The sequence below is a fragment of the Delphinus delphis genome, chromosome 8 (assembly GCF_949987515.2).
Source record: "Delphinus delphis chromosome 8, mDelDel1.2, whole genome shotgun sequence".
NCBI lineage: Eukaryota > Metazoa > Chordata > Mammalia > Artiodactyla > Delphinidae > Delphinus > Delphinus delphis.
Window position 1 is genome coordinate 100,639,434 of NC_082690.1, and position 140,914 is coordinate 100,780,347.

The 140,914-nt window shown below is 56.4% G+C and overlaps 1 protein-coding gene across 6 annotated transcripts; it reads right to left on the reverse strand.

The window, feature by feature from the left end:
• Window positions 1-2,691: 2,691 nt before the first annotated feature.
• On the reverse strand, window positions 2,692-61,428 carry SYT7 (synaptotagmin 7). Of its 6 annotated transcripts, XM_060017455.1 has the most exons (13): window positions 61,222-61,428; window positions 37,652-37,755; window positions 33,448-33,527; window positions 29,303-29,434; window positions 28,205-28,429; window positions 24,283-24,651; window positions 19,985-20,107; window positions 14,997-15,132; window positions 10,501-10,771; window positions 6,878-7,047; window positions 6,368-6,482; window positions 5,673-5,872; window positions 2,692-3,501 (listed from the first exon to the last, which is right to left on the reverse strand). In XM_060017455.1, exons 1-13 carry the CDS (start codon window positions 61,250-61,252, stop codon window positions 3,397-3,399), a joined length of 2,061 nt encoding a protein of 686 aa, XP_059873438.1. In that variant the 5' UTR covers window positions 61,253-61,428; the 3' UTR covers window positions 2,692-3,396. The 6 variants fall into 6 exon arrangements, with proteins under 6 accessions (XP_059873438.1, XP_059873439.1, XP_059873440.1 ...); XM_060017456.1 differs by lacking the exon at window positions 29,303-29,434; XM_060017457.1 differs by lacking the exon at window positions 28,205-28,429.
• Between the last annotated feature and the right edge of the window lie 79,486 nt (window positions 61,429-140,914).

Consider the following 140,914-nt stretch of genomic DNA (forward strand, 5'->3'; position numbering starts at 1 on the left):
GGAGATGCAGCCCCAGGCTCCCCATCCCCTCACCCCACTGCTTCTTCCCCTGGAAGGAGAGGGAGAGCTAGGACCCACGGAGGAAACAGCCAAGGCCCTACTTTTTCACGATCCTTTATTAATCAGAACAGGCCTTGCCACAAAAAGCAGGGCCCATTCCCACAAAAATATGATTTTGCAAAGAGGAAATCTTGCTGGCTTAGAGGGTGCGTGTGGTGGAAAAATTTTGTATGATTCTTTTTTTCCTTTTTTTTCCTTCAGTTTTCCTTCATTTCTCTTCGCTGCACATTTTTTTGTGATAGTGGGTTTTTGTTGTTGTTGTTGTTTTTATAAAACGCTTGCACTCAAGGACTCAAACACAGTACAAACAGCGACCACCAATCCCCACCCTTGGGACCCCAGAGGGGCTGGGGACTCTGGGGCTTCCCCTGGCTTTTTTTGTGGCTGTTTTCCTTGTCCCTTCCCTGGCGTCTGGCGCCGGTGGGCAGGTGCGGGGCCCTGGAGTAGGTGGAATTTGTACAGCAGTTATGTGGGGAGATGGTCACAAGAAGGGATACCTGAATAAGATAACGACTAAGTCTAGGGCGCCCACAAAGATGGCAGATGACCGCTCAGGAAGGGACCGGGGACACAGTGGAGAAGGGATAGATGGGCCCAGGCAGGCCTCAGCTATCCCTGGAGGCTCTGTGGGGGGAGGGGAAGGCGGGCCTTGCCTTCAGGCTACGGTAATAATACTTTACTCACGGGTAGCACCTTCAGAATCCTGCCTCCACCCCCAGGTCAGGTGACAGCGGCCTTACAACCTCCCCTATGAGGTAGGTGAAGTATTATTACCATCATTTTACAGATGGGGAAACTGAGGCCCCGGAAGTGTGGGTGATTTGTCCAAGGTCCTAGGATGGTGACAGGGCACGAGGGCCCTCCCCCCACCCTCAAGTTCCCCCTTTCCTTATTCTTCTATAGCCTTAGACCGCCCCCGCCCTCACCCCATACCACCCGCTGCTTCCCTTGCTAGCCCACCCTGCCCTTGGCCCACCACTTGCCACCCCTCCCCCGCGTCCCAGAGCTCAGGGTGCCCGTCGCGGTTGGAGAACCCCAGGCCCGGTTCATCGACGTGCCTGGGTGGGGTCAGATTTGGAACAGGCATGGCCTGGAGACGCTCTCTGTGTGTGATTGGCTAAGAGCTTCGGGACCGGGCTCGGAAAACGGGGATGCAGTTGCCCCGCCCACTCAATGCAAGTTGGTTCAGTCCCCGAGCGCTCTGTAGCAGACACCGGGGCCTGGGACTAGGCTCGCTCTCCCACCGGCCTCCGGCGCGGAGGGGCACAGGATTCCAGCGAGGGATGGAGGACGGCAGATCCCCTCCGCTTCTCAAAGCTTCCAACAACACCCTTTCTTCGCTTCCACTGTCTCCGGGGTCGCTGCCCTCCCGTCCCCGCTGGGGGCTGGTTCCCCAGCCTGTCCGATAAGGACCGTGCCGTTGGGGCAGACCCCCATTTTAAGCAAAGCTACAATATGGAAAAATTGGGACTTACAAGGAATGTGGGTGACTATTTGCTTTACGTTAGCACTCTTCACTCTACGAAATGATTCACCTACTTCGTATGATATTCCTCTAGATCCGTGAGGTTAGGGAGTAGGGGCGGGGTGGGGGGAGTGAGATTCTAGGTAAGAAACTTTTGATACGGGCAGAGCTGTGAGCGTCTACCGCACAGAGCAGAACGCTCATCTCAAAGGGAAGTCTACTTAAGGAAGATGGTTCCCGACTGCCTATGCTTTTGCCGTGCTAAGTGGGGGACCCTTTCCAGAGTCTCCTTCCTGGGGTGTCAGACCCATCTGGGGTTGAACTGTGCTCCCAGACCTCGTCCACAGACTGTAGTGTCAGGGCGCCACCTCGCGGTGTGTGCCAGGAATGTCAGGCCCAGGCTCGCGGACCCCTGGATTTGAGGCTGTCACCGGCTGTCTTGCATCAATACCGGGACCGGCGTGGGGGTGAGTGGGCTTAAGCAGGGATCATCCCGAAATCTGCTGCGTCCAAGGGGATGCCAGTTCTCGTCTCTGCAGGAGCTGAGGCAGAGGAACCACAGCTTCTTTGTGTGGGGGCAACCCCAGAACTCACAGAAGCCTGGAATGTTCCCTGCTTCCTCTGCCGGAACTGAGAGGGGCAGAAGGAGCTGCTCTGAGGGACCAGGATCGGTGGGGAAGGTGAAAGGAAAGCCCTGGGGAAGGTCAGGTGATGGCAGATCAGAGACCACGACGGAATGAAAGGGAAGGTCTATGGGCACAGGGGATGGAGGGGTGGAGGCGCGTGGCTGGGGAGGTCAGCGCAGAGATGAGGAAAGGGAAGGAAGCTGGAAGGCGTGGCAAACGTTGCCAGTGCGGCTGGGATACAACATCTGGGAAGGCTGAGGGTGCCTTTGGATGAGGGTGTCAGGGAAGAGAGCTAGTGGGGGCTTGGGACCCCTGAGACAGAAGGGAGCAGGGGAGTCCTGGTGGAATGTGATACACACAGGGGGTGCCTAATGTTCAAGAGACCAAATTGCTGGGGAAGGAGCTAGTGGAGTTTTGGGGAGGCGGGGTCGGGGAGGAGGAGGCAGCCCAGCTCTCAGCCCAGCTCCTGTCTGCCCCCTCTTCCCCACCCGCCCCCCTCCATCCCTGCCTCTCCTCCCCCCACCCCCCCAGCTTTGCGCATTGACTTCTCAGCGTCCAGCCCTACCTCACTTCACGAAAGCCTCTCTGCATCGTCTTCAGCACTGCGGGCCCCAGGGGAACAGGGAGCGAGTTCCCCCACCCGCACACACGCACGCACGCACGCACACGTACACACACACGGTGGACACAAGACAAGTACACAGGGCTGCGGCTCCAGGACCCCGGAGTGGGCTATATACGATCCTCGGTAATCAGGGCCCAGCCGGCACCTGAAACTGCCCTGGAACACGCCTCTCTTGGTCGGGCCGGGGCCAAACGCCTCGACCTCCCCTCTCCTGGGCCCACGTTGCGGCCTGGGGAGGGGGTGGCCTTTCTCCACTCCAGGCACTGCCTTAAAGAAAACGGGGGACCGTGCCCACCTGGCGGGCCTCTGGAGGGATCTGCTCATCTGCCCGTCTGGCTCTCGTGCTCCGCCCCCCACTTCTTTAGTATCGGCAAGTCAGGAAGGAAAGGGGCAAAGCAGGAAAATGGCCCCCAGAGCCCCTCCACCAGAGCTGGACCGGTGGGGAATGGGGCTGGTTCTCCCGAGAAATGGGGCTGGATTCCTGGGACCCCTCCCTGGCCCAGCCCTCAGGATCCTTCCCTCACCCATGGCAGGGGGGCCAGGCCAGGCATTGTGCATAAAGTGGTGAGGGCATGATGGGGACCCAGGCCCTTGGCCCCCTGGGCCTCCCGTGGCCCCATTCAGGCCTTCAGCTGGTGCCACTGAGCCACAGGCTGCCGGGGACGCGCAATCATGTCCTTCCAGTGTTTCACCTCCCCGGGCCCACTCTTCCAGGACAGGTAGATCTGGGGAGAAAGGGAAGAGGACGACATTAGTGGCACTCTCTGGGGCGTCACCCCTGTGTCATTGTGGAAACGGAGTGTCAATGGTGGTGACACTCCGTTTCCACAATGGCCTGTGATCATGGGGACCAAGGGGCTTCTGCCTGCAGTGACAACCTACCCCACAGAGGCCCCCCTCTTTTCCTTGTTGTGCCTCCCCTCGGGAGCCTGGGCATGCCTGGCCCTTCCGAATTGGACTCCCAGACTCTTCTGTGGTTTGGGATTGATGGGGATGGAGGCAGTTCTCTCCCACATCCTTCCCTCCCCCACCTGTTGGGCACGGCCTATCTCTCCTTACTGACAATCACTCCCACCTCCTGGGCACTTACTACACACCAGACACTGAGCTAGGGACTTTATATACATAGATCATCAAATCCTTACCTGTGAGGCAGGTATGTTATTATCCCCATTTTACAGATGGAGAAACTAAGGTACAGAGAGACTGACCCATAGTCACAGGATTTATGAGTGGTGCAGAGGGATTTGAATCTAGGTCTTTTGGGCTCTATCCTATCGGCCCAAGCCCACCTGCCTCTGTGTTAGGGGCCTCACAGCCTCGGAGGGCTGTGTGCGTGATCCCCGGGCTGACACCAGCCTTGTGACTGACGATTAGCTAACAGCATAGGGCTCTCTAAGCCACCCAGACCAAAGTGAGAACAAACCCACCTCCACCTTGGTTCAGACAACAGAAGGTAGCACTGTTTCAAAGGGAGCTATAAGTGGTGTCCAGAGAATACCCAACTCCAAAAGGCTAAGCTTCAGAAGAGCTTAGAAATAGGATGGTTACTTGGCCTGAGCTCGTCAAGGAAGGGCTCAGCGGGTCCTGCTAAGAACACATAGTCCCGCTGGGGTGGAGGTGATGCTGTCCTGGAGTCCTGTCCCACTTGTGACCACAGGTCGGCAAGTCATACTCCCTGGGCCTTGCTAGATGGCAGGCAGGGCCAGCTCTCCTCTTCGGGGCCAGCTGCTTCTTTTCCACCCCCAGCAGCTAGGTTCTCCATTCCTATCTGTCTGAGAGGTGTCTCCACCTCGGCCCCCTTCCCTGTGGGCGCCCAGGTCGCCCCTTCCCACTTCCCTCATACAGGGCTGTGCCCTGGGTGATCCACGGTCTCCCCTCACTTGCTCCTGGCATCTACCCCTCCCCTCCTCCTGCCCTGATCACTGGCTTCCTGCACTGCTCCTGGTCAAACTTCCAAGCCTAAATGGACACACATGCCCTTACTAAGAACTCTTCAAAAACAACTTGCATTATGATAGTAGCTAACATATACATCCCGAGTTCTGTGCTAAGCCTCTCGCCTGTGTTATCTGATCCTCCCAGCACACTGTGAGGTTAGGATCGTCTTGCTCTCATTTCAAGAGGAGGAAATGAGACTCATAAAGGTTATGGCTGTTAAGAGGTGGACCTGGCACCTGGATCCAGGTAGGATGACTATCAGGAGCGTACTCTCCACACTAAGCCATAAACAGACACAGGAACAGACATGCATGCGTTCATGTCACAGAATCGCATCCCGCAGAAACTCAAGGCCAGGCATGGATTTGGGGTTAAAATAGGAGGAGAGGTCACTTTCCACAAGGAGAATGTCCACGTATCTCAGGCAATTCTTACGCCACCCTGTGAGGTGCTGTAGGGTTGGTATTAGCAGCTCCATTTACAAATGAGAACGCTGGAGCCCACAGAGGCAAGTGACTGGCCCAAGGTCGCTTGGGCAACTGACCTTGGGGAACCAAGATGAGGTGGGAACCAAAGCCAGGTCTTTGGAGCCTGACTACAGCTCTCACTACTTGCCTCACGCAGCTCACCCTCTACAGACGGGACACTGGGTGACGTTGCTCCGATGTCCTTACCCTGTCAGAGGGTCCTGTCCAGAAAACCCTCTTCTGGGGATCCAGGGCACTTTTTCCTACCACCTCCTTCTTTCCCTGCTCTTCCAGCGGTCTGTCCTGAAGCGGTGGACCCACAGTAGGACACTTAGGGAGCATCTCGTCCAATCCTCTCATTTTGAGATGAAACGGAGGCCCTGACAGGGGCAGGGACTGACGCTCTCTCTCCTGCTGTCCAGCCCTGTGCTCGTCCACTACCCCGGCTGCTTCTCTGGAGAACAGACCCTTGCTGGGGGCCCCCCTACCTTGCCGATGACGTCGTTGCGGCTGAGCTTGTCCTTGTCCATGACGGTGATGACGATGGTTGTCTCCCTCAGCTTCTCCGTAGGGATGTCGAAGGCAAAGGACTCGTTGAAGATGGGGTTCAGGTTCCTCTTCATCGTCACCGTCTTCTTCTTCTCCACCCGCTTGTCCTTGTACATCAGCCACACCTTCACGTAAGGGTCTGGGGGACAGGTGGGGGAAGGGTCAGAGGAGCAGCGGGGGGAAGCTGGGGCTGCGTGATTTCCCCAGAGGGTGAGGAACGCCCTAAGGAAGGAGGAGGGGGGATCGGGGGGGTCAGCAGATGGAGGGGCCGCAAGGGGCCTCGGCCATCACCTAGCGCCCTTCCGTGAACACGAAGGAGAAGACTGAGAGGCCAGGTCTCACCCGAGGTCACGGACAAGTGGTGTCGGAGCTGGGACTAGAACCCAGGCCTCCCCACCGTCATGTTCGCTTTCCTCCTGATTCTGGGAAGGACAGTATCCAAGATGGCGCTGACCCTGAGGGTGCTCCGGAGACAGCGCCAGGGCTCTAGGGCAACGGAGCTGGGACTGGAGGTGGGGCACGGGGGACAAGGGTGAGGGCCACAGCCAGGACCCTGATGTCCACATGCAGTGAGACTCCCGTGCGCCAGAAGCTCCCCGGCCCGTCTGCCCTCTGCTGCGAGAACCGCCAGCACCTGACGTGCCCCCGATGTCCATGGCTTTGAGGTTCCGGGCTTTGATGATGTTCACGATGATGGAGTTGGCAGAGGGGTTGTAGCAGAGAGACAGGAGCAGCTCCCCTCGGCTCCCCTGGGAGGGACAAGTGGAGGGGTGAGGCTGGGCCACTCCTCTCAGCTCCCCTGGGAGGGAGAACAAGAGGGCTGTGGGGACAAGGGGAGCCCGCCCCCCCCGCCCCCCTCCCCGCCCCAGGACCCCTCCACTTGGACCTGGGTGCTTACCCGCCCCCTCTGTCTGTCACGGATGCACACCTGGTCTCCCCTCATCTGGCAGGTCTGGGCCCTGCTCCCCAGGTTCTTTATCACAGCCCAGCCTCCCCTGAGATTGTGGGTGGGAACTGCTCTGTCAGGCCCGCCCACCTGCCCTGCCCCACCCATAACCTTCCCAATTCCCTGAGCTTGTGAGGGGACTAGGACCGGGCCAGGATCTGCCAGCCTCCCAGCCAGGACCCGCAGGTGGGGCCTTACACTCCCATCGCTGCATGGCTTCAGATCCTTCCAGAAGGTCTGCATCTGGGTCAGGTCCACCTTGTTGAGGGGGATGGACACCTCCCCGATGGGGTCATTGCGGCTGAAGCGGTCGTAGTCCAGGACCTGGAGGTAGAGGATCCTCTGCACCACCTTCTCGTAGGGGAAACCTGGGAGACAGACAGCACAGGGGAAGAGCAGGACAGAGTGGCCACACGGGGCCGGGGCAGGGCAACGCTCCTGGGCAGGAAGGCCCCGGGAGGAAGGGGAGGGCTGGCCCTGTGTCTTCCTGCTGCCACCCCACCTGGGTGCAGCCGGCAACACCCACGTTCAGACCCTCCTGAAATGTTAGCAAGGACTGTCGTGGTCTCATCTGTCTCCCTTGACAGTTCTGCGAGGTGGACGGTATCTTGTCCATTTTACGGAGGAGGAGACGGAGGCTCCGATGGCTTAACTTACCTGCCCAGAGTCCCACAGCTAATCAAGAGCAGACTGGGACAATTCATTCACTGGTTCATCACGGGTCCATCTCGGCGACTGGGCAGTGGCCACCTTGCTCTCTGGGTAGCCCTGCCACTGCCGATCATCCTGGGACAAGCCTAGGCAAGTGGCCCCGCCTGAGATGGCCACAGCTGGCAGAAGGCGAGCCCCAGGAGGACTCAGGGCAGAGGGAAATGGCAAAGGCAAAGAAAAAGCAGTAGACGCCTGTCCTAGGACTCTGCGCTTCCCCTTCCTCCTCCTGCCGATGCACCAGCCAGTCCTCCTGTCCTTCCTCATCAGACGGGCAGCCGCCCCCGTCTCCACGGCCACCTCCCCATCCAAGCCGCCGGCACCTCTTGCCTAGATAGTTGCAAGAGTTTCCAAACAGCCCTCCCCGCTTGTGTACTTTCTCTTACAGCCCCTTTGCAACACGGCAGCCAGAGTGATCTTTTAAAAATAGAAATCACATTATGATGCTCTCCTGCCGAAAGCCTTTCAGAGGCTCCCAGTGCACTTAGAATAAAAGCCGTGCGCCTTGCCCTGGCTTCAGGGCCTTCCACAACTTGGCCCGCTGTCCTCTCCTTGCTCATCTTGTGACCGCTCTTCACTCAATGACGGAGCTCCAGCCACCCTGGCTTTTCCTGCCCCAGCCCCACCGTGCCCCGTCCTGGCCTATCCTCTTCCATCAGGTCTCAGCTTTCTTTCCTGACGTGCCAGATGGGGTCAGATCCCCTGTTTTAGACACTAGCGCTTTCCTTTCGCAGCACTTATCTCAGGCTGTACTAGAGGTTTATGTCTCCATGAGTCTGACTCTCCCACTGGGCCAGCATTTCCAGGAAGGCATCTCTGTCCTCAGCCACCGGATCCCAGCATCTAACACTGTTTCTGGCACACAGTAGGCACTCGATTAAATATTTGTTAAGTGAATCAATAATTGAGCAAATGAATAAATGCCCACGAAAGGGCATGGAGTGTGCTGGGCTGGAGCAGGAGATGAGGCCAGAGCGGAGAGCCAGGGGAAGGAGCTTGGATGGGATGGTAGGTACAAGGGAGCCAGGGCAGGTCTGAAGCTGGAGTCACAGCCTTGGGAGGCTTAGTCAGAGGAGGGGCCGGCCTGGGGGGGGGCAGTGGGTGCAGGCCAGCCTGGAGGCCTGAGGTACTGAGATCCTGAACCAGGGTGTGCGCAGGAAGAAGAGAGGATACGTACTACCTTAGCTCAACTGGTGGAGAAGATGAAGGGAGAGGAAGGGTTCTGGAGGATTCTCGCACCTTTTGCCAAAGACGCTAGAAGCACAGAGTTACCTCTCACCAGGGCAGGTGCACTGGAAGAGGAAATCCTATGTTCCTTCAGCCCCCAGACTCTGAATTCCTTCAGGGCCTCTTCCTTATATTGAGGGGGGCTATGGGCCGTGTCTTGCTCACCTTGGAGTACCCCAGGGACCTGTCCAGGTGACTTTTTTCTCTTTTTTTTTGCCACGCTGCATGGCTTGTGGGATCTTAGTTCCCTGACCAGGGATTGAACCCGGGTCCTTGGCAGTAAAAGCACGGAGTCGTAACCACTGGACTGCCAGGGAATTCCCCAGGTGACCGTTGGCATCCATTCAGGTAAAATGCATGAGGACAAGTGTTCTGGAAAGGTTGAAGGCTTCAAGAGGTCCCTGCGCCTGAGTCAGCTCTCTTCAACACCAGAGGAGGCAGTCTCCTATCTGGCAAACTCCTATTCATCCATCAGAGCCCATCATGAATGGCCTCTCTTCTGGGAAATGGTTTTCAGCGCCACCAAGGGGAGTTTATATTGGGTTCTCGCAGCATCTGTCACGCAATGTATGGCTTAATTATCTACACATCTGTGTCCTCCAAGGAATGCCTTGAGGGTCACAATGGTGCCTCATTCTTTTCTGTACCCCAAGTACCCAGGACAGTGCCCAGCCCATACTAGATGCTGGGTAAATGTCTGCAGAAGGGATCAGTGGATTGGGGCTCTGCCCATAAATTTCACCCCACCAGCTGGCTACATACACCTGCAGACAGACAGCCAAGCCTCTCACTGGTTGTGCCATCTCTAAACCTGTTCCCATGCAGAACTGAGGAGGGAAGAAACGAGCAAGCACTCACTAGCTCACCCTCAATGATTTATTTAGTGGGTGAGCTGGCTGTCACTGTGCCAGCTGAAGGGGTGAGATATCAAGTGGCTGGTACACCAGATGGGGAAGATTCCTGATTCCCTGGGGCACACACTGTAGGTTCTGAAGAGCCAGGGCACCAGGCAGTCGGCAGTTGGTGTTGTAGGGATTTATTCTCACTGGTTGAACACAGCTGTCAAGAAAGGGTAATGGTTTCTCTAAGTGGGGTCCAGGCACCCAAAGGGCCTGGGACAGAAATCACTCCCTGATCACGCACCCAGTTTCCTGGTTACCTTGACTCCTCAGAGACAAGAGATAAAGGTGGGCCTGCAGGAGAGAGGAAGGATATTTGCCTCTAGGACCCGGGGGCATGGCTCAGAGCTCTTGTTCCTGTGCATCTGGGGGGGCCTGTCCCGAATAGGGGGAGGGGTCAGAGAAGGGCAGCCGATGGAGTGTGTTTAACAAACTGGTATAAAGTGTTTTCTGGGTGTTGTAAGTGCTTTTACAATGCACTGAGTTGTTTAACCCTCACTAGTATCTTTATTTTACAGATGGGGAAACCATGGCCCAGAGAGGTTCAGGAACTTGCCTCTGGTCACACAGCTAGTAAGTGGCAGAGCTGAGATTCAAACTCAGGCAGCCTGGGCCATGGTAAGAGCCTGGGCTCTTACCCACTACACTACGGTCACTGCAGGTGCCCCACCTCTGGACCCTGCGGCTGCCTTCCTTCCTCCCTGCACGCCTGAGGATGGGTCCTGTGTCCAGGCAGGGGCCCAGCTTTCCTCCTCGGCCTCTGGCTGTGATGCTGGTTCCACTCAGCCCTGTAACCTCATCCCAGCTGGACACGGTACGCAGCAGGTTAACCGGGCCGAGTTACTCGCCCGTGTGTGTCGGGACGCGCGTGTGCGCGCACCGGTACGTGTGCGTTTGTGCATGTGGTCACGTGGAGGGGGGAGGGTTGGGCGGGGGGTGGAGGAGGGGAAGAGGGGGACTCTGGGGGCAGGGGCAGTGCAGCCTCACCTTCAAAGAGGAAGGTCTCGTTCCAGTGGGGATTCAGGTTCTTCCGCTTCACCTTGGTCTCCAGCTTGTGCTTCTTGTCTGGCAGCAGGTAGATCTTGACGAAGGGGTCGCTGGTGCCGCTGAAGTCCTTGGCCGGCAGCTCCTGGGCCTTCATGATCTTCACGGTGAGCGTGGACTCCTGGAAGTTGTAGCCGACGCTGAACTGGATCCGGCCCAGGTTCTCTCGGCTGCAGCCCTCGTGGACCTCGTCCTCCTCAGAGCCTGGGGAGAGCTGGGGGCGGGGGAGAGGCAGGCAGCGCTGGGGAGGATTCTGCTTCCCTGAAGCCCCCTCTGCAGCCCAGCAGGGTTGGGAGGCCTCGCTGTGCCCAAGGCCGGTCCAGCCGCCTCCTCCCCCTGGTCACCACGCGGGGCTGGTGGTGGTACAGCCCACATTCAGATCTGGGTGAGGATGCTGAGGTGGAGGGCAGGTGCCCTGACCAGGGTCACACAGGGAGGGAGGGGCAGAGCCGGGACAGCCCCTGAACCCCAGAGCAGCGTGCACCCCACTTCCCAGCCTCTCAGAGCCCCGGGTCTGCTTCGCCTCCCCTGGTGCACCCTGGGACCCGCCCCCCACCCAGCCCCCTCCTCCATCTTTCCACTCTTCCAACAGCCCTGCAGGGTCCCCTGCGAAATACACCGACACAAAAACCTGGGCTACAAAACAGATGAGGGAGATTGTTCTCATCTCGAAAGAGTTTACCACGGTATTTCTTTAGAAAGCGACTCTGGGGTTCTGAGGATGATGTGATTTACAAAATGAGAGAGGCGAGTTTTCAGAAGCAACGTCTGTTTGTGTAAGGCAGGGACACTAAAAGTACAGATTCCCAGGCTCCATCCCTGGGGAGCCTCATTTGATGGGGCTGGGGTGGCCCTGGGCGGCAGAATTGTGTAATAGGAGCCTCAGATGACAGTACTGCAAACCAAGGCTGAGGACCACTGGAACGGAGGCTACACCTGCATTCAGCCCTCATCCCCCAGGGGTGGCACTGGAGCCGACCCAGCAACCGACAGACATGTGGGGGGTGGCATGGTGTCCCATTCCCAGGAGGATGTTGAAAAACTAGGAAGTAATTGGGGGGAGGGTCTCCCAGCCAAGTGTTTCCAGTTGTGGTTGCTCGTTGGGGACACCTGGTTAGGTTTTAGAATCTTGCCCATCCCCCAGCCACCTGGTGGTTAATAGATACCTAATAAGGACCTACCGTATAGCACAGGGAACTCTACTCAGTACTCTGTAATGACCTATATGGGAAAAGAAGCTAAAAAAGAGTGGAGATATGTATACGTACAACTGATTCACTTTGCTGTACACCTGAAACTAACACAACACTGTAACTCAGCTATACTCCAGTAAAAAAACAAAAAACGCTCCTGAGGTGATTGGGTAAGAGCCAGGGTAGGACTCAGGGTACCACATTTATGACAAAACTGCTGGTACCGGTTTGCTTTCTCTCCTTCCCCTGCAGGAGACTTCTCTGTGCCCTCCCCCTTCATCGTGGAGAGGTGACCCCAGGCTCTGAAATACTAATTAATACAGATGATAAGAATGCGTATAGTGCCCACGAACCGCTGCGGAAGACTCTTACATCACCTCTTCTTACTGAATCCTGACAACAGCCGGGAGAGGCAGCTATCACAGCTCTCTAGCTGAGGAGACTGGCTCAGAGAGGTTAAGTCACACGTCCAAGATTGCACAGCAGTATGGACTCTCTCTGACTTGAAAGTCCACTCTTTCCACCAAAACAGGCCCACATCCCAAGACATTCTGAGACTTCCTCCTGCAAGCCAGTGAGGACTCAACTGCCCTAGGCGAGGAGTACCCAAATCACACTAACGATAGTAACTACCCTGCTCCTTGTACTGTATGCTTTGCCCTCCTCTACTCCCTACAGCATCCTGATGAGGCAGGCACTACCATGCTCCAACTTGGTTGGGGGCACAGAGAGATTACTGCCTCAAGTCGCCTGTGACTAAGAGATGAGCCCGGAGTTCGAACCCAAGTCAGCGCCCAGCCACCATGAGTGCCCTTCCAGCTGCCCTCACTCTCACACTCAGATCTGAGGCTTCACTAGCCACACCCCGGGTCCTGCCTGGAGGTGGAAGGGGGGCCGAGCTGCCTCCCTTGCTGTTCTCACAGTGGAAGCGGGTCCCTCAAGCCCTGCCCCTTGGCGGGATCCAGGCAGCCCTGCAAGCTCCACCCAGGCCCGCTGAGAATCTGGCTTCCCGACCCAGATCCGGTTTTCCCCTGGCGCTCCTTCCTTCTCCTCCTACCAGTCACACTCCCTTTTAACCTCAGTTTTTGCATCTGTAGAATGGGACCATGAGACACACCTATGTTACGGGGTTCCAGGGAAGGTTAAGGGGGGGTTTACATCACTTTCGTGGTCCTGCTCTGTGGCCCGGCGCCTGCCACTGCTGGCCATGGACTGAGAGCCTGGGCATGCAGTCCCTGCCACGACCACTTGCCCCTCCACATTCCTTCTAAAGTTGGGGTGGAGACCCTGGTGACTGGAGCCCAGGTGGCCCCAGCCTCACCTGAGGCTGGTCACTTGGATCTTGGTTCCCAAACAAGGTAGTCTTGGATGAGAGGCCCAAGCTGGGCCAGTGGACTTCACCTCAGAAGTGGGCAGTGGCTCTGTGCCCACCCCCAGCCTTCCCAAACCACAGCCCTGAGTCTTAATTAACCAGCTGGGGCGGGGCCTCGATCTGTTTCCATGGCAACCAGGCTAGCCCCCCCCCCCCCAAGGGCTGGAGGAGGTGCTGCCTGAGCCCCAGCTCTGGCAGAAGTAAGCAGGGCAGGAGTAACTCAGATGGGGATGCGGCCCAGACTCCTCTCTGACCCTGTCCCCTTGGTCCCTTTGTCTGTAAGGCTGCGGGTGCCCGACTCCTGTTTCTCCACGCCTGGGGCAGAGAGTTCAGCCGATGGTTTACTTCTGCCCTGTTCATCTTCATCATCACTATTAATGCCAGTGACCCAGCTTTGGCCTAGGGCTAGGCAATTAGACCCTGCCTGCCCACCTCTGAGCATGTGCTGAGCACGTGAGAGGGCGCTGGGGCCTGCACTTCCTCCTTCTGCCTGTGGCTCTCCCCCCCCCCCCCCCCGCCCCCAACCGGGGGCAGCAAGGGGTAGGCAAGCTGGCTGGGAAAGGGCCGTCCCTTCTGGGAACCTGGCTACCGGGAAGCTGTAGCCAATTAAGAGGCTGCACAGAGAGGCAGGATGGACTGTGGCGATGGCCCGTCCAGAGGAGAGGGTGGCTGGGCTGATCTACATGGATGGGGGAAGACAGAGAGGAGGCGGTGCAGGACCAGGCACTCAGGGCCCAGGGGGCAGGGAGAGGGGAGAGGTGGGGAGGCCCAAGGGAGACCAGATCTGGAACGTGGAAAATCTGATGCTCTAATCTGCATCGAGAGAAACGCAGATCTGGGGGCCCGTAGCAGGCTTGCTGACTGGGAATCTGCATTTTAACAGCTCCCCCAGTGATTCGTGTGCCTATCACAATTTGAGAGGCGCTGGGCTAGAAAAGAAGAGTGTGGATGGATGGTTAGAACCGGCCGAGCCCTGAATGGCAGGAGGGTGGGGCCTGGGGGCTCCGGGGGCCCCGGGGAGGCTGGGGGCTGCGGTGTCAGAGCAGTGGGCAACGGGCCTCTGAACTGAATGACGTCAGGTCTGGCGAGGGCCTGAGAGCCCACCGAGCCCCCTTCCCTCCCTCTTTGGGAGGAATGGGGGAGACAGGGAGGAGGGAAGGGGGAAGAGGAAGCGGGGCCCAAGTCCCAGTAGGAACCTAGCAGGCACCGGGTTCCCACCCTCACGTCCTCGCCCAGCCTTCCTGGAAACTCTGGGCTGCCAGGCCTGTGACTGACTCCCGCCCGAAATCTCCAGCTGCCAGATCACAGTGTGCTCTATCGCCCTGGGGCCTTGGTCCCTCCAGGAGCTCTTTGAAAAGTACAGATGAGGCAAATGGCTGTGACTCACTGCTGCCACCAGGGGGCGCCATGTGAAGCCACAACCTCTCCCGTGGTGAAAACACCCCAGATCCATAAGACAGGGATCCCGGGAGGCTGGGGTGTGGACAGGAGAACCCCAGCACAGCTGTTCCCTCATAGGAACTAGGACCAGAGGGGTTCTGCTCTCCTGTTCTCTTTGGGCCTCAGCTGGCTCCCCAGCCATGGGGATATGAGACCCGCTCCACTGGGAGCGCCACCCGAGACCGCTACTCAGTGGGATGCCACCCCAAGAGAGGGGACACCTTCCGCCTCCAAGCCCTCGCTCCACTAGCCTCTCCTTCTAGGATCACATAGCAGGTTTCTTGGGCCCCTGCTCAATCCAGAGACTGGAGGAGGGTGGGAATTCTTAGTCTCTCATGACAGATGACCATGCTGGTTCCCCTGCGTGACTCCCACGCTGTCACCGATCTCCACGCCTGCCCCTCCCCCGGCCCCGGGCCTCCTGCCCGTCTCACCATGAGCATCTCACTGGTGAGGGAGTTGACGAGATCCGAGACGGAGGAGTGAGGCTCGGTCCGGCGGTCAGACTCATCGTGGGGCGTCTGGCCCGGCACTGGGGCTGTGTTCACTGCCTTCCCTCCGGTAGGCAACCTGGGGGTGGGAGGAATCCGAATGAGCATGGACCTAGAGGCGGGCTGGGCTGGGCGCCACGGGTCTGGGTGGCAGCAGAGCCTCCTGAGACCCAAGTCGCTGCCACCTCCTGCGGGCCAGCAGGAGCTACGCTTTTGTCCATGGGGGCAGGGCCGTCCCCCTCGCCTCTGCCCCAGCGCGATCCGGCTTTGACTTCCCCGGCAGGTGCCTTTTCGGCCAGTGTTCCCACTCCTGCTGTTTCCCAGAAAATCCCCTACCCTTCAGCCCCTGCTTGCATGGTGGTCTCTGAGCATCCTCCCTCCCCAGAGGCTCCATCCATCCCTGCTTGCCCCAGCCTGGGAGGTTCCCAAGACGGCGTGTCCTCTCTCCGTGTCATTACCCTAGGCAAACACGCCCAGAGCACCTGTCTCCTGGAGGCCCCACCTGTTTGCTCAGGCTCAGCGGGAACACAGGTGCCCTTTAGACACGAGACTGACCAGGTGAGCTCAGGACCACTGTCCGTACAGCTCTGTCCAATAGAACTTTCTATGTCCACCCATGGTTATTGAGCATTTGAAATGTGGCCAGTATGACTGAGAACTGAATTTTCACGGTTGTTTGACTTAAACTAATTTAGATTTAAATAGTCACCTATTGGACAGGGCAAATCTACACCCCCTTGCCCAAACCCGACCCTTCTCCCACTCCGAGGGCTACATGTTTGATAAGGCTCTCGCCCAGGGTCAGAGAAAGACAGGGTCCCACCGAAAAACCCCAGATCTGACGGCTCCACTCCAGGCCTTGTGTGCACCCCGGCTCCACACTGCCCCCGGCAAGCTGGGCTCTCTGGCCCAGAGGCTGGGTGGTGAGCCCAGTCTCCGTCTAGCTGGGGTTCAGGAAGGGGGCATTAAAAGCCTGCCCAGGGACCAGGCTGGAACACCCCATGAGGAGGAGAGATGGGGGCAGGCAGCGAGGAAGACGGGGTGATGGGAGCACAGGGCTCGAGATGGGCTACAATAGAACAGCTTCGAGAGTACCAGAGCCACAGACTCAGACACACACACAGGCTGGACACAAGCCGTGGCCCTCGGAATGGACCAGCCGCCAGCACACGGTTGACTACGACAGGCAGACAGACATGCACAGGATATGCCAGGCCCTGGAGGAGAGACACCAGGACCCAACAGCAGGGTGTGCACACGCTCACACACACACACACACACACACACACACACACACACACACACACACACACACGAGTGCACACAAGCCTGACAGACACCCAGGGCAACACGGAGAGAATGGCAGGGGCAACCAGGCAGGTCAACCAGAGCAGCAAGATGACAGACATACAGCGATGTGCACACTTAGATCCTGAGAGGACACACATTCAGGGAGGCCCCGGCATGCCAAGGTGCGCATGTGAATTGGGAAACGCTGAAACAAAAAAGCAGGGAGCGGTTTCGGGGACAGACGCTCTGAGAATCAGAGGCACGGCGCACCTGCTGTGAGGGCCTGGCCTTGCCCGGACGACACGGAAACGCCCCACCCCACCCGGGAGGCGCGGGGCGCCCTCCCAGAGGTGCGGCCAGAGCAGAGCACACGCACATATACACACACGGACACGTGCTCACACAGACAGGCACGGGGAGGAGGAGACTGAAATAGCTGGAGAGGTAAAGTCAGGTTAAAAATAGAGTGGGAGAGGAGGAGAGAGCCGAGATTGACTGCTGAAGGTATGAGAAAGTCGGAGTTATTTTGGCCACACCACAGCGTCAGCACAGCTGCAAAGCAGCCTGGGAAGAGATGGTCAGCGCCACTGAAGCTATCGGAGGTCACAGGACAGAAAGGGACAGAGAGACAGGAGCACAGAGGCAGAGGGAGAGGCGGAGGGCCCGTCACTGGCCCAGGGACATCCCTGCGAGGAGCAGATGGGAGGAAGGAGACCGGGAGGGAGGGGGAGAGAGAGAGGCCGAGAAAGGTTAGTCGGAGGCGAGTGAAGAGGCTGCGGGGCGACGAGGGGACAAGGAGGAGAGTAGAGGCAGAGAGGAGGCGGGGGACACACACCGGGACAGAAGAAACATGGTGGCTTCGGAGCGAGGGCAGCGTGGGGGTGGCCAGGTCCCGCCCGGCCCCGCCCCCGACTCCGGTGGGGGTGGGGCCACGGGGGAAACCATTCGGATCCCAAGGAGCAAGGGTGAGCGGGTGGCTGAGAGCATGAGGTGCGCATGGGTGCAGGACAGCATGGGCGAGGTGGAGCGGGCACAGCAGGGCGTGGGAGCCAGGGGCGGCCTTGGCCTCCTTCCCTCCCTCCTGGGCCCAGCAGCATTCCGAAGTTATTGGGGCCCCGGCGCTGAGGCCCAGGGGCTTGGGGGATCCTGGATGCGGGGCTTCAGGGCCACCAAGGACCCTGGGAGTGGGGGGCAGCGACTTGCTAGATGCACCCCACCTTGCTTGGGACCTGGAGTGGCCACTCCTCCTCCCAGGGCCCTCCTGTCTCCCAGGAGCCTGCTGCTAACAGACCTCGGGGGCAGAATGTCCTCCCCAACACAACAGCCAAGGGCCACCCACCCGTTACCCCGGTGACATCCGGCCAAGGGGTCAGCTGGGTGGAGAAGGGGGCACTGGGGCCGAAGGGCAGACCCTGGGTCTGGAGGCAGAAGCTGAGGAGGAAGGGACAGCTGGCCCAGGCCCACCATTCCAAGATTCATGCAGCCAGGAACCCAGAGGGGTGGAGCCCTAAAGCGCCTTGTGGGTGGTGCTAACGCCAAGCTTGGGGATGGGAGAGTGCCGGGCAGGAAGCACCCTTGCAGTGGCCGATCACCTGGGAAACCCCCCAAGAGCCTCGAGAAATGAGCTTCCAGGATGGGGAGGGCGTGACCGGGTGGGAATGGCCTGTGTCCACTGGGAAAGTCGGGCTGGGTTGGGGCGTGGGCCCAGGGCCTCCAGCTCCACACCCACCTTTCCCAGGGAGGCAGGGGACGACTGATGTAATGATCAGAAGGGGTGAGTGTGCTACATGGAGTGAGACCTAAGTGGCGAGGAGGTAAAAACAGGCTGTGGGTGAAAATGGAGCCAGTTCATGGGTTAACACATGGGTGACATGAAATCTCGTTTCCAGCCTGCATCTGCTCCCTCACGCTTCACACCCTTCTCGACAAGGGGGTCCTTAGCAGGTTTTCAGAGGGCTGCAGCCCTGCTCCTGCAGCCTCTGGCCCATGGCCCCTGGCCCTCTGGCCCGCCTGCAGCCCAGCTCTGAGCCCTGAGCTCAGGAAGCCAGGACCCCGGTGGCTCCAGGGGGTTGGAGGTGACAGACTCCGTTCCTCCCGCACCCCAGGACTTGGGCTCAGGGTGTGACACCATCTGTACCACCGAGTGAAAGAGCTGGTCCCACTCTCCCCTCCCACTCTCTGGGGACTTCTGGCTTTGTCCACCATAGACATGCAACTGGGAACTCGGGATGGGAAGAAAATAAGAGAGTTGGTTTCCAGAAGCCACCAGACGGACAGGCAAGTCAGCTAACTTGGCCTGTCCTCCCCTAACACACAGGCCCCTGGCAGCAGCCCGGGACAGTCCCTTCCTGCACCTTCAGGACTCTTAATAAGCAGGCGTCAGGGTCTCCGCCTGGCTGACAGGCTCTGACAAGCGCCCCAGTCCGGGGGTCTGCTCCCTCATTAGAGGCTTAGCATGTCCGAGCTCGAAGGGGTCACCCTGTCCAATCCTTCATTGCACAGGTGAGGAAACAGAGGCCCAGAGAAGGGCTGTGACTTGCCCAAAGTTGCAGAACGAGGCTCTGGTAGCAGAGCAACGAGGAGGCAACCTGGCTGCCAGGCCACACTCTCCTGTGGGCCTTTTCTGATGAAAAGCACACCTGGCCAAGGTGATGAGGCCTCCTCCCACGATCACAGGTGTGTGGCTGGCCCAGCCCAAGGCCAGGTGGGAGAAAGCGGCCAGACCAGGTGCAGGATCATCCCACCTTAGTGATGCTGCCTGAACCCTGGGACCTCTGATCTTTCCCCGTCCCCTTCTCCGTGAGAGCGCTTCTAACGGGGGCCTCCGAAGATGCCTCCCTGCATTCCTGGTGGCCGGGGCCACGATGGTTGGATGCCCAGGCCTCGGCTCAGCCTGTGCTGTGGTCACACAGGCTACCCCTGAGGGCCAGCAGCAGGGTTCCCGGTGACAGAGGGCCTGACCAGCACCTGCCGGCTGCTCTCACCCCCCCACCCCCTATCCCATTTCCTCCTCCTGGTACCTTGGGCTCAGGGGCTGCCTTTCTGGTCACCAGGCCTCTCCCAGGCCCCAGACCCTTCCCACCAGGGGCTCCTCTTCCATCAGCCGAGAGCAGCCGTATCACATCTCTGCAGGTGTGTGTGTGTGTGTGTGTGTGTGTGTGTGTGTGTGTGTCCGTGTGTCCATCACCCCAGCGGGACCTCCAGGCAAGAGGGAGGTTGAGGTGGCGGGGATGAGGGAGAACAGGCTGGCGCCCCTTCCCTAACATCCCCGCCGCCCACCAACCACCGGAGAAACTGGGATTTCTGGGTCGGGGTGGGGCAGAGATGAAAGATGAGGGTGCAGCAGAGGGGAGCCAAGCGGGAAGATGGGGCAGAAAGGCTGGCTTGCTCCGGGCGAGGGCAGGCATGCCCGGGGAGCAGGCTTGATCCAGAATGGCCCCAGGACAGCCACACGGGCCTCAGACCCGAGGGACACCACCAGGGTGGCCTGTGTGAGGGCACCGGCTGGGGAGGGGGCTGTCCTGCTCCAGCATCCGCTGAAGGCGCCGCCGCCTCGTCCAGCAACCGGCGGTCGAGGCTGGTGGCCTCTCCACGCCTCCTTCTCTGCTGCCGCCGCCGCAGGCCCTCGCCTGTGCTCGTACCTCTTGTCCCCCTGAGCGTTCTGGTTCTGCTGGGTTCCTGGGTTTTGCAGGTCAGGGATATTGGCAAAGTCATCCTGTTCCGAAAGCCCTAAGACCAAGGATAGCACCACCATCCGGCCTTCCCTGCCAGGGGTGGGCAGCCCACCAGCCAGGGTGAAAGGAGGAGGCCCCAGGGGCGGAGGCGGGGAGGGGAAGGAGAGAGAGACAGAGACAGAGACAGAGACAAAGAGAGAGAAGAAACAAGTGTAAGAAACTGGCCCTGCAGAAGAGAAACCAAACTTCAGCACTGTCAACAGTTGTAGAGCAGAGCAGGAGGCAGCAGGGGTGAGGGGAGGTGTCCACGGCCTGAGACCCAGCTAGCCGCGGGGAAGGGGCTGGGCAGAGGCCTGCGAGGTGGCCCGCGACCGGGACGTCCCCAGGAAACACACGGGGAAGGCTGCGGGGAGTGGGGCCCAGGCCCTGGGACATGGTCCCTTTCCAAGGTTGGTTCACCTCTGGCTGAACAAAGGCCAGGGGCTACTCGCTCAGACCATCTGGGCCGCTGGGAGAAGAGGGAGGGCTGCGCTGCCATCTTGCTTGGGGGCCGCGCGGGTGGGTTTGGGCTCCCAGGCGGGAGGTTCTCAGAAGGTTTGGAAATCCAATGGGCACTGCACCCAGTTAAGCCCCTCATAAAGACATCTCTGGGTCCTTTGGTCAGCCAGTGTGCTTGATGCCAGGAGGGGGGTCTCAGGAGCTCCCTCCCCCAGGTCCCTGGACACATGGCCCGTTGGAGGAGAATGCGAGTCTCTTCCGGCGTATGGCGTGCTGGCCGTCGCGGGTCTTCTCCTGCGTCCCCCTTCCTGGAGATCCGGGGAGTAACCACCGAGGCTTTTGGGGCCAGTTCAGGGGCCTCTCCTTAGAGAAGTCATCAAAAGGCAAAGGTGGGGGCTTCCCTGGTGGCGCAGTGGTTGAGAGTCCGCCTGCCGATGCAGGGGACACGGGTTCGTGCCCAGGTCCGGGAAGATCCCACATGCCGTGGAGCGGCTGGGCCCGTGAGCCATGGCCGCTGAGCCTGCGCGTCCGGAGCCTGTGCTCCGCAACGGGAGAGGCTGCAACAGTGAGAGGCCCGCGTACCGCCAAAAAAAAAAAAAAAAAAAAAAAGGCAAAGGAGGAGAGAGAGAAAGTGCAGAAGGCTGGCAAGGTCTGGAGACGTCCCGGGAGGACTCGAGGTAGCCTGTGTCTGCGGTGAGGACAGTCTGGAGGAGGCTGGAGGGATCCTGCTCTGAGGGAGGCTCAGTCCAGGTGGACGTGGAGTCGCCATGTGGGCAGCAGTGTGCGGCCGGAGGTCAAGGTGAGACGTCTCTAGTGTGAGGCTCTGTCGGAGAACCGCTGGGCAACTGCAGGGCTGCCTGCACTTTCCGGGGGTGAAAAGTGACCCTCTGCCTCTCAAAACCATCTGAGTTGGTGGGTGTTTTCTGGGTGCTTTGCTGAGCTCCTCCAGTGTTGAGCTCTCATCTGAACAAGGGGAGAGGGGATTCTTGGATGGGGCAGACATGAAAGCATGTCTCAGGAAGGGCCAAGGGAGAGATGGTAAGCCTGATGGAAGGTTCTGGAAGGTGGGAGATCCTGGGTTAGGAAGTCTACGACTTCAACCACCATCCAAGAGGGCGAGGTTCAGAGAGGAACCGCTGGCTACGGCTGTTTTCCAGAGAAGTTGTCAAAAAGGGAACTCTACCTTGAGAAGTGACAAGCGAGGGGAGGGGCGGAGGTCCGGGGGTCTTGGAAAATGGGAGATGGCCGTGGGGGCCGAGGAGGGGCCGAAGCTAGGTGGACGCTGCCCCGTCTTTGCATCTTTCTCCTGGGCACGGTTGCTCCAGGCTGACACTTGCAGCCGCATCTAACTTTCGGGAAACAACTCCCCCCTTCCCTCAGGACGAATCCTCATTTTCTTTGTTCCCTGCCCACCGGTACTGTTTCAGATTTGGTAAAATTCCATCTGGCTCCTCGGGAGCTGGTTGTGCTGGGGGAAGGCAAACCCGACGGAAGCAGCAGGTTTTCCCCTGGTTAATTCATTTTCCGGATATTCCTTGTGCTCTTCTTAAAGACAAAACGGCTCCTCTGCGTAAGTCCCCGATCTGTCGTTCTCCGTGGCATCACGGGGCGCAGGGGCGAGAATGAAGGGCGAGAGTTGGAGATTTGGGGGAGAAGCTAGTGGGGTTGGGAGGCGCCACATCCACGAAGCAGGAGGAATGCCTTCTCCCTGCAAAGGGGGGTGGGATCCCGGGGGCGCCCGGTTAGCCTTCTCGCCCCGACTCTACCTGGGCCACCAGCATTTGGGGCAAGAGAAGGGCGTCAGAAGCACGCCAGCGAAGCTGTAAGGCAGGGGTCGGGGGCCGGCAAACTACAGCTGGTGGCCTGTTTTTATACAGCCCACAGGCTAAGAATGGTTTGTACATTTTTAAAGGATTGTTTAAAAAAAAAATGTGATCGAGACCACACGTGTCCCTCAGAGCCTAAATGGTTTATAATCTGGTCCTTTACAGAAAAAGTCTGCTGACCCCTGCTGTGAGGGACGACAAGTGGAAGAGGCGGGGGGATGAGGAGGGCTCTGGGGGTGGCCGGCAGGTGAGGGGCACGAAAGCTGCGGTGGGCAGAAGCAGCGCAGACAAAGGTGCTGAGTGATGCTCATCAAATCTTCGCCAGCTAGAGAGGCGGGGAAGAGCGGGCACCCTGGGGGCTTTCTGCCGCGGGTTTTCTTCCCAGAGCCCAGGCGTAGCCCGTGTCCCCCTGTGATGGCCGCTAGAATGCAAGGCAGGGGGTGGCTGTGCAGAGAGCAGCCTGCGGTCAGGAGGGGCAGAGGGCTGCCGGCTTCTGGCTGGTTCTCGGCGCTGTTCAATTCCCACCACTTTCCTAATCCACTGGTGCCACGGCGTCCGTCCCAGGACACACCGCCTCCTGGAGGCCAGGAGGCTCTGCTGGGCATCTTGTCTCACGCAGGCATCCAGCTGGATTCCCAAGGGTCCTTGGGTGGGGGGAAGCCCCAAAAGATGCGCCGCCCGGTCTTGCCAAGTAGCGTCACAGGCAGCGTGTCCTGCCTGGCCAGGGCCACAGGCCACTTGCATGGGTATGGGAAGCTGGCGTGGTGGGGTGTCTTCCATGGGGGTGCTCCTTCCAGGGGCAGCACTCCCGACCGCCCTTTCGGGCTGGGGTCTCAGCCAGAGAGGCAGGATGCTCTGAGGACTTGTTCGCCTTCAGAATCCCCACATCGTGCCAATGAGCTGGGCCTTCACCTTGGCCTTCCCCTTCCTCCTCCCTTTCTCCTCTCCCAGGCTTAGTGCGCTGGTCTCCTGCTCCATGAAAAGTGCTCCCAGGAAAGACCTGGGTGATGAGAATAATCCCCAGAGCCTGGAAGGAAGGTCACGTTAGGCCAGAGGAAGGAGGTGACGTCAGGGACTGAAGCCCAGGCCTGCCCTGGGCTCTGAGAGTGAGTATAGATGCTCAGAGGGACACGAGGGAGAGGGCACCCCGGGCAGGGCTCTACCAGTGAGGGCGGGGCCAGGGGGGCACACGGTGGGGGGCTGGGGGGACACACACAGCAGAGGGGAACGGCTAAGGCCGGACACCGATGGTGTCTTGTTACTTCTCTGACCTGTACGCGCGAAAGAGGGCTCTGATTCAGAAACATTTTCTAAAGCTTCGGGGGAACATCGGAGGTTTGTCCTCAGGGAATGGGTCGTGGCGGGAGCCAGGGAGAGAGCTGGAGGGCAGGTGGCTACAGAAGGTCAGAGAGGCAGAGGACAGGGGAAGTGGGAGGGAGGGAGGAAGTGGCAGCAGGAAGGTGAGCAGAGTTGGGTTACAGGCAGAAGGAAACTGGAGGGGAGGAGGCGAGGCCTGACCCATGGAGTGAGGGAGGCCAGGTTTGGGAGGGGAGGAGAGAGGTCACAGGAGAGCAGGGAGGGGAGGGAGGCCAGGAGAGCCTGGGACTGGCTGGGAAGGGGAGAGACAGATGCGGGGACCCCAGCAACATCCCCTAGTGTCTCCACTGACTTTCAGGGAGGAACTTCTCCAAGCCCTGGGGGCACCGAGCGGGGCTGGAGTCCTCAGAGGGGTGGCTCAGATACGAGTCCTTCCACGGGGGGCTTTAGGCACGAGCCGCAAGCCACAGGAGGCTGGGGAGGGGGCAGCGGAGTCTGCTGGGCCCCCTGCCTCGTAGATGGAGGGCTAAGATCATTCTGGGCCAGCCACTCCCAAGGAGACAGGGAGGAAAGAGGCTGGGTCGGGGAGGGGGGCGGGCCGGGCCACTCAAGGGGGGGACTTACAGGAAGGATTTCATGTCCAAGCCTCGGTTTCGAATCTGCCCCACCACGTGGTCCCAGCTGCCTGGGTTGGAGCGGCTGCGGCCGCCGGCAGGCCGGTACTTGGAGCCGGCCGAGGAGCCCTGCCGAGCCTGGCCCCGGCCGTAGGCCCGAGAGTTGGGGCCCGGCACGGAGGCCGCGTGGGCCTGCAGCTGGCCCAGGCTCTGGCTGGTGGTGGGCTGGCTGGTCTGCCGGCCCCGCTGGTGCTGGCTCAGCGGCTGCTGCAGGCTCTGCTGCCGCATCAGAGTGCAGGGTCGCTGGCATTTCGGCTCTCCCGTGGAGCTGGGGATAGACTCAAGGGTAGTGGTCGTGGACAGGGTGGAGTCCTCGAAACTTGGGGCGGGTGGAGGAGAGGAGAGAAAGGAGAAGCAGGTGAAGGGATCACAGTGGAGGAGAAAGAAGCCTAGGGCCAGGACGAGGAGGCCCCAGTAAGGGGCGCGCTCTGCCGGCCCTCGCCGGGCCTCCATCGGAGTTGTCGCCACTGCCGTCGTCGCTGCCACCCCCTCAGCCAGGCGGCCGCTGAGCCCCGCGCCCACCCTGAGGCCCCCAGGCCGGCCCCGCCCAGCAGCCCCCCCGCCCTGGCCCTGGCTCAGTTAGTGCCCGATACTTCCTGTCTGATGGTCTGGGTGGGGCCGCGGGAGCTGCAGAGGCTGCGTGGTGAAGGCAGGTCCCAGGGCCCTGTGGCTGCCTGTCATGTTGGCCTGGGACGGGGTGGAGGGAGCTGGGCCACCCCCTCCCGTCGTCTCACTGGGGGACCCCGGGAAAGTCTGCCTCTGCATTCTAAGTACTACTGGCGTTTGCAGACGCGAGGAAATCCAGGCCAGCGCAGCGCTGGCCTAGTAATGCGTGGTGAGTCAGCGGAAGCCAGGGATTCTCGTGCTTTGTCCTCGGACGCTGGGGCGCGTCCTCGGGCTCCCGGACCTCTGCCCTGTGGCTGGCGCTGACTCCGGTTCAGGCTCTGGCGCAGATCTTTGCCCTCCTTCTGGGGTTCCTTGTATCTGAGGCTTAGGGTCAATTCCCGGGATCTTGGGAATGACGCCCAGTCAGAGGACGGGACGCAGGAAACCACTTGGCTGGCCACTTTACCACAGTTCTGACGAAGAACAGGGTAATTATCCTGTCCTCTGTGCACCTGTAAGATGGTACCTGCCTCATGGGCCACCAGCATCTCTGAAACACTCTGGGAACAGGGCAAGGACAGACAGGAGACAGGACACGGCTCATCAGAGGTGGTCTGGGGTCAGAGAGACCCAGGGTTCAAAGCCCATCTCTGCCGCTTCTTAACCGTGGGACTTTGGAAAAGGGAGTCCACCTCTCAGTTTCCTCTTCTGTAAAACGGGGTAAAAATTCCTGAGTTGCCTCCGTCATGCAGTTGCCATGGGGACCAATGAGGTCAGGCCCAGGGAAGCATGCTCCCTTGACAGTGGAAGCTGCAAATGTCTTAGGAGGTGGAAACAGAAGGAGTCAGAGACTCCTGGCCTCCCCAGGCAACCTGTCTGCTTTGTCTCCTGGCCAGAGATTTCAGCGCATGCAGGGCCACAGCCTCAGAGGGCCCAACCTCCACTTCTTCTGTTCCTTCCCTCCATCTTCCATTCCAGTTGTCTAGGGCAGGGGTTGGCAAGCTATGGCCTGTGGGCCAAATCTGGCCCACCACTTGTTTTTGTAAATAAAGTTTTACTGGAATACAGCCATTGTCATTAATTTACATCCTGCCTGTGGCTGCTTTGGGGCTACAAGGCTGGGGTTGAGTAGTCATAAAAGAGGGTATGCGACTCGCAAAGCCTCTTCCCTATCAGGCTTCTTATAGAGATAGCTTGCCGCCTCCTGGTCTAGAGCCACAGGGTAGCCGTGGTACCCCCGAGCTGCCCGAGGGAGGCCCCAGGGCCCTTGGAGCCACTTTCACCACTGCAACCAGACCTCAGCCTGGCTCACCCCCTGAGCCTATCCTGGGAATCAAAAGGACAACAGTTAGGCTGCCCCTGTGCGCTGAGAGAGAGAAAGAGACAAGAAGAGTGAGAGCAAAAGAGGGAGAGAAAGTCAGAGAATAGTAAAGAGAAAAAGAAAGAAAGAAAGACAGAAAGAAAGACAGAAAGAAAGAAAGAAAGAAAGACAGAAAGAAAGAAAGGAGGAAAGAAAGAAAAGAAAGAAAGAAAGAAAGAAAGAAGGAAAGAAAAGAAAAGCAGGAAAGAAGGAAGGAAGGAAGAAAGAGAGAAAAGCAAAACAGGGCTTTAGCTGGGGTCTTGGAAGGAGCGGCAGCCTTGCCTGGCTCAGGCCTGGAATCAGGGCGACCACCAGAGGCAGGTGCAGGCCTGGCTGGCCAGGGAGGCCCACAGCTCCCGGGGGGCAGGCCGAGGAAGCGGGTGGACGGCACCCGGGCAGCCGCCTCCTCCTCCGTGTTTGACCTCATTTTGGTTTTCTGTCACAGCCCAAATTAGTCCAACTTACAACCTCTCAGTCACGGGAAAGTAAAATCAGTTCCTCCAGGCCTGGAGCCAGTGGATGGCTCAGAGGCCTCAACCAGCCTGGAGTCTGTGGCCAAAGCAACCTAGCGTGGGTGGGGCGCTGGGCCTGGCTCTCTGAGGGGGTGTCCTGGCATGGGTGGGGCACTGGGCCTGGCTCTCTGAGGGGGTGTCCTGGCGTGGGTGGGGCACTGGGCCTGGCTCTCTGAGGGGGTGTGGGGCTTCCCTCTGGGGTTCTCCGGAGGCTCAGTGTCGGGGAGAAATCCGCTCGTGCTCCCTCAGGCCAACGAGCAAATGGGGTCTCAGCGTGGTGGCCCTCGGTGGTCCCAATGGCGGGAACCACAGGCTTTCTAAGGAGAACCAGCCCAGCCGCTAAGAAGGGGTCAGGGCTGTTGGCCTTCTAAGTGAGAGACTGCTCCATTAGCTGGGAACGAGGCAGTTCTAAAAGCTGAAAATGGAACCTATATCCCAATGGGTGAGAACGGTCGTAGTTCAAAGGATTTAGAGCCCGGAAGGCTCAGCTATGGGGAAATGGAAGGTTCTAAGAGCCAAGATGAGAATAAGGCTGCCCCATGGTGGGAGGGGAGAACATACTGTCTGCTGAGAACAGGAGCTAGCCCTATGTCTGCTGCTCCCAGGGAGGGACTGACTGGCCGGCTCAGACAGTTATTAAAAAGGAAACAGCTCTTCTGTCTGATGTCCAGACCACCTTCGTCAGAAAAGAGAAGTTAGCTAGGGCTCAACAACCCAACCTCCAAGAACACACAATCCCAACAGCTGAGAGTGGGACCGCGCACTGACCAAGACTGGGACAGCCGATGGGGATGGCCGAGATGAGGATGAGCCAGTGGGGGCGTCCCAGCTGCTCAGGGCTGGCCTGTGGAACGGATGGTGTCACAGTGCAAGCAAGACTGGGACAAGCCAATGGAGTCGCCTGAGAGTCAGAATGAAATGGCTTAACCCCGGGTCTAGAGCCACCTGCTGGCTGCAAGAGGGAAAGCCCGGTGGCAGATGAGTGGCAGAAAACAGGCTGAGAGTGGGCCAGCTCCCCAGGGATGGATGGTCCAATGGCTAACAGCTGCAGCCTGATGCCCATGGAGGCTGAGATGGAGCGGCCAATCAAAGAGGATGGGATGACCCAAGGACTGAAATGAAGCTGCCCCGGGGGCAGAAAATGGAATGACCTGGTCACCGGCAAAGAAAGAAACTGATGGGGCAGCAGCCGGAGGCTGAGATGCACAGTGCATGGCTGAGTTAGTCGTGCCCGATGGCAAGGATGATGGGGGTCTCGTGAAGGGATGGGATGAGCCAGGGGCCGAGGACGGCACCTCTGGGGGCAGCAGCGGGCATGCCAGGGGTCCTGCTGTCCACACTGGCGGGGGCAGGCCTGAGCTCACGGCTCCGGCGGCCGTGGGGCCATCACTCACTTGGACAAGTTGAGCTTCCCGGCGGCCAGGTGGCTCTGCACCGTCCGCCAGCGGCCTCTCCCCGCCTTGCCGCTGCTGCCCGGCTCGCTGGGGGCAGCGCCGCCGCTTCTCAAGGCGTCCTCTCCGGGTGGCGGCACCGGCGCCGGCTTCTCCCCCAGCCGGCCTCCCCGCTCCACTGCCAGCCCCGCAGCGGCGGCCACTTTGGCGCCAGCCAGGAGGGTGCCACTGGAGGCACCAGGAGGCAGCCGGTCCAGAGGGGCACCGGGGGTGGCGGTGGGGGGACAGAGGGCAGGCCACACGTGGGGGTGGGGATGGGGTGGTAAGAGGGGGAAAAACAACGACAGATAAAAGGAAGAAAGAGACAGTGAGAGAGGAGGAGGAGAGAGACAGACGGACAAGAGACGACAGAGAGAGAGAGGGAGAGAGAGAGAGAGAGAGACATCAGCACTGCAGATGGGTCACCAGCGGAGCCTGCAGAGAGGAGAGAGGGGGCCAGGCGGGCTGGGGTCGGAGAACAACGCACCACGACAGTGGAGGGGGGCCCCTCCCCACCGCCTGGGGCTGGGGCGGCGGGGGTGGGGGGAGGACAGCCACCTCCAAGTCTATCCCACAGGACAACGAAGGGTTAACGACGGAGGAAGAGCGGGCTGTCCAGGCCAGGAGGCCCCAAGGCAGGGAGAGAGAGAAAGCCGTGTTAGTCAGAGTTCATCAGCACCACCACCATCACCGCCACCACCGCCACGACCACCGACCACCGACCACCGCCAGAGCAGCCAGGGCAGCGGCACACAGCAGGGAGGAGGAAGCAGCCACACCGAGAGGGAGGGACCAAAAACGGGCAACCCCATCCTGACTGCACAGAGGGGGCCGGGGCCGCGGGGACCAGCTGGGGGCTAGCCCTGGGGGAGGGGACGGGGAGGGGCAGGCAGGCCGGGGGGTCAGGAGGGGTTGCTCGTCTCCATGGTCAGCCTGCCCATGGGGTGCGCGGGTGGGGAGGGGGCAGGAGAAGTGAGGGGCCGGGGGGGACGGGGGGGAGGAGGGCGTGCGCGGATACTCGGATACTCGGTACATATGATCAAACCAGGTAAAGTCACTCACTTGAGGGACAGTCGTGGGTCGCCATAAGGGGCGTAGGGTGAAATGTTTAGAATAAACTCCTTGGGAGGGTAGGAGCTCCATTTCTGCTGCACTGTGCTCTCATTGTTATTCCAAAAGTCTCTGTCTAGATCACTGGAGGGGCAGAGAGAGAGGGGAGAAAACAGGGAGATACAAGAAGAAACAAGAACTGCAAGTCCTGTGCGGCGGGCAGAGGGGGAGGGTGGGGCGGGCCGGGGGCGGGCCGGGGTCGGCTCCTGTGAGGGGAAGAGAGGCGGGTGGCACACGCACGGGCGCACGCGCACACACACACCCGCACACGCTCCAGGGCGGGAGAAGCCGCGTGCAAGGAGGCGAGCCGCAGGCGGGCAGACTGGAGCCTCGCACCCGGGAAGCTGGTGGGAGAGAGAAAGATGGTGAGAGAGGAGGGGAGGGGGAGGGGAAGGGGAGGGAAGAGGTGGGGGGGCCGGGGACACGGCCTGGGCTGGGATGGCGATGGCGTGGGGAGTGGGCGGAGGACAGGGTGCTGGCTTCTGGCTGGAGATTGCTGAAAGGTAGATCAAACCCTGCTGCCCACGTGCTGGGCCTCAGTCTCCCTGCCTGTCGAACCCTAAGGCTGGCTGTAACCGCTGAGCCATCCGCTCTCCCATGCCGGGGTTGAGGCCCCAGTTCTGGAAGACCGGGAGTTCTCCCCTCTTCCAGCTACCTAACGGAGCCACTCTTGGGACAGGCCCAGCTCCCTGCCAGTCTCTCCTCCTCCCACTGGCCTGAGGTCCCCCTGGCCTCCTCTGTTCTCTCCCAGCCTCGGGAAAGCCTGGGATGCAGGCTTCACAGGAGACCGGCCAGATCTCAGCTGAACGGAAGGCATTCTCTGCTCATTGCAAAAGTGGTGGCTGGGTCACCCCAGCAAAGGGAAGCGTCTCCAGGCCTCTGACATGGTGGTTGTCTGCAGGTCACGGGGGGGCCCTTCACGTGGAGGCCTGGGCCTGTGCGGAGGAAGCCTGCCCTTCTGTGGGGGGACAGATGGGCAGACTCAGCCTCCAGCCCTTGGCATGTACCTGGCCTGCCCCTGTCCTTTTCCAAACTGGAGCTCCTGGGTCTGGAAGGAACGTGTACCCCAGTCTCCCCACCCCCTCCTGTGCTGTGACATGTCCTACCGAAGAAGCAGATATGCTAGAAGCATAGAGAAGGCAGGGACCTCCCCTGGAGGAGGGCAACAGAAGCCTCAGCAGAAGGCATGGCCTGGAAACCCCAGGAGGACCAGGGGCTTCACCAGCTCGTCAGGCTCCTGGGACCCCAAAGAGCAGAACTGGGAGCACAGGGAAAGGAGGGCAACTCCCAGGCCAAAGGAACATTCCGGAAAGGAGCCACGCCTGAGCCCTCAGGAATGTGTCTACAGGAAGGGGCTCGGGGAGGAGAGTCAGGGGTGGGCCTGGCGTGTGCTGAGGCCACGCCACTGCTCAAGGCCGAGGTGAGAGCCCTGCTGCGGGGAGGGCACTGTCGGGAGGCACACCCCCTGAGGATGGAGGAGACGTGTTCTTGGGGGACCTGCTTCTCCCCCACACCACCCCCAGAGTTTGACCTCAACCTTGGTTCTCAACCTTAGCCTCGGGAACAAAGGACAGAAAGAAGGAGAAAAGCTGAGCTGTCCCCACAGGCCAGGAGGAGACAGTGGCCCTGGGCTGAGGGTGGGCAGGGCCCCCTTGGGCCTCCCTGGTGTGGTCAGTCTCTGCCAGTCCAGAGAACACCTTGGAAACATCTCACAGGAGACTCTGTGCACAGGGTCCAAGGCCAAAGTCCTGAGCCAGCTGACAGGGGCAGTGGGTGCCGGAGGTGGGAGAGGCAGAACAGTCCACTGGGATGGAACCCGACCGGCGGCGGGGGGGAGTCTCCCTGGGGAGGCTCCCTCCACAGAAGAGCCTATTCCCTATTCCCACCAGAGACATCCTTTGGGCCCCTCCCCTAGTGTAACAGAGAGATGGAGCAGTTGGAAGGCCTCTCTCCCCCTGCCCCCTCCAGATCTCCAAAATCGAGGGCCATCCAACCCTAGGTCCTGGAGAGAGATCCACCCAGGGTCATCACTGCCAGGCTGATCTCCCACCCTGTGCTCCAAGGAGCTCCAGGGCCCCTTGGGTTGTACGCTGTGGTACCAGAAAAGAGGATCTTTAATTAAAGAAGTTTATGAAACACTGATTCCTGTACTGCAGGACTTCTCAGAGCCTTTAATGTGCCAATGAATATCACTGTTTCCCAAACTTAGTTGGCCATGGAACCCTTGATTCATGGGATCACTATTAATCTTTTATGGGGCACAAGCGCTCTGAGGAACACAGTTTGAGAAACAGTATTAAAGAATGCAGCTTCCCAGAATCCTTGATAACATGATCCTTTTGGAGGAGGTCCTAAGCCCAGGGGGAGATTGTGCAGCAGGTAAACCCTGCTTCCTGCCACTCGACTGGCTTTGGGCCCAGGGAAGAGGCAAAGGCCTAGGAACCTGGGGGCATGTAGACAAGAAAGGTGGCTTCCTCCCCCTGGGGCAGAGGGTCTGAAAGCTCAGCCGGGTGGGAGGGGGCAGGGACTGCAGGGCCACAGAGAGGCAGGGGACGACCCACTGTTGCGCTCACTTTGCCTTAGAGAGCCCGCAGAGCCTGCTCCCCGCCCCACTGCCCCCTCTCTGCTTCTCTTGTGGGCCCTTTTTAGGTCTATCTAGTACACACACAGCCTTACCCAGGAAGCTGATGGTCAGCTGGCAGAGACAAGTTCTCTGGCCCAGACCGTGGCTGCAAACTCGGTTAGAGGCCTGGCCTGGAGGTGGCAGGTGCCGGGCTGGCCCCGTGCTCCCGCCATGTGGTCCCTCCCCTCTTCAGAAAGCCTGGGGCCTGGGCTCTGCCAGCTCTCAGCTTTGAAGACTGGAGAGCATGCAACCAAACCCAGCTTCAAAGGCTCCCCGCGGCCTCCTCCCAAGCCCAGCCTCGGCCTGGCCCACCCCTTCACTTACCCGCCCCCCAACAGACACACACCCACAGCTTCTGCGAAGGCCCCAAACAGGGTCAGAGCAAGAGATGCAAAAAGAGGAGGGGGGCCGACGAGGGGCAGGGAGGGAGCCCTCAGGAGAAGGGGAGAGGAAGGAGGGAAGTAGGAAGACAGGAAGATAGACCAGGGGAAGGGCAGGAGGGAAGGCATGGGCAGGCGCGGCTGGGGCCTTGAGTTGAAGGAGGCAGGGTGGGGCAGGAAGGGCTGGGGGAGGCCCCGCTTCCAGGCGGAGCCCTTGGCTGGCAGGCTAAGATGGAGGGGCGTCCCGCAGCCTCCCCGTGAAGGCCTAGGCCAAGAAGCAGAGAGGAAAGGGCCAGGCACTGGCCAAAGGGTACAGAGCCCTCTAGGGAGAGCCCCACCCCTACTGCCCTGTTCCCAGAGCCCCCAACCAGGTGAGAACCTTCTCCCAGCGTCTCCCAGTGACCCTCAGCAGGGGTCTGCAGAGGGTCTGCAGTGCACGGCAGACCTGCCGACTTGAAGACTGATCTCAGAGCCAAATGCGGAAACTGGGGTGAGCCAGAGGCAGCAAGATGTGCAGTGGGGACCGGGCGTGACGGGGGAGGGGAGAGTCTCTCCCCATCGCTCTGCTTTCCCTGAGCAGACCAACACTGGGTCCTGCTGGGGTCCCCAGGGTTTTTGTCCGTCCTTCTTCCAGGTTACCCTCAGAACATTGGTGGGGTCTGAGGAAAGAGTCTGAGCCGCCACCACCCACCCCCAGAGAGGGGCTCCCCAGCCCCAGGGCTGGGGGAGGAGCTTGGAGGTGCAGGGGAGTTAGGCAGGGCTTGGGGACAGCGTGAGTGTGACGTGAGGGTTGGAAGGAGGAAGCAGCGCCCGGGGTCGAGGGAAGAGGCGGACAGTGCTGGGAGGGAGACCAGCCAGAACACGGGGCTGGGGGCCCTGGAACACTGAGGGTCTGGGAAGCACAGGCAGGAAAGGCGGAGCCCCGGGCCACCCTGAGGTGCTGGGAGTGGGTGTATGGGACTGGGCTGGGGAGAGAGCAAGGCACCAGGTTGTGAGGGGGGAAACTGAATGTGTGTGTGGCCAGATCTGGGGGGGTGGTCCTCCCACTTGGGCTGCCTGCGTGCCCCACCCCAAACTCGAAGCCTGGCACCTACTTGATGGCCTTCTTCTCACTGCGCCCACGCCCTGAGTCTGGCGTGCCCACCGTCTCCAAGGAGTTCTTGTAGCGTTTGCCCTGTGGAGACAGCACCAGGGTCACTCCTGGGAGACAGGGCTGGATTCTCCCTGCCTCCCCAGAACGGGGCCCTGGGGGGAGGGGAGTACACTGGAGCCCAGCCTCGGCAACAAGGTCTGGGGCCAACGTGTGAGGGTGTCCCCACCTTGGGTGCCAGCCCTACCAATCCCTGATCCCCGGTGGGCAACTCCTGGGCCCCATCGGGCTCTAGGACTTGGCCCGCCCCCTTGACCTGCACCCCATCCCTGACCCCTAGGGATGAGGTCCCTCCCATCTGCCTGTCTCCTGGGGCTCTGGCTCGGCTCCCAGAAGCATATCTCCCTCTGCCGTGGACAGACGGCTCTCAGGCGCCTGGCCACGTCCCACTGGCCACGTCACTGCCCCCAGATGGTGGGGTGGCATCCTGCAGGGCAAGGTTGGCAGTGGCCAGTGACGTGAGTGGCAGGGGCAGGGAGAGGGCCCGTGCCCAGTCCTGCCGGGGCCATGTCCGTCACTGTCTGGGGGCTCCCTGGGGGTCCCTCCTGCCCCGGGCCCGTGAGGCAGGGCAGGGCCTGAGCACCCTCCTTCACAGGAAGGCAGCCTTGGGAAGCGAGGCTGCCCACTGACGCTGGGGCCGGGGGCAGCCTGGCTCTTCCTCAGCCAGCACGGGTGGAGGGAGGGGCAGGGCAGGATGACGGGGTGGGCGTGCCAGGTCCCCTGGCTAGAGGAAGGGCTGCAGCGGTGACAGGGCCTGCTGCCAGGAAGGTGAGCACCGTTCACCTCTTTGGTTTGGGTTTCTAAATTTAGCTCACACAGAGCCCGGCACCATTAACATTCCTGGCTGCCACCAAATGTCCTCACGCACACCCAGGGGCCACGGGCCTGGGCGGGGGAGGGGGGCTGTGCAGGGGCCGGAGCTGTCTCCCACTGGGCACCAGCCTGCCCCTGCCCAGCCGAGTGGGGTCGGGGACACACGCACACGCACACGCACACGCAGGCACACATTCCTCCAACATCCCATCATGTGAGCCAAGACCACAGCCACATCAGTCAATTACTGCATCCTCCCTGAAGCAGAATAAAAGCCACACGGCCGCGTTCCCCGACGCTCCCGCCAGCTGCAGCCCCTTCCGGGGACTGGAGCCGCCTGCTTCGGGAGAACAACAGCGGAGCTCCCAGGAAGGGGTGGAGGTGGGGGGAGGGCCCTCATGCCACCTCCAGTACCCCTGTGCCTCAGGGGTGCCAGGGTCCTGTCCCAGCAGTGCCCCACATTCTTCATGTCACCCTGCTCACGTCCCGTGCCCTCTCCAGCCCCCCTTTCCCCTCCTGTCTGAAATGGTGTGATGTCACTGGATCAGCCCTGGGTCCCTCACCCTTCAAGCTTCTCATCACAGGTATTATTATTATTATTATTATTATTATTATTATTATTATTACTCTGCTTACCTACTTCAGCTCCCACCCCAGGGAACGTTGTCCCCAGTGGCAGGGACTGTATGGGCTCTGGTACTTGGTGTGGAACCTGGTACCTGGCAGTTCCCCAAATCCATTAACAGGAAGCCCCACCCACCCAGGGGTCCAAGCCTCAGGCCGTTGCCTCTGAGCCAGAACTTTAAGAGTTAAAAAACAGAGCTGCTGGATCCCCTGGGTCCACAAAAGCTGCCCTCTCTCAGCTCAACTCCGGTCCCTCCCATCATTACCCAGAAGTTCAAATCCCAAACAATTCCTAGTTCCAACTGGACAGATCAGGAGCCTGGAGCCCTGCCCTGGTGGCCAAGGGCCCTTCTTGGGCAGGACCCTCAGGCAGGAGCCCCGCCCCCCGTTCTCCAGCAGTTGCAGCAGCGTGGGGCAGGCAGCACCCTGCCAAGAGCCCCCCCGTCCCACCCCTCACCCCTTCTCCTCTTTCTTCCTAGTCTTCAGGGAACTTGCTCTGGTCCGCACCCTCTTCGAAGGCTGGTCCGTTGCCCCTTCCCCAAGGCCCGGCACCTGGTTCACCCAAGGCATTCTGGGAGCTTCTGCCTGTCCCTCTTCCTTCCACAGCTCAGAGAGGCTTCCCCTCCAGCTGCAAGGACCCTTTTGCAGAGGAGCTGGGGCACATGGGGGACAGAAACCAGGGCAGGACTTGCCTTGGGGGTCAGGGGAAGTTAATGGGGCAACGATAGGAACCCCAGGTGGGGTACAGGAGACATAAAACAGCTCCAAAGGAGCCCAATCCCCCAAGCCTGCTTATCAGGGAGGGGGTTGGCCAGGCTGATCCGGAAAAAGCCAGTTGGAGATTAAGGAAGTTATTAATGTTTGGAAATGGGATCTGGGCTGTCAGGTATCACGTCACTGCTGCTGAGGGGACAGGCAGGCAAGGAGAGCCCAGCAACTGTGCAGGGGGAGCATTGTAAAGCCCCTTCCATGGAGCACGGAGACAGCCTGGACAAAAGGCTCCCTGGCTTCTGAGACCAGGGGTTGGAAGGGGGTGGCAGGATTGGGGGGTCCTAGGCGAAGGAACGTTCTATCAGCAGCTCAGAGGGACAAGTCAAGAGGGACACACTGCGGTCCGGACCCCTGAGACCCCTGAGGAAGCTCTGGCTGGAGGCTGGGAGGAGGGGCTGGGCCAGGGAAGGTTCCACAGCTCTCAGCTTCCCAAGGCACTTACTGCACTGACAGGCCCCCACCTGCTACAAAAGCTGTCATCTCTGAACTCCTGTCTCCAGGTGAGTGGGGGTAGGGCTCTCAACGAACACAGAGAAACACACACACACACACACACACACACACACACACACACACTGTACCAATGCCCTCAAAGTCGACACCCTTAGCACAAAAGACCCCCGCTCAAGGTCACCAGCAGCGCCTGTTCATACAACCCTCCCCTGCCTTCAAATACAGACAGACAGACAGACAGCCGGACGGGCCCTGCAGCGAGGCGCACAGGGCTGCAGTGCGTGCGAGCCACTCCCCAGCCTCGGAGGACGTTCGCACACCCGAGCACGTGGCCAAGCCCCTCCTCCACCTCCCCTGAAATTCTGAGACAGACAGAGAGACAGGAAATCCAGGAACAATGCAGGGCAGCCAGTCTGGCACCTGCCTGCAAGGAGTGGGCCCGAGTCACACACACACTCGCACACACTCACACGTGGGGCAGGGCTGGCCTTCTCCCTGGCTCCTCTCCAGGGAAAGGAGCTTCCTGAAGCTGAACATCCCGGGATGAAGAATGACTCCCATCTCCCGGGTTCGCCTTTCCTGAAGGAAGCACGTTGGGTTATGGGCCTCTTGGGCCCTCCCCAGGAGCACCTGCCCCTTCTCTTCTTTAGGACTAAGGCATGGAGCCCCCACCTATACAGCACCCGTGGCCACAGCCCTTCCCCCCACCGTGCCCCCCGCCCCTCTGTGGCGGGCAGGGAGAGAATGGGGCTCCCAGATGCGGCACCCTGCCCTCACTCCCACCGTTCTCAATCTGGGGCATGGAAGGTGCCTGCCAGGGACCCTTCTTCACCTAAGCCTGGAAAGGCCCCACACCTGGGACACCTCTGGGCCCACCTTCGGGGGTCCCCCCTGCAGTCCCCAAAGTCCCCATCGCACTTCTAAGCTGGGGCAGCAGGACGGGGGATGAGTAGGGTTCTCGAGGCTCAGCCCCACTCTGGGAGCGGCCGGGGCGCAGGGAGGGCGGCTCAGCCCGGCTCCTCCTCCTCCCGGCGCCCTCCGGTGATGAATGTCCCTCCTGATGGTCTCGTTACTTACTGATGGCCTAATCCTGCTCGTTAATTTCCCAGCCCTCGTTAAAAATGAAAAGAAGCCGTTTGTGCTTGTACAAACCCCCAGAACCAGGATGGATGTGCGGGCGCCCAGGGGGGCGGGGGGGCGGGCCGGGTCAGGCGGAGCCTCCTCATTGGACAGGAGGCCCAGTTCGGCCACGCCCAGCCCTGTGCTGGGGGCCGTGGGCGGAGGGCACGGGACGCTCAGAGCTGTGTGGGAGGGGGCCTCGATTCTCAGTCTGCGCGTGCGTGCATGTGGTGTGAGTTTCCACGGAAGTGTGCCTATGTGGGCAAGTGGGTCATCTGCACGCGCCCTTGAGAGCGTTCACGAGCCTGTAATTGAGTGGGGGTGGGGGCAGGGCCAGGCCCCGTCCCCGGGGCCCTTGGGAGCCTCACCAGTTTGCGCTGACACCAGTGGCAGAGGCCGCAGAGGACGACAGTGACGCTAAGGCTGACGGTGATGATGGCAGAGACCAGCAGGACATCGCGGGTGGGCGCCCCTGGAGAGGACACACACAGGTCAGACCCTCACCGGCCAGGGCCAGCTACCCTCCCTCAGCCCAGAGCCCCCCGGAACAACCACCCTAGCCACACTGGGAGCTCTGTGCCCCAAGTTCTCCTCCCAGCTCTGCCTTGCTGGCTGACCTCGGGAAGTCTCTTCCTCTCTCCGCATCTCACTTTCCTCATCTGTAAAATGGGAGTCTCCGGGCAGGTCTCTCCCAGTCCCTCATGGCACGAGCCCTGCGTGGGGTCCGCACCACCCCCCAAACTTCGCACCCTCGAAGGGAGAGGCCAAGTGTGCCCTTGGCCTGGCCAGGCCTCACCCACCGGGCTTTCAAATGCCTCTAAAAGAGCCACCGCTTCTGTGTGGCATGATTCCATCCCTGCCCGCCCCCTCCCCCACATACCCGGAGCCACAGCTCCAGCCGAATTTGCCCAAAGCGTTAGTTCCCGTAGTCCCTCTGACGACATCTGCCCCACAGGCACTGACAGACCCTCTTAAGTGTTGCCCAAGACTCAACAGCTGCATGTATAGTCAAAGAGGAAATCTCTGGAACGCTCTGACCCGTCCTCATCCCCTTTGGCTCAGCTTTTTTTGGGCTGCAAGTCTACCCAGCTGGCCTCTGCGCACCCTGTCCTCCCATGCCCTAGCCCCTGAGCTCGCCTCCAGTCCTCCCACCCCATTGGCTCAGCCCCCCCTTTGCTGGCTGGCAATGTCCTAAATGTTCCCCAGGGGCTGCCCCACAGCTTCCATTCTAACAGCTCAGGGGTCCTGTGCTTTCAGAGTGGAAACCTTGATGGACTTGCCCTGGGAGCAAAACCCCGGGTTCCTGTGTAAATCCCACCACTTGCTAGCTGTGTGGCTTTAGTCACCTAACAGCTCAGTTTTCTCCCCCCCCCCACCCCCCGGTAAATGTGGATTAAACCTCCTCCCTCCCTCCTCACAGGTGGCTGTAAACACGAGCCCAGAGCAAAGGTAAGGAAGGCAAAACTTGACCAGAAATCCTCATGTGGGGGAGTGAGCCGACAGAGACCGGCACAGATCACTAGTGCTCTGTAAATACGTGTACGGCGGGGACGCGTCCTAAAGTCAAGGGGATGCTGTTTATTTACAGAGGAGCCTGCTTAGGCTTTCGGTTTCAGCGATGGTGGTAATTAAGAGTTGACAAGATCTGTCTGGTCCCGGTTCCTTCGGTTTTAGCTTCTGGCGTCCGGTGTCTCATGCTTTGCTGCGGGGCCTCATGAAGGAGGGCCAGGCGGTCATCCCCTGTTCTCAGGGCCCTCGGGCCGCCTCCCACCACCACTCCAGTGCCCTGGGCAGCCAGTCTGCTGCCCGCTCTCCCCAGAATCCTGATTGGGCCCCACCCCTCCCTCCCCAACCTCCGGAGCCGCCGAGCTGTGGGAAAAAGCCACCCTTGCTGGGCACCTCCTGTCCACCTGCCAGGCCAACTAAGCTTCCTCCCATCCCAGGTCCACAGCCTCGGTCCCCAGGAAGCCACTGCACCAGTTCACTGTCAACCTCAGGGCCCACAGCACCAGGGAGCTCTGATCCGGACAGTCCACAGACACCGAGGAACTGGTCCTGCCTTTCCCTCCCTCGGGTGGAGGAGCGCAGCTCTGCAAGGCTGAAGGGGCCACATTTGTCACAGTTCTCAGGCCAAATGGGAGGCCTCCATCTTTAACCTCCAGGCTTCTGGGGGTGGGGGGGTGCATAATACCACAGGGCACACCACCAGGGCCCCCAGACCCAGGCCTGTGGTAAAGAGGTGTGCGAACACATCTTCCAAGAATGAGGCCGGCGCTTTTTCTAACTCTCTTCATGGAAGCTGCCCCTGCCCCACGGGGAGGGTCTGGGGGGCAGGGCGCTATCGATCCCTGGTCCGGGAAGATCCCACATGCCACGGAGCACCTAAACCCGTGTGCCACAACTACTGAGCCTGTGCTCTAGAGCCCGAGAGCCACAACTACTGAAGCCCGCATGCCTAGAGCCTGTGCTCCACAACAAGAGAAGCCACCGCAGTGAGAAGCCCGCGCACCGCAACGAAGAGTAGCCCCCCATCCCCGACCCCCCACTCGCCGCAGCTAGAGGAAGCCCCCACGCAGCAGCAGAGACTCAACGCAGCCAAAAATAAATAAATAAAATATACATAAATTTATAAAAAAAAAACAAACCCTACATTAAAAGAAACAAAGTGAAGATAATAATGGCAGTCACCCCGTGGTAGTACTCAGTAGATACGGATTATTATTAAGGTTGTTGGGTTAGTTCCCACTCAGATGTACAGAGAGCTCTGGAAACACAGATGAAGAAGTGGTTGCTGGACTAGGGAGCTATCTGGGAAGGCTTTCCTGAGGAGGCGGTATTTGGTGTGGTCTGGGAGAGGGATGTGAGGTGAGGGTAGGACAATCTGGGCAGAGGGAACGGCGAGAGCAAAGGCATGAGAGGGGAAGAAGGGTCAGGCGTGCTGCTTGAGGAGCTGGACTAGGTTATGGGGAGTGAAGTGGCGAACCAGGCTGGGAATGAGAGTAGGGCCCGATGGCGGGGGGCTTTGTCTTCCAGGCCGAGGGGCTTCCTGTGTTAGTAGGCCGTAGGAGCCATGGAAGGTTTTTGAGCAGGGGAGGGGCAGGGTCAGAGGGCGAGTCAGCGAGCTCACGAGCTGGGAGCTGTGGCAGGAGGTCAGAGTCCAGGTGATTCCTCTGCCCCCGTGCCCTTTCTGCATGCACCCTTCCCCCACATATCTCTGGCCATGGGGCAATTCTCCAAGGGATTACCTCCCTGGAGCCTCTTCCTCTCTTTGCCAAACAAGGTCCTTATCAAAAACTGCTCTTCAAGCCCTGCTCTAGGCTGGAGAGCCCCTGAGGACAGAGGCTGTCAATCCCAAAAGCCAGTGGTCCCCAGAGACCCAGGGAATGCCCATCTTAAGCAATTAGTATTCTGTGGGCATGGAGAATTAGCACTGGGCTAATTGGAGTCTAGGAGAATGAGGCTGAGGCCTTATTCTGGCCACTAACCAGCTGTGTGGCCATGAGCAAGGCGCTCGGCCTCTTGGAATCGGTGCCTTCACGTGTGGAGAGCTGATCCTTCCTCACTCTGATGAGAAGCAGGGGTTCTAGGTGTTCCACATGCAGCAACAAATTCGTCTTCACAACAATAACCGAGGTGAGCATTAAGACTGTCCCCATCTTACAGATGGGGAAACTGAGGTACGGAGGGGCCAAGTACTTTGCCCAAGGTCATTCAGCTAGTAGGCGGTGGAGCCAGGGTTCGAACCCAGGCAGTCTGACTCACAGTCTACATTCTTTTTTTTTTTTTTTTTTTAACATCTTTATTGGGGTAAGTCTACATTCTTTGTCTTGACATCACACCCACTACAGAGGCGAGTGGCCAGGTGTGTTCTTTGGAACACCTAGGGTTCCCAGGAATTTCTCAGGGGCCACAGAGATGGATGCTGAGTAGATGGGGCTGTGTCCCCTCAAGCCCTGTTCAACGAAAGCAGCATGGTTTCCCTGTTTCACATCTTGGGCTTCCACAGAAAGTTCCATTTGAGGAGAGGGATGTGTTACTAAGGAAAGTTGAACCCTCCTGGATCAGTGACCCTAGGAACCCCTGCAGCATGAACGGATGCTGTCATCTTCCAGGCAGCTGACCCCTCCCACAAAGAGTCCCAAAGATTCCCTGCCCCCCACCCCAAGCAACCCTTGGACAGCACTTGAATCCACGGTAAAACAAATCCTTGCCAGTGCAAATTGCATCGATGCTGTGAACAAAAGTGACACGATGTCCTCGGCCTGCACGAGACATTGCCATCAAGGGGGGCAAGCCTGTTCTTGCCTGCCAGCCAGGGCGAAACCATTCCCAGAACACGGAGTCACTATGTCTCGGGCTGCAAGGGACCTTGGAAGTCAGGCCTCATCAATGAACGAACGCCCTGGGCAGCCCTGTCAGGGGCAGGAAGCTGCTTCTGCAGGATGCAGACCCTCCACAAATGGGCGTTGGTAGCTAGGGCTGCTGTGTCTTGAGCTGAGCTCAATCTGTCTCCCTGGAACTTCCCCCCAAGGTCCTAAGCTTGTCCTCTGGAGCTGCCGGGAACAAACCAGCTCCCACTGCCACATGACAGGCCTCCAAATCCCTGCTGACAGCTCTCATGTCCCCTTCCAGTCTTCTCCAGGCAAAGCTGCCCCAGCCCTTCTAACCCTTCCTCCGATGACATACATGGTTTCAAGTCCCCTTAGCGTCAGCATATTAACATTTGGGGAAAGAAAATATTGCAGCCCTAGTCAGCCTTTTGACAGAGCTGAGTTCCACGACCTATCCGTGGGCAGAGGAGACATCTGGGTCCCAGGGATGAGACACAGACAAGGGCAGACAGATGACATCGGGAGACTTGGGAGGCTGGGTGAGCCAGGAACAAGGAGAGCTAGGCCTCTGGGGTCCAGTCCCAAGAGTGCCAGGATGTGAGATGTAAACTCAGGCATGTCCCTGACCCTCTGCCCAGGCCTTTGGTGGCCGTGTCAACCAATTAGAGCCCAGGATTAATGACAATCCAGTAGAGTCCTGTAGGCTTTGCCAGGTGCTGCTGGCATAGCCCATGGTTCTGACCATGCCACCCCACCGGGAGCTCTCAGGGTAAATAAAACCTGTGTGCTTGAGGAGGTGGACCCATTTTGAAGGTGGACAAGATGCCCACACACAGCCTTCCCTTCTAGAACATCAACTCCATGAGGGCAGGGCTCAATCTCGTGTTCACCGCTGTCTTCCCAGCACCAAGGACAGAGCCAGGCATATAGTAGGTGTCCAATAAATGCTTGTTGAATGAATGAGGAGGAATCCCAAGCCTCTAGGAATGATAGTAATAGAGGCTACCATTTATTAAGTGCCTACTGTGTACCAGACTATGAAGGTAGGGGCTGTACCTGCTTTGTTCATTCTGATAACCTCTGTGACAGGCAAACCCACAGGAGGTGCTCAGTAAATATTTGTTGAATGTCCAGTGCTTGCATACGTTACCTCACTTGTCACCCAAACAAGATGGGATAGAAGAGATGGGACGGGCTGCAGTGACAGAGTTTGAGAGACTCTCTCTTTTAAACACACACACACACACACACACACACACACACCAGGATCCCTTCTGGTCTTCCCCCATGCCCATCTTTGACTGACAAGTCCTGATTTTTCTAGACCCAGATGAAAAGCACCTCCTCCAGGAAGCCTTCCATAATCTCCCCAGTGGGAATTAATTTCACAGAGCTCCCATCACACTGTGCCTGCACCCTTCTTTTAAGGTACAGTGACTAAGTGCCAGGGCTCTGGAGCCAGACTGTCAGGCAATTCGGATTCTTACTCTTCCAAGCTGTGTGACCTCATCTCTGTGTGCCTTGGTTTCCCCATCTGTAAACAGGGATAGTACAGGCCCCGTAGCACTACTGTGAGGTTTAAAGGAATTAGCACAAAGAATGCACTTAGCACAGTGCCTGACACGGAATAAGTAGGCAGTAAATGCTAGCTATTATCATAGCATTACCACGTCGAACCCTGCATTAGAGACATCTGAGGCAGGGAGTTGGCCCTCAGTGTGTTGTATGAAATACTGAATACACATTCAGTTTTCCCCACAGGACAGTGGAAGCCAGGGGTCACGTCTTATTCGATCTCGTGCACCCCTGATCCCCGCCCCAGGACCTGGCCCAGGGCTTAACCAAGAGCAAGTATCAGTGAACACCTATGGCAAGGAATGGGGAGGGTTGAGGCATGGGGCTGGGGGGTGAGGGTGGACAACAGCTGGAAGCCAGGCTGGGCTTCAGGTGTGAACTGCAGAAATGACCCCGTCCCTTGCCAGGGCTCTGCTCCCACTCCCAACTCCTTCTCATCTCCTCAGCAAGCCATGACTTATAGATGAACAGAATCAAACAGGGCCGCTGGCTGCTGAGATGCCCTGAGGAGCTGCCAGAGAGGGAATGGACTTCTGAGGGCAAGCTCACCAGCTGCCCAGGGTGGAACAGGAGGGGAGGGGGAGCAGGTGCGCACCTACAGGCCAGAGCCGTGGACACCCATGGCCCACATACACGAGCCACGGAGACTCACCCTCGGCACAGACGCCTGTGCCCGCCTCCTGCGTATAAACACACGCGCGTGCGCGCACACACACACACACAAGCCATGCTGACTCACCCCTCGAATGGACACCCATGCTCACACTCACACACAAACACGCACACACACCCACGGTCACGGTCATGGTCACGGTCACGAACAGATGCCTAGACCACTCTGCTGTCCACGAGGTTTAAATGTTCATGCACTTCCTCTGGCCTGGAATTCTCCCCCCATGCATATCTGTCCTCTGGAGCAGAGCAGTGGGACAGGCAGTAGACTTGCAAATGACTTGGGTTCAAGTCCCACCTCTGCTCCCAGCCAGTGACCCAGGGCGAGTCCCATTCTGGGCCTCAGTGTTTTACCTTCAAATGATGATAAGAACCCCTGACCTGCCCTGCTGGGGTGTTGTCAGGATCAAATAATAGCTACCATTCATTGAGCACGTGCCTTTTGTGGTAGACACCGTGCCAGGAAGTCTATAGGCACCATCTCATGTGCTCTCTGCAACCTTTAAAATTATTATTCCCATTTCGCAGAGGAAAAAACAGGTGTGGGGAATTAAGGCAACTTGAACTTGTCCTTGACCCTGCTATGGCTGTCCCCCTCTGAGGTGAAGCACGTGACAGCACTCTGTAACATGCTACACTGCGTGACCCAGCCACACCCCACTTCCCTCCTTCCTTCAAGAAGGCCAACCTCTTTCACACTTGAGACTTCACATAAGCTCTTCCCTCTGCCTGGAATGCCCTCCCTTCTATTCTCTTCTTTCTATTCTCAAGATCCCTAGACAAAGATGGTCTTCATTCCCTCACACATTCCTTTCTGTTGCCCCCGTAACTATGACAATTCATCACTGTGGGTTAATAATTAGCATTTTGCATGTCTTTCCCCCACTGGGAACACTTGGAGGGCTGAGACCCCCCAGATCACTCATCTCTGTAGCCCAAGGTCTGGTACACTGGAGAGGCTGGATAAATATGTGCTAAACAAATGCATGAAATTATTCAAGGTCCACGTGAGCCTTCCTCCTCCAGGAAGCCCTCCCTGATGACAAGCGTTCACAGCAGTCTCCAAACTTGAATGAACTGCCTTCTGTCCAGCCTCCTTTTCTTGGGAGTAGGCCTGTCCTCCAAGCAGGGCTAAGAGGTTCTCCTCATTGCTCGGTGTCTCCGACAGCCCATAGTCCAGGACACGATATAGAGGAGCCATCGGACATGCTGGAGATCTGAGCACATAGGCTCTTTTCCCCAGAATTCACTTGCTCTGGCACTCTCAGATGGTGACACACACACTCCCCACATCTAGCCAGTCCAAAGTTGTCCCATCACCCCCACACCCTCCTAACGTCCTGGAGTCATCCTCAGATCCCAGGCCCTTGCTTTCCTCACCAAGTGCCTTTAGCCATAGTAACTAATGTATGCTCAGAACTGAATCATGTTCACAGTCCTTAGCACCCTCTGAAGGTAAATCCTCTTATCCTCATTTTACAAAGAAGGAAACTGAGGCTCAGAAGGGGTCAGCACTTGCCCACACAGCAGAAGAGACAAAGCCTGGATTGAGCCTGGAGTCTGGAAGACCTCAACTCTGTGCCCCACGGGCACTAAGCCTTAAAACAAGTTGCTCCCGAGTATAGACGGAAGGGAAGAAAGAAATGGAGTGAACACAAAACAAAGAGCAGCCGGGGAAAGGGCTTCCACTTCCCCACGAACTCCCCCAAGCACTTCAACGACCCCTCTTACCCACACACCTTTGCCACGGCTCCTTCCCACCTCCACTGCCCCAGCCCTTGGCCTCAGTAAAGCAGCCTCATTAGACAGATGCTCAGATGTTCTCAAAGTCTCAGAACGGGTTGGGGGTTGGGTGCCTGGGGCCGGTCAGGAGCAGGAAGAAGAGGCTGGTGGGGTACCTGAGGACTTTCCCAGGGCCGTGTCTCTGGTACGGACTAGGGTGCAACCACTACTCCAGAGATAAAGCAGTGTTGCTGCGGATCACATTCCCATCCTGGTCCTGCCTCCTCCCACTTGATTCCGCACGACAGTGCATCATGCCCCAGCGCCTCCCCCCACCATCCTCCGGTGGCTGCGGGATGACGTTCGAGGTGGAAAACAGCGAAAGCTGGAGTCACAGGTTTCCACAGGAAGCACCCCTCCACGTGCACGGAGAGCAGATGGAAATGGGGGAAGGTGGGAGGGCAAGGGCAGAGCCTACCAGCCCCAGGGCTATTTGGGCACCGGAAGGGAACATTTCTGGTGCCTATCCCACCTCCCTTCCTCTTCTCAACCTGACACACACAAGAAAGCCAGAAAAAGGCAGCGTGTGGGAGAAAGCAACAGAAAACCAATGAGCTAAACTCTGAACCCCAGACAGCTAGGCAAAGCTCCAGGCCTCGAAAGCAATGTCGGCCTCACCTGGGGCGGGAACAAGGCTGGCAAAAGAGGAGGCCTGCGGGGAACTGTTTCGGAAAGTCACAAGTAGCTGAAAATAGGGGCTTAGGGAGAGCAAGCCTCCTCAACCTTGACTGTAACAAAAACAGATAATGTGTGAGTGAGCTAGGGAGAGTGTGCTGGCAGGGGCCGCAGAGGCCGCCTGGATGCAGACGGTTTAGAATTCAGAGGAGATGCCAAGTGAGTAAACAGCGAATGAAGGATTATCTGGAGGGGCCAGGAGCCGTTCCAGCAAGACATTGGCCGGGGACATGTCAGGATCCACAAGCACTCCGACTTCTCACCAGGGAGCGGGGCCTGGTGAGCTACGGGGGTCTCACCCACACCTTCTCTACCTCTGCTCTCTCTTCCAGCAGAGAGTGTGGCCTTGGTAATAATGGCTCAGGCTTGTTCAGTGCACAACAGTTTACAAAGTACTCCAGAGTCTACCGAGGGTTTTAAATCCATCGTCATATTTAATGGAGGTGGTGGGGGTATCTTCTGCCCGGTGAGCCCCTCCTCTCACCACAGCCACCCCCCCAAAAAACTCCCACAATTCCTGGCTTCGGAAAGCCTGGTGCATCTGCCTTCAGTCTTCAGCCTCAAAAGAGGGGGTGCGGGGTAACAGGCCATCTGTAGACCCCAGAGAGCTGCTGAGTATGGAAGTCATCAGGGTCAAAGCCATTCAGGACAGACAGGGCCAGGTGCCAGCTCTGAGCCGGGAGTCCAGACTGAAGGGTGTCCAGCCAGAAGTTAGCCCGGAACATGCCACCCACCCTGATCCCAAAGTTGATGAGCTGCCTGGGCAGCCATGAAAATGATCATGTCCATCAGGGCAGCAGGACCCCAGGAAAAGGAGGAGCTCAGCTGGAGGGTCTCTCCACCAGGACTGTGGAGCGGCGGCAGGACCAGGGACGTGTGATGATTAAGCGCAGGCCTTGACCACTAGTTACTCTTATGAATAATGCATTGTTGTGTCTTGGCCTAAATCAGCGTCTTACTGTTATTAATAATACACGGCTGCAAAGAAGCCGGGGTTGGAATGGTGTGCGGCATTTTATCTGAGGATCTCAGAGCACTTAAGAGTTCCTCATGCTGATGACTCAACACTACCTCCCCAAGTCACAGGCTTCCTTACAGGACGGGGCACCTGTCCTGCCCTGACGCCCTCCCATCTGAAGCTTGGAGCCGTGAAAGCCCCAGGGTCTAGGAATCTTCTCTCCTGGGATTCAGATTCTTGAGCTTTCGGTGGTGGAGGGGGGAGGGTCCACTTAATCTTCACCAGCTCAAGGGCTCTCGGGGACGCAACATAATGTGAAGCTGCTCTCAGAGATGGTCAGGAAGGAGGGATATAACCAGTGGGAATCCAGGTGTGGGAGAGGTGGATGGAGAGAGACCACTGTGGATCTGAACCCAGTTCTGCCACCCACTGTCACTGTGGCTGTGTGACCTTAGTTAACTAACTCAACTGCCTGGCCCCAAGTCTCCTCGTTGGAATATAAGGTATCTGAGATTCCCTCTTGGAGGTGCCATTCTTCCATATTCTGGGGGTATTGTTTGCACCGCAAATATTTGGATGGATCCACAGAGCCCGCTGCTCTGAACTCTGTCCGCGGTGCTGAAACAACGATCGGCCCACGGCCTCTGTCCTTGGTTCTGAAACAGAAACTCAGTCCCGAGACTGCCCCCTCCTCCAGGCCACCCCGTGCATTGCCCCGGGCGAGTGGAATTCAGGAAACCAGAAGCTTTTTCAGGACTGCAGCGTAGCGGTCCTACCTTACTCTGCTAATCACTCCGTGATAAGTCCGAAGTTGAAGCCACAGCAGTGAGCAGCCCGACCTCAAGAACCCCCTTTCTTGGATGAGGTCCGCAGATACCAAGAACTCCAGTCAGCAGCCCTACTCCAGACAAAAAGAATTCCCCCTCTAATGTAAATGCCGCAACCCATTCCGTCAGGGGACCCCGCCGCACTGCCTCCTGGCGGCTGGCGCGGGTACTGCGCTCAGATCAGGAACACAGAAGGTCCCCAGCGGTGGCGCTGGGCGTGTGGGGAAGGAGCGGCAGACCGCCGGGCCCTCGCCGCCCCCTCACCCCTCCCGGGGCAATCTGGAGCTCTGAGCTTGCAGTGCTGCCCAACACCCAAAAGCTCCAGGCTGTCTGACTGTTTTCCAGCCACCCTGGGGTGCCATGCTGCCCCATTCACAGCAAAGACTCAACCCACATTGCTGGACCCTACCAGGTGGAACTTCCTGTTCCCTCCTCCAAGGTGGGTGGGGTAGACCTGTTTAAACAAACACAACCTTTTCTCCCGCTGCTGGGCCAGTCCTAACGAGATGAACACACAGACCTGTAATACCCCTCCACCAGGGCAGAGGCTCTCTACCTCACACCCACCCACATAAGAAACTTGCCCACGGCTCTTGCCTAGGAAGAAGTGTGTGTTGGGGGAGAAGCCCACAGCTGCAGCCCACTCCTCTCCTCGCACCCCACGGGTAGGGGCACTTTGAGAAGATCTGCTTGGTTAGCCTCACTGGGTGTAGAAATTCCCCTCTTCCAAAAACAAACAGCAAAACAAAACCACCTGAAGACAACACCCCAAATCAGCTTCTCTGGATCCAGGCATGGAGTAAAGATAATATCCTTTAATTACAGTAGATATAGCTAATATCAAATGCTGAGCACGTACTGTAGGCCAAGCACTGTGCTAAGAGCTCTGTGAACATTATCACATTTAGCCTTAGCAAACCTCCCTCTCCCAGGAAAGCATCAGGATCCGCATCCTACAGATCAGGAAAGTGGAGCTCAGAGAGGTGAGGTGACCACTCAGGGCGGTGCAAGTATTGAGACTGGCATGGGAAACCACATCCGTCTGCCCTTAATCTTGCAGCTCAGCTGGGTCTACCTCACCATCCTTCCATGTTCTTCGGGAAACCTCAGTGCCACTTACGTGTTTCCAGGGCTACCCCACCACTCCACGATCCTCACGTCTCAGCTGAGAGCCACATGGAGGAAGACAGTAGCACCTCACACTCCCACAACACTTTGCAGCCTGCAAATTGCTTTCATAGCCACCGTCCAAATCAGCCCTCATGGCGCGGAGGCCCTCCTTTGATTTTACAGGAGAGAAAAAACTAAGGCTCAAAGGAATAAGTTTTGTCCCAAGTCACACGATGAGCAGTGGAGCCACAAGTCAGATGAAGATGGTGGGACTCCCAGCCCAGAGCTCTCTCTCGCCACTTCTTCAAGGCTGAGGTCCTGCAGGCAAGCCAGAAGTGGGTCTTAAGGGCTTTCGTCTCCGGTCAGGCTTCCTGAGGCCCTGACCTGAGCCGCTTCCCTTCTCCTGCTCCCTAGGGGAACATCAGTTGGCTCAGCTCTAACTTGGAGTCTCCAAGTCTCATTCTAAATGAAATTTTTTTCCAGGCAATTACTTCCTGCTAATTAGGAGGCAAGATTGACAGTCCCTGGGCCCTGGGCTGACCCCTTTACTCAACTCACAGGGGTGGGGTGTTCTTGAGGTACTGGGTAGCAGCAGCAGTCACAGGAACTGCCTGGATCGGCCCCATCATTTGAAGGAGGCCAGGAAACTTCTGAGGGCAGGGGGACTGGTGGTGGAGTAAGAGGCTCCAAGGAATGGGAAGAAGGGAGCTGGGATGCTGAGGGGGGAGGGACTCTGCAGTGGAAGAGAGCCAGGGGACAAGAAGCTGGAAGGAGCCTGGACGTGCCATACAGAGTAAGAGAGAGACCTAGGCTCAGGGGCAACAGGGGGAGCCGGGAGGATCCAGAGAAACGGGGACACATCATAGGGAGGAAAAAGGAGGCATCTCAGGAAGCAGGAAGACAGAAGAGGAGGGAGAGATCTCCCTTCTGCAGAGGGAGGAAAGAAGGCACCCCGGAAAATGGTCAAGATTACAGAAGTGGAAGAGGTAGAGGCGGGGAGATACTGGGAGACTCCAGAAAGGGGAAGAAGACAGGAAGGAGGAATTGCTAAAGGAAATCCCTGGGGAGAAGGTGGGGGGGAGGACAGCTGGAGCGGCAGCTCCCAGGGCCCCAAGAAGGGCTCTCTCTACATCATTGTCCTTGAGCCTCCCCCAATGTCAGTGCCCAGCCAGTCGGGCCTGCACGCCCTCCTACGCAGCCACAGGTGTGGGCGGGCATGATGGCAGGCCACCAGCCGGCTCAGGCCCCAGATGCTCCACTCGCCCAAGGCAGCCAGCCGACTTCCCTTCCTGCCAACCTGCCACCCCCTCCAGCAGGCTAAGCCAGGACCCTCCTGGGTGTCACAAAACAGCATGGCCAAGGGGCTCTGGGGCCGTGTGGTCTAGCCCCTCCGCTTTACAGAGGCAGGACCAAGGTCCAGAGAGGAAAGACTGCTTGTCCAAGGTCACAGAGCAAGTGAGTGCTAAGGCCAGGTGAAAAGGGAGCAGGGGCTAAGCTGCAGTGGTGGGTCCTGTTCCCTCCTAGGCAAAGCCAATAACAGGAGACAACACAGGTCTTGGTCGCCAGCAAGTCAGCCCCTGATCAGTCTAAGCTCTGTGGAGTGTGGGGTGGCAGGCAGAAGGGAGTGAGGGTTGCCAGGGGCTGGAAGGGAAGCAAAGGAAGTCACCATTTATAGAGCACTGGGTGGGAGGGTTCTGCAAGGGTTACAACTACAGCTAACATTATTGCACTTACTAGGTACAGTGTTCCCACCACTTAAGACATTACATGCAGATCTCATTTAATCCCCACGATAACCCTATAGAGTATGTATTACTATTATTCTATTACAGGGAAGAAACTGAGACTCAGGGTTGAGTAATTGGCAAAGTCCGCAGACTAACCAGTGGCCTGGTTCTAACTCAGGCGGCTGGCCACTGCTTTGAGGACCTCTCTACCCCAGCGCCATCTGAAGATGCTCAGATCCCAGAGTTCCCAAGATCCCAGCCCAGCCCTGGCGGAATCTAGGCCCCAAATGCCAATGCGGTTACAGTTCTGTGTTGTGGAGGCTTCTTGTGGCCCAAAGGAGGTCTCAGACTTGAACAAGCTCTGTCTTAAGGTGCTGGAGTCTGGGTTCTAGTCCTGGGTCTGCCACTAACATACCGTGTGACCTTGGGCATGTCCTTTGCCCTCTCTGGCCTGGTGCTCCCACCTATATCATCAAAGGGTAGGACCAGATAACAAGAGCTAGAGCGCACTGTGCTAACTCTGTGAGAGGCACGGTTCCGGGCAATGTATGGACATTGACTCAGCGGACCTCCCGGCAGCGCTCTGAAGCAGGGGCTATCACTGTCTCCATTTTACAGACGGGGAAATGAGGCAACGAAAGGTTAAGTAACTTGCCCGAGGCCACAAAGCTAATCAATACGTGGCCGATCTGGGATTCGCACCCATTGCTTTTGACACAGAGCCCCTGCTCTGCCTGCTGCTCTGCACTGTTTCCCTAATGACTCTCTCAGCCCCTGCTTGGTGCCCCAGAGAGATCTGCCTATGTCCCTCTGCACAGGCACACATGCCGTCATATTTCCACATGGGAAGCACACACACTATCACGTGTCTGCATGACACGACATGCGTTTGCTCATGCTTCCACGCCCGCTCCTGTGCTTCCACCCAGTTTCTGTCTGGAATAGCCACACACGGCCATCCATGTCCACAAGAATAGGCCAGCTCCGGCAGGCCCACATGCACGCATACACACGGACGGCCCCCTTTTCTGGGCTGACTCGTGGAAGCCGTGTGCCAGGCTGCAGCATATGGCCACGTGGTCGCGATGTGGGCCGCCACGCCCCTTCTCCTCTGCCCCCCTCCGGTGCCTGGGTGGCTCGCACGTCACATCCCGCACCTGCCGGCACCCCCATCCACGATGCCTTCCTCACACCTCTCCCCTAACAGAAGCGGGCACCTTCTCCAGGAAGGAAGCAGGCACACGCCCAGCCTGGCTCCCACAGCCCAAAGATGCCAGCCAACCTGGGGGCGGAGAGGGAGAAAGAGGCATCGATCGGAGGCTCTGGGGGCCCGAGGTTCACGGTTCCTGTCTGAGACTAAGGCCTCCCTTAGGTCTGAGCGCCAGAGCTGAGCTCTCAAGACCCTAGAGATGCCAGCTCCCCTCTGCATCGCCAGACACGGAGCCAGACGGGGGACCCGGGGACGGTGGCTCTGCCCATCGCTCCCGAGCAGGACCGTGGTGCCGAGAGGGCTTCTCTGCCCACGTTGCCGCTGCACCCCTGCAACCCCATCCTGGTCCCTGCTCTCTCCTCCCTCTGCCCAGGCATCTCAGAGCTCTGGGTATTTTTAGGCCCCAGCTGACAGGCTGTGAAATCGCTCCCTTCACACCTCCCTAACCAGGCGGGGGCTGGAGAGGGAGGAATGGGGTTCTGTGTGCGGGGGGTACACACCCAGCCGATTCATCAGGCTCCTCCGGGGCTGGCAGGTGCCAAGCAGGGAGTAAGGGGTGCCTCCCCTTGAGTGAGAGGATCCTTCCATGGGGCCTGGAGAGAGGGAGAGGAGACAGGATGGGAAGGAGGCTCCGCCCCACTCCAGGGACCTGAGAACAAAGCTTTAGGGGACATGGAGCGCTAAAGCAGGCGCTGGGGCCAATACTGATTCCCAGCCCTCCCTTCCGAGGGATGGGCCGAGAGACAGGCTGGCTCAGATCCTAGTGGGATAAGGGAGGCACTGGACAGTGTCGCCCAGTGGTTAAGACCTAGGTTTGGGAGTGAGGCTGCCTTGCAATCTCATCCCTGCTCTACTGAATGACGTGGTGAGACACTCCACCTCTCCGGGCCTCAGTTTCCTTATCTGTACAACAGTGGTAATGAGATCTCCCCGAGGGACTGCCGTGAAGATTAAATGGAAGATGTAGGTAAAGAACAAGACAGTCTGTGGACCCACCAGGCACTGCTAAGAGAGTCTCCTTCGCTGCTTTCCCTTAGCGGCAAATCCTCCTAACTGTCTCTTCTCCGGGCTGCCTCCTTGCCGTGATCCCTGAGGCAGGAGCCCACAGTTCAGCCTGGCCCTTTGGCGCCTGCTGGACCCTCTCCCGCAGGGGAATAAATCCCCAGCTACGGTGGTTAGAAAACGTAGACCATCCCCACCCCGCCGCGTCCTGCCGCGGGGCACACATACACACCACGTGTACACACGGACCCAAACGCCAACATGCTCGCACGCTGCCAGTGGCTGGGTGTGAGAGCGTTTGCTCTGGGGTGGCCCCCTAGGGAAGTGGGAAGATGTACCCAGGCCCTGCTGTGAATGGGCCCCTGTGCCAGGGGCCGTGGGCACGGGGAGCGGGGTGGCCTGCCTAGTTGCTGTGGAGACAGGTTGGCTCTGGCGGGGCTCTGGAGCTCAGGCCTGGCAGCTGGAACCTGAGCTGTGTGGCTCCTCCAGGGCTGGACCCTGATGCCCACGGTGGGGGCGGCGGGTGCAGAGCGGTTCTCTGGAACCGTAACCGCGTTCGCTGGGCCTTGGGCCTGTCCACCTCTGGGAGGCTTTCTCTGATACCCCAGCCCCCTAGGTAAGCCCCCGGTGGGGAGGGGAAATCCGTGCCCACCTGCGCCAGGCTGTCCCCTTGACTGCCCATTACCCACCACAAGCTTTCGAAGGCCAGGGTCCCAGACCACCCGGTATGGTTGCTTGGGACACAGCCCTGTGCAGGTGAGGGACTGAGGAGGGTCTGGGCAGAGGTGGGAACAGATATGTTAATGGCTGGGCCTCCAGCTCCAGATATGGGCCTGTCTCCAGGCTTCCACCCTCCACACCGCCACCGAGTTAAAGTTCTTTATAGAGATATGCTTGAAAGCCATCCACGGCCCACCATTGCCCTAATTTAAAAAATAAATAAATAAAGCCCAGCCTTCCTATTTCAGAATGCCAGGACCTTCATAATCTGGCCCAGCCCACCTTTCCCAATCCTCAACTCCTGCTATTGCCCCCCAAAGGACTCCCTTCCAGCCCCCCACGCTCAGACACTCACTGCTGCCTCGACTGGCCAAGACCCATCACACCTCCGGGCCATTGCATGTGCTGTCCCCACCACGCAGAATGCCTCCTCCCGGCCTGCTCACATGGCAAGCTCTTATTCTTCCTCCAACACCCAAAGCCCCGGACCCAACGCTCACGCTCCTGGATCTGGTGGTGTGGCTGGAATCCCAAATCAACTTCTACCCGCCAATGCCCCCGTCCCAGGGTGGTCTGAGGATGGACGAGCTAACGTACGTCGTGGCACCTGTGGAACGCGCCACACACCTTTGCGGTCTTGATGGTAACTGACAGACCCTGCCTCGGTGAAGCCCTCCCCAGGCCTCCTCCACCAGGGCTGAGGCAGGCCTATCCTCCTCGGAGCTTCCGGAACCCTCGTCCCACACATCAATCGCTCGGTGCAGGGCGCTGTTGATAACAGCTGCCGTTGGCTGAGTGTTTACTATGTGCAGGGCTTTCTGCTAAAGATGTTTTCTGCCTTATCTCATCCTCCAATCCCATGGGAGGTAAGAACCATCCTCATACCCATTTAACAGAGGAGGAAACTGAGGCCAGGGTGGTGAGTAACTTGCTTCAGGGACACAGCCGCAAATGTCTCTGCCAGAGGCTCTTTGACCCCGGAGACCTAGCTGAAGCAAGCCGGCCCCTGCTTCGCGGAGGTAAAGTGCGCAGCACGTACTGTGTGCTCCACAAATAAGGACTCGCTATTATTGTCCTATTCTTATTATCAGGGGAGGGAACAGGGTATGCTGGGTGACCTAAGAGGGGCTTCCTTAGGCTGAACCCCCTATAAAGCAGGGGACTCCCGTTTTCCTGGAGAAAGAAAGTGAGGGCTCAGAGGGACCCTTGGGCTGCCAGGGACTGGGGTTGGGATGGCAAGGATTTGTACAGGGAGCCCCGATACCTGGACCCGGTGGACCTGAGGAACCTGAGGGAGGCTGGAGTGAGTGAGTGCGCGAGGGGTTCACGGCAGGCCCAGGTTGGGCAGAGCAGGAGAGGGCCTGCCGCGCCACTGGTTGATCTGGACACCACTCTGGCCCCACTGACACCACCCCGTGGTAACGAGACGGATCCAATTTGTACCCAGGGCCCCGCCGGGAGCATCTGCCACGGCAGGGTTTGAAGTAATTTAATTGGACACATTAGCCACACAGCTCTGTCCTCTGCTCCCCTCGTGGAGGGACTCAAGCAGCCACCCCTCGGGGCCTCCCACACCCACCACCCGCCTGGCTGGAAGCAGGGTGCTCGCTTCTCCAGCTAGCACTGTGAGACGGACCTGCTAGGATGGACCCCCTGGCACCCCACCTCTCTCATTTTGGGGGCTTCCTGAGGGCCCTAGAACCACAGGGCTGGGGTTTTGGGGTTCTCTAGGCCCAAAGTTCTCCCCTTTCTCTGATGCAACCAGCAACTCCCAGCTGGGGCTCAGACCTCTCCCGCCTGCCTCCTCCGATGGGCAGAAAGGGTCACCCCTTTTCTCCCCGAGCCAGCTGGAGAACTCCAACTTCCTGCACTCCAGGAAGGGCATCGAAGAAGCAGGGCCACTACCAAGATTGGGGTTGGGTGGGCAGTTCTCTTAGGGCTCTGGGAAGGGGTACACACACACACACACACACACACACACACACACACACACACACACACACACACACACACACACACACACACACGGACAGACCCACACGCTATTGTGGACATGCCTGTATCTGTACAGGCCAAAGCTCCACCCCCCACCACCACCCCCCATCCATGCCCATGCACGCCACACAGCCAGGTGAGGCCCTGCTCCCAGCAGATGGAGCCCTCAGAGGTGGCCAAGCTGGCAGGTGGGAGGGTGTGGCAGGGGGCAGGCAGGGCCCCTGGAGGGCACAGGCCCCGCCTGGCTGGGTACAGGGCCAGGGGAGCTGCCCTCCCCCAGCGCTTTCCGTCACAGCTCCCTGGGCACCTCGACGCACCTCGCTACAAATCCACTCATTAGCTGCTGTTTACAGCGGGCACAGAGCTCAGACGAGCACAGCGAGTACGGCCGTCCAGCTGCCACCCGCGCGCACGCACAGGTACACACGCAGCGCAACGCTTCTGTGCACCGGCCCCGCCCTCCCGCTCCCTGGTGCTGCAGCCCCACACACTCAACCCCTCGGACATGTCAACTCCCCAGACGTCCCAGCTCACCATAGTAGTCGGCTCCCAGCCCAGCGTCACAGGCGACACACCTCTTCCAAGGGGCTCCTCCAACCAGAAGCTGCAGAACCCCCCAGGGCAGGCCCGACGTGCCAGCCCACGTTCTGACCAACCGGGCCCAGAGTCCCAGGCACAGGCTCTGGGCGCCGTCCAGCCCCTTCCACAGGTCCCATGCTGCCTGCCAACTCCATTCCAACCCCTGGGGAATTCTGCTGGGTGAGACTGAAGTCCTGCCCTCCAGACACAAGTTGGACAGGGCCCAGCAAGCCTGCCCCTGCTGCCCGGAAGGTCAGGGACATCCACGTCCGTGGAACTGGCAAGGTCCACCTGGCACCACTGGCTGGGGTCCCCTGGCAAGGCAGGTGGGCACCCGGGCTGGCCTGGCACAGGCTGGCTCTGGCACCTGGCCAGACCAGTGACAGCCCCAACAGAGAGCACTGACCTTGCTGGCGGCATGTACCACCTGCCCGGCACTGCCCAGGGGAGAGGGCGCCGGCTCCACGCAGGGCTGCCCGTACCTACCTGAGATGCCTCCGTGCCTCCGCGGAGCCTGTCCAGCAAAGAGTCCTCTGCTCAGGACTCTGCCTCCCGCACGCCCCCCCGACCCCGAGCCCCCCCCCACACACCACGAGGCCCCCCTTACCACTCCTCTCCCTGCTGATCCCAGCCTCACTCCCCTGCGGGAAGCAGTTATTGAGAACGGTCCATCAGATTCAATAAAGATTCAAAGCCCCTGAGAGAATGGGGGTCGGTGGGCGGGGAGTGCGGGTGGGGAACGGAGGAGTGGGAAGGGGGGGCCCACACACTCCTCCTCTGCCTGCCCCTCAGGCAGGGCTGGAGGGGGTAAGAAGGGGACAGTCCTCCACTGTCACTCGATGTTACCTGCAGTGCCCCTTGGGCCTGAGCTTGGGGTCAGCCAGGGGCAGGGCCCAGCTGTCCGGGGCCTGTCTTTGTTCGCCTGACACCCACCTGTTCCTCTGCCTTCCAGCTGTCCCTCACCTGTCACCTGCTGGCCTCTGGGTTCCCACCCCAGTCCAGCCTGCTCTAGCCCCTCTTCCCCAACCAGGAGGCGCTTTGAGGCTCTCTCCCTCTCCACCATCCCCCAGTCCTGAGCACCCAGCCTAGCGGTCAAGTTGTCCCCGCGAGGCCACTGAACAGCATGATCGGAGGCCAAGGCGTAGGGGGAAGTCCTGTCTCCCTGGAAACGCTACAGCTTGGGGGCACTGGCTACCCTGACCCAAACCCGGCAGAAGTCATATGCCTAGCCCTGCGTTTGGACCTATTCTGTCCCAAGTCCCCCTCACAGCCATGGCCCGCTGGGAGGTCACTTGATCTTCAGTCCCAGCCTGTGAGCCAAGCCCAGGAGGCAGGCCAGGGAGGTCTGGGCCCGTGTAGATGGGGGAGCTGGGGGTGGGGGCAGGGTTTGTCAGTGAAATGGTCAGTCAGGTCTCCTTGGACAGTCCCACACCCCAGTCCCGTCCCTAAACTTGACGGTCCTCACAGCGTACACCGCTGGTCTGCCCTTTCAGCCCCGATTCCTGCGCCACACGCCACGCAACAGCCTCTGTCCCTAACCTGTGCCCAGTGGGTGGAGGGTTGGCCTGGACAATCGTGTGGATCCTCCTGCATTGAGAGAGAAGACCCTACGTGCCAAGGCCCCCTGGCCCATGCAGAGGGTCCCCCACACTCCCTAGGAACGACCTGCCTGGAAGAGTTGCTGTAGGGGGCAGAGCCCACTAACAGGTGGGACAGACAGAGAAGACTTCAAGCACTGCTATCCCCAAGGACAAGTTCATAGAGGGCTGGGGGCAGGGCTGGCAGTCCTCAGGACCTGAACCCTCTCCCAGAGCCGCTGCACCAGCCCAGACTTTGCCTCTCTGGCCTTGCTCACCCGCAAGGTCACCTCTCCCTCCCTCTCTCCCTGCTGCCGTCCTGCCTGCCCACTGCAACACTGACCCCTGCGGGCCTACCGAGGTCCTGCCCTGCCGGGGGACAGGGACACAGGGAGGCCTGGCCAGGCCAGCTTTGGGATGGACAGAGGATGGAGGCTGAGGGCCGGGAGAGGGCCGCATGTCTATTGGAGGGGACAGAGGGGAGATTGCAGGTATGGCTGGGGGGAGGCAAGGCAGAGTTTGGAGCAGAAGCAAGGGCGGGGGGTGGGGGGGGCTGGTCTTCGTTCTTCACTGGGCTGTGGCTTTTCCCCACAGTCCCTTGCTTCAGCCACAAAAGATCAGGAAGAGAATTGCCTGGAGGCTAGGGGCCCACAAGGGGAGGGAACTGCTCCTGTCCCGTGTCAGGATAAGGGTCTTAGCAGCAGACTGAGCCCTGTGGGGACTTGCAGAGTGCATGGGCTGAAGGAGGGGGTACACAGGGACCTTCTGGAACCATCCTGGGACAAGAGGACAGGAGATTAAGATTTTTTTAAAGGACTGGGCCACAGGTGTTCCAGGCAGTGGGATGAGGGGATGAGGATGTAAATGGTACTGGCCTTTGGGGGACCAGATGGATGGGCCTGAATCACACGGGAATTAATTTGCATATCTTACTCCCACCTGGTGCCTGCCTTGGGGGACACATACCCTGCCTGGGGGAGCAGGGTCTGGGGAGCCTGGGGTGAGCTGGGGTGGAGGGGTGGTGGTGGGAAGTCTGGCTTGAAGCTGTAGGAATTATAGGAGGTGGGCAGGGATGTCAGAGGGCACAGAGGCCAGACTGAGGCCCCCAACCCCCCGGCCCCTCAGAGAGCCCCAGGGGACTAGGATTAAAAGCAAATTCTGCCCTCTCCAGCCTATGTCTGACCCCATCCAGCCCACTGTCCACATCAGAGAGAAGTAAACGTAAGGCTGGTCTGTTTCCCAGTCAGAATTGCCCCTGCCACAGGACTAGTGGGTCCTGCAACCAGAGTGGGCAAGACAGGTCTCCAGCCCAGACAGCAAGGCCCATTCAAGGGGGAGAGGGAAAAGTCTGGGGGCCGCCAGCACACCAGGGGCAGCACTGGGTTCCAGGCCCTCTGCCCAGAAGATGCCAAGCACATCAAGTTGGCCTCCATGGAGAGGGCAGAGGTGCTTGGAGGAGTGGTGATGTCATGGTGCCCAGGCGTGGGAGGAAAATGGAGGGAGGGAGAGGGGACGAGGGCAGGGCCCCAGGTCACTGGCCTGACAACAGGAAAGGGGAGGCTGCCAGCCTGGCAGGGCAGGGGAGGGGAGTGTCCTCACTGCATCCCCCCTTCCATCTTCATACCCTGGAGCTGGTCTCTGAACTAATTCTGAGAGGGTGATCCAAGCAAGAGAACACCTCTGTCTTTGGTCCAAGTGCTGGAAGCTGGCAGTGTCTTGGGGAAAGATGCCAGGGTAGGTGACCTGGGTCCAGAGAGATGAAGGGAGGGGTCTCCAAAGGCAATGTCCCTTCTGCCATTACCTAGAGGACATTCATAGATGGGCATGAGGTTCCAGAGAGGGAGACTGAGTCTCTTTCACCCATATACGCAAGCGCTGAATGAGTGCAATGCCTGGCACCCAGGAGGTCCTCCTCAGTGGGCTCGGGCTGCCATGGCTTGATGAGGGTAAGAATGGATGCAGGGACAGGCTGAGGCTGCCCCTAGAGGGAAAGAGCAGATGTGGGGCTGGGGCAAGAGTGGACAAAGCCGGCGCCCACTGGACTGCCCTCAAAAGCCTTGGGGCCCTAGGCCCCTTCTGTGGAGGGCCTTAGAGCTCTCCCTTCCCCCAGGACGCCCAGCCAACCCCCAGAGGTTAGCAGGAGTAAGCCTAGAGGCTCTTCGTCCGGGAGCAAGTCCTCAGGCTGAGGTGTCGTGCTTTCAGCATCAGACAGAAACCCAGAAGCGGAGACCCTGCTACCAGAACTGGCAGACTGCGGGTGTTGGGTCAGGGGTGGGGCACCCCAGGTGGGAGCTGAGCCTGAGACTGGGCAGGAGCTGCAGGGGACCTGCCTACAGGTGGGCGCTGTGTGAGGAGGCGTCCGGAGCCAAGGAGGAAATGGCAGAGCAATTTCCCGGGGAAGGTGGAAGGATTCCTTGGCCTGGCTTCCAGGATACCAGGCAGACGTGGGCTCCCAGGCCACTCCCTGGCTTGGGCTCAGGAGAAATGCAAGGGAGCACGGCCCCTCCCCCTGCCAACCCTGACAGGACGGGAGTGAGTTTGGGGTTCTTTGCTTCCCCCCTCCCCAAGCCCAGGAGAACATTCCCCTGGTACCCCTATTCTCATCAATCTGTGCTCTCTTTCCCTTCAGGTACCCCCACCTCCCTCCTCAACGCTCCTGTGGCTCACCACCCTCTAGAAGCCCCCCTCCCCTGCTGCTGCACCAGATGCCCACTTGCCCCCTGGCACCCTCTCAATTCACAGTTGGCACCGCCGATGTCACTCTGCTTCCCGGTGCCCACAACCTTGGCTGAAAGCTGCCCGGGATCCTTGTTCTGGGGTCCCCTAGCACTGGCACCCGGGAGGCACTGGGGCTGGGGACCCGGGGGTGCCTCTGAGGGCACTGCGGGGGCAGCGGCTCCTCGCTCCGCCACACACGTTGTCCTTGGGCTGCTGGGGGTGGGGGGGGAGGTCCTTGTGGGGACACTGCAAAGCCGGCGCCCGGCATCAAGCTTGGCAGTGCCCGAACTGCGGGGGGCCGGGGTCCGAGCTGCTGCCGCTCGAGCCCGCGCCCCCGGTGTGGGATGACCCTGGGTGGGGGGAGTCCGTGCGGCTCCGGCGGACAGTAGCCCCGGGTTGGGGCTCCGAGACGGCTCCCGGCGCTGCCGCCGTCCTGCCCGCCGGTTCGGGGCGCCCCAGCCCGCGCGGGGCCGCGCTTACCTGGGCTGGCCGCCTCCGGGTCCCGGTACATGGTCCCCTCGTCGCCGGCTCCCTCCGGGCTCTTCAGAGCCGCCCGTGGTCGCGCGCTGCTCCGCCGCCGCTGCAGGGCATGGGGCCGGGCGACCCCCGGGGGCGGGTCCGAGGGCGGGGGCCGCGCGGGCTGCACCGAGCCGCCGAGCCGGGTAGCGGGGGCCGCCCGCCAGCCCTCCCGCCCGCCCGCCGAGCACGCTGCAGCCGCCGCCGAGCCGCGCCGAGCCTCCTCCCTCCGGCCTGCGCGCCGCGTGTGCGCGCCGGAGCGTGTGTGAGTGTGTACGAGGCCGTGTGTATGTGTGTGTGAGCTCGTGTGTGAGCGCGCCCTGGGCACCGCCGGCGCCGCCCGCCCGCTGTCGAGCGCCTCAGCCACCGCCTGCTGCCCGCTGCTGGCCGCGCGCCGCACTGCAGCCCGCGCCCGCCGCCGCCCCGAGGGCACCACCGCCGCCCCACGCCCCGCCCGCAGCCCCCGCAGGGAGGGCACGGAGCCCGCCGGCTGGGCTCTTTGGGCCTGCGGGTCCCGCCGCACTGATCGACCCACCCCGCCGGTGCGCCCCTGATGGCAGCGGCTTCGAACCCCGTAGGGCGGCGGAGCCGGCCACCTCCTCCGAGGTGCCCTTTGACTCCGTTCCAAAAGGCGTGGAAATCCACTCCGGGTTTTCCGCTCGGTGGCGGCTGCAGGGCGTCAGCCCCGGACTCGACAGCGCGGCGTCCGGGGAAGGGGAGCTGGCGTGTGTAAAAACCAGGAGTGGAATTTTGCCAGCTCTGAGCCTGGGTCCACCACTCTGGCCATCCCCAGAGCTTGCGCACAGCTGGAGTCTAGGAGCTCCACCCTCTATGAGGGACTAGGCCTAGTGACCCTCCCCACTTAACCCAGCCGCACAATAGAAGAAAACAGACCTTTCAGCCTCTGCCCCTGCTTCTCGCGCTCCACTCCTCCAGTGCCCCCCTCCTTTTCCTTGACCTCAGAACTTCAGGGGGTAAGAAAGAAAGGCCTCCTTCCGCTTCCAACCCGGGGGCTCACTTGGCCCTCTCTGTCCCTCTGTCAGCTCAGCACAGTCCAAATCAGGTGAACCCTAATTCTCCTTTCTCTGCAGAATTGGAACTGTTTGATTCTGGGGCAGGGAGGACAAGGGGCCCATATCCCAGGGCTTTTAAAAGCCAGGAACTGAACCATTGGTGGTTTCAGGTACACCCCTCCTCACACACACACACACAGGTACACAAATAAACCTCCTACACAACGAGATACGGACGCTGAAGCCTCACACAATACAGGGCATGCCCCTACCCTGAACTGAAGGGAACAAGCAGGGGGGCAAAAGCCCTGGGCATCCTCCCCTCCCCTCCACTGAGAATGCAGTTCACAGGTGAACCAGGCTTTCCAGAGTCAAGGATTCTTACTGTCACCTCGAGAAGCAGACTCTATACTGCTCAGCTCACACCCAGCCACACCTCCACCTTCCCACAGCATCCACAGGGGCAAGCCTCCATCTCAAGTCTCCCTCAACACACTGACATACACAAACCATCGCCTTGAACTCACATGGAGCCTCTTACACACACACACACACATTCACCTCCACCCACAGCTTTTCTGGTTGAGAAACAGACAAGGAACTTCCCCCAAGCAAACCTCCATGAAGACTGTTCCGGTGGAGGACAGATTTCCTTGGATTGAATGTTCTAATTAAATAGGGAAGGGAAAAAGTCAACTGTAGGTTCTAGCCCATAATTCCTCAGTGGCCAGAAATCTCAGCTCCTCATCCCCTGGTCAAGGGCCATTACGTTTCACACGCCCTGCAGCCAGTCTCATCCACGAGTAGCCAAGAGTTCAGGCACTATCCACACACCCCTTTTTGGCAAACCCCAGAGAGCCAAGCCAACAGGCTGGGGCTCCAGGGTCCCCAGGCTCGCCTTGCTCTTGCTTGTACCCCCAGCTGCCTCTCTCCCTGCCCTAGTGAAGAGCAGCTAGTTCATCCCTCCCCCCCACCAAGTTCTGTACTTGGAGCACAGAACTTATTCCTGATCGATTTTGAATGCCATTTACTGTCATTACTTTACCCTTAACAGGGACACGCCCCATTCCCATGTTTCGCCTGTCAGGGAAGTTCTTCTAGATGTCTAACCTTGAACCATTCTCTTGAATTTGAAGGCTCTTCTCTCCTGCTGGAGCATCATTGACAGCCAAGCCAGCTGTGAGTTCCTGTCTTCTGAGCACTCACAAAGGGCTGGGCACAAGCAGGAAATGAAGCCTGGGGGAGTGAGCAGGTCCCTCTGAGAAAGGAGATCAGAGCGTGTGAATCACCCCTGTTCTGCCCGGTCCCTCCCAGAGGAGGGCCTGGGGATTTGCCCTCTCCCCTTCCCATCCCACTCTCATTCTCTGACGCTGCTGGCCCCTGTGTCCTGGGTTCCATGTCGTGGCAGGAAATGTTGGCAGCACCTGGTTCTCCAAGGACTGTCACGGTGCTTGCTGTGGACCCCTCAGGCCTGCTTCTGATCTGGTGCTGTCTTCAGGGTCCAGGTGTCCTGGGTCCGCTTTGGGAGGGGTGCGAAGCAGGGAGGGACGTTCTGTCCCACAGAAGCAGATGCCAGGCCTGCACTCTCCTAAACAGGGCCCCTGAGGCCACCTGGCTCTGTTGCTAGGTCACGGCAGCAGGCAGGGCTCCTGGGTTCCCCTCTGGCCTCCATCTGCCATGGTCTCCAGTGCTGCTGTCTCCCCACAGCTCCTGTCCCCCCTACCCCGCTTCCTTGGACATGGGCTGAATTATTAATAAAATGCTGAGGAAGCTGATTGTGCAGCTCACGTGACAGAACAAACACACCTCTCTCCTCACCACCATCCATGTAGCAAGAGACTCAGGCTCAGCATCCTCTTGAGGTAGGAGGGGCAGGCTCAGAGATGGGCCAGTAGGCAGCCGTGCAGGGCAGCAGCAGAGCCCGCGGATGGGCCAGACCAGGAGCAACCTGCTCTGCCACCCTGCCCCCAACCCCACAGCTACCCCCGCCCCAGGCTTCCCCTTCCTCATCGACAGAGGACAAGAGTCTGGACAAGGTAAAAGCACATTAACCGACGTTATCTCCCCAGAAAGGACGCAACGGCAAACCCCTAGAAGGCAGCTGCAGCCCTCTCTCCGCCCACCTCCTCACAGTGGAGACCCAGTAACCCGCGCATCTCAGAGGTCTACCCGGGGCCCACACTTCTGCTGGGTCCTGCTTTGGAGGCCTGATGCTAAAGAGGCGGGGTCTGGCCCACAGCATCCAGGGAAGAGTCCTAGACTTCAATTCTGGTCCTGCCTCTGCCACTACCCAGCTGTTTGGCCTCGGCCAGTTACTTGACACCTTTGGGCCTCACTTTTCTCATCCATAAAATGGGGCTAATAGTTGCATCATGTAGGTCTGTGAGAATACACTGGGGAGATGGCAAGGCAAGGGCTAGGTGTTTTTCTTAGTTCCCTGCGGGGTGCCCCAGGGACCAAAGACCCTGCTCCAAACTGACCTCTCATAGCCCTGGGTCCCCATTCCACATCCTCGGGTCATGTCGTAGGGCCTGAAACATTCTCTTGCCGGAAACCCCTTCCCCACTCCCAACCCCATCCACATCCTTTCTCCCTGTAACCTCCGCCCCTTCCAGATTCTGGCTCTGAGTCTCTCTCTCTCTCCATGGTCACCCCGACACCCTTGAGGGCTTCGCTCAGCAGCTCAAACCCCCATCACCCCAAAAGATGGAAGCTATTGCCTTTTCTCCTTGCCAGTCCCTGCTGGTCACAGCCCCGCCCTCAGTCAGAATCTTGGCCTGAGGCCTCTGTTTTGAGACACCCCTACCTTAGTTTCAGGCAACTCTGGGCCCCTGAGACAGACAGAGATATGGGGGCTAGTGAGATGCCCTTATCAGGGTGCACTGTGGAATCACCTTGGCTTGCCGATCACAAGTTGAGTGACCTGAGGTAAGTGATTCCATCCTTCCAAGCCTCAGTTTACCGATCTGTACAACAAGGATGTTGATTTTTAGTCTTAATTTAGCCTTGGACTCCTCTGGGAATCTAATGAACCCCAGGGACCTCTGTTCCCTAGAAAAACACGTATTCAAATACAGACACAACATTCTGTCCATAATTGGGTGAGAGAGAGTCCTACAGGTTCCAGATAAAAATCCCAGACCCAGAACTTCCCTGGCTGTCCAGTGGTTAAGACTCTGTGCTCCCACTGCAGGGGGCACGGATTGGGTCCCATGTCTGGGAACTAAGATCCCACGTGCAGCGCAGCTCGGCAAAAAAAAAAAAAACCCCAAACAAACAAACAAAAAACCCTGACCCAGAGATTTACAAGGTCTCTTCCAGCTCTGAGAGTCTGAGCCCTACTCACCCTCCCCACGGTGATTCCTGGGTCATGGTGGGGCAGGGCTGGTGGTCTATCCCCACCATTTCTCCCTCCTGTCTCAGCGGCCCCCTCCCCCAGCACTCGCTGTGGCTGGAGCCAGCTTGCTGGCAGCTCAGACTAATATTTCAGTACCTCCTGGAGCCTACTGAACAGGCTTCACCTGCCTTTCAAGGTATTTAAAGGTTTTTTGACCAAATGCTTTTTGATCCTCCGCTGATGGGAACCAAGGAGAGGCGCTTTCACCAACGGCCCCCCTCCCCACCATAGATTAGTGACTAAGAGCTCTTTTGATATTGCAGAAACCTTCTGTGGTTTGTTCAAAGCCCTGGCCCTTGGGGCCACCTCCCCCAGAGACCCAAGCCTGTCAGCTCCAGCCGCCACCGCCCACCCCCAGCAGTGGCCTAGTTAATGGGGGCTACCCAGCGTTAGACGGCTCTGCCTGCAGTGGTGGGACCCCAGACCCGAGCCCCGCTGGTAGAGGGGCCAGTTCAGTCAACCCCCGCCCCTCCCAGGGAGCCCCCACCCGGTCCAGGTAAGGCTGGGGCCGGAGTAAGTATCCCCCAGACTCCGGCGGAACACGCCTCTTCTCCCCTCCCTACTGAGGCTGCATAGATGGGCACGCGGCCCAAGGGATCGATTAACCTGTTTCCAGGGTCCAATAAAAGATCCCTTAGCCTGAAGCTGAGAAGGGGAAAATGAGGCTTTGAAAAGTCTCAGGTACAGGTCTCGGTGCGTGAGGGGACAAGAGCCGGCACCCACCGACTCAAGACCTTCGCCCGCTCTGCAAGCCCCCAGCACAGCCGGCGCCACTCGCCCCTCCGCGCTCCGGTTCCTGCAGGGCTGCGCAGAAAGCGCGCTGGGGGTGGGCCCCGGCTGCGGAATCCGTGAGGGGCGGGGGACGAGGCATCAGGATCAGGGCCATCAGCCCCCGCGACGGGCGCCCCCAGCGCGGCTGTCCTTCTCGTCAACTTGGACGGACCCACCCGGAGCGCCCGGAGCTGAGTCTCGGGCCGGGCGGGGGCCGAGGCGGGGATGCGCGTGCGCGGAGGGGGCGCCGCGGAGCCCGCGTGAGCTGGTGGATTACCGCGTACGGGAGAGGAGGCGTCCGCCGTCCGCGTCCGCCCCGAAGGAGGAGGCGCCGGAGACGCGGGTGCGCCGAGCTGGGGACACGATACGCCCGCCCGGGGTCTGAGGCCCGCAACCCCGCGCCCCATCTGGAGTTGAAGACTGCAGTGGGTGTGGGGTCCCCTTTCTCAGCAGGTGAAAGGGTTATCCGCGCGCAGAGAGCTGTGACTGCCCCAGTTCCACGATGCCTGGCTCTGCGCTTGGGAGGGTAACAGAAGGGGCCTCAGGACTCCGGGAGCTGGGAGAGTTAACGTTGCCAGGCTCCCTTCCTCGCTAAAGGCTCCGGGGGCTGCTGGGCTCCTTGGCCCGGCCAGACCGAGCGCCAGAATCCAGTCCCGGCCCTGTAATAATCATTATAGCAGCAGCCACCATTTATTGAGCTCTGAGGGCCTGCCAGGCCCAAGTGCCAAGTGCATAACATGCAGTATCCCACTTAATAGCCCGATGAAGAAGTCCTGTTGTGATCCCCTCGGGAAGGCGAAGAGGCTGAGGAACAGAGGGGGTGTGGCGCACGTCTGAGGTCACACAGCCAGGAAGGGTGAGGGAGGGGGCATTCCCCCCTCCCCCACCTCCCTGGCTCCGACCAGTTCTAGAGCCCAAGCACTCCAATCGCTGGCTTCACTGCCTTTCACCTTGGAGCCTTCCGGAGGCTGGGCAGGCACCAGGGTCCCTCCGGCCCCGCTCTTGAGAGGTGAGGGGGGAGCAGAGGTGGGGCAGCCCTGGAAAAGAGGGAGAAGATTGGGGAACCACCCCCATCTCTCTGGCGGCTCCGTTTCCTCCTGGCTCCCTTCTCTTCCTGCTGCTGTCCTCCCACAACTGTGAGAGTCCTCCAAGGCTCTGTTCTCAGCCCCATTTTCTTTCTCACGCCACACTCTCTCCTGCATGAGCTCATCCACTGCCAGGGCCTCGGCTTTTGCTTCAGCCCGACTCCCAGCCCTGTCTCTGGGGCCCTGACCTCCCTCCCAAGCTGGCATCTGCCTTCCTAATGAAGGATCTCCACCCATTACCTCTTTGGGAAGCAGCCCCTCCCTGGGATCACACCATGCCTGTTAAGGCCCCATCACTCTCCCAAACTCCAGATCACTTCCCCAGAGCCTCACCTGCCCTGCCCTCACATCTAATGGGCTTCCAGATCCTTCAGACCCTTTCTCTGTGGAGCCTCTCACACCCTCATTGCAAACTTGGTGGCTGCCTGCCTAAGTCAGACACTCATCCCCTCACCCCCCGCCTCAGCAGTGGCTCCTGATCCGTTGACTGCCTCCTCCATTCCAGTCCAGGGTCCTCCTCACTGATTTTCTGGTCATCTGATCATGCTGACCTCTGACCCCGAGGACTTCAATGGCTCCCCACTGCCTGCAGAGTCAGGTACGAGCAACTTTGCCTGACACAGAGTAGCCCCCGTCTGAGGACCTTGCCGTCCTTGTCTTGACCAGTGCCCTGCCTTCAGCTAAAAACTATTCCTGAGTTTCTGCCCTGTGTTTCCACCCTTCAAGGCCCATCTCAAATTCCACTTCCTCCAGGGAGCCGTCCCTGATTCTTCCAGGTGATTCTCCTCCTCTGTAGGCCCACGGTACTTCTTCATCTCTACTCTGCTGGAATTGTCTACTTTATTAGTGTTTGTACACCTCTCCAGCCCTGCTGTCTACCCACCTTCCCCACCCATGGAACAGATGCGGCAAGGAGAGCCCATTCCTATCCATCTTCGTCTTCCTTCTTTCATTTTTTAATTGATCCCTTCAGCCGACATTATGCTACTGTATGCTGGGTTCTGCATATTCACAACCCCCATCTGGGCTCATCCCCTGGGTAACTGGCATTCAGTGGGACAAGTACACTAATGGAGAGATGCTTCGGGCAAGCATGCCCTGGGCAAGAATGTCTCCAGGCTCCCGAATGCCAGGCCCTGGCCTAGACACTATGGGAGAAAGCAAGCTTGAATAAGACCAAGCCCGCCCTCCAGGACTGTTGATCTATAGAAAGACGATGACATGTGCACAGATGCAGGTTTGAACAAAGTGCTCTGAGACCACAGAAAACAGAGCAATGACTTTGGCCCTGGGGAAATCCAGAAGCTTCTCAAATGCCCAGTCCTTGCACCAAGTGGGGGGCCTCTTAAATCTTTGCTGAATTAAATTGGATCGGAGAAGAAAGGAAATAATAGAGGCTGAAGAAGAAAAGGAAGGCTATGGGGGGGAGGGCGATGACGGAGCATTCTCGCAACATCTGCACGGAGTGGCCCTGCGACCCGTCCCAGTGGGATGTCTTGCGGACAAATGAGATCACAGATATGCCCCACTCTGAACTCTCGGGAAGAAATGAGTTATATATATGTCGATATTATTAGTCTATCCCCATCAGAGCAGTAAGTCCTTCTCTCCAGGAAGCCTCAGTTTCCCTCTGGGAAAACCAGACGTACCCTACAACAACTCGCTTCTCCCTCTGGGCCTCAGTTTCCCCATCTGCAACATGAGGATGTGAGATGAGGTGGTTTTGAATATCTGGCTCCTCCAAGGAGATGCTCTGTCGGACAGCTGTGTCTGACCGGGAGATGGCCTCCATCCTCTGCTATCCTCCACACCCTGGGCTGAGAGCTCAAGGGTCCCTGTGATGTCACAAAGGCCACTGCCTGTCCTATTTGTCTGTCTGCTCAAACAAGGCCAGGCAGAAAGTGAGGCAAGTGTGGACTTTCTGGCCGGACGTTCTCCTGTAAATTTAGGGGCACAGGCTTCAGGCCTGTGTTCTGAAAAAGCCCCCTTTGTGGGGCCCTCCCTGCCATCCCAGGTCCAAGGTCTGGATTCCTCTGGGGAAACCCCATCCGTCTCAAAATCCCCATGGGCTGCCCCCTTGATGGCCAGAAGTGTTGGGGTACAAGATGCCCCAGTGAAACGGCATGGAGGCTGGAGCTGGGGGAGAGAGAAGATTGTTCTATGAACCTCCTTTCCCCTGCGAAGTGTGATCCCTGCCCATTCCCTGTGCTTGGCCAGCTCGTCACCCCATCCAGCCCTGTAGATCAGACACCTCGGCTGTGTTCCTATCACCCCGAATTGGTGGCAAGACCTGGTCTTTCCCTGCTCTTGGCTACCTCTCCAGTCCTCCTTGGCCTCCCCCCAATCCCTCCTCCACTGCCAGCGGGTCCTCTCGCCTCTCACCAGCTTCCTCCCTGGGTCCCCTCCTCTGCCTCCAGCTGGTTCCCCTCCCACCCACCATCTATGGGCATCAAAGCCCATATGTGACCATGAAGCTCAAATCCCTTCCATGAATTCCCATTGCTCTTGGGGAAAAGCTCACTCCCTGCCTGACAGGCAGGGCCCTCCCTGACCTAACAAGAGATAAAGTGCTCTTTGAGAGGGTTCTGAGTAACGGATAGTGTCTCGGGGTGTGTGTGTGTGTGTGTGTGTGTGTGTGTGTGTGTGTGTGTGTGTGTATGGGTATAGGGGAGGGTACATTTCAGAGAAAGCGAACAAGTGCAAAGGTGGGAGATGTGATGGAGCCCGGTGGGGGAAAAGTCCAACACTTTCCTGGGGTGGGTGTCCAGGGGGTATCAGACACTCCTACTGTGTGCCAGCCCTCATCTCATGCTAGTGGACAGCAGTGACCAAACAGAGAGCCCCCTGGGGAGCTGGCATCAGCAATCAGCAGAGCAAGTGAATGTCATGGGATGCTATAAGGTGACGTGTGCTGTGGGAAAATGAAGGGTCTGGAGAACTAAGGGTGATCTGGAACGCTGGGGACGGATTGCAACCTTGAGACAGGGTGGTCGGGGCAGGCCTTGTTGACAAGGTTACATCAGAGCAAAGGCTGGTGAGAGGTGAGGGTTGTGGCTGTCTGGGTAACAGTGTACCGGGGATCGGGTACAGCTAGTGCAAAGGCCCTGAGGTGGGACTGTGCCTGGAGGCTTTGCTAGGAGGCTTGTGGGGCTGGAGCAAAGTGAGGGAGGGAGAGAGGAATAGCAGAGGGCTCAGGAGAGGAACGGGGAGTGGGGAGGGAGGACCATTGTGAGAACTTTGGGAGATGGGAAGCTTCTGCAGTGTTAGGTGAGGAGGGACGTGAGCTGACTTACACTGTAAAAGGATCGCTCTGGCTGTGTGTCAAGGGAGGAGCGGCAGGGAGACGAGAAATAATCCAGGTGAGAAATGAGGCAGCTCAGACCAGGGTAGATTCTGTGGGGGTAGCAGGGAGGCAAGTGGTTGGATTCTGGATCTATTTTGAAGGCAGAAGCAACCGGATTTCCTGATGGATTGGATGTGGGTTGTGACAAAAAGGGAACAGGCAACATCACTTCCAAGGTTTTGGCCTGAGCGATGGAAGGAAGCTTGCCATCCACTGGAATGAGAAATCTGTGTTAGAGCAACACTGCTTCTCAGCCTTTTTAAAAATTATCACCCACCCCCAAGGAGCCTTTTTAGACGTTTTTCGTCTATCACCCCCTCCCTATGAAATTTTAATTCCACAGCTGTGGGGTATATACGTTTACGTACTTTGGCCCTTTGGAGAGTCACAAACCATTGCAATAGCTTAGTGTGAAGAGAGGAGATGGTGAGAAATAGTTCCCCATTGCAATAGCTAAGAGTTTTTGTCCCCCACCCCCCCAAAAGCAATTTTCGCCCTCTTAGGGGAGATGGCGCCCCCAGGCAGAATGTGTGTGTTAAAGCAAGTTGCATGAGTGAGAATAGCACTGGCACCTGATGGATTCAAGCTGTCTCTGCCGGTGGGGGGCGGGGGGTTGTCCAAGAGACAGCTGGGCATTTGAGGTCCAGGCTGGAGGAATGGGATTGGGAGTCATCGGCATAGAGGTGGTTGGTGTAAAGCAGTGAGTTGGGTAGGATGGCCCAGGGGAGTGAGTACTGAGAGAGACCAGGACTGGAGGCTGGGCTTGGGGTACCAAGGTCTGGGAGAAGAGAAAGAACCAGCAGAGGAGACCAAGGAAGAACGGTCCAGAGAAGCTGGAAAAAAACAGGGGAGCACAACAGCAGGGGGAGTGGTGCCCAACCATCGGGTGCTGCGAGGAGCGCCAGTGCAGACACACTGAACTGACCCCTGGATTTTGCCATGGGGAGGCCACTGGGATCTGGACGGGAGCACTTCCGATGCAGTGGGGTGCGGGAAGGCCAGATTGGGGTGGCCCTGAGAGAAACAGGAAGAGAGACATGGATGACAGTGGATACGGACAACTCTGAGGGGTTCCCCTGCAGAGGGGAGCAGGGGAATGGTGGTAGCTGGTGGCGGGGGAGTGGTATCTAGACAGGTTTGTTTAAGATGCGGTAAGCTGGGACAAAGTGAGAGAGTGGCATGGACATATATACACTACCAAACGTAAAATAGATAGCTGGTGGGAAGCAGCGCGTGGCACAGGGAGATCAGCTCTGTGCTTTGTGACCACCTAGAGGGGTGGGGTAGGGAGGGTGGGAGGGAGGGAGACGCAAGAGGGAGGAGATATGGGAACATATGTATATGTATAGCTGATTCACTTTGTTATAAAGCAGAAACTAACACACCATTGTAAAGCAATTATACTCCAATAAAGATGTTAAAAAAATAAATAAATGACAAAAAAAAAAAAGATGGGAGGAAGAACAGCGAGTGTGTCCACCGACCGACCGGAAAGATCTGGTGGGGAGGGCAAAACTGATGTTGCGGGAGCGAGGGAGAGCAGCGAGCTCGCAGGCTGGGGAGACTTGCTGGAGTGACGTCCTTGAGCGGAGCAGAGGCTGGGCTCCGAGCGGCAGTGGCGGCGGGAGCGTGGGTAGTCGTGTCTCCCAGGACGAGGGAGGCCGGGCGAGTGGGTACAGATGCTGGTGGGGGCGGATGTGCCCCTGTGGATCTGGAAGCACTTCTGAGAGGCTGGATTGTCTTCGGGGAGTGGGAAACAAGGTTACAGCTGAGAGTGAGGGTGGGGGAGGCAGGGGTGGGTGTGAGGAGAGGAGATCGTGAGAAATATTCCCCCTCGAGCAGGGGGTGGTAGTTGTGAAGGGATCTTGGGCAGAGAGCCTTCCTGCCGCAGGCCCAGGTCAGCTGCCAACCTCCCGGCTCCTCGGGCTCCCCAGCTCCGCTGAATTTTAGGAGTTTACTGCCCTGTTTCCGCTAGGAGAGGGTCTCTTCCTAAGCATTCCCGTTTCCAGCAGGGGCTGTGCAATCAGGCAGCCAGCGTTTGAATTCTCTTCCATGACTCACTTGCTGTGTAAACTTGGACAAGTGTTTTCTTGTCCCCGCGCCTCAGTTTTCTCATCTGTGAATTAGGGGCAATAGTAAGAGCTGTCGATTGGCACACAGGAGGGCTCAGTGGATGAAAAGTGAAGGCGTGACTGATGGGAGGGGAGTTTGCTCTGGCCCCCTGCCTGCCAAGGAGTGGGGAGAAGAGGGCAGCTGTCAGGTCTGTGTCCCCCTGCTGACAGAGGACTCCACCCCCCCATCCTGTGGCCAGCTCCCACCATGTGAGCTGGGGGCCCTGACGCAGCTCTCAGGTGGGCGGCGGCCAACTGGGGACGGATCGCCCCGCCAGCGCAGCCCATGACAGCCCCTAACTCAGCCCTCAGCCAGGGCCACACTGGCCACTTCCTGGCGCCTCTTCCTCTGGCGGGGCACCACCCCCAGGACTTCCTGCCCAGCCTGGCCCTTCCTGTTTTTCCTCCCTGGCCCCTGGAGGCCATTTCCTCCAAGGGGTCAGGACAGAACGTTGCTTTCTCTCTCCAGAGCCCAGAGTTTTCTAGACTTGCAGACTTCCAGATGTGGGCCTTTGGGACCCCTAGAAAATAGCCCACTGGCTAGCCCCTCCTCTGAGGCTGTGATGCAGGGCGTTCTGCTAAGGGCGTGGTGTGTGTGTGTGTGTGTGTGTGTGTGTGTGTGTGTGTGTGTGTGTGGAGGGAGGGGATAGGAGGATTCATGGGGGTAACACACTAGGGAAAGACCTTGGGATGGGAGCTGGCATCCCTAGGCTGGGGCTCACAGCCCTGGCACGGGGACCTGCTCCACCATGCCCAGCTGGGGCCTCTTGCTCCTGGAATTTCACTCATCCTCCCAACCCCCTGTAATCTGGAGGTAGACACCCTCACGGGGGCCTGCACGGAGCGAGTGCTAATCTCCAGAGTGGGCTCTGTAGTCTGTTATGAGATCCCCAATGTTCCTTACGTTCCCCAATGCCTGGTGGGAAGGGAGCTGCTGAGTGCCAGGTGGTGGTAAGGCTGACGTGGGAGTGGGAGCCTAGGAGGTGCTCAGCAAGGCCCTGGCCCTGCCCCTCACCCCTGTAATGAGCCAGGCGGCATCCACCATCAGCTTGGCTCTCAGGCCGGGCTGATGCCTGGCTGTCCTGATCACTCATGTGTCCTGCAAGCAGGCAGCCTAATAGAGCCCAGGCTCCCAGGAGCCTCGCAGATGGGCTACTGCCTCATTCCCATCCCTCGTGTCCAGCCCTGCCCCTCGGCGCCCCCTCCAGGTACCCCAGAGGGTGAGGGTCAGTGCCTTTAGGCAAGGCCATGGCACAAGGTGCAGGAACAGTTCCTGGACCTGGAGGACTTCAGTCATCACTTGGCAATGCCCACCCTGTACCGTGGGGAGAAACCAAACAGAAAGAGCATGGGACTTGCCTAAGGACGCACTGCCGTTCTTTCTAGGACGCTGGCTGCTTCCCTCTGCAGCAGCCAGATTCCTCCACCTTCCTTCAGGGGACTTGGGAGCTGAAGATGTCAGCCAGAAGTAGCATGGCGCACAGTGATGATAAGTGTTCCCTTTTCCCGAGGGCCTGCTGTGGGTCAGGTATCGTTCTGGGTGCTGGGAACACAGTGGCGAATGAGGCCAGGTCTACCCTTGTGTGGCTCGTGTCATTGCATTAAATCCTTAGAGCACCCTATGTGGTCAGTACTGCTATCCCCAGTTTACAGATGGAGAAACTGAGGCTCAGAGAGACTAGGGATTGAAGGGAGGTCCCACAGCCAGTGAGTGGCAGAGCAGGCGTTCGAGCCCAGGTCTGTCACACTCCACCCACAGCCTGGCCTCTTAACCACTGATATACCAGGAGAGGCTGGACTAGAAGTCAGAAGACATGCATTGGCCACTCATTGGGGTCTGGGCTTTGGGACAGTTTTCCCCTCCCTGGGCCTCAGCTCCCTCATCCATAGGTGATCCAGAAGGTTCCTTCCAGCATTTCTGTAATTCTGGAATGTCAAAAGGTCTGGAAGTTTGGCTTCTCAGAAGATCTAAGCACGAATTCCTTATCTCCCTCCTATTGCAACCCAGTTGGTGGGACAGGAACCCAGCCCACCTATGGACAAACCTTTTCAGCATAGGGGAGGCATTGAAGCCATGGTCAGGCTTGGATCCTGACCCTGCAGCAGCTTGGCCTGGCTTTGTCACAGTCCTCAAGGTGACCCTGCTTTCCTTCCCCGCCGCTGGTCCCAGCCCTGGGACAGGACTCAGAAGCCCCAAGTTCTAGTCCTGTATCTGCCTCCTTTAACTTGCTGTGTTGCCTTGGAGAAGCCCTGGCCTCTCTCTGGGCCTCAGGTTTCCCATTTATTGGATGAGACCATTTCTGATGTCCCCCCTGACCCTGCCAGTCTGATTCCATAAGCTTGTTAAGCCCTTCATGGGGGCCCAGGCTTTCCGGGAATTGAGCCAGGCTCGGTGTGTCTGCTGGTCGTGGACTCCACTCCCTCCCCACGCTCTCCCTATAAACCAGGAAGGGAAGAAGGACCGGTGTCAAGCTGGTCCTAGGGCTCCCCTCTCCCCGCTCTGTCCTCCTTGCCCTGACACCTAGGCTCCGAGTCCCCAGCCCACCGTGAGGGATGCCTTTTCCACCTCTCCCGCAGTCAGGCAGGGGGCAGGCAGCCAGAAGATCAGGACAGGTAGGGTTGAGTGGTAGTGAGGGCTCAGCAGAGAGGCATTTCTCATCGTGGGCACGCCTGCCAGGTGGTGGGAGGACCATTTCTTTCTTTTTTTTTTTTTGCGGTACGTGGGCCTCTCACTGTCGTGGCCTCTCCCATTGCGGAGCACAGGCTCCAGATGCGCTCAGCGGGCACTCACGGGCCCAACCGCTCCGCGGCATGTGGGATCTTCCCAGACTGGGGCACGAACCCGTGTCCCCTGCATCGGCAGGCGGACTCTCAACCACTGCGCCACCAGGGAAGCCCCGTTTCTTTTTTTAATCCCCATCCAAAGGGGCTGGAGGGAGGAGGGCCCAGAAAGAGAGACTCCTGAGACAGGGGTCCACAGCCTGGTCTCAGACTGGTGGGCACGATCTCCCCGCATCCCACCGCTGTGGACCCAGGCCCCAACTCAGGCTGCACCTGCTGGCCAGGCAGGGAAAGGACTGAGCCTGCTGTCTTCTCCTTTGGGCCTCTCAAAATATTAACTATGTGGGCCTGAGGGCCTGCCTCCGCACCCCCCCCCCACGCCCCGCCATTTAACAGATGAGGCAACTGAGGCTCAGAGCGGAGAAGTGACTGGCAGATCAGGGGGCATGTGGCAAATGGTCAGCCTCTTGGGAGTCCTCCGTCTGTTCAGGCAGGGATAGGAATTTGGGAAACTCATCCAATGGGAGAGAATGATCTCCCTTTCTTTATTAGAGGAGTGGGAAAGAGCCAGATAATCGGGGGGCTAGCCCGACTACTGAGAGTTTCCAGAATAAACCATGCCTCCTTTACACTCCAGACTCTGTCTGGGATGTTCCCTCTTCCTGGAACCCTTCCCTCCACCTGGCTAACTCCTACTGATCCTTTGAGTCATAGTTTAGATGTTGCCTCCTCCAGGGAGCCTTCCCTGGTTTTCCTAGGATCGAGTAGCCCTGATATGTGCTCCCGCTTCTCCCTGGGCTCTTCTCCACTAGAGCTCTAATCACCTGCTATGTAGTTGTGTTTCTCCTCAGCGGACTAAGCGTCAGGCTGTGCCTTATTAGCCTCTAATATCCATATCCCATTACCCAGCATGGAGCAGGCTCCACAGTTTGCCCCAAGAGCTCTCTGTTGAATAACTGAATGACTGAATGAACATCTGTAGAGATCAACCATGTCCCAGGCCTGTGCAAGGTGTCCAGGTGTCGATAAGACCCAACCCCAGCCCCGTGGAGCACCCACATGCACAGTGGTCCAGGACGCTGTCCAGAGTGAGCCTGGACAGGGCATGCTGGGGGCTCAGAAAAGGGAAGGGCAGCATTGGAGAAGGGATCCTAGGAGGCTCTGCCTGGAAGAGAGGCAAGGGTCCCGGAATGACAAATAGTTTGGGTCAGGGGTTATGGCTGAGAGCGGGGAGCTGGCTTAGGGACCCAAGAGTAGGTGGCTTTGTCCCAAGCTTGGGACCGCACCCAGGAGTGGACCGGTGAAAAGGCTGCTGGACAGAGAAGCCGGGTCACATTATGGAAAGCCATTTCCAGACCAGAAAGGGCAAGCCTTGTGCTCAAGGTAACACAGCTGGGCAGTGGCTCCCAGCCAGGGCTCTGCACCATCCACCGCCCTGCCCCCCGACCTCCTGGCTCTGGGCAAACAAGCCGCCCCAGGTCCCGGGGATGCAGCACCAGAGGGAGGTGACAACAAAAGCTTATCAAACAGCATGTAGGAGGCAGCCGCAGATTTCAGCAGCTAAGTAAGCTGTGTCTAATGTTCACTTAGCAGAGCGCGAGCCTCTGAAATGTCAGTGCTCGCGGTCTGACCCTACAGCAGCCAAGACTGTTGAAGCTGGGGAAATGGAGTCACTCAGCGTTCCTCGAGCTCCGGGCCCGGGCTGCAGTGGAGGTAGGAGAGTTTTCAGACGCCAGACCGTCCTGGCAGCCTTAGCTGGCTGCTCCCCGGGGAGTGAAGAAGCATCTTTCTCGGTCCTGGGGAAGCCCTTCAGGAGCACGGAGTCAGAGCTGCCGTTTACAGATGGGCAGATGGAGGAGGCTGGTGGGAACACACCGCGGAGTGACTTCAGAGCCTGGTTTCACCCAGGAGCCTCTGCTGCTGCTGAGTGCCCTGGGGCCCCTCCCACAAGGGGCGGAGGAGAGGGGTCCTGGGCTCTTCCAGCCCCCACCCCCCAGGACCATAGAAATGAGGCCGTGCATGGACCACATCGGGGTCAACCTCACCTCTGAGCCCACACACAGGGTCTTGGGGTCTGCCTCTGGCCCGTCTTCCTGGGCAATCTCAGGCAAATCCCTAGCCTTCCTGGGCCTCAGTTTCCACATCTGTCAAGGGACTGGAAAACACTCCCCAAGATTTCGTTTTTCTACAATATCTTTCAAACGATGAGCAAGGCGGCCACCCCACACCCTCCCTTACCCTGCTCTGCTTTTCCTGTTCCCCAAAGCCTGGGGCCTTGTTCCATTCGCTATACCTGTCACATAGGAGGTGCTCAAAAAATTTAACTTCCCAGCAGGCATGTCCCTTCCTGATTACCTGCCCCCTCCCAGCCCCCAGGTTCTGTTTAATCCCCTCCTGGGTGGGGCTGCTTTGCAGACCACTGTGCACAGGTTGATATGCAAATCTGGAAGCCTCCCCTGTTTCTATTCCACCCTCTCCTTTCCATAGTGGGTGCGTGGGTGCCAGCCATGGCTTCTTTTAGATCCCCCCGGCAAGGCTAGGACGGGTGCCAGGGCCCGGGTGGTACAGCCAGTGCTCTGTGGAGTTGTTTACAGTCTGCCCATGACTCCCCCACAACAGCCCATAGAGGCTCTGCCCGGGCTGGGCCCAGGCTTGGGGAAGTGAGGCAGACGTGGTCCGAAAAGCCCGCTGGGATCCTGGAACCAGGGAGCAGTGCGTAAAAGGACTCCTGGAATAGCCGTGGCCAGGAGAGCTGGCACGGGGACTAGAGGGGCCAAGGATGGGCCAGGCTGGACCAGGACGGAGAACCTGTTCTGACTCAAGCCCGCCGATTCTCCAATGCCAGTCCTTTATCAGGGCCTCGCTCTGGGTACCCTGGGCTGGGAATGGGGGCCTGGAGATGAATCACCCAGGTCTTGGCCTTCGGGAACTTGCAGGGTGATCTAGAAGGTAGTAGGCATTACTGGCTGTAACGGAGGTAGCGTGCGGGGGTGACGTGGAGATGCCAGTGAGGTTGTCATTCATCTGGTGGGCTGAGGCCACACCGAGGAAGGGCTTTCCTGGCAAAAGGACCAGCACTTGCAAAGACACAGAGACGGAGCTCAAACGACAGAGAGCGGTTAGAAGCTGGCCCTGTCCTCCTGCACTGTGACCTTGAGCCACTCCCTTCCCTCTTGGGTTGTTTCATCTGTCAAAGTGGAGGAGGTGTTGCTTGGGTAGGCACTTAGGGGTTGTCCTAAGAGTGTTCCATGGGCCTCTCCTGCTCTGGCAGGGACTCTGTGGGAGCAACAGGGGGTTGAGTCGCTGATAGAGCAGGGATCTGGGCGACAGTGAGGTCCTGGTGGCTGGGCAGACAGGACAAACAGGGCTGTGTGTTTAGACAAGGAGGGGAGCTGGGAGTAGGACACTGCCAGCCAATTAGACTGTCTCTCTAGGCCCAGTGTTTGCTGATGGAATAAGGGAGACGGGTGTGTCAACAGTGGGGAATGAAGCGGCCCTGAACTACACACACACATGGGCTGTCGCTGGACAGGGTACCACCCAGGGCGTTGGCTGGTGGGAGCCCGGGAAGCCTGATACACCCACGGAGCCCTTTAGGCCCGTTAGTGGAGGTGCTCAGAGAACGGGGCGCAGGCTGGGTCTCCAGCCCTCTTCTCTGGCTCAGCCCGAGAAAGGGGCCGGGGAGCGGGGAGCGAGGCCATCACCCTCTGGGAGGCGAGAGAGCCCTGAGTCTCCTTCTCGCTCCGCTGGGGAAGTCCCACCACCTGGGTCTGGTATTGACTCTGCCTCCAATATGATGGGCGACTCCGGTCAGTCCCTCCCTTCTCTCAACTTCAGTTTTATTCTCCGAAAAGGAGAGGCAGGGAGAGAAGTACATATTCAATTTTCTGACGGGAGCCTATCTTTGCTTCGGTCAGAGCAGTTCTGCTTTGAGCAGTTTGCTGAGGATTCCCTCCTATACCGAACAGTTGCTGTGCGTCCCCTCAAGTGCCAGGCGGGTATGAAGTCTAATGGGACAGCCTCACTGAGTTCCCACTTGAGAAGGGGAGCCCCTGCTCCCAGAGCCTGCGCTGGACCACGTGTGGCTCTATGGCTCGGTGAGGGGGCTCCAGGGTCACACAAGTCGTGGTTCACACCCCAGAGCTGCCACGTGCTAGCTGTGTGAACTTCTGGGGCCCTTTGTGCCTCAGGCCCCTCACCTGTGGATGAGAGCACCCCACCTGTGAGAGCACCCGGTGTAAAGCCTTCAAAGGGTGCAGGGTGGGCGCTCCACAAGCCTCAGTTGCTGTTGTTACTCCTGAGGGTCCTGATGGCTCCTCCCAATTCTGGAAAGGGGCCGCTGTGGAGAACAAGTCGTGGGATCCAGGCAGGAGGGTACTGAGGGGGTTGGGGACCCCAAAGTTGGAGAGCAGCCTGGGGTTGGGTGGAGCTAACAGGTGCCTCTGCCCTCCTCCGTCTCCACTGCACCCCATCCACACCCCAAAGGAGTCAGCAGTTCAGTGTCCTCTACTGGACCCCAACACACACAGGAGCCCCAGGAAAAACATGTCGGGAAAGCTCCTTCACACAGTAGGTCCAGTTGGCTGGAGAAGCCAGGAGGGAGCTGGACAGCCATTCCATCGTGCAGATGGAGACCCTGAGGTTCAAGTGTCAGGGACACGAGTCATTGAATGTCCATCAGGGGCCAGAGACAGACCCCAGCCTCCTGAGCCCCCAGCCTGGACCCCTGGCCCATTTGTGGGGAACAGAGTGAGGCTCAGAGGCCCCAACACCAGGCCAGGAGAACCTCAACTCCACCCTGCCTTTCCAGGGGCACAAGCACCCTGGCACGCCCTCTACGGAGCCTGCTCCCCAAGGGGAACAGATGGTGCTGGGCCTGCTGAGAACGGGCTGTCTCGGAGCCCAGCTGTTGCACAGATGTGAGGGGTGGAGGAAGGGTGGAACGGGGGTTAGGGAGGCAGGGACCCTTGGCAGCCGGGGAGAGGTAATGAGCGGCTTAGAGTTACTGCAGCCGGAGGACACGGAGCGTGCTTGCTCATCCCAGCAGCCGCCGGCGAAGGGCTGATGACCGCGACTGCCGCAGCCACGCCAGGCCCACCTCGCGCCCGCCCTCCCATCACCCTGACCCCGAGGCAGCCTCTGTGGCCTTCACACGCCTCATTAGAGCCTCCTGGGCGTGCCTGCCGGCCCTCTGCGCAGACATCACCCTCCCCCCATTTCTCTAGCCTTGCAGGGGGGACACTGGAGCCTGCCTTGGACACTGGTAGGTGGGCACAGGATCCCTGTCCAGGAAGCTGGTATAAAGTCCCCCCAACCACTTGGAACTGGGGCAAGGACAGGGTGTGGCAGGGCCAGTCCTTGCCTGTCTGCTCACCTTGACCAGGCATCCGAAAACAGTGGGGGCCACATAGATCTGGGTCAGGGACACGGCGGTCTGCAGTGAGGGCAGCTCCTCCTTTCCCACTGGGCTTCATGTCTTCCCATCTGCTTCCCCCCAGAGCAAGAAGAGAGAACCGACATGTCACGTAGCTCAGGGCTGAGTACCAGGGTGACAGTAATAACAAATAACAACTGAGACTTAGGGCTTACTATGCTCTAGCAGGCCCTGCTCTGAGTGCTGGACATGTTTTAATTCACTTTGTCTTCACAACAGCCCTAGGAGGTGTGTTACCACCATCCCCATTTTATAGATGAGATGACTTAGGCCCAGAGGGGCTAAGTAACTGACCCAACGTCACACAGCTGGTGAGCAGTACAACTGGGCTTCAGTCCAAGGATCCTCTCTTTCAACTCCCATGTTCTGCTTGTCACTGCACCTGCCCCAGGGCCTCTCTTCCTGAGTTGGTGCCCCACTGGTGGCCTGATCACCTCCTCTAGGAATCATCTTCTAGAAAGACACTTCTCATCGTGCCTGTCCCCCAGTCAGAACCCTCCCCTGGTGCCCCAGTGCTTCTCTCCTGGCTTTCGAACCCCATCCTTCTTGACTAGCCTCCCAGCCTCCCTCCATTCCCCATGTTTATCCTCCACACTGTCGAGACCAAGCTCACACCCCGCACTTCGCGTCCACTTTCTGAACGGTCCCACCTCTAGATACTTTCGAGTGGGCTGTGCCCTCTTCCCGGAGCGCTCATTCCTGTAGGTTCTACCCAGCTCCAATGCCCCTGGCCTGTGCATCTAAGCTGACCCAGGACGTACAAGCCCCTCCAGAGGCATGACGGGAAGAGACAGTGATGGGGAGGCAGAAAAGAGATCAGGGGCTTTGGGGGCAGGTAAGTCACCATCTCTCTGAGCCTCAGTTTCTGCAAAATGGGAATATTCATCCCAGCTTTTCATGAGGTTTAATCACGATGTAGGTGAAAGTCCCGACACAGTAGGTCTATAACCACCTGTTGAGATAAGTGTACGGCACTCCCTCCTCCATTTGTGGAGTCCAGCGAAGACCCTCTGGTGTTGGCGATGCTGGAAAAGCCATCACCTGAGGCCTCTGTCCCTAGGGAGCCACCTACCCTCAACCCCTCTCTGCTCTGGTCCCACCACTAACAGACTGGGAAGGGGCTTCTCCATACACAAGGCAGCCCCCAGTGACCAGTCCTGGTGGAGGGCCCACCCCCGATCTCTGACAGCCCAGCACCAACCATCCCCCGCTCTGGGAGGGGGTGGGCGGCACCCTCCCTCCTCCACATTGCTGTCGCCTCAGAGTCAGAATCCAGGGAGACGGTCTCCTGGCAGCACAGCTTCTGCTGCTCGCCCTGCCTGGGTGTCTGTGATGCTGTCAGGCCCGGGGGCCACAGGCGCTTGGGCATCAGGGCTGACTAGACCCTGGGAGTGGGCTGGGGGTCTGGGCAGAGGGGCTGGGGACAGGGCCAGCCCCAGGTGTGCACTTGCCAGGGGGCAGCTGACAGCGTGGCACAGCCCGCAGGGAGCGTGGGCAGGTGAGACAGCGGTCCTGGCTGCCCGGGGCCTGTTCCACGACGAGCGAAAGCACCCGGCACAGGGACACGGCAGGTGCTCGGTGAGGGAGAGGAGCCTTCCCTGATGGGATTCTGAACACTTCGGGCGCCAGCAGGGCCAGAATTCCCAGGAGAGGGTGTGAGCATTTGATAATGGCTGTTGGGAAGATGTGGCATGTTCATTGTTTCTGCACGTGAGGGGCAGTAGCGGTGACCTCAACCCCAGGACCCTCTCGTACCTATCCCATCCACCCACTCCCCCCTCAGCACGCCCGCTCTGTGCCAGCCTCAGCCAGATGTGGGCGGAATGTAATGAGGGCCGACCTGTCCTCTAGGACTTTATACCAACTTTGGGGCCATGGCTGAGCAGGTGCCAACGTAGCTCCTTGGTCCCAACATTTTCCTGCCTTTGGGGTGGACTTGAGGTCACAGGCCTGGCCCACCCAACTCCTGGGGGTCCCACCTCACTGCGCAGACCCCTGGGCCCAGCTTCTGAGGTTCCCACCCCTGGAAACATGGAGCCAAAAGCACACCTCAGGCTCAGTCTCAGCTAGGAGAGTCTAATTTTTAAAACGGGCATCTAAAAAAAACTACCAAAAAATTAAAAAAAATAATTTACCTTTGTATTTTGAATAGGTAATACATTCCCATGATTCAAAATTCAAAAGGACATACAGCTGATTTACTTCATTGTACAGCAGAAACTAACACAACGTTGTAAAGCAACTACACCCCGATTAAAAAAAAATTCAAAAGGGACATACAACGGAAGGTCATTCCTCGACTCCGGCCCGGCCACCCAGGTCCCCTCTCCAGAAAGGAGCACTGTTGCCAGCTCCCGTGTGTTCCTCCAGAGATATTCTATTCTATGTGTCAACCATCACCTTCATACCTGTTCTCATGTGCTCTGCTTTTAAAATGCATACACATCCCGCTCTGTACCTGGCTAACTTCCCTTAAAGCTATCTCTTGGTTATTGTCGTATGTCAGTTGGAAAACCGTTCCCCACTCTTGCTTTATGACTGCATGTTACCTCATTGTATGGAGGGGCCACAAATTATTTCACTGATCTCCTACGGATGCACGTTTAGCTTGTTTCCAGTGTTGGGTAATTACATTAAACATTGTAATAAATAACCGTGTACGTACGCCACTTCAAATGTGTGCTAGTGAACCTACAGAGAAATTCCGAGTGGAACAGCTGAGTGGGACGTGGCTACGAGCAGCCATAAAGGAAAGGAGGGAGTGAAAGTCGCCCTCACCGGCGCTGCGTCAGGCTACCCTCCAGCCAGCCGTGCCTGCATTTGCCTGTTCTCCCACAGTGTTGCCAGCACAGTGTTTTATCAAACTCTGTGAGCTTTGCCAATCAGATATTTGAATAACGGTACGTCACTGTGGTTAGAAATTTTAAAGCAGCGATTATGGGACTTCTCTGGTGGCGCAGTGGTTAAGAAACCGCCTGCCAGTGCAGGGGACACGGGTTCGAGCCCCGGTCCGGGAAGATCCCACGTGCCGAGGAGCAACTAAGTCTGTGTGCCACAACTACTGAGCCTGTGCCCTAGAGCCCACGAGCCACAACTACTGAGCCCCTGTGCCGCAACTACTGAAGCCCATGCACCTAGAGCCCGTGTTCCACAACAAGAGAAGCCAGCGCGATGAGAAGCCCGTGCACCGCAACGAAGAGCAGCCCCCGCTCGCCGCAACTAGAGGAAGCCCGCGCGCAGCAACAAAGACCCAACGCGGCCAAAAATAAATAAATTAATTTATATAAATAAATAAATAAATAGAACAGCAAATATATCGGTGGCTGTTTACTGAGCAGGAAGGCCCCATGCCAAACACGTGTTGCATGTGATGTTATGTTCATTTCTCACAAAGCACCGTTGGAAGCAGATAGCAGTTGTCCCATTTTATACAGGAGAAAACTGAAGCCCAGAGAGGTTAGGTATTTCCCTAAGATCCCACAGCCTTGAAGAGGCAGAGGAGAGATTTGAACTCAGATTGTCTGCCTGGAGCCCATGCTCCTTCCTCATTTCTGGCTGCCATCCAGTGCTGGGCTGCTGAAGATTCCCCAGGGTGAGGGCCACCCCCCCTCCTTGCCCTCCCCAGCCCCACTTGGGCTCTGGGCCCACCCGTGGATGTTCCTCCCCAGGAGTAGGTGATGGACAAGACCTGGTTCCCCACAGCCCTGGCTGGGGTGGGGCCTCCCTGAGAAGGACTCCCAGAGCCCCAGCGCTGCCCTCGAGGGCAGAGGCTCAGCAGGAGGTGGGCTCCGCTGGTCCTCAGCTCCAGGCAGGTCAGCATCCCCGGAGGGCAGAGCCAGTACCAGCTCCCGTGGCACCCACGGGGGTACGTTTCGCAGCAGCAACTTCTGCGGGCGGCTCCCCCCGGCCTCTGTCTTTCCAGAACCCTCCCCTCCTCCCCTCCCCAGGCAACCCACAGCCTCAGCGGCCTGTGCTCATTTGGCCCTGGGTCCCTCAGGCCTGGCTCCTCTGCTCCCTGAGTCCACGCCCTCTCTCTGGTACAACCGACAACCAGCTGGTGAATGTTTCTTGATCCTCCCCAGCAGGCCCAGAGGTGGGGGAGGGAAGGCACTGAGCCAGGGGTCAGGAGTCCACCTCACTGTGTGGCCGCCTCCTGGCCTCACCTCACCCACACCTCCTACAAGCAAGCGTCAAGTGCCTCCCTGACCTGCCCCCTCTTCCAGGCTGGCCTCAGTCCCAAGAAGGCTGAGGAGACTCCAGCTGCCCAGGAGGGGCGGTTCCCCTTATACCACCCACCAGGCGGCTCTGGGGAGACTGTGAGGCCTTCACTACTAAGGTCTTTTTCTCCTGCTCCCCCCTTTCAAGCCCCAAAGGCCCAAGAACAGCTCTGAACTCTGGGCCGACCCGTCCAGCACGGTGGGGCAGTGTCAATAGCATTAGAGGCTCTGATGGTCCAGTGGCTGAGTGTGATGTGACGTGACATGATGGACGGTGGAGAAGGGCTCCCTGGGGCAAGGGTGTGCATGGGTGTGTGCATGTGCGTATGTGCGTGAGGGCTGGGGAGAGAGAGACAAAGAGAAAGAGGGAGAGAGAAAGAGAGGGAGAATGAGTAAGTTTGCAAACGAAGATTGAGCCCTGAGAAGCGTTCTGCCTGGAAGCCTTCCGAGGAGGCTGTGGACAGCCTCCCAGGGGACTCAGAGTGACGGGTGTGTCACTCAGGCAAGGATGAGCTGTATCAAGCACCCACGGGGTGTCAAGCTCTGCACTGGTTGCGGCTGGGGCGGGTGGGAGCTGAAAGAGCAAAGAGAGAAGAAGGTCGCTTCAGCCCTTGGGGGTTCCAGGCACACGGAGGAGTGGGCAGGGGGCCGACTTAGAAAGATCTCTGACCATCGCCCTTGGGTCACTGCCGAGTCCGAGGCTCAGAGAGGCTAGGTGAAGTTCTCGAGGTCACTCAGCAAGCCCGGCGCAGATCGGGTCTTGAACATAGGACTCCTGGCCCGGTGCTCACTGCAGAGCACTGCGTACCGCACAGCTGAGTGTGACACACGCACAGACTCTCGGTGCCTGGTGCAGGGTGAGGAGGACATCTTTTCAGGTCTTCTGGGCTAAGTGGCCAGGACTGGTGGGGCCGAGCAAAGCATAGGAACCTGCTCCCTGCATGTCGGAGATGATGGAGACCTGGGTCTGAGTCCCAGCCCCACAATTCCGTGCGTGTGTGATCTCGCCAAGGGACTTTCTTCTCTGAACCTCAGTTTCCTCTCCTGGGACAGCAGGATGATAATCACAGGATATTAGCGAGTCTAAAGGAAAGGCCCTGGCCTGCAGCAGGGCTCAACGATGGTGCCCGGAAAGGTCAGTAAAGTCTCATGGAAGGGAATTGGCCCTGGACAGAATCTGAGGGAAGCCAGAGAAGCAGAAAGGAGGGCTGGTTGGGGTCCAGTTGCTCTTGTCTGGCCCCTAGGACCTCTCAGCTGTGGAGCCAGTAGAACTGGTGGTGGAAATCCCAGGCAGACAGCCAGGGTCCAGCAGGATGCGCCCCACCCCAGTAGCCAGAGCAGCCCTGCCCGGGCCCTGCTGAGGCCCCTCCCCTCCCCATACCCCAGGGCCCTCCTTGGGGAGGTGTCCTCAGCAGTGGGGAATCCCAGAGCTACCCGGTTCTGGGCACTGCCCAGGACATCTGCTGTGCCCGTGCTGCCCAGGCTGCTGGCTGGCATACAGACAGGCCGGCAGGCCGGCCAGCGGGCACTCGGGAGTGTAAATTCCACATTTGCATCGTGGATATTCCTGGCCCCAAGGGCTGACCTTTACAGCCGCTGCCTCGGTCCTCCTTCCCCTTCCAGGCCTCTGGGCTCAGCCTGGCTGGCTGTCCCTTGGATGCTGGAGTCTTATAGAACAGCGGGAGGGTCAGGGGGCAAGGGGGCCAGGGGCTGCTGGGCAGGGGGCCTGAGAGGTGGGCCCTGCCTCTTCACCCAAGCAGGGGGAGCCCCCTGTCCCCCGACTCAGCATCAGTTACCCAGTTACTCAACCCAGTCACCGCCTGACTCACGGGCAGCTTGAGCCCCCAGATTAGCAGCGTCACTGAGACATCATTCGCCCCCAACTGGCATCTCCCCGAGGATTACCCCGTCTGTGCTGATTGACAGCAGTGCTGAGCACACTGTCAGCTTTTCTGGGCTCAGCAGTCAGGCCTGCCCTTCCGAGGGGCAGAAACCCTTCCCGGGCCCACCCCTACCCCTCCTGGCCCCAGAAGACTGTTGTCACGGGTGGCTCGGTCACCCAGCCGTCTGGGAAAATTCCCCAAGAAGCATGGAAATTAAAATCCATCTAAGGCCCTCCAGGAAGGTTCCTCTGCCCCGGCTCCTAGGAACATGGAGATGGGGATGCTGAGTCCTACCCCTGGGGGCTCGCGACCAAGAGACCCCATTTATTCATTTTTATTGTCCATCCCACTTACCTCTCTAGGACCAGGTGCTGGGGAGCTTTGATGAGCGTTATGGGTTGAACTGTGTCCCTGCAGAGGATACTTTGAAGTCCTTAACCCCCAGGACTTCAGAATATGACCTTATTCGGAAATAGGGTCATTGCACATGTAATCAAGTTAAGAGGAGGTAACACTGATGTAGGGTGGCCCTTAATTCAATATGACTGTTGGTGTCTTTATAAGAAGAGGGAAGATGGCCATGTGAAGACAGACACATGTGACAACAGAGGCAGGGATTGGAGAGATGCATCTGCATGCATAGGGACACCAGTATTGCTGGCAACACTGGAAGCTAGGAAAAGGCAAGAGGGGATTCCCCCCAACAGATTTCAAGGGCACCAGGGCCCTGCTGACACCTTGACCCCAGACTTCCGGCCTCCAGAACTGTGAGACAATACATTATTGTGGTTGTCAGGCACCCAGTTTGTGGTACTTTGTTACAGCAGCTCTGGGAAATGAATACAAAGTGTGACGGGGTCCTAAGCTACTAGAACTTACAGTGTAGCAAGGGGAGTTGGGACTCATTAACAAACAGGCGTAGAATCAGCCAGCGCGCTCAACTAACAGTCGCTGACCTTTATGGAGTGTTAGCTACCTGCCTGGCATTGTTAAAAGACTTTTTAGATAACAATTTAAATCTCCACACCAAAACTATGAAGTAGGTACTCTTAGAATGCCCATTTTACGGATGAAGAAACTGAGGGGCAGAAAGTTTGGATAGCTTGCCTGAGGTCACACGGTTGGCATATTACAGAGAGGGGATTTGAACCCAGGCAGTCTGGCTCTGGATCCCGTGCACTTAACCACCGCTCTCCATCTCCATGTAGGAAACAGGAGGAAAATCAAGACTATGGACTTTGGGGGTGGCGTTTAGAAAGACAAGCAAGGATCCTCTTAAATACAGATGGGACCATATCACCTTCCTCTCGCTCAGACCTTCAATGGCTCCCCGTTCTCAAAGTCCGGGCTCTGCTATTAGCCCCTCATCCTCCCTTCCAGCTGCAGGCAGCCGAGCCATGTGGAGGCTGAGAGCACAGACTCAGGAGGGAGGCAGATCTGAGCTTGAATCCCTGTTCTGCCGCTGACTAGCTGTGTGACGTCTGAGCCTCCTCCCCTTCACCTGTGAAATGGGAGCGCAAAGAGGACCCCATGGTGGTTGGCGGGTTTCACCCCCTCGCAGCAGCTACTGCATAAGTTGTCCCCACCCCCACCATGTGCCTCTAGCTGCCCCTCACTGGGAGTTGCAGCAAAACGGACCCTGACAGGCTGGCGGTCCCGCATGCCTTTGTTCATACCGCCCCCTCTGCCTGAGATGCCTTTCATGCCCTCCTTTGCTTCCTCCAACTTGAAGCATCCTCTGCCCTGCCCTCTGCCCCCATGTGGGGTGGGGTGGCCCCCATTAGGGCCTCCCAGGGACGTCTCCCAAGGAGCCTGGAGACCCAGCCACAAGAGAAGTACAGCACGTTAGCTCACTCTGGGGCAGGGGTGTAACCTCGGTCTTGCCTCAGTTTACCCATCCTGACGGTGCTGTGGCGCCTGGCATCCTTGCTCTGCCCCTAGCCCCACTGTCTTCTCTCACATGTCTATCTGCCTACCAGCTGGCCCCCCATCACCGCCTCCCTCACTGGCTGCCCTGCTACCCCCTGCCTGCCAAGTGTCAACCTCAGCAGGGGGTGGAGGAGGGGGGGCCCCCTCTCTCCAGCTGACAGGCAGATTATATGGCTGTCTCACCCAGAAAACAGTGGGTGACAAGGGTAATTAACTGCCTGTCGGCCAGCCACCCCGAGCAGCCAGCCCTGCCTCTTGGGGATGGGGACAGTAGGGAAGGCCTCCTTCATCTCCCACTAGGGTCCATGTCTCTCCTCCTCCAGAACGATTCTGGGTGCCAGAGCCTTGGGGTCACCAGCTCCTGAGTCCTCTAATGGGGGCTTGTCAGTGAAGTCATATCATGTTGGCCAGGGGGGACAGTGGAAAGAGCTCTGCCTGTGCGCTTTGAAGGCCTGGGTTTCAGTACTCCCTTGCTTTGCTGTGTGACCTTTGGCAAGTCACTTCCCCCTGTAAATCCTGGTGCCCCAATATACACATGGGGAAGGATGAGCTTCAAGCTCCCTCCATCATGTGACTTGTGGAAACGCTGCTGACTGCCCACGTAATATCCATCCCCCCCGCCTCGCTAACCACACTCCAGTTTTTTTCGGGGTTGCCTTGTCCCCTATCCTCATGGATGGATCAGGGATTATCTGAGTTAATCATGTTCCCCGATTTCCCAGCTTCCCCTGAGTCTATGGCTGACCAATGAGGCATAAACAGAAGTTGATTGTGGGAATTTCAGGAGAGTATTTGTTTTTTTTTAATAAGAGGCAGACTGGGCTGGTAGGGTTCCTTTTGATTCCAACCTCCCTTTTTCTTTTTCTGACATAAATTTATTTATTTATTTATTTATGGCTGCATTGGGTCTTCGTTGCTGCGTGCAGGCTTTCTCTAGTTGTGGCAAGCAGGGGCTACTCTTAGTCGCAGTGCACAGGATTCTCATCCCGGTGGCTTCTTTTGTGGAGCACGGGCTCTAGGCACGCGGACTTCAGTAGTTGTGGTTCACGGGCTCTAAAGCACAGGCTCAATAGTTGTGGCACACAGGCTTACTTGCTCTGCAGCGTGTGGGATCTTCCCGGACCAGGGCTCAAACCCATGTCACCTGCATTGGCAGGTGGTTTCTTAACTACTGTGCCACCAGGGATGTCCCAACCTCCCTTTTTCTTGCAAGGAAACTTAGACATGATGCCTGGAGGTATGGCAGCCACTGTGGCACCATGAGTTTGAAAACCAACATCTAAGGATGGTAGAAGACATCATGAGGCCAGCCCTGGGCAGCTTACCTCTAGATTCCTTGTTATGTGAGAAGAGGAAGCCCTGAAATGTTTAAGCCACAGTTTTCAGGTTTTCTTTGACTTGTGCCCAAATGTGTTTCTCACAGATGCAGACTTAAACCTGTCTGTGGATGTCTCCATTGCTCTAGGCCACTGTAGGATATTTGGACCCTGTGCCTGGTGGCACTATTACATGCCTGTTGACTGACTGAGTGAGTGAATAGTAAGGATCAAGGTTATATAAGTTTATGATAATAATAATAATTGTCATATCATCATCATCATTACAATCCCACATACTGAGGACTTGCTATACCCTCTATATGAAGCATTATCTCATTTAATCCTTACAGCAACACTATGAAGTAGAACTGTAACTGTTCCCATTTTATAGATGAGGAAAACTGAGGTCAGAATGGGTCACACAGCTGGCAGGTGGTGAGGCTGGAGTTTGCCCTGGGTCTGTGAGCTCCAGTGCATGCTTTCTGTTCTCCTCACCTCACACCTTCAGGTTGAGGGAACCAGCTTGATCATTTTGTCTTTTGGCCAAAGAACAGTACGGGGAGAGAGGGTGGTCTTGCTAGACAGGGTGGCCTGGAGTTTCCCTGAATCTCAGCTGTCACGTGCAGTTGTGCTGAGCTTCGGGGGCTGAGGGCTGGAAGTCAGGGGAGCCTGAAAGAGGGGACCTGGGAGGGAGGGAGTCAGAGAGCTCACGGTGGACCAGGCAATGAGGAGTCTGTCCCCAGGGCCTCTGGCCTCAGCGACCCAGATCATGAGGGGACCACGAGGTGCCGCCCACCTGGCCCCAGGCCCCTCTGGGAGGAAACCACTTGTTCTCAGAGATATCACCACAGAGGAAGAGGCTATGGAGGAAACCGGGCCCTGCACCTCTCCTAGCACTTTAGGGTTGCGCTTCCTTGCTCAGCCAACTTGGCCAAGGCGCTGTTCTGGGAGGGAACCCTGAGCCAGGCAGCAGGTTCCTACCCTCTAAGGGCTTATCCTCTAGGTAAGAGGAGTGGGGCCAGGGGAACGTGAGAGCCACTGCCAGAGAAGGGAGAGGAGAAGGAGTATTCCCGGGAGTGGGACCCGCATGGCAGAGGCCTGCTGGCTGGGCAGCGAGGGGCTTTCAGAACAGTAGCATGAGGGGCAGAGGAGAGAGAGGAGCCTGGGGGATAAGCGAGGGCCGGCCCCGGGGCTTGAAAAGCCACACTGTGCCACAAGGAGGTGTGGGGTGTGGAAGGGTGAGGGACAAGCCAGAAGGAACAGGCATTGGGCTAGAATTTGAAGCATCCCTCAGGTCTCTATTGGCTTAGAGGTTCTGTGTCTCTGAGGCCATAGTTTAAAAAACCATGCAGAATGGGTACCAGCCTCGTGGAAACATTCTTGAGAATGAACCCGAAGGAATCGGAGACCTAGGGAAGGTCTGCAATTTCCCTCAGTCCCACCCTCAGACTAGGGGTCGAGAGTCATTTTCTGGTTCTTCTTCATGTACTAACTCTGGGTTCCAGCAGTTCTTGTGAATTAATGCAATATCTACAACGATGCCCGTGGTGGCCGAGGAACATTTATCTTGTAATGTTTAAACAATTTCTATTACTCCTAAATCTATACATATAAATTTAGATGTAATGTGCATGGAGTGTGATACCATTTCTTTCCATTACCAGCTAGAGGGGCATTGAACACTAGAATTGCTAAGAACATTATTTTTTCAAAAATGTTTCATAACATTAAATTAAGATTTCAAGAGATTAATAAAAATTCAGATTTGATTTATGTTTTCTGAATTAGAATTTGTATGCTGCCTTTTGATTTCAATAAATATCTTTTTTGAAAAATATTGTTAAAATTTTACATTTACTATAATTTATCATTTTCGTGAAAACATATTTTATTTCTTTAGTCTTTTCAGATCACTCCTTTTAGTAGAAAGCAAGTTAGTATTTTTGGTGAAATGAAGGCATGAACATTTTTGTGGAATAAACCTATAATAATTTATGAATTAAGTACGTCTTTATTTTATCACTTGTTCGAACAGAGCTGTTCTATCAACAGAATACCCAAACATGCCAGCTTTCAAACATATATGAAACTTAGCTTTAACACTTTTTTTTTTTTTTTGCGGTACGCGGGCCTCTCACTGTTGCGGCCTCTCCCGTTGCGGAGCCCAGGCTCCGGACGCGCAGGCTCAGCGGCCGTGGCTCACGGGCCCAGCCGCTCCGCGGCACGTGGGATCCTCCCAGACCGGGGCACGAACCCGCGTCCCCTGCATCGGCAGGCGGACTCTCAACCACTGCGCCACCAGGGAAGCCCTGAAACTTAGCTTTATACATAGTCTTCAACTTTGCCACTATGGAGGTATATTTGTCAAGGTAAGAGAAGGGAACATATTTTATTTGATAGCTTGTTTGCTTGATTTTTAAACATTCAAGCATATGGTAGTGTATCTCCAGCTATGCTCTTGCAAATATTAGCGACAGATCTGGGTTGCTTTGTTGATATGTAATTCACATACCATCAAGTCCAACCTTTTCAAGTGTACAATTCAGTAGTTTTTAGTATATTCATAAAGTTGTTCATCTACAACCACCATCTTATTCTAGAACATCACCCCCCAAAGAAACCCTGCCCCCTTAGCAGTCACTTCCTATCCTCCCCTGACCCCGAGCCCCTGGAAATCACTAATCTACTTTCTGTTTCTATAAATTTGCCTATTCTGGGTTTTTCATATAAACGGAATCACGTGTGTGGGCTTTGTGTCTGGACCTTTCACTTGGTATAATGTCTTCAAGGATCATTCCTGTTGTACCGTGTGCCGGAATTTCACCCTTTTTAAAGGTTGAGTAATATTCCGTCACATGGATACCCCATGCTGATATCCATTTATCAGCTGATAGGCACTTGGATTGTTTGCTCTTTTTTGGCTCTTATGAATAATGCAGCTGTGAACATTCGTGTACAATTTTTTTGTGGACATATGTTTTCAGTTCTCTTGGGTATGTACCTATGAGTGGAATTGCAGGGTCCTATGGTAATCCATATTTAACTCTTTGAGGAATTGCCAAAGCGTTTTCCGAAGAGGCTGCGCCATGTTTCTGCATTCCCACCAGCAGTGCACAGGGGTTCCGGTTTCTTCGCATCCTCAGCAGCGTTAGTTATTGTCTGACTTTTTGACTCTAGCCATCCTAGAGGGTGTGACGTGGATCTCATTGTGGTTTCACTTTGCATTTCCGTGACGACGAATGGTGTCGAAAATCTTCCGTGTGCTTGTTAGCCATTTGCCGATCTTCTTTGGAGAAATGCTTCTTCAATTCCTTTGCCTGCTTTTGAACTGGGTGATTCAGGTCTGGTTTTAATAGTTGTAAAGATACAGCAAGTTATTACCGACCCAACACAGAAGCCTGTGCTTCCTTCCTCACCAGCCTGTGCACATCGGGATGCACAGACCGCCTTTTTTTTTTTTTTTCTTTTTTGTGGCTGCCCACATAGCTTGCAGGATCTTAGTTCCCCGACCAGGGATTGAACCCGGGCCCTCAGCAGTGAAAGCGTGGAGTCCTAACCACTGGACCACCAGGGAACTCCCCAGACTGCCTTTTAGTCTTTGCAGAGTCAGTTCCTACTGCCTAGAATTCCTTCCCTTCTTACCTTCTCAGCAAAGCCTTCTTTTTGTTTTTTTTCGGTACGCTGGCCTCTCACTGTTGTGGCCTCTCCCGTTGTGGAGCACAGGCTCCGGACGCGCAGGCTCAGCGGCCGTGGCTCACGGACCCAGCCGCTCCACGGCATGTGGGATCTTCCCAGACCAGGGCACGAACCCATGTCCCCTGCATCGGCAGGCGGACTCCCAACCACTGCGCCACCAGGGAAGCCCAGCAAAGCCTTCTTGGTAATCCTCTGCTTCACAGAGTGATAACTGACCACACTGTAGTGGACCAGCGTGGCCTGTAGCCCATGGCTAAGAGTTCAGGCTCTGGAGCCAGCCTGCCTGGTTCATACCTGGACCCTCAACTCTCAGCTGTGCAAACCTGGGCAGCTAACTTCTCAGGGTCCTCCTCTGGGAGATGAGATTGCAATGCCTTCCTTATGGCCCTGTTGGAAGGACTTGCCGAGAACATACACGGAAATCCTGCTGCATGTTGTGTGTGATCAGGACTTGGTGGACGTCCCCCTGGGCAGAGCACTGCCAATGACAAGAGGGTCACTGCTACCAGGGCAGGACTTGCCGTCTACGGATGATATGAACCGGAGGAAGCCGTTGGGGTATCTGGCTGAAAATCTCCTGCCTGTGATCCCCCCTGCAGGGTCCTGGGGCAGCAGCCCCAGCTTCCTGAGCCCTCGAGTCTGGAGCGAAGGCTGTGGGTCCCCCCATCTCTTCTGGCCCCAACCGTCCATCCACTCCTCCCCTCTGTGTCACCCACACCTCCTCCCTCCTTCCTCCATCCACTCCTCCCCTCTGTGTCACCCACACCTCCTCCCTCCTTCCCGAGTGGCGTGTGAATGCTCAGGGGATGGGAGGGGCAGCTGGAAATCAACACAACGTCCCTATTCACCCTTGTTCCTTCTATATCCCAGCACCTAAGTTCAGCCAGCAAAGCCTGGGCACTGGGGACCTGGCTCCTCCCCACCAAGCCCCCCACCCTCAGCAGAGGCAGGAAAATGAGCCCCAGGACAGGGTTTCTTACCCAGCACCTGCTCTCACCGCCCTGGGGGTGGGTCAGGGACGTTGCTAAGAGGCTGGCTGGGGGCACTGGGCTCCTAGAAGGATCCTTCCTGCCACAGCCGCCAGCTGGGCCCCCAAGTCATGACAGAGCAGAGTGCCACTTGCCCACCCCCTGCCCTTCTTAATGACGGGGATGCCCGGGAGGGAGGGTCGGAGACAGCGGCTGGAGTGTCAGGGACACACAGCCCTGGGCTCTCAGCTTCTACTCTCCACCTGACAACTGTGTGACATTGGACAAGTCAGCAAACCTCTCTGGGCGTGTTTCCTCATCTGAGAAATGGGGACAATCATAGGATCTCCCAAGTAATGTAGTTGTGAAATTGAAATGAGATGATGAAAATAAAGCATGTAGCACCAAGTGGGTGCCCAACAGACTGTTTCAAAGCCCACCCCCTCCAGGAAGCCTTCCTAGCTGGCTCCATCCCAGGTCCCCCCATGTTCCCCAGGGGCAGAGTGTGTCTGCTGCAGACCACGATCCCCTCCCAGGCTCCAAGACAAGTTCCACAAGGGGAGGGCGTACTTGTTGCTTCTGTGAGCCTTTAAGGTTGCAGGACAGAGTTTCTGTGAACTACAAGTCACTGCTCTTTGGAAGAAATAGGCAAGGGGGAGCCAGCAGGTGGGACTATAAAAGGGAGTTGGGGTAGAAGGTTGGAGCTGGAGGAAGAGTCAGCCGAGGAAGGTGTGCCTGGCCCACTCTGTACCCCAGGGAGGTGACAGTGGCTTCACCCCGGAGCCGGGAGGCTGGGATGTCCTGGTCGGGGTGGCGGCCTCCAGGGTCGGTCAAGGCTGGGATCGACGCCCCGTTTCTGGGTCTCTGGGCCTCAGTTCCTCATCTGCAGAATGGGACAGTAAACGCCAGCCTCCTAGAGGTGGGGAGAGGATGAAGTGGGGCAGGCGACTAGGCACCCACCCTGTGCCCCGCATGGCTGGGCCCCCCAGCGGGTGGGAAATCTGGATGCAACCTGAATCTCCTGTTTCACCTGAGGCAGGTGTGGCCCCTCTGGGCAGCTTCCGTGAATACAGCTCTTTCTCTCTCACACACACACGCATGCACGCACACACACACACTGCTTCTTGGCCACGCTGGAGCTCCTGAGCACCGTTCCTCAGGGGCACAGAGGGAGGCGCTGGGGCAGCCACCCCCCTACTGCCCTGGCTCCTGGTCTTCCCACATCACCAGCGCCGGCTGTTATCCCAGCTCATGCGGTGCTTATCGTCTCACTGATTCATTATCCTGTGTCACCGGTGAGGAAACGGGGGCACAGAGGGGTTAAGGAATGTTCTGGAAGGACAGAACTTAGGTTCAGACCCAGGCAGTCTGGCCTCAGAGTCTATGCTAGAAACTACTACACTCCTCCACCTCCCTGGATGGATGAGACCTTCTCCTCTGCTGGGATGGAGTAATTAGACAGCCTTACAAAGGGAGAGGTGTCCTTTCAAGGTGTGTGCTCAGGTAGCACCTCAGGAGTTAAATTCTTCACCGGAAGCTCCCTTCACTGAGGGGTCTCATTGAGTTTGAGCTTCTCTCTTGCAATATATAATAGTAATAATCATAATAATAAACTAGCAGCTAATATTCTTCCAGCCCGTTTTATACACTGTGCGCCCATCCTAAAACTTGACAAGTGTGTTAACTCATTCAATCCTCATGACGGCCCAAAGAGGAAGGTATTGTGAATTTCCTCATTGTCTAGATGAGGAAACTGAGGCTCAGAGAGGATGGATCACTGGGCGAATCCCAGAGCTGCTGGTGGAGCCGGGATCAAACCCAGGTATTCCTTCATCCCAGCCCCTCTTAATCTCAGCCTCCTGCCTTCTCCTGCCATAGCTGGTGCAAAGAACCTCTCCCTTTCCCCCTGTCCGCCCCCGTGTTGGGACACTGCATCCCTGGCCACCAGGAGGGACCTTCCCCCAGCAGCCAGGATAACGAAGAATGGCCCAGGCAGTCCCCACCCGCACCCCCACGCAGGGAGGCCGGGTAGGCCTGGCCCCAGTGACAGCCCCGGGTCGTCCTGGCAGAGCCCCTGCTGGCCCACCCCGGCCTCCCGTTGCAGGCGTGGCCTGGCTGAAAGCTCTGGGAGCCTCACAAGCCACTACCGAGTGCAAACATAAGTCTCAGAGACAGAACAGCCTGAGCCGCGTGGCGAGGAGGAAAACATCATCTTCCCAGCTGCTTCCCTTTCTCAACAGGGCTCCTGCCTGGATCCAGTAAGCGGCATGACCATAAGAGCAGCGCCCAGGCCCTTAACAACTGCTGCCTCACTCACGTAAGGAGGCTATTCCCGTAAAGGGCTCCATTAACTCCTTAGCCGAGGGCTGTATTCTCCATCTCAGCTGAGGGGGAGAGGCCACTGGGCCAGTCGTCTCAGACGGAGCTGAATTCTAGAGGGGCTTCATTAAGCGGCAACTTACTGTCATCATTATTCATCATTATCATTTCATCATGACAGAGATAAGACCACACAACCGTGTCTAGTGGGAAAGGGGTTAAAAGGACCCACCCAAGCATGCCCAGGGGGCTATAAGTAAAGTTTCTCTCATGTATTTACTCCTCCAACCGTGAGTGGCTCAAGCCTCTGGTGCCTCTCTGAGCGTGTGACTCTCAGGCCAGAGGACGGGGTCCCTGAGTCACGGCATCCAGAAGAACAGGTAGTCTGGCTTTTTCTCGGGCTGTTGTAACTTATCTGCAATAAAAGCAGTGCGTTTCCAAGCATCTTATTGGAACTACAGGGAAGGGAGACTCTGGAAAGGGTCCAGTGGATGAGGGTTGATACCTGGAATGGAATTGTACCGTGCCTGTTGTTACTGCTTAACAGCTATAAAAACCCCTGGGGTTTTCCTTTTTCGTTTTGTTTTGTTTACGGATTGATTGCAGTGGTAGAACAATTGGGTATAAGGGTTCTCAAGGTCCACTTCTGACCTGTGCATTGTTTAAAATTACGTTCTGCCGAATGAGACAGAAAAGCTCAAAGAAACAGAGCGTCAAACAATATAGAAGTCCCTTTTCTCCCAAGTAAACAACATTTGGACATATCTAGTCTAGGACTGATGTGGCGGCTTCACGAACATCAGAACCCAGACCACTTCCTTCTGGTTGCTTGTTGGGTCATCCTTAACACATGGTGTCTACCTCGTGATCCAAGGTGGCTGCTTCAGCTCCAGCAATCATATGAATATTCCAGCCAGTGGAAAGAAGAAAAGAGGCAGAAAGGGTGCAAACCTCTGTCTTTAAATAACATTTCTTACACCCCAGTGGTAGAGCTTATTCACGTGACCATAGCTAGCTATAAGGGAGGCTGGGAAATGTCTTTATCTCAAATGGTTATATGCGTAGCTAAAAATCAGGAGGACTATGGCAAAGAAGACAGGAGCACAGATTGGGGGGAGTAGTTAGCGGTCTCTAGCACACCATAATGTTCTTCCATTCCACTGGGGAAGGATGGCCATGTACTTTCCGGCACTGTGTTCCAGGCAGCCTGGGCTTGCCCTCAGCTTGTTCTCATGTGTTATTCTTGACTCCCCATCACAAAACCAGAGCTACTCTGAGAGCAAGATGCGGCTCCCAGAACATAGCCCTCACCCTAGCATCCAAGGCCCTTGGGCATTGGGTTTCCTCACCCGCCACAACTCCCTGCAGCCTTCGCCCAGCGACTCTGAGCCCCCAGCGGCTCCATTTCTTGCTTAACCAGATTGTTGCTTGAATTCCTCCTCCCAGGCCTCCTCTGCCAGGGCGACTCCTATTCAACCCCGAAGACTCACCACGGAAATGTTGCCTTGTCATTGCAGCCTCACTGGGCCCCTCTGGGGAGAATCAGAATCCCTCTCTCCTGCCCTCCCTTGGGCTTCCGGAGCCTTCCGTCATCCTCTATTTATAGCCTGTTCAAGTCAGGTGCCCCTGGACATGTTGCCGGGACGGAGGGAGGGGCCCCAGGCTGGGAGAGCAGGTTCTGTGACCTGCCTGGGGAAGGGCTGGGTGTTTCCAGGATGGCTCTTCTGGCCTGACAGCCCCCCTCATTCATCTGTCTATGGGGGAGACGGAGCTCCCACACCTGGAGCAGCCCCATCATGGTGCATGTGGGTGGTCGCGTGTCTCCCCAGCTTTGCCACTTGTCCTGGGGGCTGGGCTGTGCTCATCTTCATCCCCCGGGGCCAGAGCCCAGCCCTGGGCCTGACACTGCCTCCACCACTGCTGCCCTGAGTAACGGGATGGGCATAGATGTCTCCATGCTGGGGAGGGGGCTGACTCAGGCCTGCTCTGGGGGAGGGTCCTGGCTGGGATGCCCTGACTGGGTGAGAAGGCAGGAGCTGGCTGTAACCTTGGGGAGGCTAGGAGGCTCTCTCCCCAGACACTCGGCTTCCTTCCTGCTTTTCCTGGCTGATACAGGCCACCCGCCCTGGGTGGTAGAGAAGCAACCACGCTTCAGAAAGCCAAACAGGGAGAGAAGGGCCCCGCAGCCCCACACTCTGCCACTGTCACCTCCCCTCACCCAGCCTAGCCCCTCCTGTCAGCTCTGCACCAGCTGACACTGGGTCCGTTGCTCAACACCCCTCCCCAGATGACCGACTTCTCAGCCCATCTCCGAAGGCCTCTCCCCACCCCAGTTCCCCAGTCAGCAGCGTCCTCGTTACTCCCATACGCTGACGAACCTGAATTCTAAGCCAGAGTGACCTGGGGCTCCTGAGCCCGACGCACTCCCCCTCCGCTCCCACCTCCCACTTGCACATCCACTTTCCGTTAAAGATGTCGACACCAGTGCCAAGGATATCCGCCAGCTGCCAGCTGAGTGCCTCCCCTGCCCTTTCACCAGCCTCCATGCCCGCCCCTGACTGCCCGGACTGAGGGACATTTTGGGGAAGGCTCAGCCCTTTTGTCACCACCAGGGCTCACAGGCCCAGCCGACAAGGACCTTCCTACCTGCCCTGGGACACCTGAAGGGCTGAGTCCAGTGCACGTGCCCAGAGCCTCCCCTGAACCAGGACTGGGCTCCGGCATTTAGAACCAGACGAACCTGGCTGTATGGCCTCAAGCAAGTTACTAACCCTCTCTGAGCCTCTGACACTTGTAGCTGACCCCAATCTGGCACATGGGGCTCCCAAGGGACCCAAGGAAGGAACCAATGGGCCCTGTGGGTTTGAGACCCCTCTCTTTTCTCCCTCAGCCTTGGAAGGAGCCTGCTCCGTAGGGGTTGGGTTGGGAGACGGAGGACCAGTGTGCCTTCTGACCTTGCCCCAGGAGCTGGCAGCCCAGCCCCCCCAGCTCAGAGCGCACCCATTGGGCTGGGTGGGTGAGGGGGGAGACCACACGGGCTGAAGAAGAAGGGGCTGGTGCCAAGCAGGAGGAGTGGTCTGGGGCGCCTCCTAGTGGACACCAAGGGAATGTCTACCTGGGCAGAGAACACTCACCGGGCTTCTAGTCCAGCGGGGTAATGAACGGCTCTCAGCTTGGAGTCGGGGTCCAGTACTGACCCATCACTGCCAGCTCTGGCAAAGGTCACCTCTCCTCAGGGAACCTCAACTTCTTCATCCCTCAAACGGAGCTGACGATAACGATATGACTCCTGGGACCACAGCGAGGCTTCAGCCGGGTGGCCCGGCCACTCCTCCTTGCACACAGCGATGTTTCTCAAGGTCCAGAGAGAGAGGAGCTTGACCGAGGGCCACAGCGAGCCGGTGGCCAAGCCGGGGTGAGGAGCTGGGGGCTCAGACTCCTGGTCCAGTGCTCCTTCCACTCCTGGGTGCTGTTCAATGTGACCTTGGACTCTCCAGGCCTGTTAATTCCTCCGTGTGGCTCTGGGCGTTTTCAGATGTTTTAGTGCTATTAGCATGGCTGTCCCAGGAACAAGCTTACGACCGTGTCCAATTAACCTTCCTGCCAACCATTATGGGATGTGATAGCTTTTCCAGCGCTGGGAGGGATATCTCTGTTCCCATCTCCTTCCCAAAAGACGGAAGCCTCACGTGAGCCCGGAGGCAGCTGTCATGTCCCTCCAGCTGGTGCCGTGAGACCCCTGCTCAGCCAGGCCCCGGGGTGAGCCCTTGCTTCTGCTGCAGGAGAGAAACTGCATGTGTCTGTTGTGGGGTCAGAGGAGAGAGGCCTCCGCAGGGGGAGAAGGGAGATGTGGAAGGGGAGCCCCAGCCCCAGCCCCGGAGGACCAGTTTATTTGGTCTCTCATGAAAAGGGCCCTTCCTGAAACACACACTCCTGAGCTCCTCTACGGTGGGGCTCGGGGTGACCCTGGGGCCACGGAGGGGACCGGAGGGGACCTGAGCCCAGCCTGACGCTGTGCTTGCACGGCAGGCTCCCTTTTTTTTCTTGGGCTGTGTGCTTATCTGGGGGCGGCTGGAGACTCCCCACAGCCCACCCCCAGCTCCCTCATGCCGGCTCCATAATTCTGGGCCCCCAGAATCCCCTCTTTCATCCTGGGAAGGCCCTGGGTCCTCACTGAGAATCTGAAGGGGTTACGTTCCTACACCTCTACGCGCTGTGGCACACCCAGCTTTTAAGAAACACCCACAGGTGGGGCTTCCCTGGTGGCGCAGTGGTTGAGAATCCGCCTGCCAATGCAGGGGACACGGGTTCGAGCCCTGGCCCGGGAAGGTCCCACATGCCGCGGAGCAACTAAGCCCGTGCGCCTCAACTACTGAGCCCACGTGCCGCAACTACTGAAGCCCACGTGCCTAGAGCCCGTGCTCCACAACGAGAGAAGCCACCGCAATGAGAAGCCCGTGCACCGCAACGAACAGTAGCCCCGGCTCACGGCAACTAGAAAGCCCCTGTGCAGCAATGGAGACCCAACACAGCCAAAAATAAATTTATTAAAAAAAAAACAAAAAACACCCACAGGTACACAGATGCACAGACAGGCAAAGACAGAGACTGCATGATCACATGACCCTGAAAAGACTCACACACACACACACACACACACACACACACACACACACGCACAGCGTCCAAAGGATAGGGTCAGGCCCTTGGGAAGTGAACTGAGCTAGGGGTGTTAGTGGATGGTTGGGGCGCTGTGGCAGTTCCAAGCAAACAGAGCTGTGCCCCCTCCCAGGCAGAGCACCTTGCAGAGGGAGGCCGCCACGAGCGTGTGGAGCAGTGAGGACTCACTTAGGCCTGAGGCTGGTAAACCGACCCACGCTGGGCATCTGACGGCTCCAGGAGGCCAGGGTGGAGCCAGCCCTGGAAGCTCTCCCCCACCGGGTCCCAGCTGAACGGACTTTCACCTTCTCCCTGCTCAGCCCCTCACAGACCTCTTCCCCCCTCATCTTTCACTGTTCTCCCAGCTCCCCCCTCCCCCAATCCCCTTCCCTCAGGTCCTTCCCCTCCTGGCTTTTGTCTAGCTGGCCCTTTACCCCGGTCCTTGACAGACACCAGCTTACCCTCCAAGGCCCAGCGCCGTGCCTCCTTCTCAGAAACTTTCCTGCCACCCCCTCCCTGAAGCAGGATTAATCCCTGCCTCCTGGTGCCCCAGGGCCCTTGCACAAACCTCTGCCATAGCTCCAAAGGCTTCCTGGTGTGATGCGCCATGAACACACCTGACTCCTTGACTCTGCTGAGAGGGCTGCACTTTTTTGTATTTTGTACTAAGGGCAACAGGAGGCCGTGCGACGGTTTTAATGGAGCTGTGTAGGATCAGCTTTGTGATTTGGAAAGGTCACGGGGCAGCTGCCTGGTAGAAGGAGGCAGGGAGAGAAGGCCTAGGGGACTTCTCCTCATCATGGTGGGTGGCCGAGGCGGGGGAGGTGGGCAGATTCAGGGGACATTCAGGGTATAGCTTCCCTGCCACCAGGGGTCCCAAAGCCTGGCTGTGCACCCGATCCCTGGGGGAGAGTTTAAAAAATAGATTGCTAAGCTCTACTTCAGCTATACCCAAATAGGATCTCAGGAGTCAGGGACAGAATCAGTAATTTTTTTTTAAATTGTGGTATAAAGCAAGCTACATAAAATTTACCATCTTGGCCGTTTCTCAGGGTACCATTCATAGTGTTAAGTAAATTCACGTGGTAGTGAAACAGATCTCCAGAACTTTTTTTATCTTACAGATCTGAAACTCAACATGCATTAAACAGCTCACACACACCACCACCACCCCGCCAGCCCCTGGTGACCACCATTCCTCTTTCTGTTTCTTTGAATTTGACTACGTTAGACGCCTCGTATAAGTAGAATCATGCAGTATTTGTCTTTTCGTGTCTCAGACTCTGTATTTTTTCGAATCCCCAAGTAGCTCTGATCCAGGTGGCGTGCAGCCCAGAGTTTGGAAACCACTGTCCACGTTAACCAAGCTGAAAGGGGCCCTCTCCCTGTCTATTTGCTCTTAGGAGCAAATTCAGATGCTCGTGACCTCTGACCTTCACGGGGTGTTCCCCTTGACCTCTGGGGAGAATTGTCTCTCAGACAGGGCCCTGTGGTCTACTAAAGTCAGACCAGATAGTAACTCAGTGACCCACATTATTATTAATTTTCATGACCTATGTTTATATAATGTTTTAGATCCTGGCTCCTCGAGTCTGGTCCCAAACCAGCAGTGACGGCATGCTTGGGGGCCGGTGAGAAATACAGGGTCTCAGGCCCAGCTTTAGGGTGTACAGAGTGGGTCGGCTGGGGGCTGGGGGAGGGAGGGGTAGTCGAGAGTCTGGGGAGGTGGCCCAGGCTGAAGTGGGCTTGGTTTGTCTCTCCCACCCCACGGCCACAGTCTTGAACTTGAATAAGTTCCCCACACCAGGCTTAGCCCCTCAGTCACCTGCCTCACGGTCAGCTCTCCAGGGCCTCGGCTACAAATTCCCGGGGCTTGGCCTCCATGTGGGACATAATCTGTCTCCTTTGCAGCCCAGCTGTGGAATGATGCCCTGGGCCTCTTCCTTCCCCGGGCTGGCCTGACACTGACTCTTCCAGCAGGCCACCAGCTCTTGCGACGTCCCAGCAATCCCATCTGGTCTTCACAATGACCCTGAGAGGTCATGGTCGTAATAATGGCTTACTGAACACTTATTAAGCCCCAGACACTGGGAAAAGGGCTCAGGCCTCTCAGGACTCCATGAGGTTGCCACAGGGATTATCTCTACTTGGCAGACAAGGGAACCGAGGCTCAGAAAGGTGAAGTGACTTGTGCAAATTCCCATCACTCAGAACTGCTAGAGGTGGGGTTTGAATTCCCATCAGTGTGTCACGTCTGAGTTCTTAACAGGGATGTCTCTGTTCTTTCTGTCTTTTTACAGAAGGGGACTCTGAAATTCACTTCTGTAACTTGCCCAAGGTCATGTGGCTGGTAAGTGCCGGATCTGGGACTTGAACTCAGGACCGTGTACGCCCACACCCTGAATTCTTCACTGATGGGCCTGCTTTCTTCACCCCAGTAGCATCTCCGAGTGCTGGTATGTCCACCCCATTTCCAGCCGCATCAGACCCTTCCACTTGGGTTGTCATGTCAATGATAACTGGCACTGGCGGACCAGGGTCCCTGGAGTCACAGCTGCAGCCCAGAATGCACGGGAGCTCAGCACTGCGAGGAGAAATGGAAAGTGACACTTCCTGGCCTCACGGCTCTGTGCCTGGGCGGGGGAGCAGATCGCGCACCTGGGCACAGGAGGTGGCAGAGCACAGCAGCTGTCAGAGAATCAGGAGGCGGAGGGAATGGAAACTGACAGCTCACCCCCCCCGGGCACCGCTGGGCACTCACCACAGCTGGGATGGAAGCTGGCGGGGCCGGGGCTGCAGAGCTCCTGCGATGGCCCCTGGCTACCCAGGCAGGAAGGGACAGGGGCTTTCAGCAGGCTCGCCATAAAAATGGCAGGAGGGCTAGGGGCTACAAGCATGGATTCAAACAGCAGGTGACCCCTCACAACTAGCTCTGCAACTGCAGGCAAGTTGCTTATCCTCTCAGTGCCTCATGTATCAAACGTGGGCGGTAATAGTGCCTCTGGCACCGCTAACAGCCTTAGGAGTATCAGCATATATAATATGCCTAGCAACCAGTGAACAGCATGATCCAGGCCGACCAGGTAGAAGAGAGGCACTTTACACCTGGGTGCTGTGCGGGACAGATGAATTACAAATAGCAGAAGCAAGCAGTACCTGGCATACAGCAAGCTTTTTATCAGTAATAGGTATTATTATTAGGAGCAGGGCAGGCTACATAATTCGCAGAACCCAGTGCAAATGAACATGTGGGGCCTCTGTTAAAAAATGATTAAGAATTTCAAGATGGGGCTTCCCTGGTGGCGCAGTGGTTGAGAGTCCGCCTGCCGATGCAGGGGACATGAGTTCGTGCCCCGGTCCGGGAAGATCCCACATGCCGCGGAGCGGCTGGGCCCGTGAGCCATGGCCGCTGGGCCTGCGCGTCCGGAGCCTGTGCTCCGCAGCGGGAGAGGCCACGACAGTGAGAGGCCCACGTAACGCAAAAAGAAAAGAAAAGAAAAAAAGAATTTCAAGATGGTGACAGCAGACCATTAAACCAAGCTTGGGGCCCTGAGCCACTGCACAGGTTAGACACCCGTGAAGCTGGCCCTGATCAGGAGATAGGACACCCAGGTCCTTACAGTGGCTCAGCGGTCTTTCTTCGGGAAGGTTGTCCATCTGCTCAATGCTGGAGCTGGATGGGGGCTTCCCTGACTCTGCCTTCCATGGTCTTCGGATTATTCCAGGAGACCCCCTTGTGACCGGGAGCTCCTGACGGCCCCTTCTCATTTAGCCCAGGCCCAGATTCATTTGTCCTGCATGAGAGGAGGGCCTTGGGGCTGCCCTGGGCTTTGAACCCTTCCTGACAGCCCCAGAGTCTTTGAGTGTTAGGGCCCTCTGAGATCATCCCTGTGCCCACCCCAAGACAGGCAGGCACCTGCCCAAGGACACACAGGGCCCAGGGGCAGGATGAGGACACGGCCTCTGACTGTCAGCCTGGGAGTTCTTTCTTGGGGAATCAGCTCAGATACAACGGGGGGTCCCAGGGCTGTGGTGGGAAAAGGGGGTGCCGAGGAAGGACATTCTTCCATGGGGGAGGGGGCAGTTTCAGGATGGGGGAGTTTCTGTTCTCTTGGCTTCTCTGCAATGGCACAAACTCCTTTTGTAATACCAGGAAAAAAATAAAACATAAGTGAACCTGCAGTTAAAGAAAAGCACAGCGTTCTCATAGGAACCAAGAAGACAAGCCCTTGATGCAAAGTATATTCAGAGGGAAGAAAATTAAAAAAAGAAAATAGAGAGACGGTTAGATTAGAGCAACTGATCTTCTTGTAACAGATCCTCAACGCTCACCCCCTCTGGTGTGAGGGGCTAAGATCTTGGCCAGTCTCTGAGATTCCAGATGGGGGCCCGTGGTGTGTGTGTGTGTGTGTGTGTGTGTGTGTGTGTGTGTGTGTGTGTGTGTGTGTGTGTGTGTGACTGTGAGTATATAGTGTGCTGTGTGTGTGAGTGACTGAGTGTGTGATGTGAGGGACAGTCGGTCCCTCCAGAAGCCAGGCGTGAGGTGCAGGGGAGCTGAGGGAGGCAGATGGTCCCGGAAAGCACACAGGCTCTGGAGCCAGGCCCAGTAGAGCCAGCATCCAGACCCATCAATGACTCTGCCACTTCATTTCTCTGAGCTGCAGTTTCCTCATTTATAAAATGGAGAAAATGACGTCCGCTTCACAGGCTGGCAGCTGTGGGGATGAAAGAAAACGAGCTGGCACAAAGAGCGCATAGTAGGTGTTCAACCACCATGAACAGCCCCCCCTCCCTACAGTGACCCCTCCCTCTTACACTGACCTTGTGCTGGACAGTTTCAGAAGCTGATCCTCACCGTCATCTGTGATCTGACCCCAGGAGGGATCAAGGGGTACGGGTGGCATCCTGGAGGCCAGGGCATGGCAGCCCAAGCGGGTCGCCATCTAGCCTGTGCTCAGCGGGGCGGACCCTTCTCCCAAGTTAGCCAAGGCCGGCGGAACCCTTGGAGGAACCCTAGAGGAGCCATTGTGTGGAGCGTGGAGACCCCTAGTGGCCTCGTGGGGGATTGCAGTCTCCTTGTGAAACCCACCAGGAACGTGGCAGCTCTGTCCAGAAACTATCCTCTGTGGCAATATTTCTTGAGTCCCTATTAAGTGTCAAGGCTTGTGCTAGGTGCTGTGGAAGCAAAGAGGAGAGAAGCTCACCACCCCAGAGGAGCCCACCACCAGGAGAGCTGCAGAGGCTGCCTCCCCGCCTTGTACTCCCACATTCATCCACAAAGAAGAGAACGCGGGGGTCAGTCGGAGATCTGGGGCAAGACAGCCCCTCTCCCACAAAGCACCTGGAATGAGCAATATTTTTAAATTATTATGATTATTAAACGTATAAAAGGGCAAATGCATTGGGTTAGGGGTTATGCTCCCTTGCTTTTCTCAGAGCACGCTGGAAATTTCTAGATACTTTCATAAAACAAGTGCTTACGCATGTGACATCCATCTGATCTCTGAGGAACAGATACTACTAGCCTGTGGATGAGAAAACCGGCACTCAGGGAGCTTTAGGTAATTAAGTAAGAGTTGGGATTTGAACCCAGGTCTACCTGGCTCCAGAGCCCATGCTCTTATGCAAGAGATAATATGTCTGCCAAGTGAGGAAGCCTGTGACTTGTCAAGAAAATTGACTCACCTCTCTGGGTATCAGAGCCCTTCTCGGACAGGCCAGATGTTTCACTTTGTTTGTTCTGTTGTTGTTGTTTTTCAAGCTCCCGTGGGCACCTGTTCCGAGTCCCGGCTGTACATGGGATTCACTGGATTTCCTTGGTCTCGGTGCACCCAGGGCATTGGGATTATAAAGCTTCCCAGGTGATTCTAAGGTGCAAGGAGGACTGGGGAGAGCCTTGCTGGCCATGACACAGAGATTAAACTTTATTCTGCTCAGTATTAAGCCCGTGAGTCTCCCTCCAGCTCCCTGTGCCCAGTTCTACTCAATTGCCTTTTATTATTTATTTATTAGAGAAAATTCCTCCTTCTAAAGTGTACAGTTCACTGGGTTTTAGTATGTTCACAAGGTCGTGCAAGCATTCCATATCAGAGTGCAGGAAGTTTTCATCACTCGAAAAAGAAACCCTGTACCTATTAGCCATCCCTCCCTCCCCATCCGCTCTCCGTGGCAATCACTAATCTACCTTCTGTCTCTACAGACTTGCCTCTTCTGGACATTTGATGTAAATGGAATCATACAGTACGTGGCTTTATGTATTCAGCTTCTTTCATTTACCTTTAGAGCTTCAAGGTTCATCCTCGTTGTAACGTGTACCAGTTCCTTTTTATTGCTGAATAATACTCTATCGTACGGCTAGATCACATTTTAAAAATCCATTCATCAGTTAAGAGATGGTTTTAGGCTCTGATGTTCTCTTAGGAGAGGTGACTTGATTTACCCAGGTGGAGGGGCCAAGAGAGGAAAAAGGGAGCCAGGACACTGCCTCTCATGCCTGCATGAAGGAACACCCAGAGGGGCAGAGACGTGAAAATCAACCCTCAGAAGATCCAAGCGGGCACAGTGGGACAGAACCTGAGCAGCCGTGAGAGGTGGGTCATACCTGGTCCCCCACTTCCTTCCACAAAGATAACCAAGGACCCAGGCAAAGCTGTATCCACAAAGCTGCATCATTGCCACATAGCTGAACAGTGAAAAGCAGAAATCACCTGGGTGCCCAACATTAGGGAACTTGTTCAGTAAGCGGTGCTACTTCTATCCAAGGGGATACCATGCAGTCAAAAATGATGCAGTTATCAGCTCACTTTTATTATAGTGCCAAACCCTCCTTGTGCATTTCACATGTGCTGACCCACTCAGTCCTCAGGGCAACCCCATAGGTAGGTGCTCTTAGGATCCCTGTTTTAAATGAGGAGATGGAAGTAGAGAACAGTTAGGTAACTTGCCCAATGCTGTGGAGCTAGAAAGTGGTAGGGCTAAGATTTGAACCAGGGTCCGCTTGCTTAATATCTCAGCTCTACCACCTCTCCGAGGGTAGAAAAAAATATTTACCAACAAGAGAAACCGTTTACAAAATATTGGTTCAGTGAATAAATCAGATTATGGAATAGGATGCAGGATACGAAGCAAGACTTGAAGGAAATATACCAGACTGTGGATAGGAGTGATCTCTGCACAGCTGGAGCAAATATAATTTTTGCTTTCTGCTTTGTGTTTGTATTTTCCCAGTTGCACACAAGGAGCATGTTTTCCTTTTTAGGAAGAAAAGTATTTTATTTGATTCACTTAAAAAAATAAACGACTTTCATATATTCCTGGTGGGAATTCAATATGGCGCATTCCCTACGAAAGGCAACTTTGTAGCATTTATCAAAGTTGCAAATGCTTTTGCCCTTTGACTCAGCAATCCTGAATCTGCATATTATCCTATAGGTAGAGCTGTTCATGGATGACGTATGAGGCTACTCCCTACACCATTGCTTATTATATAGCAAAAGATTGGAAACAAATTAAACATGCACTGTATAGGGGATTGGTTAAGTAATCTTTGAAAGGAATACTATACAGCTGTAAAAAAGAATGAGGATGCTTTCTATACTGCTAGGGAAAGGGCACTGGGATATTTTTTACTGAAAAGGGCAACATTCAGAACAGTGTATTCATAACTTCTGTGTGAAAGGAAGGAAGGGAGAAAATATATTTTGTGTCCACTTGTACTTTATCATAATGATGCTGAAAGGCAAGGTGACAACGAGAATATTTACAGCTAGTACACAACAGATTACAGCTGGCCTTATAACCACTGCAGAAGGGGAACCCAAGAAACTAAAGAAGTAGCTGCCCTTAGAGACGGGAAAGTGGGGTGCACAGGACAGGGGTGGGGACAAGACTGACTTCTCAGACTCTGCCCTTTTATACTGTTTTAATTTTTGAACCGTGGAACTGTATTACCTGGTCAAAAAATAATAATTTCAAAAACACCACACACAAAATAGTGGCTTTCAGTCCCTGTTGCCCCCACCCCTGGGACATGAGGAAGGGGAGAGGGCTCGTTGGATTGCATGAGCAATGTCTATCAGGACATCCCCTGTTGTACTGGCCCAGGCACATAGAGGACGGCATACGTAAGGGTCAGGGGTGTTGCTCCTGTCCTCAAAGACCTCCGCAGGCTTCCTGGTGGGAGCAAAGGCCTTGGGGCTTTCTCGGCTGCCTCAGCCTGGCACAGTGCCTGGCACACAGTAGGCTCTTAGTAAGCGTACGTCTAATTAATTGCTCCGCCGCTGGCCGGATTATTTCACCCTTTGGGTGTAGGTAAGCCTCTTACCTACACAGATCTGCCCCCGTGGCTTAAGCCATGGAGTTGCTGGTACGCGGGGCCATATTACTTTAATCAGATAATCAGATTACTCTTTCCCCTTGCATCCGGCAGAGACCAGGGCATTACTGAACGGGAAATGAAAGCATAAAGCGTCCATCCCATTGGGCAGATGTTTATCAAGTACCTGCCATGCACGGGCCCCAGGCCTAGGATCTGCAATACAACATGCCTTTGGACTTCCTGTCCCAGGGCAGCCGTTCTCTGTGCACCCCCTTGCAGCTAATGTCTATGCAGCACTCACACGCAGCATCTCTCTTGGTCCTCCCCCTAGCCCTGCATGAGAAGCGCTTTCATTATTCAGTGCCTGCAGGTGCAAGTGACACAAACCAGACTCGAACTCACTTAAGCAAGAAGAGATTCTTTTTTTAAAATAAATTTATTTATTTTATTTTTGGCTGTGTTGGGTCTTTGTTGCTGCGCATGGGCTTCTGTAGTTGCAGTGAGCGGGGGCTACTCTTCGTTGCGGTGTGCGGGCTTCTCATTGCAGTGGCTTCTCTTGTTGCGGAGCACGGGCTCTAGGCACACGGGCTTCAGTACTTGTGGCACATGGGCTCAGTAGTTGTGGCTCGCAGGCTCTAGAGAGCAGGCTCAGTAGTTGTAGCGCACGGGCTTAGTTGCTCCGTGGCATGTGGGTTCTTCCTGGACCAGGGCTCGAACACGTGTCCCCTGCATTGGCAGGTGGATTCTTAACTACTGCACCACCAGGGAAGCCCAAGAGGAGATTCTTATTGGCTTGTACAACTGAAGGTTAGTAGGTTTCAGGTATGGTGAGATCAAGGCTCTGGCTGTTTCTGTTTTCTTCTGTATCCCCTTTGTCCTGAGGCCAACTTCCCTCATAGCAGCGAGATGTCATCGGTAGCAGGGGGCGGTATGTTTCCCTGTTCATGTTCATCAGAAGAGAGCTCTCTCTCAAGAATAAGGAAGATTCTTTCCCCAAAGCCTTGAGTAAACCTAACCTCACATCTCATTAGCACACATTGGCTTAGACTTTCCCACCCCATGATCCCGTGGTTCTCAACCCTGGGGCTGCACATCACAATTACACAGGGAGTTTTTGAAAAAATATCTGGTGCCCAAGCCCTTCTACCCTGGTCCTATCCAACCAGAAATTTTGTAGGTGGGACCCAGGCATCAGCATTTTACGAAAGCTTCCCAGGTGTTTCTTTTCTTTCTTTTTTAAAAAAATATTTATTGGGCTTCCCTGGTGGCGCAGTGGTTAAGAGTCCGCCTGCCGATGCAAGGGACACGGGTTCGTGCCCCGGTCCGGGAAGATCCCACATGCCGCGGAGCGGCTGGGCCGGTGAGCCACGGCCGCTGAGCCTGCGCGTCTGGAGCCTGTGCTCCGCAACGGGAGAGGCCACAACAGTGAGAGGCCCGCGTACCACAAAAAAAACAAAAAAAACAAAAACAAAAAAAACAACAAAAAAAATATTTATTTAGGCCGTGCCAGGTCTTCGTTGCGGCATGGAGGATCTTTAGTTGAGGCCTGCAGACTGTCAGTTGCGGCATGCATGTGAGATCTAGTTCCCCGACCAGGGATCGAACCCGGGCCCCCTGCATGGGGAGCACAGAGTCTTACCCACTGGATCACCAGGGAAGTCCCTTCCTAGGTGTTTCTAATGCACAATGAGAGCCTCAGGATTAGGCTTGGGGAATTGTCTCCCAAGGAAGTCATCTGTCCAGTGACAGAGAGCCTGGCCTGACTGAATCAGAAAACTTCACACCTGTGGCCCATTGCTGGCCCCCGCCGCCTGTCATACCAGCGATTAATAATTTTAATAAATCCTATAATTTTCTTGTGAATAGCGTAATTATATTGCTTAGCGATTTGTGTGTGTACTAAAAGCATTAATTTGTTCAATGTAAACATCTAAAGTGTGCCACAATTATCGTAAGCCCTGTTAGCATGTCTTGGTTTTTTAATAAGCTGGGAGCTTCCAGAACTGGATGTAGCCCAGGCCTCTAGGCTTCTGGGAGATTCCCAGCCTGATGTCGGCCCCAGGCTGAGTCACCCAGCCCCAGACCCTTCCCTTTCTTGGGAGTTTAAAATTTTGATCCCAATTCTTCATTGCTCTGTAGTGGTTTTGGCAATACCCCTTCACGGGGGCCTTGTGGTGGGTGGGGTGCCCTCCCCGCTCTTGACCGTGAGCTCGATCACGTGACTTGCTTTGACTGGTGGGGGATGGGGTGAACCGAGGCTTGAAACGTGCTTTCCTGGCCGAGCTTGCTCCCTACCCTTGCACATCTGTCAGAGCCCCTGGAAAACCACATCCCAGATGCGTGGCCCCTTCAGTCTGGGCCGTGGATGAGACATGCATCTGAGCTGAGCTGGACCTGCTGCCTGGAGCAGAGCCACATAGCCAAGCCCAACCCTGCTGCAGACCCATGAGTGTGAGAAGTCACGATTGTCCTTTTAAGCCACTGAGTCTGGGCATGTCTTGTTATACATCACGATTGCCGCATTCATCGCCTGATACAGCTTCTCAGACTGTGCAGTGGACAGACATATCAGCCCCAAGCTCTTTTGGCCCCAGAGGACATTAGGGACCAAGCATGGTGACAAGGAGAGTCTGAACAGAAAGCATTTCTCTTCTGCGTCCCAGTGATAGCATCCAATGCTTATGAAGGTTGTGGCCAAGCCTTAGTCTAAGTGTAGTGATTACAAGCATAGGTTAATTTGGAGCCAGTTTGCCTGGGTTTAAAGCCCAGCTCCACCACTTACATGCTGTGTGACCTTGAACAGGTCACTTAACTTCTCTGGGCCTCAGGTACCTCATCTGTCAAATGAGGATATTAATAAGAATACCTACCTCTGCTGTGAAGATTAAACAAATTAATTTGTGTAAGATGCGTAAAGCAGTGCCTGACGCGTAGTAAACAGTAAACAGTGTGAGCTCCTATCACTAAGCACTCTCCGTGCGTGCGTTTAATTCTCTCCACAAAGCAACCAGAGGATCTTATCACTGTTTTGTGGATAAAGGAACTGAGGTTAAGAGAGGTCAAATAACTTGTCCAAGGTTATATAACATGTGAGTCACTGAGCCAAGGTATGAAAACAATTCCATCTGATTCCAAAACATTTTTTTATCTCTGTATCCCCACACTTAGTGCGAACTTGGTGCCTGTCAGGAAACGATGCGCGTTGATGAATGAATGAACAGCCATGGCTGGTGGGCAGCAGGCTGGACTGCGACCGGAGCTCCTTATCCAGTGCTCTCTTTACTTCTCCCAGTTTTTAACTGGGCTGGGCCTGGTTGATGAGTGGGAACCTCCCTCCAGGATGGAGTTGGGGGATGGGATGCCATGGAAGCTGCCCCAAGTTGGGAGGCCAGGTTCCACATTCCAGTCCTGGCTCTGCCCAGTCCAGCTGTGTGTCCCAAGGCCAGAGGCTTTGCAAACTCTCTGAGACTCGGTTTACTCTCCGCTTAAAGCAGGATCCTGCGGGAAGGAGAGCCAGGGAGCAGCAGGGCAGCCAACGCCAAGGTCTCCCCTCTGTCCTCTGCTGCCTGCAGAAAGGCTCTGTCCTCCGAGGGAAATCTGAGCCCTGCTGAGCTGGCACATTCTGGGGTCCAGACAGCTGTGTCCCCTTTACCCGCAGCCCAGAGTGAAGGCCTGTGCCTCCAAAAGGCAAGGACAGGCATGGGGCCTTCATAGGGTAGCAACGTGCCCTGGGCTGGACCCATAGGCTGAGCCCAGAGGGCTCAAGGGCCAGATACACCGAGGTGTTTCCTAATGGAAAAGGGCAGGCCGAGTCCTGTGTCCTGGTGTAGGGGAGAGAAAGGACCCGGAGGCAGAGCCCAGGGCTCACGTTCCAGCTCTGGTCTCTTAGCCACATGGAGCCTCAGTCTCCTCGGAATGGGAATCATAATTCCTGCATCTCAGGGTTGTGCCGAAGCTACAAAGGGAGTTCCTGGAGGGAGAAGGCCCTCTGTAAACTGTAAGGATCTGCTCCAGGAGGCTGCTTTCTGGATCTCAGTTTCTATGTCTTAAATGAGAGCAGGGAGCTCAAAGGAGGCTTCTAGCTGGGAAGACCCTCGGCCCAGCCCTCTAAGATATGGCGACCATAAGTCAGCATCCCTTATGAGATATTAGGCGGCTTCCGGTGTGATGCATTGCAAAGGAGACCACCACCAACCACCCTCCAGGCGTCCTCATCCAAAACGTCTCATAACTGGAGTCCAACAATTTTCCTGACAGTACAGGAGACAAAGGGATGAACTTAACAAGGCAAGAGGGAAACAGGGAAACAAATCCTGAAGGTGGAGCATTTGGCAAGACAACCGGTCTAGTCCTCACAAATCATTGTCATAAGAAAAGGACCTGCCAAACCCAAAGAGACCTAAGTGCAGCCAACCAGAGGGTCCTGGTAGCACCCTAGTTTACACAAATCAGCTTAAAGGATGTTTGGAGGACAATGCGGGAATTTGAATATGTGCTGTGCCCTAGACAAGATAAAAATGTATTGGTGGAGAGGTCGAGATTGTTAATTTAAAAAAAAAGCAGATTACAATGCAGCAAGGACATTTTGAGCTTGTCTTAATAAAAATATAGGGACTGCCCTGGTGGGGCAGTGGTTAAGAATCCGCCTGCCAATGCAGGGGACACGGGTTAGAGCCCTGGTCCGGGAAGATCCCACATGCCACGGAGCTACTAAGCTAAGCCCGTGTGCCATAAACTACTGAGCCTGCGCTCTAGAGCCTGCGAGCCACAACTACTGAAGCCTGCGCCCCTGTAGCCCGTGCTCCGCAACAAGAGAAGCCACCGCAATGAAGAGTAGCCCCTGCTCGCCGAAACTAGAGAAAGCCACACACAGCAACGAAGAACCAATGCAGCCAAAAATAAATAAATAAAATTTAAAAATATATATGTATATATGTTCATAAAAAGAGATCTGGGAAGACAGACAAGAAGGTGTTTACAGCGATCCTTCCCAGATGGTAGGAATGGAGTGGTTTGTTTTATTTTTGCTTATCTGCATGTTCCAACTTTCTACAATGCACATATACAGCTTTGATGATAATCAGAGGTTATTTTCTTTTATTTATTTATTTGCCGAGTCGTGCAGCATGTGGGATCTTAGTTCCCCAACCAGGGATCAAACCCAAGCCCCCTGCACTGGAAGCATGAAGTCTTAACCACTGGACCACCAGGGAAGTCCCTCAAAGGTTATTTTAAATTAGAGAAGTTCTCTACACAGTCCCCTCTGGCCTCAGCCTCCTCTCCGAGCTCCTGCCCAGTCTGGGACCTGCTATCCACATCAGTCAGGCACTGGTGTCTCCCTCCCTCCCTCCCATCGTGTTTCCCCCATGGAGGAGTGTCCCTTGAATTACAGTAACATTCCAGCCTCTCCCATGAAGCTCACTCCCTCTTTCTCCCCTGCAGAGAAGTGACTTATCTGATGGTCAAGTTTCAGAGGAGCTCTTGGGCACACCCAGCCCAGCCCCTGCTCTTTTGGAAGCCTTTACTGCATCCCCACTTGGGCCAGGGACTGGGTAGTTTTGGCGGGTGAATGTCAAATTCAAGGGTGGGATTGTAGGAAGCCCCCTTGGTCACCGATCTGAAGTCACAGCCAGAGGGAAATATTTTGAACTCTGTCTAGGTGGCTGCTGTGTGTTTCTCTCAGTGGGTTCCAGGCTTGGATGGGAAAGAGGAGAGTTCTTTGCTGAATTCTCTAAAACCCGCATCTTGCTCTCCGTCCCCCAGTGGCCACTGCGCCCCTTCTCAACTCCAGGCCTCAGAGGAAACCCATCTTCTACCAGTGGAACTTCAGGACTGAGTTTCTATCGAAGAGAATAAGGCATCCCTGGGTGTGAAACCGTGCACCTCAGATTGGGACCAGAACCCACGTGCCGGGCCTCTAACCCAGCCTAAACCCAGATTGGGACTCGAACCCAAGCAGCCAGGACTCGAACCTGGCCCAAATCCATGGTCTTCCAACTGAGATCACACGCCTGCTTTCAGGACTTAATGAAGCTCAGGTTCTTGATGGCAGGAAGAATTCAGTGAGAGAAAGTGATAGGGAAGAAGTGGATTTATTTAGAGAGAAACACACTCCGCAGACAGAGTGGGCCATCTCAGAAGGTGGGAGTGGCCCCAGGGTATGGGGTGGTCAGTTTTTAATAGGGCTGGGTAATTTCATAGGCTAATGAGTGGGAGTATTCCAGCTATTTGGGGAAGGGGCGGGGATTTCCAGGGATTGGGCCACCGCCCACTTTTTTTTTTTTTTTTTGCGGTACGCGAGCCTCTCACTGTTGCGGCCTCTCCCCTTGCGGAGCACAGGCTCCGGACACTCAGGCTCAGCGGCCATGGCTCGCGGGCACAGCCGCTCTGCGGCATGTGGGATCTTCCCGGACCGGGGCATGAACCCGCGTCCCCTGCATCGGCAGGCGGACTCTCAACCGCTGCGCCACCAGGGAAGCCCCACCGCCCACTTTCTGATCCTTATTGTCTGCCTTGGAACTGTCATGGCGCCTGTGGGTATGTCATTCAGCTTGCTGACATGCTACAATGAGTGTATACTGAAGTTCAAGGTCTAGTGGACTTGTCCGCCATCTTGGACCCCTTTGGTTCTAATCCGTTTATGTCCTGTCCTCGGGCTATGTCACTTTTTCAAAGCTTGTGCCCTCCCCCCTTCCCTCCTGTTTCCAATCAGAGTTTTGATGGGTTTGAGTCCCGGCTGCGTGGGTTTGAGTCCCAGTGTGAGTTGCAGGTTTCAGGTGGATGGAGCTGGGAGTGGTGGTGAGGTTCAGGCATCCAGACAGAGGAAGCAGCCTGGGCCCAGGTACAAAGGCTGGATGGCAAGGTGGGAGGGAGGAGTGAGCAGAGAGGGGGCCGTGCCCTGTGCCCAGGCTCAGCGGGCACCCTGCGGGCCAGGCTGAGGGAGTCAAATGTGGGGCCACAGACCGGTTTTAGGTCCAGATGTGGCACAGTCACCTTCAGATATTGGGACCATCCATTGAGGCCACTTCGTGAGCACAGACCAAGGAGGAAGTGGCCTAGGAGTGACGGGACCAGCAGTGGGATGGTTAACCCAGAACATTTACAGGGAAGGAAAAAAAAAAAAGAACATTTACAGGGAGAGGAAAAAGAGCTGTTGAAAAGAATAAATGACGGCAGCAGCCTCCACATTCAAGTGAGCTGAGAACTTCATTTCAGAAACAAATCACTCCTGGTTGGCAAGAGCTCAGGCATGGGCTCTTAATTATGCAAAGGTGGGCCCTTGAGCAGTGGTTGGCAACCCCAGCAGACCCAAGGCCCCTTTGGATGACAAATATTTTGTAACTACCCCCGTTACCAAGCCGAAATGAAATTCCTAAGTAAACACACGTGCCCTCATAAGTGCTTTTTTAAAAAAAATCAGTGTAGTATCCTAACTATAATATGAAGGAGAAATTAAAGGAAAGTAATTTATAGTAAAATCATTTCAGGGACTTCCCTGGTGGCGCGGTGATTAAGAATCCACCTGCCAATGAAGGGGACACGGGTTCAAGCCCTGGTCCGGGAAGATCCCACACGCCATGGAGCAGCTAAGCCTGTGCGCCACAACTACTGAGCCTGCGCTCTAGAGCCTGCGAGCCACAGCTACTGAGCCTGCGTGCCACAACTACTGAAGTCCACGTGCCTAGAGCCCGTGCTCCGCAACAAGAGAAGCCACCGCAATGAGAAACCTGCACACTGCAACGAAGAGTAACCCCTGCCTGCTGCAACTAGAGGAAGCCCACGCACAGCAACAAAGACCCAACGCAGCCAAAAGTAATTAAATAAAATAAAAAATAAATTTATTAAAAAAACCCAGCATTTCACAGTGAAAACGCACAAGCCGACTGCAGAGGAGATGGGATGACGTGGCCCTGACACTTGATCCTAGTGGGACCACTGGGAATACGACAGCCACAGAGGCAGACGGACCCAGGTGGTCCTGATGGTGACTCAGACACCACGAGCCATGCTGTGACTGGTGATGGGAAATGGGCAACAAGTCTTGGCAAAATTCCGAACAAAACAAAGGACAGTCTTTTCCTTCCGTGTACGTAATAGTCGTGTTACTGGAAAATTCTGTGTGTATTAGAAGCATGCAGAATTACTTTGTGTTTATATATAATAACTGGTTACACACACATTGTGACAAAGAAAAATGCCCTTACAGATTTCCCTGACCCTTCCTAACAGGGCTGTCTGGGTCTCACTGAGCATCATTGTCTTAGAGCCTGTTCTACAACGACAGCAACAGAAGCCAAAATGTAGATGCCCTGAAAACTCAACTTTGCGTCTTCTGGTGGCTGAGAAGGGGGCAGAAGCCTATGGAAGTGGGAGGAGGGTATGGAAAACGGGATGGTGAACAAGCCCCAAGAAATGGCGTCAGATCTGGGCCAGAGGAGGCAGCGGGCTGGTGAGACACTTCCTGAGATGGGCATGGACAAGAGATGCTAAACATGGTGAGGTCCGTGGTTCAGCTGTAAACTGTTCTGATGCTGCACTGTAATCCCCCTCCTCTGTCCCCAGACCTTCCATAAAATCAGTTATAAATAGTAATACTCAGTGGGGGGTAAATAAAAATGATGGCTCATGCCCTGTAACTTCCAAACACTGGAGGCTTTGCCCACATCAACTCATGTGCCCTTCAGCCAGCCCAAAGAGGAGGGGCCACACTTGCCCCTATTTTATAATGAAAAACTCAAAGCCCAGGGCTTCCCTGGTGGCGCAGTGGTTGAGAGTCCGCCTGCTGATGCAGGGGACACGGGTTCGTGCCCCGGTCCGGGAAGATCCCACATGCCGCGGAGCGGCTGCGCCTGTGAGTCATGGCCGCTGAGCCTGCGCGCCCAGAGCCTGTGCTCCGCAACAGGAGAGGCCACAGCAGTGAGAGGCCCGCGTACCGCAAAAAAAAAAAAAAAAACTCAAAGCCCAGAGGGACAGAGAACCTTGCCCAAGGTCAGGCAGCTGTCTGTCAATAGCAGAGCTGGGCCTTGAACCTGGACAGTCTTGCCCTTGTGGTCCCGCTTGATCACGCCATCAGCAAGGGCCAGGCCTGTGCTTGGGTGAAGCACCATGGAGAGAAATCGCTGCAGGGTGGGCCTGAGACAAGGTTGCAGAAATCTGGACTAGGAGAAACCAGGAGAGTGACCGTGAGCATCTACTGGGGATTCTCAGAGACGCAGAGAAGGATGCCAGACTTCCCCAGTACAAAGAAGAGGGACTCGAGCCGCTCCAGCTGGATCTTTTGGGGAAGGGTGACTCGAGGGAGGTGGAAGACTTGAAACATTCCATCTCCTCCCACATTTTGGTTACCCCCAAATGGTCCTACTGGCTGATATCTGGGGCCATCTGATCGCTTTTGTTTTCTGAACTCCTACATTTCAGTGTCAGCTATTCCCACCCCATTTACCAACAGTTGTATTTTTGTGAATTCACTAAGAAAATATAGCACAAAGATGACTGCGAATACTGAAAAGCTTTCAGTAAACTTGAATGTCGTTAATCACAATGGGATCCACATACATTGAAAAACATTACATACGCAGAAGCCGATTGCTTTCCAGCTACAACGCTTGAGGATCTATAGACGATGCTGGGTTAAGGGCACAGGTGGGAACCAGAGGCGTAGTAGGGGCAGGCGATGCATCCGTCACATAGTTCTCCCAGGCCCCAGATCACCCCACGGTCGGGGGGCGCTTAGGGTCACCACAACAGTATTGATCCGTATCATTGGCTCCCTGCTGGTACTATACGTCCTGAGGAAGGGCTTTGACTGGGTGGTCCTAATGCCACACTTTTTGAGATTCCTGGACCAAATTCCAATGTGTGTGGGGGGCTTCCCTGCACCAACAAGCAATTCTGCCGCACCATCAGAGAGTCTGGGAATTCAGCTCAGTCCTGACACCATCTACCCAGATAGCGTCAGTTTCCACAGGTTAAGGGCTCAGTCCCACAGGACTACCAGTCACAAGCCCAGGTGGTTACCTGTGCTTCTGGCCGACCAGCTATAAATCAAAAGTTCCTCCTTGGGTTCAGTTAATTTGCTAGAGCGGCTCACAGAACTCAGGAAGCCCGTTTACTCACCAGATTACAGCTTTATCACCAAGGATATTAAAGGACGCGAGTCAACAGCCAGATGAGGAGGATGAGGCCCCAAACAAAGGAGCTTCTGTCCTTGGGGAGTCTGGGGCCGGGCCTGGCGGCATGTGGAAGCATCCTGGTTCCCCAACCTGGAAGCTCTTCCAAACCCCATCCCTTTTGTTTTTTAATGGAGACTTTATTGCTTAGGCGTGATCGATTCACTCATTGCCATTGTGACTGATTCAACCTCCAGCCCTTCTTCCCAACCTGGGAATCAGCCCCACCTCTCCCTCTGTTCCTGGTGGTTCCCCTGACAACCAGCTGCCATTAGGCACTCTGCAGAAGTCACCTCATTAACATAAACCCAGTTGTGGTGGAAAGGGGTTGGTTATGAAAAAACAAAACACCCATTTCACTGTTATGTATGTGGAGAGGTTTCAGGAACTGAGGACCAGAGACCAAATATTATTATGATGATTTCTAATCTATTTATTTATTTATTTTTGGCTGCGTTGGGTCTTCGTTGCTGCACGCGGGCTTTCTCCGGTTGTGGTGCCCAGGCTTCTCATTGCGGTGACTTCTCTTTTTGCGGAGCACAGGCTCTAGGTGCGTGGGCTTCAGGAGTTGCGGCACGTGGGCTCAGTAGTTGTGGCATACGGGCTTAGTTGCTCTGAGGCACGTGGGATCTTCCCGGATCAGGGCTCGAACCCGTGTCCCCTGCACTGGCAGGCGGATTCTTAACCACTGCACCACCAGGGAAGTCCCAAATACTATTTTAAAAAATGCACCAATTGGTCTTACTGCAAAGGAAATTCCAAGGGTTTTGGGAGCTGCGAGCCAGGAACCATGGACAAAAGCCAAATATATGAGAAATATATGTTTGGCCATCTGAATAACCAAATATATATTTCTTTTTTTTTTTTTTTGCTCAGCGACCATGCCTCACAGGCCCAGCCGCTCTGCGGCATGTGGGATCTTCCCGGACTGGGGCCCAAACCTGTGTCCCCTGCATCGGCAGGCGGACTCTCAACCACTGCACCACCAGGGAAGCCCTATATATTTCTTATGTATCTGTCACAGCATCAAATACTCATTATATGTCACATGTCACAGCATCAAATACTCATTATAGTGTGACTCCATGGGGTGGAGCTTAGATCAACCCCCACCAGGGGGTTAACTGACCTTCTGTCTAGTCCATAGAGAGGTGCCTTCAGACCAGGGGCCAGCCCAGGGCAATCAGCTCTGACCAATGGAGTCACTGCAGGGAGTGGGAAGGGGAACAAGTTGGGTCACATTAGCTGGAAAGTTGGCTAAAACTGAAAGGAGAGACCCTACCAAATGTTGGCAAGGATGTGGAGCAACTGGAACTCTCATACATGGTTGGTAGGTGTGTAAATCAGTAAAGCCACTTTGTGAAACTGGAAGAATTGACCAAACCTAACGTACGTATATCCTATGACCCAGCAAATCTACCCCTTGGAATAGACTCAACAGAAATGGGTGCAAGCGTATGCTCACTAAGACGTATAAACAAATGCTCATAGCAGCAAATATCTGTCAACTATAGAGTGGGTAAATATTAGATTGAACCTTATGAAATGGTCTTTTATATTGCAGATTAAGAGGCTGAAGATTTGCAATTTCGTATGATTAATCCTAATAGATTGTTGTATAGCCATGCAGTGGAATACTACACAGCAATGAAAAAGAATGAGCTACTACTGTATGCAATGCTATGAATGAATCTCAGAGACATAACAAAGAGTGAAAGAAGCCAATAACAAAAATAAACACACTCTATGATTCCATTTATTTGAAGTTCTACAACAGGTAACATTATCCATGGTGATATACATCAGAATGGTAGTTTCCTTCTTGGAATACTGACTGGGGCGGAGCCTCAAGGACTCTTCTGGGATGCTGGAATGTTCTAAATTTTGATATTTATGATGGTTACCCAGTTGTTTAATAAATTAACCAAGCTGCACACACTGAAGAATTGTCTGTAACTTATGCCTCAATAAGAATAAAAAAGAAAAAAAAACCTACTTAGAAATGGCCAATAAGCACATGAAAAGATGCTCAACATTACAAATCAAAATCACAATGAGAGGGACTTCCCTGGAGGTGCAGTGGTTAAGAATCCGCCCGCTAATGCAGGGAACACGGTTCGAGCCCTCGTCGGAGAAGATCCCACATGCCGGGAAGATCCCACATGCCGCAGAGCAACTAAGCCCGTGCACCACAAGTACTGAGCCTGCTCTCTAGAGCCCATGAGCCACAACTACTGAGCCCGCGTGCTACAACTACTGAAGCCAGCGCGCCTAGAGTCCGTGCTCCGAAACAAGAGAAGCCACCGCAATGAGAAGCCCACGCACCTCAACAAAGAGTAGCCCCCGCTCGCCGCAACTAGAGAAAGCCCACGGGCAGCAAAGAAGACCCAACGCAGCCACAAATAAAGAAAGAAGGAAATTTTAAAAATCACAGTGAGACACCACTTCACATCCATTAGGATGGCTATGATAAAAAATAAACAGGGAATTCCCTGGCGTGCCAGTGGTTAGGACTCCATGCTCTCACTGCCAAGGGCCCAGGTTCAATCCCTGGCTGGGGAACTAAGATCCCACAGGCCATGCCGTGTGGCCAAAAAATAAACAAAAACAAACAGAAAATAAGTGTTGGCGTGGATGTGGAGAAATCGGAACACTTGGGCATTACTGGTGGGAATGTAAACTGTGTAGCTGCTCTGGTGAACGGTGTGGTGGGTCCTCAAAACAGTAAACGCACAATTACCATATGATCCAGCAATTCCGCTTCTGGGTGTTAAAAACAAGAGAACAGGCCCCAAATAAAGTTGCTTAAACCCCATGTCACCAAACTGAGACTGAATTAGTTCTGGCTTTCCCAGAAATGGAATCTTAAACCAGTCAATCAGGAATCGCTGACCAGTATTAGTTAGGTCCTCTTCCTGATAGGCCCCTAGCAACCCCTTAAGGAAAGTAGTTTTGCAATAACCAAGCTGCTTTTTTGCCTAGTGTAATTTGCTTGTTCCCATTCCCTTCTGCCTCTAAAAGTCTTTCCTTCTGTTCAGCTCCTCAGAGCTCCTTTCTATCTGCTAGATTGGATGCTGCCTGATACGAATCAATTTTTGTTCAAATTATTAAAATTTTTAATCTGCCTCAGTTTATCTTTTGACATAGGTATATACCCAACAGGATTGAAAGCAGGGGCTTGGTCAGATATTAGTACATCCATGTTCACAGCACTATCATTGTTATTATTACCAAAAGGTAGAAATAACCCAGACGCCCATTGATGGATAAAATGTAGTCTGTACAGACAATGGTATATTATTTGGCCTTAGAAAGGATGGAGATTCTGTCGCATGCTATAACAGGGATGAGGCTTGAAGACATTATGACCAAGGGAAAAAAGCCAGACGCAGAGGGAAAAATATCGTGTGATGCCACTTATAGGAGGTACCTAGTGTAGTCAAATTCATCCAGACAGAAAGTAGAACAGTGGTTATAAGGGGCTGAGGAGAGAGGGAAATGGCGAGTTCTTGTTTAATGATACAGAGTTTCTGGATGGGGTGATGAAGAAGTTCCGGAAATGGTTGCACAACACTCGGAATGTACTTAATGCCACTGAAGCGTACACTTAAAAATGGTTAATTTCAGGGCTTCCCTGGCGGCGCAGTGGTTGAGAGTCCGCCTGCCGATGCAGGGGACACGGGTTCGTGCCTTGGCCCGGGAAGATCCCACATGCCGCAGAGCGGCTGGGCTCGTGAGCCATGGCCACTGAGCCTGCGCGTCCGGAGCCTGTGCTCCGCAGCGGGAGAGGCCACGACAGTGAGAGGCCCGCGTACCGCAAAAAAAAAAAAAAAAAAGGTTAATTTTAGATCATGTATATTTTACCGTACACACACACACACACACACACACACACACACACACACACAATTTTTTAAACTGCTAAGAAAACGGTGTCTGAGAGCAAAGGCCAGTCCTGAGGTTTCCTGAGTTCATCCTGCCCACTGCAGCCCATCAGGTTCTGTCCCCTCTGATATCTGACCTCCCAAGAAGACCCATCACAAACCTGCCTCCAGTGCCTGCAGTACAAATGCTAGCTTACCCTCCTTGACGTGGCTTCAAAGGCAAGGAGAACAACAGGGTCCTACTGTAGAGCACAGGGAACTATATTCAATATCCTGTGATAAACCATAACGGCAAAGAATATGAAAAAGAATGTATATATATGAATAATTGAATCACTTTGCTGTACAGTAGAAACTAACACAACATTGTAAATCAATCATACTTCAATAAAACAAATTGTTTTTAAAAAAGGCAGGGAAGGGAATTCCCCGGATGTCCAATGGTTAGGACTCTGAGCTTCCAATGCCGGGGGCCCGGGGTTCAATCTCTGGTCGGGGAACTAAGATCCCACAAGCCGCTCCTTGTGGCCAAAAAAAAAAAAAAGTTAAAAAAAAAGGCAGGGAGGTCTCTGAAAGGTGCTGCATCCCCTTAGAGCCCATTGGGAACCCATTTTCTTTCATGAAATTACCACCTTCTGACTCACAGCTCAGGATGAGGATGGATGACATCGGTTTGTCCAATCAGGGGATCAGCCTTGAGTTCCTGCTAACTGTGCTCATGTCCAGCCTAGACTGTCGCTGAGACCCCAGGGCAAAGGCTCCGGGAAAGCACCTTGGTTGAGCACCTCATGGGGTGCCCTGCGCCATACACGGCATCCTCACCACCCCCAGGCCGGGCAATGTTATTAGACTCATCTTCCTGGTTAGGAAACTGAGCCTCATTGAGGGTTTTACAGCCAGGAAAACAGGCGTGGGGGTTGTTTAGCTGGCTCCGCTTGGCTCCAAACCCTGCTTGCGGACTCTCCAGCTTGGGACTGTCCTGGGGAGAAGCAGGCTCCTTGAGCTCGGGGCCAGCTCAGTCCTTCCTCCGGGGTGAGAGGAGGGGGGAGGGGGAGGGCAAGGTCCATCCTGTGAAGCTCGTCCACATAGATTTCCCTCCACACCTTGCAAGTCTGTTTGGTAGAGGAGGCTTCAAGCTAGAGGGACTTCTGGTGTTTTCTACAGAATATATGTCTCCTCCCCCCTTTGCCTGTCTCCTCACCCACTGCGAGGGTCACCCTGACCCTTCCCAGAAGGGAAGCCTTTGAAGAGGATGGAGAGAGAGAGAGAGAGAGAGAGAGAGAGAGTGTGTGTGTGTGTGAGTGTGTGTGTGTGTGTGTGTCTGTAGGGGGAGAGCTTGAAAGGAGGAAGAGCTGATGACTCAGAACAGGGCTGGGAGGGGTGGGGAGGGCGGGAGTAGAGGTGGGGCACTCCTATGTTGTACTGAGTGGAAAGAGGCCTGGAACAGGAATCAAAGTCTTGAGGTTTAGTCCTAACTCAGCCTCCACCATGCTGTGCAACCTGGGGCAGGTCCCTTCCCTCTCTGTGCTTCTGTTTCCTTATCTGTACAAGGACAGGGTGAGAGTTCATAATTGCTAAGGGTTCATCCACTAGTTACACAAATATTCATTGAGCCCCTGCTCCAGCCACCAGCCAAGGTCCGGGAACACAGAATACAGACCCGTCCCCTGCCCTCCTGAAGCCGAGTCTAGTGGGGAAGACAAACATGGCGTGACGAGGAAATATAAGCAACTGCGTGCTCCGGGGGAGAAGTGTGAGGGTGCTACAGACACCCACAGCCGGCAGATCCAACCCAGACACAAGGATCGGGCTCAAAGAACAAAGAATCAGCTTAAAGAACAACCTCTTTCTGCCTGGCCTTGACCCTGGATCCCCAAGAGGCTCCCCGGGTGCTCCAGATTCCAGCAGGGGCACAAGGATCCCAGACGGGGGGCTCCCACCCCTGTTTTCCTAATGAGCCTGGGGGTAACGGGAACTGTCCTCCTCTGAAACAGGAACTCTTCAGAGTCAACCAGAAAAGGCTGAGAGGAGCTGAGAGCAGAAGGGCCTACAGCAGAGTGGTTTGCAAAGGGAAGCAGCTGAGACTGCGGGGTTTCCCGAGGCTCTTCCAGGAGACAAAGTTGGAACTATCGTGCCCTTAGCAGCCAAGAAGCGACTTCTGTTGCACAGTGGTTCTCAACCTCAGCCGCCTGCTGGAATCGCCAGAGGAGCTTTGAAAACTCCTGATGCCTGAGTCCAACCCCCAGGGATTCTGCTGTAATTGGCCCACGGTGCAGTCTGGGCAGATAATTCTAAGGTTTTTTTTTTTTTCTTTGCGGTACGCGGGCCTCTCACTGTTGTGGCCTCTCCCTTTGCGGAGCACAGGCTCCGGACGCGCAGGCTCAGCGGCCATGGCTCAGGGGCCCAGCCGCTCCGCGGCATGTGGGATCTTCCCGGACCGGGGCACGAACCCATGTCCCCTGCATCGGCAGGCGGACTCTCAACCACTGCGCCACCAGGGAAGCCCTTCTAAGGTTTTAAGTTGAGAACCAGTGTCCTGGCAGGAGGCTGGGGTCTGCTCAGAGGCTGAAGACCGTGCGTCAAGGAGGTCAAAGAGGTCAGAGGGTGGCCAGCTCTGTCCAGGGGACAAACAGGCCGTATGTCCTAGAGAGCATGAGGACGCAGGTCCCCAGACAGGCCTGCTTAGTAGTGAAGCAGGGATTAACCCTCACCCCACTCCTGCAGCCCCATTGCCACATAAAATATAGGATGCCCAGTTAAATTTGAATTTCAGATGAATGACAATAATTATTTAGTATAAGTGTGTCCCATATAATACTTGGGACATACTTATACTAAAAAATTATTTGTTGTTCATCTGCAATTCTAACTGAATTGGGCATCCTGTTTTTTAATTTGCTAAATCTGTCATCCCTATCCTACCCCACCACTGAGCTAGGAGTCAAGAGCCCCGGTCTCAGGTCCCAGCTCTGATTCTAACATATTGGGGAGCCTTGGGAAACCCATTGCCTCTCTTGAAGTCTTGGTCATCTCCAGACTCATATATCACACCTCTCCTGCCTCAGGGGCCAGGCTGACTGTTTCCAAGGCAGAAAGTATGAGTCACAGGTCCCTGCAAAGGCATCGATCTGTCTGTGAAGGAATACAGGGCCTTTCTCGCTAAGAGATCAACATTTCACTCCTGAGGGTTTGGTTTGATTCACGTGAATGGTTTTCAAGAGTCTTCTTGCCCTGGGGATGCTGGTGAAATGAGACTGAAACTGAGGGCAGAATCTGGGCCTTGGTGGTCTCCAGGGTACGTGTTTCTGTGTTTCCTCCTGTCTCCTTTCTTCCTCGTCCTTCCTCTTCTCCTCACTTCCTCTGACATCATCACTGTACCCAGACGTCTCCCCCTCCCTATCAAACAGATGTTCATTCATTCAATAGGGAGGAGGTAGCTGCGGTGGGCCTACGATGTGCCAGGCTCTGGGGCTGTGTGCTAAGGACATGGGGGTGACCCAGTCCCTACCCACATGGAGCTTCTAGTCTGGGGATGGGGTCTTGGGGAGGAGATGGGGGGCAAACTCAACCACCTCAATGAATATGTCACGGCAAACCTTGACAAGTGGCCTGGAGGAAAAGAAAAGAGTGCTTGGATAGCACATCAGTAACTGGGAACCTGACCTTCTTTCCCTGAGGAAGCATCCTGGGAACTGACAGCTAAAGAGTGGGGGAGGGGAGAGCCTTCCCAGCAGAGGGAGCAGCACACGTAAAGGGCACCTCTGAGGAACGTCACGGCTGGCTTGCCTGATGTGGCTGGAGGGCGGAGAGAAGAGCCGAGAGTGGCCCAGGATGGGGGTGGACACGTTGGCAGGGCCAGACATGCTGGGTGGTGGAGCTCACAAGAAGAATTTGAGTCTTTTGTCCATCCTACGACCCAGCAATTCCACTCCTAAGCGTCTACCTGTATCGGTTTCCTATTGCAGCTGTCTTAAACTGCCACAGACTTGGTAGCTTAAAACAAATCTATATCTTAGCGTTCTGAAGGTCAGAGGTCCAGAATGGGTCTCACTGGGCTAAGATCAAGGTGTCGGCCGGGCTGTGTTCCTTCCAGAGGCTCTCTGGTTCTCTCACCTAGCTTCCCTCTCCCAGTTATAAGGACGCTTGTGATTAAGCTGAGCCCACCCAGATAAACCAGGATAATCTCCCATCTCAAGGTCAACTGATTAGCAACCTTAATTCCACCTGCAGTCCGAATTCCCCTTTTTCATGTACTCGAACATATTTACAGGTTCTGGGGATTAGGACGTGGACATCACTGGGGGACCATTATTCTGCCCAGCACCCAACCTAAGAGAAATAAGTGCAATGTCCACCAAAAGACTTGTACAAGAACGTTCATAGCAGCCTTATGCACTAGAGCCCCAAGCTGGAAAAAGCCATATATCCGTCAACAGCAGAATAGACAGACAAGTCATGGTGTATTTATCTAATGAAATATCACACGACAGTAAAAAGAATGAACTGTTGATACACATAATAACGTGGATGAATCTCACAGACGTAATGTTGTGCAAAAGAAGCCAGAAACAGAAGAGTATGTCCTCTAGGATTCCATTTGTGGGAAGTTCAGGAATAGACAAACCTATGGCATAGAAGTCAAATAGTGTTTACTTCTGGGGGGTGGCTATTGACCATTAAGGACACAAAGAACAGGAAATATTCTGTATCTTTGTCTGGGTCTGGTCACAGGTAGAAATTCATTATCTGTACACTTTACTGTATACCCACCAAAAATTGGGGTCTGTCTTTTAAGAGTGATAAGAAACCAGAGCAGGGTTTTAAGCAGTGACATGATATAATCTGATGTTCATTTATAGAAGGTCACTCTACCTGTTTGGTGCAAAATCGATGAGAAGTAAGAGCAGTTAGGAGACCATGACAGTGGCCCTGAAGAGACAAGTGTGTCCTGGACTTGGGTGGTACTCGTAGAAATGGACAGAAGTGGGTAGTTGCAAAGATATTTAGGAGGAAAAATCAACTGGACATGATTTAGGACATAGTTGGGTAGATGGATGGGTGGATGGATGGATGGATGGAAAGATAGGTGGATGGATGGGTGGGTTGATGGATATGTGGATGAGTAGATGGGCGGGTAGGTGGATGGAGGAGTGAGTGGATGGGTAGGTAAGTGGGCAATGGACAGACTGGGTAGAAGAATGGGTGAGTGGGTGAATGGGTGGGTGGATGGATGGGTGGGTGAAGATGCAGGTGGGAGAATGAGTTGTTGGGTGAATGGGTGGATGGATGGATGGACACCCTCAAGAGTACCCTCTACTCTTGTTATTATTGTCCAGAAAGTGCAGATGAATCCCACTAGTCCGTAAGCAGGCAGTCTTTCCCCCGAGACATCTGTGTTTACATCCCATAGCTCCCTAGTGCCCCAAGGAGAAAAACTAGTTACTACAATGCTCATTAGGAAGCAGACACTTACAAATAGGCCGGTTTAATGAGATGCAAGGATCCCCCAATCCTCTGGGCATCACAGTGAAAGTGCCGGTGATACCCAAGTGAATGGAGGATGAGGTGGGAATGGAAAAACCCCTCGGAAGCCATCAGTCCTCTTTCCCCTCCCTCTCATCACCACCACCTAGACTACCATCTCTCTCACCTCCTCCAGCATCTCCACCATTATCACTCCATCACCACAGAGATTTGTCGAGACCCTGACGGCAAACTATGCTTACTCGGGTAAAAGGTATGGGCTGCAGGCGCCCCTCTGGTGGGAGGGGACAGCTTACTTCTCGTACAGGACCTCAGCACATCCCAGTGGGGGCTGATCTTTTCATTCCTGGCTGGTCCAGCCCCTACTTCCAGGCTATTTGCCCCCATGACACATACCTGTACCTCACAGCAGCAGCAACAAGGAGGCAGGAAAGAAGCTGTATTCAGAGAGAAGGAGGATTGAAATCCTGCCATGAGATAGCCAGGACGATCCCGAGCTGGGTCCAGGTGTCCCAAACCCCAATTCATAGGCATTGTCTAGACCTCTGCAACTGGCTAACTTCTCTCCCTGTGGGAGTCTGACAGCTCAGCCTCCAGAGCTTTTCTCTCGCCTCCCCAGGCAGGCTGAGTTTGTGCTATGTGGGTAAACAACATTCCCCTTGGTTGTCAGATGCAAACATTTACCTGGTGGTGGGACTGAGTGATTCCTTCCCATCCACCCCATCATGGGTACCAGGATTCTGGGTGAGAGCCAGCACTGTACAACACTCAGAGATGGGGGACCCAGCAACTGGGAGCGGGCAATGATCTCACACTGACTACTGGGAAAGTCACGTTCACTATTTCACTCAGGGGCCTCCCTGGATTTTTGCATTTGGGAACGAGCCAGGCTAAAGTCGCCGTGCACAGAACTATGATTTCATCCATTACCCGATACCCTGCATCCAAGCTAAAATGTAGTCATTGGATCTCCTGTGGCCATAAGCAGATACTATATACTTCAAAACACTGCATGCTTTGAATTCCCCCAGCCTTAAGCCAGTATGCCACATTGGCTTTCCCTCCCTCGGGCTGTGAGGAAAGGCAGTCAGTCGCTGGGACCACGGGGCAATGCGGTCAGGGGGTTGGTACCCAGCTCAGGAATTCTGCAGTTGTCTTTCTGCAGGCAGCTCTAACCTGATGCAATCACTAGCCAAGCCATCCCATCCTGCAGCTGCTGGGAGCTGAGAGTCTGGGGCAGGGCACAGCTGTGCCAGCTGTCGGAGACAGATTACTCTACGAAGCCGGGCCTTGACTCATGTTCCAGTACAGGGGAAATGAGCAAAAGTTAGACACCGACTTCGGAGGTGCCAAAAATCATCTCGGTTTTGTCTTGCAAGATGTTCAGGTTGCAGAGCGTGGGGCAGACGGAGGAAGGGGCTGGGGAGGAGGCGAGGGGAGCAGATCTGTCTCCAGTCTACTCTGCCTGTCACACGCCCCATTACTCTAATAACAACGCTCAGCATTTAATCAGCCCCTTTGTGGAAGCAGACGATGTCACACTCATTAATTAGTTAATCCACACAGCACCCCTGGGAGGAGGAGACATGTTATTATCCCCACTGGGACCTAGAGAGATACTGAGGCCAGAGTGGGAATTTGGCACCGAGCTGAGGGAACACAGCCTGGCGGCTGGACCGGGACCAATCGGTAGCTTGTGACCCATTCTGGAACCCTCACTCTTGTCTTCCTCCCCTGCTCCACTCTGCTCACAACGCTCGTAGCTGTCTCCAAAGACACCTGGTCAAACTCTGTCAGAATGGGGCCTGAGGGTGTTCAGAGGGGAGGACAAACGAGATATTGGAGTAGAGGGGGAGCAGCCTGGTGGCTGGACCAGGTAAGGCCCCCAGTGGATGTGTGCTCTGAACCAGACATCTGTTATGGTATGTTTCCTCCAAAGGGTCTGGGAACTAGGGGTGGAGGCGGTGATGTGAGTTTCACCATTGTCAAAATGCCTGTCGTTTGCCTCCTGTTCAGGCAGTTCTGAGTTTTGATTGTCTGGTGGTCTTAGAACTGAAGGGAGGAACATTTCCACCAGGAGGCACAATAACGGTTCCACTGAATTGGACACTGGGACTGCCACCTGGCCACTGGGGGATCGTCATCTCACACACACACACACACGCACACGAGGGATATGGGTGGCGCGCAGGGTCCCTGTGCAGTACCTCCTACACCGTCACGCCCGGTGGTAAAGGCAGACGGAATTCTGCTCTGGTGTTTTACAGCCAGGATCACCGACGGCTCAGGCCCTCAAGGATGGAGACTCGGAACGGTCCACCAGGAAAATGAGATGCAGGCAGGAGGCAAGTGAACCAAAGAATAAAGAATTAGAGGAAGAAAGTCCTAAACACCTTTTAGGAGTTTGCAACCGGTTGCAAAAATAAAGACTGCAGCCGCTACCTTGATGGTTACTGGAGTCGGTTATTTCCATGTTGGTTACTGGAGTTGCTGAAGATTAAATAACTCACCCCTCCCCCTTTTCCTTTTAAACAGCAGTGATCACCATTGAAAAGCATTTTTCATACATTGCCTTTTCCTTTCCATCCATATTTATAATAGCAGTGCTTCTCCAACTGTAATGTGCATACAAACCACCGGGGAGTTTTTCAATCTGCTGAGATGTGGGGGCCTGAGATTCTGCATTTCTCACAAGCTCCTCGATGGTGCTAATGCCACCCTTTGAGCAGTGAGGATTCAAAGGACATGTTTGTGGTAGTTAAATGCACCCTTTAATTCAGTTGTTAGATGCCCAGATGGGATCACCATAAACCTTGAGGAAAAAGAGACATGGACATCACCTTGAAGACCTTGAACTTTGATCTTGATCATGACAGCAAGTCTGGAGGTGGCCGACCAGGGAATATTGGAACACAATATCGTTTGGTGAAGATGACTTTGGATGAATGGGAGGAAGATGTGTGTGTGTATGTGTGTGTGTGTGTGTGTGTACATGTGTGAATCTGTGTGCACTGGGCAGCTAAGGGGGTAGAATGTAGCTGCTATGATTGACCATGGCTCAAGCTGGACCAACAAGATTCTTTCTTTTGGGAATCTAGAACTTTGAACCAAGGGACATTACATTTGGCAGTTTTGATTCTGATTAATTACAATGATCTAGACAGAAGGCTCCCAAACTGCTATGTTACAGTCAGTCCTTAAAGCCTCCCTGATACCCGGCCCTTCCTGAGGCTGGGGGGGCCCAACTCTTTCTTGAATCCCCTGAGGTATCCCACCCAGTATTTGCTCTCCCCACCCCCATTCTTCTTTTTTTTTAAAATAAGCCGGAGTTTGCCTTCAAAATAACCACGGGTAATACAGAACTCCTTCCAGAAGTAGGTCCCACCTGCTTCAGCAGAGGGGAAGACTGCCCTGGACTCAGAGTCTCACCTTAACCCCAAAAGTCCGGCTAGTTTTCAGGCGGCTACTGCACCACAGGCCCTGCACACGTAGCTCTTTACACTCCCACTTACACTAAACTGCTGTGTCTCACCCTGTTTTCTTGGGATGACGACAGGGCCCAGAGAACATTTTAGAGGCACTCCCCCTGCTGAAACATGCGACTCCCCTTTTTGCCTCTGAATTCTACTCCACCTTTGAGACCCAGCTGGGTCATCTCAGCCTCCAGACCCAACTCCCTCCCCCACGGCTTGCTTAAGTGCCCCTCAGAGCGCTCCACCCGCCCTCTCTGCTGAGCTCCTACACCACAAGCACCCTGTACCGTGATGGTCTCGTACCCCCTGGACTGAACTGAAGGGCAGGGCCTGGGCTCTGCTTGCCTTTGTGCTCACTCACTCCCCAAGCTCAGCACAAGGCACTGGACAGTGCTGCTCCGGCTCAAGGCTAACTCTCAGGGAAGGTGTGTTAAGTGAATGAATGGATGCGTGTGAAGCAGAATAGGAAGGGCAATTTTCTTTATTTTCCAGGAATTCAAAATTGACCAAGCGCCCTTTTGGATGCCAGGCACGAGGCTGGGCCCTGCAGGGGTAGAGGGTGAGGGGAGGACGCAGATGATTATGATGTGCTCTGACCACCCCGCCCCTCAAGGAGCGCTCAGCACCCCGAGGAGGTGGAACCCATCTCTCTCTTTCCTCCCCGCAAATGCATCAGTTCTCCAGTGATCCTACATGCTTTTTTGCCTCTCTCCCACGCTAAACCCGGTCACGCGGGGCCTGAAGGAGGGGGACCCAGGCGGCTCCCTTCCCCGCATGCAGCGCAGCCGGTCCTGCCCCTCCCGGCCGCCCACGAAGCTGCAGCGGCGGCTGGAGTCCTGCGCCCACCGCCCCCACGCGTGGAGCCCCGCGAAAGACTCCGCTCACTCCTGCCTCGGCGCCGCTCCCCTCCCTGGCACCAGGGGGCGCTGCCGCCCCGCGGTCGTCGCCATGGTCACCGCTGGCGGCGGAGTGGGGTTTACGTAAAGGACGCAGCGTCCCCCGGGGGGCGGAGGCGGCCTTCGCGCCGGCGCCGGCGCCCTGCGGAAGCGGCGTTAGTGAATTGGGGCCTTGGGGAGCCCAGGATGGAGGTGGCGGTCGCGGTGGCGGCGGCGGGCCGAGCCCTGCGGCTGGCTGGAGGTAAGGGGGGCCGCGGGCGCGGCGGGCCGGGCCCCGGACTCGGGCGCGGTGTGAGCGGTGCGGCAGCTGGGCAGTGTCCAGGGCGCGCGGTGTGGCAGGTGTGAGATCCGTGGAGCCCCTGGCGCCAGTGTGGAAATGGTGACACCCGTGGCACGGGCGTGGGCAGCGTGGGTCTGGCACGGGCAGCGTGGTTTTCCCGGCACGGGTGTCAGAAGACTCACCCCCACCTTGGTGCGGTGGTGGCTGCCCAGGTGTGAGGCGGGCGCAGCCCTCAGTGCAGACTGATGACGGGCACAACACTTGGACTGGTTCTGGAGTGGCGGTGGGCAGCCTGTGGGCGCATGGTGGTGCCCCTGGCAGGGGTGTGAGGAAGTGCTCTCATTACTAAGGTGTCGGATGGTTCTGGCCTTGACATGGTCTGGAGTGATGGTACCCGGGGCTTGAAGAATTTGTGTCCTCAGCATGGCAGGAGTTCCTAGCGTGACTGTAAGAAATGGCCCTGGCACAGCGTGGTGCCGGGGCAGCCTGGCCCTGCGAGGGGAGAATCCATGGCCCTCAGACCCTGGTGGATGGGAAGGGTAAATGCCCATCTCCCACTGTGGTGATGATGAGGGGCATTGCCTCTGGCACTGCGGGCCCACCTGTAATATGTGTTGGGTGCACTGGACTGAGGAAGGCAGAAAGCTGAGAGAAGGTTGGTGTCCTTTATAATGGACGTGAAAGAGAGATGCCTGGAGAATGCTTCAACCCTGAGGACGCTGTTGGTGACCCAGATGGAGACCTGTCCTAGCATTGTCCTGGGCTCATGAATTCATCCAGCTTTGGGGAGGAGAGGAGAGGTGGACAGTTCTCAGCTCTTCTCACTCTCCCTGAACGTGCGTCCCGAGGAATGTGCAGGGCTGAGAGGTGGGCCACGTTGGTGGGCGGGGGGAGGTGTGTTGCTGCATCCATCTGTAGTTCCCGGGCCCTGCCTTTTCCTTCGCTCCTGGGTGTCTGGGAGTTGCCTCTCTTCTATGACGCTTGGAAGCCTTTGGGTCCAGAGGCTCATTTGGGTGATGTTTGAAAGACGAGTCTGCAGCCACCAGGAGTGTGCTAGGATTGCGTCTGCCCTCACCAGTCCTTTGAGAAGCTCTGGGCGAGGGTCACAGTCAGCGTCACCTGTGTTCTACTTCACAGAAGGGCAATTTACGACCCCCGGAGAAGTCTTAGGATGTGGGGGACTTTGTTAGGTCTTTGTGGCTCTCTTGGGGATAGAAGAATAAATGAGGCCGGGCCTGGAGAAGACCTTTAGGAGTCCAGAAAGACCAAGTGGAGGGTATGGGAGACTAGGGTGGGGGTGGCAGCTCACTTGCCAAAGTGGGTGCTTGGAGATGCTGCTGAGGTTCCTCAAAGCTAGAGGTTGTCCAGTGCGTACGGAGCCAGAAAACTTGAATTCCAGCCTTGCCTGTGTGACCTTGAGCAGGTGACTTTATCTCTCAGAGACACATCAGAAGGTGGTCGCAGAGGATGAAAGATGGTGCCCATGGAAACCCTTTGTGAAAGGCTGTCCAAAGGTCAGGGATTATCATCAGGTAAAGAGACCAAGGCAGGAGGCAGAGGAAATGGAGGCATGGAATGTGATTGGGGAGGAAAGCAGCCGGAAGGTCGAGGGCCTGTCATAGGGAATTAGAGGCCCTGAGCGTAAGGGCTCCTGGTGGGGAAAGTGGGATCTGTTGACACTGTGAGTCAGCTGCCGAGCAGGAACCAGGCCCCAGGGCTCCCGAGGACTGTCCGAGCGTGGCTGCAGCAACTGTAGCATCCTGCAGGAGTGGCCAGAGCAAGAGGGAGTGCTTCGCCGGGGCTTGCAGACGTGCCCGTGGCCGCGCAGGGCTGGGAGGTGTCCTTGGCTGACAGATCTGGGGTACCTGGGTGGGAGCGAGACTTGGAAGTGTGCACTTTCTCTTGAGAATTTCCTTTAGCTCTGGGTTCAGAGGATGGGGGTGGGGAGAAGCTGCATCAGAGTTTTGGGGGCTGTGGCCTGGAGAGAGCCCAGTGGGTCAGAGTCACCAGAGGGATGCAGGGCTGGGTGGTCCTGTGAGCGAGGTTGCGGCTGGTTGGCAGGAGGCTGGGGCCCATGGGGGACGCCCTCAGATACACGGGGCAAGGAGAAGGGGTGATGGGCACCCTCATAGAGGGTCTCTGAGGGCAGACAGGTGTAGCAGGAATTCCCCAGGACACGGGCCCACTTCTGCCTGAAGGGCCTTCCCAGGTGGAGAAGCTGAGGGTGGCTGCCAGTTGCTTTACTTTCTGCCACTGGGGCCTAGTTCCTGATAATGGGCTGCAGAGCCTAGATTACATACCCAACGGCTAGAAGGCTTTGCACTGGAAGGCCCGATTCCGTGAACCCAGGCCCGGTTTCTCCAGCATTCCATGTGAGTGTCTGCCTTAGACAGCAACCCATTTCACGAGCTTGGTCCCGAGGCAGAAAGTTTTTGTCCTGTGTCCATGCTGCAGTGTCAAGCCACAAAGGGAGAAAGAGGACACGGCCCCCCAGGCCCCTGCCCAGGGGTTGCCGCCTGGACACTGCCTGGCGCTGCAAGCGCCTCCTCGGCTACTTGTTCCCGGGTCATCCGTGGGGCGTCCGAGGCCTGTCCCACGTGCTCCTGGGCCCCTTTGGCTGCCTCCCCAGGAGTTGCCAGCACTTGAGCTCCTGCTTGGAAAGCTCTCCTAGTGCAAGTCCATTAAGAGGAAGCCTCCGGCCTCCCTGATGTGAATATCCCGCATTCACATCCCCTCAGCTCACCCACCACACCTCCGCCTGTTTGTTCTGACTTGTGGCTCAGCCTCCTGGTTTGGGGACCCAGGAGCCACCCCTTTGCAGCCACCCCTTGCCATCTGCTTGGGATGCTGGGACCCTGCACAGCAGAGCTGGGTGGCAGGCGGGGCAGCTTGGAGCCGTTGACAGGAGGAATTGGCCTCTGTTTCCCAAAAGCAGAGCAGGGCTTTCTTCCGAGTCCTCAGGGTTTGAGGCCACAGGGAGCCCAGCCAGGTCACCACCACCCCTCGTCGTGCTGCACAGCTGCTGACTTTGAGCAGATGCCAGCGGGGGCAGGGGGCTGGTAACACAGGAGTGGCCATCGAGGGCAAGTGGCTGTCTGGAGCTGAGATTGTTTTCAACTCTGGTCCTCAGTCCTATTCCTATTTCTTTGTCCGTGTTTCTCCAAAAGTTGCTTAACTCAGCTCCTGGCAACCTTTCCTTCCTCAGCCACCTCACACATCATGGTGCCCAGCAGCTCAGCTTCAGGGGTGCCAGGGAATCGGGCATCTTTGGACAGAGGCTTCCTGGGCCACAGCTGAAGGCCCGGACCCTCCCCGCAGTCCCTCTCTCCGGGACCAGAAAGGGATCCCCCCTTAGAGTTTAATCGCCTGTTGGCCCACGTTCCATCTGAGTTCAGTTTCTCCCTGGAATAGCTTTACATTACACTCTAGTGGACCGGGTGAGTGGCGCTGGGGAAGTATCAACGAGTGTGCGGTCAGAGGACGATAAATCTTTTAGAGCCGTGGAGCCCAGGACATTGTGGGATGTGGTTACATCTCAGCGGGTAGGGCTAAAGACTGTTCATCTTGATTTTCCTTTTTCCTTTCTGCTACCGACTTTGGCTGGACTGGATCTCCCTGGGTGGACAGGACACTGGGTGTGTAGGCGAGGAGGATCCAGGAAAGCCCCTTCCCTGTGGGGTCCTCCTGGCTGCTGAGGGGTTCCAGGGAGGTGATGTGGAGGGGAGTGGTTTGGCCACAGGTGAGGGCGGTGGGCAGGAGTGCCCAAGTCCTCTGCAGGATCACGGTGGAGACGGGCAGGGGTGGGGCTGTCGTCCCTGCGCGGCTGCCGGGCGATTGCACGTGTGCAAAGCCGCGTGTGCCCGTAAGCAAGCGTTTCTGTGGGAAGTGAGGGCTGAGGGGGTGTGGAGCGCCTGGTGGCGGGGGAGCTCGTGGGCTCCCGTGTCTGGCTGGCCTGGTGTCAGTGGGTGTGTGCAGTGGGGTGTTGCTGGGCCCCACGAAGCAGGAGGGAACTGTGGGAGTCAGGGGGAGGTCTCCTTCCAGCTCCAGGAGGGTGAGTTTAACGTCTCCATGTGATTCTTACGAGAGCAACCTTTCTGCTTTCTCAGTATTCCTTAGAAGGACGCCCAGGCTGGGGGTGTGGCTCTGTGACGCCCATATGTACTCACACACGCCTGCTTCCACCTCCTCCCCAAGCCCACTGGGAAGTCAGCCGGAGACAGTCCACCCGGGTGTCAGAAGAGAGCACTGTAGCCCAGAGGCCTTACGACTTGGGACTCTGAAGTCAGACTCGAGTTTGAATCCTGCTATCTCTTTACACCTCAGTTTCCCCATCTGTAAGATGGGGACAGTAAAACCTCCCCCAGGGGTGGTTGTAAGAATCCCATGCCTGACGAGTGGAGAGATCATGATGGAGGCAAGCACGTTCGGTTTATGTTTTTGCTCCTGCAGGCAGGATCTTTTCCACAGAAAAGCAGTTACATCATCATCTGCATACATTAGCAGCAGGGGAGATATCATAGGTCATGTCCCTTTTCTCGATAAAGAGAAATTAGCTCCACCCTACCCTTGGCATGGATGGAACCTGGCCTATCTGTTAATAGAATCACATGCAAGATAATGTGTTGGCCCCTGGGAAATGGTTCCACTCCGACTGAGTCGATAGTTATTTCTTGAGCACCCACCGAGGGTTGGGGTCAGTGAGGGCCATGAAGATGAAGTGGACACACTAGCGCCTCTACGGTATAGATTCGGGCGTTCACAATCTATTGAGAAGATATGAGATGGACGCAGAGGTCTACGCTGTAACGTCAAGAGGGGGGTGCTACCGGCGGTCAAAGGAGATCAGGGGAGACTTAAGTGGTGGTGACCTTTAACCTGGGCCAGCCAGGTGATTGTAGAGGAAACGGCAGCAACGGGGGATATGGCTGGGAAAGCGAGGGGCTGACCGTTTGTGGTCTGGCTTGACTATGGGCGCCGGAAACGGAAGTGAGGAAAGGTTGAAATCGTGAGCTGGGGCCAGCTGGGTCCCCAAGAGCCACGACAGCGAGGCTGAAGGTTTGGCCCGTGAACGTGGGCAGTCACTGAAGTGTTCTGAGCGAGAGCCTGGCAGCCGGTGCCGGCGGGACCGGGGGGCAGGAGTGGGGAGGCCAGCTGGCGTCTCGGGCGGGTGCCGGGTTTGGAGGGCTTGAACTGGGGCAGGGGCCGCCCTGGGGAGGGCGGGGAGAGGCCACCCTTACTGATTTGCGGAGGGGAGGTGGGGGCCCCAAGGTCTGTCACTTTGGTCAGTAGAGGCGGGGCCTGGAACAGGGCCTCTTCCCTGCTTCTGATGCAGCTCCCACACTTGACTTTCAGCTGCTTTGACTCCGGTGGGTTCCAGGCCCAGAGTGGGAGTGGGAGGCTGTTGGGGATCCCCTGAAGGAGGCTGTTCTCGTCCCTGAGGACCCACTGAGGGGGTTCCAGTATTCTTAGCACTTATTTCCAGGCGTTTGGTCATTTTCTCACCAAATTACCCCTTGAAATTTCTCCTGCCTGAGTTCAGCCCAGGAGGTTACTATTCTAGGAAGTTTCATCAAAATCCCTCTGGGCATTTGAGAGCTCTCTGAGCCTGGGGGGTGGCGGGGGGGAGGGGAGAGAGGGTGGGGAGGGGGAGGGGTGGGGGAGGGGAGAGGGTGGGGAGGGGAGAGGGGTGGGGAGGGGAGAGGGGTGGGGAGGGGAGAGAGGGTGGGGAGGGGGAGGGGTGGGGGAGGGGAGAGGGTGGGGAGGTGGAGGGGTGGGGGAGGGGAGAGGGTGGGGGAGGGGAGAGGGTGGGGAGGGGAGCGGAGAGACCGGGGCTTATCTTCACCTGTGTTTTGGGAGCTGCTCCTGAGAACCAGTTCCTCCACCTGGAGATGCTCCTGGCCACAGAGCCTGCAGGCCGGGGCCAGAGAGGGTGGGCTGTGCCGTGTAACGTGAGGCAGGATGCCGCCTCTAATTGATCTTGTCCTCGCGTCTCCTGGAGCCATTTAATTAATTTATGATTGATGTTCCTGGACTTACTTGAGGTTAATTTATTATTGATGTCTCTTCATTATAGACAGTCTACCCTGCACCTCCCAACACATGGTTGCCCCTGCTGGGCAGGCCTCACGGTGGGGTGAGCTTGGGTGGGGCTGCTCCTCTGGCCCCCACCCCCACCCCCACCCCAGGGACAGCGCCCTGTAGTTGGCTTTTGCCAAACCCTCTCAGGTTT

Excerpts from the sequence above, each read along its gene's own strand:
- SYT7 (XM_060017455.1), bottom strand. The coding sequence starts at position 61,252 with ATGTACCGGGACCCGGAGGCGGCCAGCCCAG. Across the intron at positions 10,772-14,996 it reads TCACCAGTGAGATGCTCATG|CTCTCCCCAGGCTCTGAGGA; the intron begins GTGAGACGGGCA and ends CCCCGCCCCCAG. Across the intron at positions 3,502-5,672 it reads GCAACGACGTCATCGGCAAG|ATCTACCTGTCCTGGAAGAG; the intron begins GTAGGGGGGCCC and ends CTTTCTCCCCAG.